Raw genomic sequence first — 127,439 nt, forward strand, 5'->3', positions numbered from 1 at the left:
AACACATCACCAGCACTCTTCCTAATGGAGAAAATTCATGCAGCACAGAGTAAATTTTTTTATAAAAAACACACACACCCAAACACATGGGAAATGTGTGTGCAAACAATAGCTCTGCAATCCTGGAGTATGAATGGTCTGGGCATTTAGACCAGGATATATATCAGACATTTAAATGCTGCTCCTTGTTGCATGGTTGAGCCACCACCACAGACCAGGAGGGGGGCATCTAAAAGCTGCACATAGGCAATGGGAAACTAAACAAGTTTCCATTGATGAGTGAAGCTCAACACATGCAGAGGCTCTATTGATAGGAAGAGTGTGTGGAGAGAAGACCTTTATTTAGAATAAACCTTCCTATGGCATTTTCCCCTGCCTAAAGGTAAAGGGACCCCTGACCATTAGGTCCAGTCGTGGCTGACTCTGGGGTTGCGGCGCTCATCTCGCTTTATTGGCTGAGGGAGCCGGTGTACAGCTTCCGGGTCATGTGGCCATCATGACTAAGCCACTTCTGGCGAACCAGAGCAGCACACGGAAACGCTGTTTACCTTCCCGCTGGAGCAGTACCTATTTATCTACTTGCACGTTGACGTGCTTTCGAACTGCCTACACACTTGTAAATTTGCCATATGGGCGTGGTCTAAAGGCTTCTATACTACAACCACTTAACTATGTACTAGTAAATCACATTGAATTCAATGGGGCTTGCTCATGAGTAGATATGTGTAGAACTGTGCCTTGCTTGGCTTGGTAGCCATCTTAGATCCATTCATTATCTCTGTTCATAGTTAAATTCTTATCCCACCCTTTCTCCCAAAGGAGCTCAGGGCATCAAGCACAGACACCATAAGACAATTAACACATCTTACCTGCCCCAGTGAACAGCCAGATTTTGACCAATAGACCTAAGGAGGGTGGCAGGCCCATGATCCCAAATGCATTCATGGGCCCAGGACTCGGCCGATCTCTCCAGCTCATCGTCCCATCTCTATGTGGAAGAAAGACAGAAAGGCATTAGAGGAGGCAAAATGAAGATGGTGGCATTTTCCAACCAAGCCTCAGAATTAAACCCAAAGAAGCAACATATCAAGTGTGTCTCAGTACGGAATGTTGCAGAGCATCCTTGCATTCCAGGAAAAGAAGAAGTGCTTATACCGTGATGTTATTTCCATATTGGGCATCCTGTCCAGTTTGTGGGAAAAGGTTGCTTTAACTGTTTAGAGGTCATGCAGGAAGACTAGCACTTGCAGCCTGAACACCAGAAAGATTGTGAAAGAACTGGAACCAGTGGAGGCTGGTCCTTTGGTGTGAATGGGGCACTGACCCACCAACCTCAGTCCACATCCACCTGCCCAGCCGTCTTACTTAACAACCAGTCCAGAGGCGGTACTGCCTGTTAGCTTCCCCCTCCTCTGTCTCAGAACTTGTAGAACTCAGCAGGAAGCAGGTTGGAACAAAACTGGAATCAGTTGGCTCTGCCAATCACTGGCTCTGATCCTGCCCATCATTGGCTCTTTGTGAAAGTGACTTACAGAAATGCATTGCATTAGGGAGGAATTGCTGGACTAAAAAAAAATGCATCCCATAATTTCTTTTTCTTTTTTAATGGAAATAAATTGTAATTGCGGAGAAATGATGAAATAGTTATGGGCATCATGTGGTAACTACAATGGAAATTATGGGAAGGTTGGTGCCTTTTTCCCCCAGGGGAACTGACTTAGATGATAACACGGGGATGATGAGGAAACCAGTGCACTGCTAAAGCTCCCATCATCCCTGACTGCTGGTCATGCTGGCTGGGAGCCCTACAACAACCAGAGCATCACAGGCTCCCCAATCCTGTGCTATAAGCATCATCATCATCATGCTTGTGCTAGAGTGCTAATTGGGACATAGCACTGAATTCAGCTTTACTGGGACTGTTTTCTTCTTTAAAAGAAAAGAGGTGTTTCACATGCATATAAAATTGGCAGTGCAGCATCAAATCATTGGTTCAACATAAATGTAAACCAAGCCCATGCCAAGACAAGGTAAAAGTACCTGGCTTTCTGGCAACCCTGAGTTGTGTTTGGGTCATTTAAGTACATCCCATGCTTAGATCGTGTAACTTTTCTGAGCCAAAGCATGGTGAGGAGTTGGGGAGGGGGATTTGTTAAACTTGAGCCAAGAACACATGTTCTTACAACGCACTTCAAATTAGCACCAGCTCTAGTTGGAAGCATTTGCTATGGGCGTGCAGAAAATAAAATCATTTGCGATTGCTAATCCCCTCTCCGGAGGAGCTCCTGGACTGGAAACAAAAAGCACCAAACTGGCTTGTGTGTTGCTTGCACTGAAACACAAAGGACTTCAAAGCTCCGTTTGTATTCCAGAGGTGAACACTGATGATTTCCAAGTCCTATTAGGTAAATATGACTCGATGAAAGGCGGATTATGAGCCAGCCCCAGGAGAGTCGTTTAGAGTTGGCCTTTCTGCTTGGTCTGTGAGACTCTTTTATAGGCTTCATGGCCCCCAGGAAAAAGGGGGGGCGGGGAACACATGAGACAAGCACACCGAGCGAAAGCAAAACATGAAGCTGTAACCATGCTGGATGAGTAAATAGACATTAGCCTGAAGAGTCTGCTGCTGCTGCTGCAATGCTGAGCTGCAAGGAACCCAAAAGCCAAGGAAAATATGTCTCAGCTGCGTGTTTACTTTCAGAGAAGCAGCAGGGCCATTTCTGCCCTCATAAGCATTGGAACCGCCTGCTGTCTGCCCAGCCGTAACTGAAGCTGTGATTCTAAATAGATTTGCAGCTGGAGACTGCACACGACGGGGACAAGTGTCTTTCGTGCAGCTGGCCACCAAATTATGGAGAGCAAGAGATCACACCCAATTTAACATCCTGAGGATCTTAGCTTTCATTGCAAAGATATAATTGTGTGTGTGTGTGTGTGTGTGTGTGTGTGTGTGCAAGACTCTAGAAGAGCCATGCCAAGTGCCTGAAAGGTACTCCAGGGATGGGTAACATGTGGCCCTCCAGATGTTTTTGGACCATGTTTCCCATCAGGTTACATGAAACACTTGAAATGCTTCTGCCACAATAAATCGTGCCCACTCGCCCATCAGCTGACATTGGCTGATGTGTGGGAAGACGGTGTATTTATTAATCCTGCATCAGCCACAGCACCTGCTTCCAGCAGGGAATAGGATCCTGCAGCCCAGACAGCAGGATTTAATCTCAGAAGTTAAAGCCCTTTGCATTAAGTGGGAAGATGGGTGAAGTGCAGAGACTGCCTTGAGGGGGGCAACCCCACTCATCTCTCAAATTTAGCCCACAAAGCAGATCTTTTGGAGGATCTGAGCCTCCATGGAGCAAACAAAATCTTTCCAACTCCTGCACACCGGCCTTCTTTGTTGTAGTATCACAGAATTTGGCTTCCTAATTAGGGTAGTCCTTTACACATCAACACCACCCCCAAAAAGAGAAAACCCATTACAGTACTTAAAAATAAATAAATAAAGAAGGTGCCAAATTGCATAATATTGGCATACGCTAATTTATACATTTAGATGCAAATGAAATAAATCCCTCAATTCCTATTTTATTTTTCATTTTTATATGCTTTTATGTTGCTGTTTTGCTGGTTTTAGGTTGTACTTTTGTTTTAATGATATTGTTTCTTTGTTTCACATTGTATGCCACTTATTATAAAAAGATTAAGTGGCTTATAAGTGCTTTAAAATAAATTAAATGAATTAGTTATTTAAATACATACAGGAGACTTTGCAACATAGCAAGGAAGACTGTGGCCAGTGTGCTTGCTCTTGTTGGCAGCTGGCAAGGTGCTTCAAATTATTGGTGGGCAACATCAAGACTCCCCTGCTCTCCCCTCTAAGTGCTGTTTACCTTAAACCACCTTACATCACCAAACCTTCATTAGGCATTACAAATATAGGCCATCATAAAACATCCATATATAAAATCTTAAAATATATACCTTAAACCAGGCATGGAGCAGACAGGACATTCAAACAGAGGACTCTCCTCCTGCCAACAGAGGACACCTTCAAAGAGAGAACTGCTCTCTATAAGGTAGGGTACATGGACACTTATTCACATTCTGACTCATTAGTCTGTAGAAAACTGGACCTATGTGAAACGCATTCCAAAGCCTTAGGATTTCCACATAAATGTGTTAAGGGGTATGTGTGTCTGTCTGTCTGTGTGTAATAGAATTTCTTGGAAAGGATTTATACATTCCTCTTTCACTGACAAAACCTGGATGACAAATAGTAAAAGACTTGGAAAGCTGCTGGGCTAAAAATATTTGTTTTCCTGTTTTCGCCACATCTAATTTTTAAGGTGATATTTTTGAAGAAAATAACAGTGCTTCCTTTTCTCCCCGGAAGGTGAGAAACTCACCTCTGGTTCTTATGAAGGAAACATGAGAACTGGTGACCCTGCCACCTAAATTGCCTCTGGGAGGGAGAGGAGGTTGAGTGAGGAGCAATGCACCTTGGGTGTATATAGCAGCCTTAGATGTGTATCAAAGGGCTTTGGCTCAGTGGTAGAGCACCTGCTTCGCATGTGGAAGGTCCCTGGTTTGATCCCCAGCATCTCCAGGCAGGGCTGGGAAAGACTCCAGCATGAAACCCTAGACAGCATCTGCCAGTCAGTACAGATGATACTGAACTTGATGGGCCAATGGTCTGGCCCCTATAAAGCAGCTTTCTGTGTTCTGTGCATCAACACTTTCAATAACAGACATTCAAACAAGCCGGTTGAGATACATTCCATTCTTCCAGAATATGTCATTTCTGAATCAGGGACTCCCATCTTGATGGGCCCAAGACCACCCAGTGGACTTCATGGTTGAGCAGGAATTTGAACCGAGGCCTCCTTATCTGAAGTCCAGCACAACACACTGGCCCTCTGTGTTATTCAGGGACCCTCTGGGGAGGGAATTGGGCTCAACAGGTCCATATTCACAGCCCATCTAGCTTTACTTTCTCCTCCAGAATTCATTGGGAGGCATTTAGCACCAAGTGTAGACCCACCCTCCTCATCAGCATAGCTCCACCCTGAGTTTCACAGCTTGGCCAGGCGAGGCCATGACAGGGCCCTGGCAAAAGAGCCTTCTTTTTTTCTAGCAAGAGAGGTTGAGCGAATAACCAAACTATGCAGAGGGTAGCCCTGGGTTGACCTGACCTACTAACAGTTCCTTTCCAGCTGCAATGACTCAAGAAGCTGCAATCTGAGCTGAATTTGCTTCAGGAAACCACTTGAATGAGAAACTCCTTGTTACTGGAATTTGTTAACAGGCATATGGCCTAAATGAGACCAAAAATAGGTTAGTCTCCAGGGCCAGGCTGAAGAATGGAGATACAGTCAATACAGGGATGGCACCCAAAATGTGATGCTTCCCTCCCATCCTAAGTCAAGGTGTCCGTTATGAAGCTGGGCCACACACAACTTGAGGGCCACACTCCCTTCTGAGCAACCTTCTGGGAACCACATGCTATAGATGGCCAGGACCAGAGACAAAAGTGGATGGAGCAACACATAAAAATGTTACTTCTCTTCAGTGGGCCAGTTTCTCCACATTCACACATCACACTCTTATCTTCCATGCTTTTTCCTTTCTTTTTTAAGAACACAGAAAAAGTATGTATTTAACATACAGTGGTACCTTGGGTTACATACGCTTCAGGTTACATACACTTCAGGTTACAGGAAACACTTTGGGTACCAGAAAGTGGTACAACTAGATATAGGAAAAGGAAGAGGTTCCTGTTGGCATGCTCCACTTAGTTCATTTCTTCCTGTTGAGTGTGGCTTGGGAGATAAGTGATTAAAGCCCCTTCATGAGTGAATTTCCTTGTTCAGTTAAATTACTGGTGACCTTTCATTCCCCACTCTTTTATATAGCGAAATAAGGATGATTGTTAATCCCTCAGCCACACTCAACAAGAAGCAATACAAGTTTCATTTAACATCCGAAAGCCCTTTTGCTGAATAACTCTGGGCGGCTGAAAACTCTGAACAGTACTTAGCTGTGAGTCTCAACATTATAAAAGAAAATTGGCCACAGAAAAGGGCAACACTAGATAATATAGCACTATATTAAATTATACATGGAGGTATCATTTTTATTTTATCTCCAGCTGCTTGTGGAAAAGCAATTCCTTAGCAGTGCTAAAGAGCAAAGTTATAGGAATCAACCATGGTGTGTTTATTCACCCTCAGTAGTGGCAGCCAGTGATGTAGAGCAAAGATGGGAAAATACACCTCAACATGACAGCAGGAAGCTTTTACTACACATTACAAAGGGAATATTGATGCAGGCTTACCAGTTTTGGTGGCTGTCACCCAAGCAGGCAAGCCTATATTAAGTCTCCCTTGTAATAAAACCTTCCTGTGCCCTGCTTCCATGTAATTGTGTATTACCGTATCTTTGGTCATCCTAATGTAATGACTGGGATCTTGAAGTCTGTGTATCACCAAAGCTGTAGCTAAGGAAAATACATGGTCTTTACTTACAAGCTGTGCAAGAAGAAGGCTTCTGTTTGTGGTGCATGTTTCCTAAAAATTCATGTCCAGAACTTGGGGAAGTAATCACAAATGGCGCACAAAGGAGCAGGAGTGGGAGGGAAATTCTGAGGCAGAGCTAAGCCTCACTTATCGTTTTGAACTCACCATGTATTCCATGTTGGATGCTGAAGGGTAGACTTGACCTCTCAGTTTATTGTGTAGCATTAGAATTTCTTCTTTGTCCGATCGAGAAATGGCTCTCTTGGTCCTTGAGTGGGGCTGCTCCTCCTGGTATTTACTGAGGATGCTTTCCAAATCGGTAGCATTGGGCAAGAAAAAGCAATGGATTCCATGGACTAGGAAGAGTAGCCCAAATGGTACAACAGTCCAAGTCAGAGTGGGACTTCTGGCCATGTTCTGCTCAGTGGAATTGGGATGAGAGAAGAAACACTCCTCAAAGGGATCTCTTCTGGTTTGTGCAACAGATCTAGAAAGTAAAGAGGGAAAGTGAAGAAAGTTTAGTTATTCTCAGCCTGACACTGAGCATGCTCTTGGAATTCTCTGTCTAGCCTTCATGACACTACCCAAGCCACACCCTCTTCCTAGCCACACCCCTCACCATCCCTATTTCACACACCCTTTTATGTTTCTGGCTGGCTGAAACATGCTCTTGAACTCTGATGTTTCTTGCTCGCTTGGATGGAGGGTGTGAGAGTGTGAAGGAATTAGGACTACTGTCCTGGAGAAAAGGTAAAATTCACATCCACTGCTCTATCCGCTTTTGGCTCTGACCCTGCCCACCCACCATTGACATGTCTCCCTCAGAAGGGAATGTGGCTTGAAAAAGTTTCCTTAACCTAATGAATAATTAGTTGTAATGAAGGGAAAATGTAACAGATAAAAGTACGTTATATAATGCAGCAGGAAAGGGTGGGGATGGAAACATCAAGGAGGAAGGGTGGGAAATAAAGTTATAAATTATTTTAAATTTGTATTAAATTAGAAGTTAAATTGTTAACATCTTTGAAACTCAATAAAAAATAATTGGAAAAAAGAAAAGAAGAAGTTTCTCTACCCCAACTTATAAAATGGGGTCCTTCACGCTGTCATGTCTTTCTCCATTAAATGAAACAGAAAGCTTATTTTTCTGTTGTTGTTGTTGCAATAAGATTTAGCTGCCCATTCTGACATTAGCTGCATGGAATGGGGGCCTCAGCAGAGCAGGTCATTTATGTTTTTTTTTTTTTTGGGGGGGGGGTAATGGCAGAATTCTCATTCAACATGAGAGGAATCCATTACTTGGTTCATTCCCACGTCAGTGCCTCTCCTCTCAGACAGGGCTGACCCAAGACATTTTGATGTCTGAGGTGAAGGAGTAGATGGCACCTTCCCATGACATATTCAGGAGCCAACTGTGCTAGCGACTGGCTCTAACTTCCAGACTGATGACAGCATCCTTTACTGTAACTGAGGGCAGCAAGCTAGTTTAGGTGAAAGGCAGGCTGCATGGTGCACAAACTCTGTCCTCTGAGATCTTACTACCCCTTGCACCAAGCATCTGCTACCAGAGGTGGATGCTTCACTCTGCCTAACAGTAGGGCCAGAATTCTCCTAAACCAGTGGTTCTCAACCAGATGTTCTCAACCTGTGGGTCCCCAGATGTTGTTGGACTACAACTCCCATCATCCCTGAGCTCTGGCCTTGATAGCTAGGGGTGATGGGAGTTGTAGTTCAACAACATCTGGGGGCCCACAGGTTGAGAAAGGCTGTCCTAGACATTGGTAGTATTGTCTACACTGACTGGCAGTGAGTTTTGGGGTTTCAGATAGGGATCACTCCCAGTCCTACCTGGAGATGCCAGGGATTGAACCTGGAACCTTCTGCATGTAAAGTAGATGCCCTTACAATCTATACGCTGTATAAGCTCTTCAATAGCCCCAATCCCTGTTGATTTCCAGGCCAGCCCAGACAGGAGAAGTGGTCCTGCCAAGTATTGTTATGGAAGCAGAATCCCATCTTAATGGAAAAGGACATCAGACATTCCCAAAGAGCCAGGTTGGAGAGGTCAGCCATGAGCTATGAGCTGTTTCTGCCTGGCAGAAAAACAGACGCAGAACCCTCTGCCAGTTCCCAAAATCTGTCACCAGCAATATCAGAGCAAATGAAAGATCCATTTTGCAAAGGAAGCATCAGGATTTTCTCCTATTTACTCTATTACTTATATGTCACTTTGCTGGGGAAAGACATGTACAAGGGTGCTGGCCTGGCTCTAGAATGGTATCAGTGAGGTCTGGAGATGGAGTTGGGCAAAAAAGATATTTAGCTGCAACAATGTAAGATGAGCCCTGATGGATCTGAGATGTTGAACATTTTTAACAGTGACTTAGAGAGCACAGGAAACATAGGCATCTGCCTTAGTTTTGAACCTGGAACAGTCTGCATGCAAAGCAACTTCTCTACCACTGAGCTGCAGCCCACACTACATACAAAGACCTTGTGACATTCCTTCTTCAGGCAGCTGGAATGGAAAGAGTTGGCCATTGCAAAGCAAGCCAGATGCCTACACTAAGGGCTCATCCAGACTCCTTTTGTGCCATGTTTCTAGGCCCCAATCCAGGCTTTCATGCTCCATGTCTGAGTGGTTTTTCTTTTCTTTCTTTCTTTTTGTTCCAGTGAGTTCCCCAGAAAACCTGTGTTTCACTGCTGAATCAGAGCAATCAGGTTTTCTGTGGATTGCCGGTTGCTCCAATTCAGTGATAAAATGCGGGTTTCCCCAGGGAAAGGGCCAGGACACAAAAGGATGCCTGAATGTGCCCTAAGTCAGTGGTAACAATGACAGAGAATGGCTTTGATGCAGCAAGTACGTGTGTCTTGCATAGTCAGATTCCCTCATAGTGAGATGCTACCCATATATTTAACACATGAACAAACACTTTTCAGCTAGGCTTTTTACCCAAAGCCATGATGCCATCTTGCACAGATGTACTTTCCCTGCTAAAATTTCCAACTTTCCAGGCTCCTGATAAAATATTTTCATTACCATGCCTGATGTTTAAGCACGCATTTTTATTCAGCTATGCTTTGATTACATGGTTCTTTTTGTTTGTTTATGCACTGTGTTCTTATAACACACTATATGATATATTGTGAAATATATCATCATATACATATATCATATAATCATATATGTGTTGTCTGTTTGCAGTATGGTAGCGCTGCAGAGAGCTTGCTGGGGAGACCATGCATTAAAAAGAAAGGGACTCAAAAATAACTTAAACAAGGTTTTAATTACAAAAAAACAAAAACTCCATTTACACTAAATACATCAACAAACCAGACCCAACCACCAACCCAACCCCCAGGGTAATGGTAGAGCTAGGTGCTGCTCCTTATATACTCCATGCAAATGCTGACACACCTTAATCAATGCAACTCAGCAGCACCTGCTATGTTTCACAGCTGTAAAGCTGGGTCTCGTTATCTTGCTCTGGCCCTTGCTCTGGCCCCTTAAGGACATACACATTAGGTGGAACAATGATGAACCTTTACATTTAAAGAAACCATTCAACAATATGTACATATAATCATATATAATAACTGAAGTTGGGACAAATGGAACTGTCAATTTCAGTTTCTCTTTGTTTCTCACTCTTCCGGTCTTAAATTCAGTTCACATTTCCACAGCAAGCTGCATTTTTAAAAGCCAACAACCTAGGGGCTGCCACTCCTGCTTGCTCTGCCTGCCAACCCCAAAAACCTGTTTGCCCTCCCTCTGCATCTGACCAACCCTCCCTTTACACCTCACTTACCCCCTCACCTCTCCCCACACAGCTCACCCCAAACCCCACCCCCATTTAAAGAAGATGGGAGACACTCCAGGCAGCTACTTCCCTTCATTAAACTTGTTTCACAGAGTGGGGGGAGCAGTTCCCAGCCTCTCCATGACCACATGAACTGCAGTGTGACTTTTGTGTATATAAGGAGAAAAACCATCATGGAAATTTGTCAGCATCGTAGTGTGATTCTCCTCTCACCCCCAATATGTTTGGGGTGCATTTTCCCCCAAACAGAAGCATTTTGGCCTCTGATTTTCACAAACCTAAGCATTTTACACACATTTTCCCCAAATATATGCATTTTTGTACACATTGTCTGGTGGGAGAACCACGTCACAAAACCCATAGAAGTGCAGCATTCCAAGTAAAGGTGTTTGTCATAAAAACATTAAACATTAAAATCCAAGCATCTGGAGCCTGACACTTCTGTATAGTTGAGGGAAACTTTAGCAAGAAACATTTCTTTTTAGGCAATTCTAGCTGAAGAAAGAGAGGGAGGGAGGGAGGGAGAGGGAGATTGAGATTTTCTTCCCCTGCAGAGGAAATCTCTTTGAAACAAGCTCCCTTTAGAGGGGCCCCTGCCTTCTAAGCTCTGTGCATCTAAAGCATCTTCTCCACCATTCATTCTCTCCCCATCCCACAGTCACTGATAAACCTAAGGCAGCCACCCCCTCTCCTTTCTCAAACTATGTGCCTGTTAGCTTCCTGGCCGATGAGTTCACTTTTTTTCAGGGCAAATATCGCCTTAACCTCATTCTCTTTCCAACATTATTTGGTCCTGTCCTCGTCGCCCAACTGACACACACACCCTCCTGCAAAACCCCACTCAAGCAAGAGGCTGTCTTGGTGTGGCTAACCTCAAGCTGTTACTTTTGTAGACAGTCTGACCCACTTCAGGGGAACAATTCCTACTTTCAGAGGCTTCTCTGAGGGGGTTATAAATAGATGCTCTTCTGTAAAGCGTCCACAATGTGGCCTTTTAGCCTGGCCCATTGCTCAAGGCGGACAGCTTTTTAGGCAAGGAAGCAGACGGTTACCATAAGCCGCGTCCGTCCATCCCCACCCCCACCCCATCAGACCACGCAGGCTGTCTTGACTCTGTTTCCCAAACAGGGCCAGGCTTTGCTCGCTTGCTCTCTCTGCAGTAAAGTTACAGAGGGAGCAATGTGCCAATCTGATGTAATGTTTGTTGGCGCGCTCTCTCTCACACACACACAGACACGCAAGAGGCAGCAAACTAGCTGCTTTATGTAGGCCCACTGAGGATGGAGAGCCTGCAGGATTGGACACCTCAGCCAATTTTATTTAAATCCTTCCAGCAGCTAGACCTTACCATGTTAACAGACAGGGTATTGTCCTTGCAATCATCCACACCATACATTTGAAACACATTTGAAACCACTTTAAACAGTCATGGCTTCCCCCACCCATCCAAAAATTATATGTTTATTAAGGGTGCTGAGAGCTGTTAGGAGACTCCTATTCCCATCCCAGAGCTGCAGTTCCCAGATTAGCAATCAATCTTTCTTCACAGGGAACTCTGGGAACTGCAGCTCTGGGAAAATAATAGGGAAGCTCTGAACAGCAAACTACAGTTCCCATAATTATTTGGGGGAAGTCATGACTGTTTAAAGTACAGTGGTACCTCAGGTTAAGTACTTAATTCGTTCCGGAGGTCTGTACTTAACCTGAAACTGTTCTTAACCTGAAGCACCACTTTAGCTAATGGGGCCTCCTGCTGCCACCGCGCCGCCAGAGCACGATTTCTGTTCTCATCCTGAAGCAAAGTTCTTAACCTGAAGCACTATTTCTGGGTTAGCAGAGTCTGTAACGTGAAGCGTATGTAACCCGAGGTACCACTGTAGATCCATATTTGTATAAATATATGGTGTGAATATGACCACTGTCTCTTTGTTCCCAGAGGTTTTATTCGTCTCTTAATGGAAAATACCAGATAATAATGGTTCGTACAAGCAACACCTGACTCAATGGAGGCCACCAATTTAGTTTCCCACAATGCTCTGGAGCAGCGCTGATTTAAAAGGGAATTGTGGGGGATTTAAAGAGCAGCAGCCCAGCATGCATCTGTGTACCTGTTGGAACCAGATAAGCCTGACGGAGGCCCAACAATATAGGAGAGTGACCGCCCAAAACCGTTTTGCCAAGCACAACTTCAAAGCTTGAGCTTGCTCCAAGTGACGTGGTTCACCCTTTGGGGAGAGTGTGAACCCATCTAGAACAGGTAGGGAGCAACCTCCCAGTTTAGATAAACCATCCATCTAGTGGGAGGAATGCCTCTGTGGTAGAGCAACTAGTTTGCTTGCAGTTAGGACTGGGAATGTTCCCCATTTGAAACCTTGGATAGCTGCTGACAGCTTCCTGTGCTCCTTTACACCCACCAAAAATCCTTTCCTGCCATCTATCAGATTTAGAGACCCACTGCAGTTAATTTTGGGGGACAGGTGTCAAAGTCCAGTGGCCGAGCACACATTTTGCATTATTGACGTTGCAGGAGATGCCTTATACCAGGTCAGACTATTTGCCCATCCAGTTCAGTATTGTCTTCTCTGCCAGCAGCTCTCTGGGGTCTTAGAAATAATTCTACTCTATCAACTGGCTAAATTATCCCCTTCAAATTGTAGATTCCAGGGGTTGAAGCTGTGGCTTTCTGCATTCAAAGCTGGTGCTCTGCTACTGAGTTTGGTTTCTCCCACCCCCTCAAAAATGGTATCCAGTTCACTTATAAGAAAAGCAGCAAACTTGCACCCCTGCAGATGTTCGGGTCTCCAACAACATCTGGGGGACTTTAGGTCCCAGAGTTAAGAACTCTCAGCAGAGCTGCTGGGAACCATCTCACTGTCTAAGACCTAGGATAGCTGTTTTAGAGCGAGCAGCTCTCCACGTGATGACAACCACCACGTGGACCAATTTAAAGCAGGCTCCAGATGGCAACCATCATGTGTCAGAACCAGCTCTCAGAGGGATTATGAAAAGAATACGCTGAGACAATCCTCTCTCCTTTTGAGAGTGCTGAGTGACTTGCAGTGTCCTGCGTGAGTAATTTACAAGAAGCAGAAAGTGCTTCTCTAAAAGGAGGAGCCGGTTCAAGACTGATAAAAATCTGTGGAAGAAGAGAGGTAAACACTGGCCAAAGAGACTGGCCAAAATGTCCACAAGTTCTCTTTCCCCTCTCAAGTCATCCAGTATCCTGTCACTGACAGTGGCCAGAACCAGGAATTTCAGCAATGACATGATTTAAAATGAAATAAAGAAATTACGCGCCAAGCAAGCATTGACTCGTCGGCCAGTCTCACATTCCTTGACATTCTCCAGAATCCAAAGGCTCAGAGGATCAACCTAAGGTTGTGGAATGGAATCTGGTTCAAGAAGTGAGATCCCAAACTTCCTCTGCTGAGCCTAGATCAGTCATAGGCAAACTCGGCCCTCCAGATGTTTTGGGACTACAATTCCCATCATCCCTAGCTAACAGGACCAGTGGTCAGGGATGATGGGAACTGTAGTCCCAAAACATCTGGAGGGCAAAGTTTGCCTATGCCTGGCCTAGATCCTGCTTCTGATCAATTCTCCCTAATCTAGCTCTAACTTCAGTCCCTGACCAGCTTTTAACTCCCCAAAAGAGCAGTGGCATGAACAAAATCAATATCCCTCTGCTCCAGCTCTATTGTTCAGAGGCAGTATTGGTCTGAACACCTGTTGCCAGAGACAGCAACAGCAAGAGATGGCTATTGCATTCATGCCCTGCTAGAGGTTTCCCAAAGACATCTAATTGGCCACAGTGGTAAGCAAGATGCTGGACTGGATAGGCCAACAGGGCACCTTTTATATTGCTTGCTGGATCAGACCACAACCTTCTCTCAAGTCCAGCACTCCACCTCCAGAAAGGAACAGGGAGACCTGAGTTTGAATCCCTCTCACTCCATGACCTGTGTTGGTCCCTATCTCTTAGGCTAACCTTCCTCACAAGGTTATTGCAGATGTGTGTGTGTGGAGTAGGCACAGCCTTAAATGTTGTTTGGCCTCTCTTTTGCAGAAGAGTTCAATTTGACAGTCCTGAACTTACTTGAAATTGCAGTTCTGAACTTACTTGAAACTGCAGTTCTGAAACCCCTTTGAATTTTGCAATGCAGTTTCCACATTTAAAAAAAAAAATGCATGTTTTATAGTTCAAATGCATTTCAGGCAAGTGTTTTATGGGGAAACTGCACTGGAAAACATTGGAAAATGTGCATTTGAAGGAAATGCATGCAAACAATGTGTCCAATTTAAATGCAATCTTTTCATGCATTCTTTCAAAGAAATCTGCACAAAACCGGATTGAAGAGAATCAAGGTAGGACGCCAGGAGAAATGAAATGGGGTGAGCTTAGGCTGACCCATCCACCCCTGCTTGGTGGACCCTATGAATGCTGCCCAGAGCAACCTGGAGGAAAAGCATGATAAACCTAGCCAATGCTATCCAGCACTGCATGGGTGACACTCCATTTGCCCAGTGGGATTTCCTGTTCCCCTTCTCTTCATGCACACAAACCCACACCCCAAAAAATCTCCTTCAAAAGGTTCTCCAACCATCTGGAGAAAATTTTGAGGGTGTATGGTGCTGGGACTGTGGGGGAGAAATTAGATGGGGGGGATCCCATTGTGCCAGTGGAAGTCTGCCATGCAAGCCGAAAGGCAACACTGGATGCAGCCCCATATAAATACGTTCAGAGAGAAAAGTCCTGCTGTGTTACACACAATCCAGATGTGGGGACAGGCAAACACTTTAATTACTCTCCCCTCCTTATCCCATCCTGACCTCGAAGGGAACTGTCTGCTCTTTATGCAGCTTAAGCTAACAGCACTGTCTAGCGTTGGCCTCCAGCTGGGAGCTTGGCCGCTGCTCTTCTGTCTTGTGATAAAGGGGAGCAGAAGCAGAGTTCTCTCCCAGCTTATGATTTCCAAGGTGCCCCTGTGCAGGGAAGCAGAGGAATGACCCGCTATTCACTTTGGAAGACTCGAGATCATTAAGCCACAGCAGGATCCCCTGTCTCTCTCTCTCAATCAATCAATTATGTAGCACAATGGCTAAGCTGCTCATCCCCCACCCTGAATCTAAGCCATGCCTTTCACCTCCGCATTGGGTCAGGTGCCTGGTGGGTCAGGAAGAGGTTCCCCATTCCTTGCGCTACAGTGGGGGAGGGGGTAAGGGAGAAACCTGATAGACCAGACTTCTCATCAGGTGGTGGGTCCATGGACACCACCTTCCTCCAAGATTTGCTGTGCTTCCTTTCTTGGATAAATTCATTCCCAGGGGATGCCTCCTTCCAAGATGCCCAACAGCTTGGATGCCTTTAAAGGAGGATCAGGCCAATTCATGGAGGATAAGGCTATCCAGTGGCTGGGTTCTGCCGCCACTATTGGAGGCAGTATGGCTCTGAATACCAGTCACTGGGAATCACATGCAGGGAGAACACTGATACCACTCGTGACCTGCCTGTGATATTCCCAGTTGGCCATTTTGAGAACAGGATGCTGGACTCGATGGGCTATTGGCCTGACCCAGCAGGGCTCTTCTTACATTTCTAAGGAGTCTGCATTGGTCTGTCTAGCTCAGTAATGTCCTCACTGACTGACAATGGTGCAACCTGTATTTGCCAGTATGTGGTTGAATCCCACCTAAGAATGGTGACAGCCTGCCAGCATCAGTGGGGTCATGGTCCAGGGTTTCTGCAGCAGGGTCCCTGTCTCCAGCGTCCAGTCAGCATGAAACGGGAGCCTTTTGAGCCAAAGCTAAGTATTTAAGAACACTGAGAACAGAAGGTGCTTCCATTTCAAAAGAATGGTGTGCCGCTTCTGTTCCAAACAAGGGAACTTCATGGAAAACATGTAACTCCAAGAGAAGATGTTGGATTGCTCCAGGTCATTTGCCAATGTATGTGTACAGAAAATAGTAGCTCTAGCTGAACAGCAACACATGGAGGTTCTGCACTGATTTTTGCAAAGCACACCTAATTATTAATATTGTATAATGACAATATTGTAGTAGAATCTTAGAAAGCTGCATAATCTTGGAAGGGTGTGAGGGGACTTGACGGTGACTGTCACGAAGGTATCCTGTGCTTCTGAATTGGCCACTGCACTCCTGGGAACCACGCTTAAATCGGAAACAAAAGCAGAGCAGGAGCAGCGTTCACTGTTGTTGCTGGCACCCATCTGTCTCAGGAGACAATGCAGTGCAAGAAAGCAAAAGTCGCAGAGTCAGCAAAGAAGGATGGCCCCAAAGGCTAAATACAAAGGTTCTTCCCCTGGGATAAAAGAAAAGCGACATACAAACCAGCTGAGATAGCAAGCAGGGGATCACCAGAAGGACCTTAATAATTGGGTAGGGTATGCCTGGAAGAGGCCCCTTCTCTGGTATACCTGGGCTCCCAATTATTTAGGGCTTTCTATAACACCACCGACCCCTCAAATCAAACTCTCGTGGGCTCACAGCATTTGAGATGCCTTCCAAAAAGAAAATTGCCCAAACAAAACTGTGTTTGTGTTGGAAGTTTTTGGTATGCGCCTGAAGTTCTTTTGAAAGGATCTTGCTGCCATCTAGGCAGCTGAATAAACTTTGCTTTTGTTTTAAGCAAGAGGGTGGGAGTGGGGAGGAAGAAGGAGGAAACTGTAGGAGCATGGCCTCCTTTTCAGTCCATCGGGCTTAGGCTACGGATGCCGCGTCAACATCTGGGATGGATCAGAAAGCCATGAGTCGGCAGAAAAAATGCCTCCTGGTGCAGACCCAGGAGAAGCCTCATGTGGAAAAAGAATCTGGAGGGATGGAACAAAAGGGAAACCTTTGCTATGATCAGTTGAAGTGATATTTGATCTGGGAACAAAAGCAGAGTCACCCCACACCCCTGGCTTGAGGCAGGATTGGCCAATAAAAGAAGCCCCTAATAAGTGTGTTCTGCCACACTTATTGCACAGAGTCCCATCAGCTACAGATTCCCAAGAGCAAACTGCCTTCTTAGAAAATAAGGCCTGGTGGATCTGTGCGTGAGCACAGCATTCAACAGGTGAAACTATCAGATGGATGCTTGGCCAAGTGCTAAGCTCAGAGCATCGTTCTGGGTTTTTGCAGAGATTTCAATCTATGCTGTACATAGAACCCTGAGAACTGGGATTTGGAGAAAGGACTATAGCTCAGTGGTAGAGCACTTGCTTTGCATGCAGAAGGTCCCAGGTTTAATCATCAATGGCATCTCCAAGTAGGGTCAGGAGAGACTCTCGTCTGAAACCTGGGAGAGCCACTGCCAGTCAGTGTAGGCAATACTGAGCTAGGTGGACCAGTCACCTAACTTGGTATAAGGCAGCTTCTTGTGTCCCTGTGTCTGTATTTTATTGGGGAGGGAATGTAGATGTTTTGCCTGCTCTTTGAGGAGAGGGTTTCTCTGCATTGTCAGTTTGTCTCCTGTGAAATGGGTACATTGACAGATTCTGAAATGTGCCCCCAATCTCCCTCCAGAAAGGTTGGGGACCCCTGTCTTCATATTACAGATCTGTTTAAAAACTTGATAGGTATTTGAACTGTGCAGCTCAATAAACAGATAATGGTTAATTCTCAACCGGGAGATAGGATTAATCCTTCCAGTAGCCACAGCAGCCCATGCTGAACTCACATTCTCAACACACAGATTTGTCCCATGTTGAAATCAGCCCATAGGATCTAATAATCCCTTTTAAAATTATAGCCCACTTAGCTTATAGGCCATAGAAGCCTATTCATTCTACCCCGGCCCAAATAGTCAACCCTTCTGATTCTTAAGAGTACATAGCAACCCACTGAAGAGCTGACTACTTAAGGATATTGTTTTTTTCCTTTTTGCATTTAGCAATTCTTACACCATTAACCAAAACGAACAACATGTTCTCTAGTTGTTCTTCAGCATCAGCTATGTTCCCGCAAAAATATATTTTAACCAACGATAGCTGCAATCCTGTACATGTTGTTCCAGGAGTAAGCAAGCCCCACCAAACAGAGTAGGATTTAGGCTTGTGTAAACATGCATAGCCCTGGATTAGTACAGAGCAGTCCTATGCATGTCTACTCAGAAGTACCATTTAATGGAACTTACTCTCAGGTAAGTATTTACAGGATAGCAGCCTAAGTCATGCAAATCTGCTAAAGACTGCCATCCGCCATGGGTTCCTAATAGAAAGAGCATGATGGAAAATGAGGAGTTTCAGAAGGGCTGAATAGATGGAAGATGTTAGGATGTGCCAGCTTTAGAATGAATGATGCTGCTTTAATATAACTTGTAAGCAGCTAGCTATTTCACACAAGTAGCAGTTTGTTTAAGGCAGGCAGTGCAGAACCTGTTGGACTTTACCCTTCATCAGCCCCAGCCCAGAAGATTCATAGCTCAGTGGAAAAGTCTCTGCCATGCATGCAGAAGGTCTCAGGTTCCATCCCCCAATGGCATCTCCAGGTAGGGCTGGGAGAGACCTCCTGCCTGAAACCCTGGAGAGCTGCTGCCAGTCCGTGTAGACACTATTGAGTTAGATGGACCAACGATCTGACTCAGTGCAAGACTATGTTGTATGATCCTATCATAAAGGGAGCTGGAATCCAACAACATCTGTGCAGTCACAGGTTCTCTCCATCCCTGATTTTTTTAAACTCATCCAACATCTAGACAGGTAAATAGATTATTGCTGAGAACCAGTGTGGTGTATTAGGACCTGGGAGATCAAAGTTCAAATCCTGTCAGCCAGGAATATTGGTCCAGTCACTGTTTCTCCGCCTAACCCACCTCAGAGGGGTGTTGTGAGGAAGAAATGGGAGAGGGGAAGAACTATGTCCACTATCTTAACTCCTGGGAGGAAAGATGGGGTTTAAATGTCAGAATAAATAAATAAAACTATCCAATATTTTCCAACAATTATTCAAATTACTACATCTTGGGTCTATTGGTACTCAAGTCAGGAGTTTTTAAATGAGCTAATGTGGGAGGAAGAGAAAGTAGGTTGTGTGCAATGCTGTCCCTACTCAGAGTAGACCCATTGAAGTTAATGGGCATGACTAATTTTAGGTGTATTGATCGCAGCAAGCCTACAATCAAGCACAATGTAAATTCTTTACATCTTCACTGAAGCATTTACTAGCAGGCAACGCATGGAACAAAGGTTATCCATGCATAAGATGAGGAGAGGTGAAGATTGCACCGGATGCTCTGCTGTGTTCCATAAAACACTGAGCAAAAATGATCTGGTTCAGGAGACAGACATACCAAGGACTCAGCTCTTGTGAGGAAGCAAGTATATAGCCTAGCAGACCCAATGTTGGCTTTTGGACTGGGTTCAAGTCATAAGTGGACAAATATGAGCCTGTCAGTCACACTCTTTCAGTTTGCATAGAGCTGGCATGGATGGATGTGGATGCATGTGAGTTCCATTTAATAAATAAACTCAGGCACCTTTTCGTTTAAAAAAATACACACAGCTATAAAACAAAGTGGAAATACAACTAAATTTCAGCTCAATCTAATAATAATAATTGCACTTGTATGCCACTTTCTTTAAAAATAAATAAATTCTCAAAGGATGTATCTAGAGCCAGTATAGTGCAGTGGTTAGAGCATTTGACTTAGACCTGGGAGACCAGGGTTCAAATCTCCACTTAGTCATGAAGCTGAACCTCACAGGGTTGTTGTGGGGATTAAGTGAGGAGGGGAAGAACCATGTATACCTCCTTGAGCTCCTTGGAAGAAAAGGTGGGACATAAATGCAAATTTTAAAAAACCAAGTCCTCTTTTGGAGTAGACCCATTGAAATTAATGGACCCAAGTTATTGGTGTCCATTCATTTCAATGGGCCTAGCTCTAACTTAAGTTGGATGCAATCCAAACAGCAGGCTGAAAATGCAAGCAAATAAAAGCATTACACACAAAAAGAAGACACAAAAATAAAAGCACAGAGCCAAAATGGACAAAACTACTCCATCCCTCTGAGGAAGCAGATGAGGGGAAGGAGTCCGGATTCACTGGCTATAAATCTCCAGAGCCCCTGAGACTGATCTCTAAGGATCAGGCTTAGAATTTTCACTTAAAATGCTACGCCCTCTGGATTCTCTAGGGGCGAGAACACCGATTGTAAAAAAAATAAAAATGCTTTTTTTAAAGGAAGAAAATCGGCACTCACCTTTGCAAAATATGAAGGAGGAGGGGGAAAGAGACCCTCTTTGTTATATTTACTCCTCTGGAACCTGCGGGTGGCGAAGTCTCTTTTTTCAACTAATCAGGAGAGGCGGACAGACGAGAAGCGGGAAGAAGAGTGTGTACTCCTTCTCTCTCCCAGGACCTCAGAGCAACTGTGGCAGAGCAATGTCTGGTCTCTTGCTTTATACCATCCTGTCTTTCCTCCTCCTCCCCCTCCCCCCCTTACTTCCCACCCCTTATGACAAGATACGAGTGAATCATTTCTCTTTCCCTGGAAGATGCGCTTCCTTAGCAGCATCTGAGCCTCCGCAGGAGAGAAGGGGCTTTGCACTGAAGGGGAAGTTCAACAGCTTTGACTGAAACTCCCTCCACCAAAACAACCGCCTCACCTCTTTTCCCATCCCCGCAGTCTTCCTTTGAACAGAACCTAACGTGTGAAGTGAAAAGGAGACGGTTAGGGCAGCTGAATAATTGCTGCCAGATTTTTTTCACTACAATCCTTTCTCCAAAAGTGTTGCACTTGCCCCAACAAACAGCGCCAGGGAGAAGCGTAGACAGGAGCAATCCATTTTGGTAACCAGAGTGAAATGGGCAAGCTGGCTAGACGTCTCCTCCTGCTTGAGAAAGTGGATTGGCGAGATAAGGGGGCGAGGGAGGGACCTTAGACCGGGAGCGAGCGAGCGAGCTTCGGACTTGTGGTGTTTACTTTGAGCGTGTTTTACTAGAATCCCCAAATCCATCCATCACGCGGACCCAGGCGCAAAAGCGCTCGGATTCCAGGAATTTGTTTTAAGCAGCAAAACTGGATGTGGGAACTCACAGTTCTGAGTTCTCCAGCAATTTTATTTTTATTTTAATCTACTTCTGGCTAGTCCAAACTATCTTCATTCCGGCAGGGAAGAAATTGGGGGACACAAATCCCTGCTGAAACGCATCCTGAGATCTGCCGGTAGACCCCCGATCTGCCTGCCCCTGCCTTCACTTTCAGAGGAAGGCACGGACTGACCTCTTTGGCCAGAGTGGCTGCAGCACTGGCCGCGCGCCTCCTCCCTACAAATGCGCATGGCGTTTCTGCAGGCGCTGCTTCCCTCCGGCTCTGAGATGTTGCTATGGCTGCCCTCAGCTCCGAAACGCGGTTTCCCAAGCAGGCTGACTGGCGGCGCGGCTGAGAGTCTCCTTTCCGAAGCTGCGAGAGGTTGACAGGGTGAAGGAGCATAGGAACACGAGACGCTGCCTTATACCAAACTAGACCATTGGTCCAGCTAGCTCAGATGTTAAGTGCACTGGCTGGCAGCAGCTCTCTTTCAGAGGAGACTTTCCCAGCTCTCCCTGCATTGAGATGCTATGGGGGATTGAACCAGAGACCTTCTGCATGCGACAGAGATGCTCTGTCACTGAGCTGTGGCCATTCCCATACCTCTTGCCTTTGCAACCTCACTGGTGTACTTAGCTGAGATGTAATGAGCTATTCCATCTGCAGTCAAGGTCACTTCCAGACAATCTGTTCATTGAGCATTTGCTCCCATTGGCTTAGGACATTTCCAGCCTGTCACTGTTTTTTTAGATGTGATGCAATCAGTTCAGTTTATGCAATTACAGTTGATTGGGAGGTCTTGCACAGTAAACCGCAGGAAGTGAAGTGATGGGGAAATGCATTGCAAAGCATGAATACAAAAACACAAGAAGAGCCTGCTGGATTGGGCCACCTCTGGGAAGCCCACATCAGGACCTGGCCACAACAGCGCTCTGCCCACCTGTGATTCCCAGCAGCTGGTATTCAGAAGGATACTGTCTCTGACAATGGAAACAGAACATAGCCATCATGATGGCGCTGTGGTCTAAACCACTGAGCCTCTTGGGCTTGCCAATCAGAAGGTTGGTGGTTCGAATCCCCGCGACGGGGTGAGCTCCCATCGCTTGGTCCCTGCTCCTGCCCACCTAGCAGTTCAAAAGCATGTCAAAAGTGCAAGTAGATAAATAGGTACCGCTCCGCTGGGAAGGTAAACGGTGTTTCCGTGCGCTGCTCTGGTTTCAGTGTTCCATTGCAACAGAAGCGGCTTAGTCATGCTGGTCACATGACCCAGAAAAACTGTCTGCGGACAAACGCCGGCTCCCTTGGCCTGTAAAGTGAGATGAGCACCACAACCCCAGAGTCATCTGCGACTGGACTGCCAGGGGTCCTTTACCTTTACCTTTTATCACTTTGATGCACTGTTGTCTAACTTTCTCACAAAGAAATCAGAGTAACTGCTCATTAAATAGCCAAAATGCAATACAGAATTTCACAAAGCACTGTGGAATGCCTTCCCTATTGCCCATTGTGAAACACCATCCATCTGTTGTTTCAGGTGTCTTATAAAGATATTTATTTTTCCATAGGATTTCCCTGTTGTGGATGAGATCGGATGATGTTTTTTACTGCAATTCTGTTTTCACCTGTTTTTAAAATACTATTTTAAATGTTTTAAATCTCTCCTTTTACAATACTTGATTGCTTTTTAGATGTATGTTTGTCTTCTTCTCAGAGACTTTAAAATAGCAAGCGGTTTAGAAACGCAAAGGAAGGTAGGGAGGTTAATTCCATGCTCTTGTGCAACAAACGTACTCCCACTCCCACCCATTTTTTGTGTGATCAGGAAGGTGTGGAATAATAATTGCATGACACAGCTTATCAGCTTCCTACAAACAAATCAGCAAGTGTAGCCTAAACTTCCTGCAAACTTTGTGCAAACAGATCAGGATGTTTGCTCTATCAATAATCAATGTGGAAGTGATTTGAGTCCTGATTAGGTTGTTGTTGTTGTTTTGCATCAGCCTCTGAATCTCTTGTCCATTTCTTTCAGAGTACCTGGGCATGCTGCAGAATGCAGTGCCAGTGAGACTGCAACCCACATTCTTTTCTCCCTCCCAGATTGACTCATTTGAGATAAACAGGGCAAGCCACTGCGTAAGTTGCCACAAACCTTCCAGAAACATTTAAGTGTCATAAGCCATGAAAGGAGCATATGATGCAAAAAGTAATCAGAAAAAACCTGAGCCCAAGAAGTTGGCATGTTCATTGACCATGTTTCCAAAGAGGCAGCTTCCTGTACCACGAAGAACATTAGGGGGAGCTCTGATGCTATACTCAAGAGCTGTCCCACTTGAGGAAAAAATGATATTTATTATTACTTTATCAAAAAGGATCGATTGTTTCACCGTCATTCATATTCCAAGACAGTATGTCTAGAAAAAGATTGTGAGACTACACATTGAAATATTTTATTGATTGATTGATTGATTGATTGATTGATTGATTGCTAGCAGCTTGGCTAGTCCAAAGTACTTTTATTAGGACCAGGTTTTATTAGGCAGGTTAAGATGATGACTTATGCAGAGCTGGCCAGATTAACAGGAAGAATACGAGACCAGGATGAACAGAAGTTTCAAGAAAACTGGAGTAAATATTTGATGTATATAAAATTGTAAAGCATTAAAGACACTGGCTGGGTTGGAATAACTCTCACAATGGGTGGAAAAATAGCTAATTAAACAAAATACATAAGGTTAGAAAATATATGATACTTACCGAAGGGGTGGAGGGAAGTCTGAAGCTCAGCAGAGCTAAAGATAATTATGTGGTGCATATATGCTATAAACATGTTGTAAATGTATGTTTACTGAAAACAATAAAAATTTATTGGGGGGGGGGGACCAAGTACTTTTATTAGGACCAAACAAAAGGTCAAGAAATAGTGAGCAAGCTTTCATGATTTCCAGGACAAATGATGAAGCGTTCTAGAGAACAGGATGCTGGACTAAATGAGCCATTGGTTTGATGCATCAAACTCTGTCTGTGTTCTTATGAAGAACTCACAAGGTGGCTCACTATTTTGGAGACAGGTAGGAACAACTCATAATAAAGCTCTTTCCCAGTGGTGGATTTTGGGCCTTCAAAAAGTGTACTAGACTGGTCAAGAATGGAAGAAGACCCCTGTTGGATCAGAGAGAATGGTTCATCTATATCAGTCTTTGTCCCTCCTTGCTGGGGCTGATAGAAGCAGCAATATCTGGAAGGCCCATCCAGTCTGGCCACCTGCTTCATACAGTGGTTAAGCATTACCTCCACAATCAGCGTATGAAAGCCACCACTCCTTTGTGCTGTTGTTCTCCAACAACTGGTATTCAGTAATACATTCCCTCTGGCCGTGGAAGTTCCATTAGGGATCGTCATGACTAATGGTCATCTGCAGACCATGAATTCTTCTCCACGAATTTGTCTGTGATACCCCTTTGATACCATTCTAAACTACAAGCTATCACTTGGCAGCAAATTCTTTAAATCAACTGTATGTTCTATGATGTAGAGAAGAGATGGGCAGAAGGGAGACTGGGAAAGCCACTTCCGGGCCTGCCCAGGAGGTGGGGTTGCGGGCGTCACGCCCACCCCACGTGAGCGGGGGCTGGGGCCAGCCCCCGCGAGAGCAGGGGAATCCCCAGCGGGCCGGCCCCCCCCAGCCAGCCAATCAGCTGGTCGGCGGGGGGGCGTGGCTTGCCCTATTTAGGGCCAGCGCGGAGGGGGCTCGCCCTCTTTTCGCTGGCTCGCCCCCACGCTTTCGAGAAGTGAGGTCAGCAGCAACGTGGGGGCGAGCCAGCGAAAAGAGGAAATAAAGGGAAGGACAGGGCTTCGCCTGCGCTTTGCCTACCCTCCCTTTGCTGCAGGACAGAGCGCTCGCGCCCATCCGTCCTGCCCCGGATCGCTCAGGCTGAGGGGTCCAGCCAGCCGCCACCCAGCTGTTACTCTCCTGCGGTTCTGTTTGACTGCCAGAAGAGGACTTCGCCATCAGGTTGTATCTCGTTAATTTACTGTGATTCTTAGCCGCTGTTAGAGGAGCGCGCAGGTCCCTTGCTCAGTTTCTTTAATTGTCTTAATCTGTTATTGTGAGGGCAGTTGCTTTGGGGTTGCTGTTTCTCGCTTTTCTACCGGCTGCTCGGAGATTGTGCAGCGTTGCTAGGCGACGAGATAGTTTTGGCAGCCATTTTGGCTGAGCACGTGGGGCTTGAGGCGGCAGCCATTTTAGGTGAGGCAAGCCACGTGGGAACTAAATTCTAGTGCGTCTTTGTTCGTTGCTTTGGCTCGCTGCTTTGGCTAATTCAGGAGGGTACTGGAACAGTGCGTGTAACTTCTGACTGTGTGCAGCGCTTATCCATTTTTTGTTGGGTTTTGATTACATCACTCGCTTGCTTAAGGCCGGATTGATTTGTTTAACAGCGCTTGGCACCATTGCTTAGCGTCCAGCCGGTCCGGCCGCCATTTTGCTGGACCACGTGATCAACGTAGCGGTCGCCATTTTGGGATAGGCGGTCACGCGTGGGAGCGTGTGCTTGGGCAATTGCCTCACTAGTGTTCTTATCCTTTAAATAAATACTAACTCGGTTCTTTAGTAAATTTGAAGGGTAATTTTAGGGCAATTTATTTTGGCACAGCATCAAATAGCAGTAAACCCTTTGCAGTAGGTGCAGCAGAGGCAATTCAGTTATCACTCCTTTGCTGCCTTATTACTTGATTTTGCAGTAGGTGCAGCAGAGGCAATTCAGTTATCACTCCTTTGCTGCCTTATTACTTGATTTTATTTGCTGGTATTACTGGGATTTACTGCATTATTACTTTAATTTCCTTGCTGGTATTGTTGCAATTGGCCTTATTTACCGCGACTGGCTTGGCCTTAATTTATTTCGAGTTAATTAAATTTGATTAATCTTAATTTGATTCATTTTCCTTCTTAGTTACTTTACTTCATTTCACTTAGATTTTATTTTCTTTGAATTTGATCTAATTTGATTACTTTCACGCTGCTAATTTTAATTAAAGTGCTTGTCTTGGGCATAGCATAATTAAACCAAGTGTGCCTCTAATCATTTAATTACTATTTTATATAATTCATAAGCTGTTTCAAAGGTAATCTAGTCCTAACCTTCTTTGCAAGAGTTTTATTCGGCATCTAATTAATTACTTAGGCACGGGCAGCCTAGCTTTACTGAGGTAAGGGTATAGCCCAACTTCCCTAGTGTTTCCCTCCTTGGGTACTCCGGCTAGAATAAAACGAATAAATAGTTAGATAATCAAATAAATAAGTGGATAAATATTAATAATAATAAAATAATAATAATAATAATAAATTAAAAAAAAAAAAAAAAAAAAACCCAGAGCTATTACAGTGCAGACAGTGCTGAGCTAATATCACTCTACTTGAAGCAGACAGTACTGAGCTAATATCATTCGGCAGTGACACTTACCAGTGATTTTAGCTTCAGCTAAGTCCGTCCAGTGCAGTCAATACTGAACTACATTCAGACCACTGCTTAATCCAGGGTGCTGATTGAAGATATGTCGGCTCAGGGCAATCAGGTAAATGGCGTTGGATCTGGAGGGAACCAAGGGAACCAGGAGGAGTCTCAACCGTTTATTATTCCTAGTAACCCTCAGGCTTTGGCCCAGTTTTTCACTGCCTTCCAGGAGTTTTATAAGCAAAGCAGGTCGGCAGGTCAAGCGGCACCCGCGCCAGGGGCAGCAACTTCAACGGCAATCGCGACAGCGCCCGCATCGGTTGCACCGGTAATCGTGTCGCCAATGACAACGGCAGCAGGAACATCGGCGCCTTCTGCGCCAATACCGTTTTCCCAGGATTACATTGAAGACTCTCAACTTAGTGAGGTAGTACTTCCTGGTACTTCGACATCCACGATGGCGGTGTTGGCTGCGGCAAATAAGGCGACAGGTCGGCGTAAGAAAAGCACCAGCTCTCAGCCGGCCTCCTCAGGCAAGGCAAGAGGAGGCCAGAGGGGAGCCGCGAAGGGCAAGGTTTGCACCCAGGGCACTAAGGCTACTAACCCTAAGAAAGTCCTAGGTGCATCTAGTCTTTTTCAGATCCCGCCCCCGCAGACGGCGCCAGCCGAGGGCGCGTCGGAATCAACTTCGGATGAGGAGGTGCATGATCGACAGGCGGTACTCGCAAGTGGCATTCCGGAACAGGCCCCCCCGGAGGTCCCTTCGGGGAAGAGGAAAGAAAAAAGGAAGCACACGTCCAAGAAGAGCAAGAAGAGCAGGCGGTCGGAATCCGAGGAGGACTCAGGTACTTCTTCCTCATCCGATTCTGATAGTGATGCTCCTAGGGAGGAGTACTGGGGCCATGGGGAGGATTGCGTGGGTCTTCCTGCATGGGCACATGAAAGGAGGGCCAACTCCTATCGTAAGACTTTCAATGGAACATTGGAATGGAAGGATGGCTCCCTGGTGCCAGATGTAAAAACCTCCACTCATTCCTCCACAGATTTCATTGTAGGCAACCACTTATCCCAAAGAAAAAGGGATAAAATCCTCAATGGGGATTTTATTGATTTATTCAGATTGTTGCCCCCTGCCAAACTGACAGGGAAAGGGGAAAAGAGGCGCAGTTACGGGAAGCGCAAATACAGAGCACCAAGAGTCGAACGCACTTTCGACAATTGGCTCAATGGGTTCCAGGTGTTTATGGGTGTGGTCAGCGCTGCTTATCCTAAACGGGCAATGCATTTGATCGCGTACTTGGCCCATGTTCGGAGGGCGCGGGAATTAGCCGGTGATTTTGCTGCTATGAATTACGACGAAGACTTCCGTAGAAATGCTTCTTTGCTACCCTCCACGCGCTGGGACCTGAGGGACCAAAACTATTGGTCGGACCATGTGGGCCCCTTCGTGGAAAAGAAGTACCAGGATCCATCAAGATCTTGGAGGACCGCCGCCAAGCAGAAGCGCCTATGTTGGGAGTTTAATAAAGGGGTTTGTGCAAGGCCGGCCTGTAAGTACAGTCACGAATGTGAAAGATGTTGGGGTAATCACCCAGCTACTGCCTGCATTAAAGGGAGGCAGCCCTTTCGGGGTGGTAGGGGCTCCTACAATCACGGTCCCAGAGGTGGCCAGGGAGCCTCTTTCGGACCTCAAGGGAACAGGCAGTAACCTCAATTTGGCATTGGCCTATTCCCCCATCAAGCTGGCCCCGTTAAAAAACCTTTTAGACATCTACCCCAACAGAACAGCTGCAGTGTACTTATGGGAAGGTTTTAGCTCTGGTTTCAGAATCCCGGTAGCGTGTCCACCCAATTCGGGCGATCCCCCTAATCAGAAGTCAGTCAGGGAGATGCCGGAGGTTGCCCGAAAGAAAATTAGCAAAGAAATCAAAGCAGGCAGGGTAGCCGGCCCCTTTTTAGCTCCGCCTATCGTTGGCCTTCATGTATCCCCTTTAGGCATAGTCCCCAAGAAAGCGCCCGGCGAGTTTCGCATGATTCACAACCTTTCCTATCCTAAGGGAGGGTCCGTCAATGATGCGATACCGCAGGAGCTTTGTACAGTGAAATACGCCACCTTCGACCAAGCGGTCAAAGTCATTCGCCAATTTGGTAAGGGAGCGTGGCTGGCAAAATGCGACATCGAGTCGGCCTTTAGGCTTCTGCCAGTGCACCCGGAAGATTTCCGGTGGCTTGGATTCAAGTTTGAGGGGGCTTATTTTGTGGACAAGGCTATGCCCATGGGTTGCTCAGTGGCATGCGCAGCCTTTGAAGCATTCAGTACCTTCTTGGACTGGGCCCTTCGCTTTAGATCTGGCTCAGAGGGTGTGTCACATTATCTAGATGACTTTATCCTCGTAGCTGATAGCAGGCATGGGTGTGCAGAGCTTCTCAAAGCTTTCATATCTTTAGCAGGCGAGCTGGGGGTTCCCCTAGCCGACGACAAAACGGAGGGCCCAGCTACGACCATGGTCTACTTAGGCATCGAGTTGGACACGGTAGCGCAGACCTCAAAACTGCCCAGAGAGAAGCTGGTGGCACTTGGTGATCTCATTCAGCAACTCCTCCCTCTTAAAAAAGTTACCCTTAGGCAGATCCAATCTCTCCTTGGTCATCTAAATTTTGCTTGCCGCGTGGTTTCCCCCGGCCGTCCTTTCTGTGGTCGCCTCGCTAGGCTGTCGGCTGGCCTGCGTTCCCCTCATCATAGGATTCGGCTTTCTAGGGAAGTAAAATCTGACCTACAAGTTTGGTTGAAGTTCCTCGAGAACTACAACGGTATTTCTCTATGGCAGGAGAGCTTATCACTGCAGGTGGACTTTCAAGTGCATTCGGATGCTTCAGGCTCCCTCGGGTTTGGCGTATACTTTAAGGGGCAATGGTGTGCCCAGCGTTGGCCGGAAGCCTGGAGGGGAGGGCCCATTACCAGAGACCTTACCTTCCTAGAATTCTTCCCGATTGTAGTGGCAACCCACTTATGGTCAGAGGTCTTTAGCAACCGTAGGGTTTGCTTCCACACCGACAACCAGGCGGTAGTCGCAGTCATCACCAGGCAGGCCGCGCATTCCCCTAGAGTTGGTGCCCTCCTGCGTTCCTTTGTTCTCCGCTGTTTAGAACTTAATATCCACTTCTCTGCCAAATTTGTGCCTGGTGTTAACAATGATATCGCGGACGCCCTATCTCGTTTTCAGATGGACCGCTTCCGCTCGTTAGCACCGGATGCTCAGTTACTACCTCAGCCCTTCCCGGAACAGCTGTGGAGACTTGGGGACCAGAGTACTGGGAACCAGAAGTGATTCAGGGAGTATTAGCATCATTGGCGCCCTCCACATTGAGATCTTATAAGAGGGCGTGGTCAGATTTCTTAAAGTTCCGTGAGAAATCCAACGCCGCCAGGAGCAAAGCCCCTCCTGTTAGGTCTGAGGTCTTGTCTTATTTAGTGCACTTGAAGCGCCTGGGACGTGCCCCAAAAACCCTCAACCTACAGGCCGCAGCGATTTCTTTCTTTTGCAAAGCGTTATTTTCGTCAGACCCATGCGCTGAGTTCGTCATACGTAAGACCCTCGAAGGCTGGCGTAGACTGCAGCCCCCAGCTCAGGATGCAAGGAGGCCTATATCTTTTGACATACTTTCCCAGATCCACAAAAGGTTGAGAACGGTCTGTTGGTCAAAATATGAGGCGCGCTTGTTTTCAGCGGCATACTCCATTGCCTTTTTCGGGGCAATGCGTGTGGGTGAGGTGGTTTTTGAGGAAGGGCTGCACGGCTCCTCCCGGGGCTTACTGTTGAGTGACATTGCGCTTTCACAGGACGATTTGGTCGTGCGGATTCGTAGTTCCAAGACAGACCAGTTCAGAAAGGGGGCTCTGGTCCGGCTACTGGCAACAGGGGAACATGGCCCATGTCCGGTGAAAGACACCAGACGCTTCTTGTCTATGAGACCTAACATGGCAGGGCCTCTATTGATCCATGCGGACGGCGTACCCCTGACACGGCACCAATTCACCAGGGTCATGCGCATAACACTTAAAGCTTGTGGCCTCCCACCAGCAGTTTTCGCGGCACACTCCTTTAGGATTGGAGCGGCCACCACGGCAATGCACCTGGGCCTTTCGGCCGAGAGGATTAAGGATCTAGGCCGCTGGAAATCGGACGCATACAAGCGCTACCTGAGACATAATTCATGACATCCCAGCCAAGGAATTACTGACCATGCTTGTCTTTTGATTTCTTGCAGGAGTTATGGGGGTGCGCGTCTGGATAATCGGGCACAGCATCGTGCATTGGGCCAGGGTCCGCGCCATCAATTCCGGTCTGGGGCCGCGACTGGGCTTGCCTGAGGGCATCACGATATCTTGGGTCTCACGGAGGGGAATGCGTTGGGCTGAGATGTTGCCCGCATTTAAGATCAAAGTCGCGAGAGAGGGCCCCCCGGATGCTTTACTTATACAATTGGGTGAAAACGACCTAGCCTATAGGAAGGCGGCCGATCTGCAGTGGCACATATTTGGTGACTTGGAGGAGCTTAAGGCCGCTTACCCAAACCTCACAATCATTTGGGCCTCCTTGATGGAGAGGCGGGTTTGGAGGGATTGCAGGTGCCCGATGGCCATAAATAGGGCGAGGAAAGCCGTGGATCGGGCGGTGGTGCGTAGAGTGGCAGCCCTGGGGGGAAAGGTCATACGACACCCGGGCATTCGTTTCAATTGTGAGGCCCTCTACCGGTTTGATGGCGTGCATCTGTCTGATGCAGGAAACGATAGATGGCTGGAGGACATAGCTAAGGGGATAAGGGATTGGTTTCAGGCATGAGAGGATTGGCGGCGAGCGTTTGCTCGTGTGGCGGTAGGCATTGGTAAGAAGGGGTTAAGACGATGTGTGGGGGTGGAGGAACGCCATCACCTCCCCCCAGCGAGCGAAGGGTGGTCCGTTAAAGGACCCCGGGGGGCGTGGCCCTGTCCGAAGCCTATGGAGGTGTGGGCCAAAGGCACGCCCCAGAGCGGTGACCCGGGGGAGCTCCTAGTCGACGTGCCTCGCGGGAGTCTCCCCCGATATAAGGTTAACCCTTCCCCGTGTCTCCAGCAAATGGGCTGGAGCCGGATAGCCGTTAGGACCAATGCCTATGCCAATGCCTCTCATTTCTGAATTCAATAAAGTTGTGGCCTAATTCGCCCAATTAACCTTACATACGGTGTCTTGTGTCTTTATTTATCCTGGTGGGGGCGGGAACTCGCCACGCAAAGCCACTTCCGGGCCTGCCCAGGAGGTGGGGTTGCGGGCGTCACGCCCACCCCACGTGAGCGGGGGCTGGGGCCAGCCCCCGCGAGAGCAGGGGAATCCCCAGCGGGCCGGCCCCCCCCAGCCAGCCAATCAGCTGGTCGGCGGGGGGGCGTGGCTTGCCCTATTTAGGGCCAGCGCGGAGGGGGCTCGCCCTCTTTTCGCTGGCTCGCCCCCACGTTTTTCCCACCCTCCCTCCCTTTATTCGGGTTTAGGCTCAGGCAGGTCTTGACATTGCTATGGACTTCGGTCTGTCGCCGCAAGGGGCATGGTAGGAATTTTTCCCAATTGGCAACTTCGGGCCTTTTGGTTTTTCGCCTACCTCGTAGCAACTCGTCACAACTTCTCGGCATTGGCGGTAGGCATTGGTAAGAAGGGGTTAAGACGATGTGTGGGGGTGGAGGAACGCCATCACCTCCCCCCAGCGAGCGAAGGGTGGTCCGTTAAAGGACCCCGGGGGGCGTGGCCCTGTCCGAAGCCTATGGAGGTGTGGGCCAAAGGCACGCCCCAGAGCGGTGACCCGGGGGAGCTCCTAGTCGACGTGCCTCGCGGGAGTCTCCCCCGATATAAGGTTAACCCTTCCCCGTGTCTCCAGCAAATGGGCTGGAGCCGGATAGCCGTTAGGACCAATGCCTATGCCAATGCCTCTCATTTCTGAATTCAATAAAGTTGTGGCCTAATTCGCCCAATTAACCTTACATACGGTGTCTTGTGTCTTTATTTATCCTGGTGGGGGCGGGAACTCGCCACGCAACTACCATCTCTGGATGATTTGCAGTAGATTAGCAGAGGTGTCAGACTCCCAGTTGTCTACCAAAGGCAACAACTGATCTTCCAATGTCATGTATGTCACAGAGGTGTCACAAAAGCCTCAGCACTTCCTGTCGCAGGTTCCATGCTATGGAACAGAGGCACCCTTGCTTTTGACTTTTAGGTGTCTTTGGAATACATTTTTACACTGACAAGTCTTTGTAGCAGTTTAATTGTTAATTTTTTAGCAGTCACTCTAATGCTTCTCTGTATCATTTTTAACAGTGTTTTACATTTTAGGGTTGATATTTTATGATATGGTGGTACAGAAACACTTTAATAAACAAGCAAACCAGTGCCCTTTTGTATTCTAAGTTGGACAAACAGGACATTTGCTACAGGGGGAAAAAATCAATAGACACAAATCTGCCATCAGAAATGGTAAAATCCATAAACCTATGGGAGATCATTGCATCCTCCCAGGACAATCTAATGGACATTAAAGTGGTCATTCTGGAACAAAGGGACTTCACAGGAAGACTGGAACATAAAATGAGTGCATTACAATTCACCAGTATGTGTCTATCACTTCTGGATTGAACTGGGACAATGGATTTTCATCACAAAGCAGGAGTTAATTGACTCACCAATGCCAGGATGTCTGTACTGGCAATACAACTGCTTTTTGACAATGGCCACAGGGTTAATAATGTAATGATCACTGTTTGCACTTGTTCCTTAAGACCTCACAGTTTTCAGTTCAGCTATGTGGGTCTGTTCTTGCAACTGAAGATTATATTATGCATTCTATGGAGTCTACAGAAGCTTATGCTAAGCTTTAAGGTTCTTATTTCATTGTTTTCACAATAAACTCACCTGACCACCCCTCCGGAAACAGATATATTTGGTGAGTGTTTTGCTCTGTGCATAAGGTCTCGCTTCAGATACTTTTCATGGGATAAATAGGGAAGGTGAACAGCAGCACACGGGCTAAACTGATTGCCAAAGCCATAGTCACCACTGAAGGGGAAGGGCTCAGAAGGTCCCAGTTTCAATCCCCAAAGGCATCTCCAGGTAGGGTTGCAAAGAGACTCCTGACTGAATTCCTGGTGAGCTACTGCCAGTCAGTGCAGACAATACTGGCCTAGATGGGCCTGACATGGTATAAGACAGCTGCCTATGTTCCTAAGTTCCACTGCTGAGCTGTGATGTCAGTGGATCAGTGTGGAAAAATTGTAGACAAGAGAGGTTAATGATCCCCTGCCCCACTGATCACCCACCCTTCCACGTTTTGCAAGTGGTTGAAGATGACAGGTCAGTAGAGGGGGGCGGGGGGGGAGTTGCTATATTACTTTGCTGTGCAGTGAGTAAAGGAACCCCCTTTTTCAATGTGCAACGTGGAAATTAAGCAAGTTCCAAGACTGAAGGTCAGGTCTCCTGAATGTGAGCCACTGAACCACTACAGAGTTCTGTTGATTCCAAAAACCATTCAATGGATTTCTTTACCAAAAAAGCTGAGTCAGAAGATGGTTGGCCAAAAAGAGAACTAAGGTGTTTTCCGTTATTATTTTTTTAAAGGAAAAATAAATCAGTTACTGGCAGACACATAATTAATACGCCATAAATTTTGCTCCCTAATCCACTTTTTGGACAGAGCTCTAAAGCCACACAAAGCTTTGATGTGAGACCTTAGCAAAAGGGACAAGGGCGGAGGATTTTGGATTAGGAGAGTGTGTACACATCAAGGGAGGCTCCCCCAAAAGAACCAGCTAATAGAACTTTTTAAAACCCAGGAAAGCTCACTCTTCAATAAGAAGGAAATAGGGACGGGGGGGGGAGGGGAGTATTTTCAAGAGCAGCATGTATAATCCAGAGTCATGCATGCTGTTGCATCCAGTGACAGTCATTGAAGTTGAATGTTGGAAGATTCAGGATGGACAAAATAAAAACTTATTTGCACAGCATATAGTTAACTATGGAACTCACTGCCACTGGAGACAGTGATGGCCTCCAACTTGCATGGCTTTAAAAGAAGATTGGACAAATTCAAGGAGGATAAAGCTATCAATGGTTATTGAATACTAGGTGCTAGGAGTCATAGGTGGATACAGAAGTGTTGCGCTTAGCTCCTGCTTTTTGAACTTCCCACAGGACACTGGACTAGTGTGGCAGGCATTTCCTAAGCTCTAATGTAAAACATGGCTGCTGAGAGGCTGACAGAAATCCAGAGCAGTAAGTGCATTGGGTAGGATTTCAGACCTAGGTCACTTTCTCACAGCCTCACCTAGAAAACCACCAGGATCTCATCCATACCATATATTTAAAGCATTATGATACCACTTTAAACAGTCATGGCTTCCCCCAAAGAATTCAGGTCACTAGTTTGTTAAGAGTGCTGAGACCCCTATTCTCCTCACAGAACTACAACTTCCAGAGTTTCCTGTGAAGATGGATTAACTGTTAAGCCACCCTGGGAATTGTAGCTCTGGGAGGGAAACAGGGGTCTCCTAACAACCTTTGGCACCTTTTACAAAATTATGGCTCCCATAATTCTTTGGGAGAAACCAGGGCTGTTTGAAGTGGCATCATACTGCTTTAAAAATGTGGAGTAACTGTGGGCCTAGTGGTTTCATTAAAAAAGGTAAAGGTCAAATACTCCTGACAGTTAAGTCCAGTCGCAGGCGACTCTGGGGTTGCTGTGCTTATCTCGCTTCACAGGCTGAGGGAGCCGGTGTTTGTCCGCAGACAGTTTTTCCAGGTCATGTGGCTAGCATAACTAAGCCACTTCTGGCACAACAGAACACTGAAACCAGAGCAGCGCACGGAAACACCGTTTACCTTCCTGCTGGAGCAGTACCTATTTATCTACTTGCACTTTTTGGTGTGCTTTTGAACTGCTAGGTTGGCAGGAGCTGGGACTGAGCAACGGGAGCTCACCCCGCCATGGGGATTCGAACCGACAACCTTCTGATCGGCAAGCCCAAAAGGCTCAGTGGTTTAGACCACAGCGCCACCCGCATACCTGGCTTCATAGACAGGGCTAAGTATTCGGCTCAATCACTGCGAATTTCCAAAGGAGCTCTGCTCATTGTGTACCATACTGCAGAGGCCCACCTGGCCTCAGCTAGAAGCCAGACATTTAGTGTTGCAGCTCCCATGCTGTGGAATGCTCTTCCAGCAGAGATCTGGTAGGAGCCTCACTTTTGATTTCCAGGAGTTGCCTGCAGACTTTTTTTTTTATGCTGGCAGGCCTTTGCAGCTATAAAAACATTCTGATTAGTCTGTTACTTTAATGATGCCTTTGTTCTGTGTTAAAGGCTTTTATATATACCAATTGTCGTATATCACCCTGATATTTTCTGCGAGGGTGGTCTATAAATACTTCTATAAAGTGTTTATTAAATGAAATACGGTAAGTAAGCACTGAAATTCTTTCAAAAATGATGAATGTGATCTGGGTAGTCTTTCCTGCAGAAGATAAACATGACTACAGGAGTTCATGCTCTAGTGATATCAAATCTGGACTACTACAATGCATCCTAAATATGGGGCTGCCCTTGAAAAGTCAAGACATTTCACACGGTCCAAAATGCAACCATCAGACTATGACAAGGGTGGGGGCTGATTCTTCCTTTATCCAGAACTCTATGTAGGAGTGTATTGATTGTATGAAGTATTAAGGAACGGGTAGCACCTCTGGTGGGGGACAGGTTGCGCTCCTTTTGGAGTAGTTTGTTCACCTTCGGTCCCCACCCTACACTCAGCTCTCACCTGTGTCTCCTTGAAGCTGTCAGCATGTGACAGCAGCCACATCCCAGGAAACAGCTTTGACTGGCTAAATGTAGGTGAGGGTAGCCGATGGGCCTCAAATCCTCAGTGAGTGAGGGATTTTCCCTGCATGCAAAGGCAGGCTCCATCAGACTGGGCAGATGAGACCAATAGTAGGGCCAATGGTCAAGAAGGCAGTTTCTGCACGTGCCATAGAGGGAAATGAGGGGCAGATGGGGCTCGTCAACCTGGGAAAGTAGCCCATCTAGGAGAAGAAAAACTCTGATCCTAAACCTCCACTGCCTTGCCGGCTATACTCATAAGTGAGAAAGGCTTCTGGAGTAAACCTCAAGGAAAAGTCCATACCCGCTGCCTTGTGGGACATCTTCAGAAGAAAGGGCTAAGGAGTAAACCCTACCTGCTTTCCTTTGGACCACATCAGCAAGGCTGGGCAGCCAATATACACTGTCCAGGCTTGCACGTAACACAGCAAAAACAATGTGGGAGGCAGCAGTTACGAGCTTCCAGTCTCTGCAGGCACAGCAGGCCCTGTGGTTCTCCAACAGGTTGACTTCACCCCTAGAGTAGCACTCCTTTGTCTCTCAAGGCAGACAGGTGCCAACAACACAGGAGACCCACCAAACCTCTTGTCTCTTACCGTTTAAAGCTTTCCAGTGAGCACTGTTTTTACATTCCTGAAAAACATAGCTAAATTCTCTCTACCCTCAGCACAAGCGAGAGATCCAGGGGAGATCAGAAGCAGAAGGAAATACTGTCTGTTTATATATTTATTAGGAAGTTGTATATTGTAATATTTGAACAGGTAACACTGCATTTCTGTAACATTTGGTATTTGGTGTTTTAGTTTCCCATTCATCACTTAAGAGATTTTTAAATATATATCAAGCAGTATAAAAGTGGTCTAAATAATACTAAGATGGGACACCAACCTCCCTCCCATTCTGGACAGAAGAGAGGTGCAAAGAGCTTTTCTCTGTGAGCAAACATGGCAATGGTTGGTGCAGGCACCTTTATTCATTGTTGGGGTGGCATGCCAGCATCATTTTGTGGTCCTTTTTCTCTGGTCTTTTAAAGGCAGCAGCCATGTTGTTACGCTAAACCCCTATCACCATCATTTTGTGCTATGCCACACACACAGAGAAGCCATTTTATGGTGATCCCTGTACTATGCCCTTTCTCAGAAATAAGGCCCACCTGGAATCTCACCACAGCGGGGGGGGGGGGAGCATTCTCATTTGGGGTCTCCATATTACAAAACCCAGACTTTAATAGTGAGTCAAACCAGTTATTCTTGGCCTGAAATCTAGACAGGAACACTGGGAGCTGTCATATACTGAGTCAGGCCATTGGGTCCATCTAGCTCAGTATAGCCTTCACTGACTGGCTTGTGTTATACAGGGGACTCCTAAAGATGCCAGGGATTGAACCTAGGACCTTCTGCATGCAAAGCAGATGCTCTACTGCTGAGCTACAGCCTTTCCCTGACACCGAAGAATAACTGTAATACAATACTTTCCCCATCTTTTGCACAGGCAGTCAGTTACAGAGTTCTTTTAAGACAACACACAGTTTGTTCCAAAGCAAAGAATGTGGTGCCATGAAGCCCACACTAAAATCAAAATTGTGGTTAGATGATAACGATGTTGTGCGTTACTCAATGGAGCTGGTTAGTTCCTGTAAGTGCCTGAATGTTGCTACTTGGCAACCGGGGCATATTGCATGATCCTTGATGAAAAACCCAATTAAGCCACTCAGTCCTGACAGGATTTCAACACTTGTTTTTCATAGGATTACATGGCAGAAGTATTCTGTTAAGAAAGTTCTTAAGTTATCTTTGCTTTGTGCCAGCATGGTATCTTGTTTCAGTTCTCAGTTAATGTGGCCCATTCAAAAGTGATAGAACCCAAATCCAATTAGTTAACAAACGTCAATACACAAAACCACGCTCTCAAGTTTTCACTTTAGACAGGATGTTTCATTTGTAAACCACGCAATTCCTTCCCTCTTTCACAATTTCCTTCCAATCTAATGCATCATAAAGGAGCCCTCTTCAGATAATGTCTCCTTTACAGCCTGCACTAGAGATTCCTCGTAAAAGTAAACATAGCAATTAAAATCCAAGAGGATCGTTAAAAACATACATGCAATTAGAAGGGCAAGTATTGCAGAAGAAGAGGCCCATACTTGTCATTTCTTAGCAAAGTTGTACAACTTTCTCATAAAGGTGAAGTAAAAAGAACAAGATAATTGCTGGGCAATATTTCAGAAGGAGCTGTCCTTTGGAAATGACCATAAAACACAACAACTAATAGACACAAGTCCAAATAAATGGTCAAGGTTTCTTTAGCTAGAGTCTGACCTGACAGGAAATATATACAGATGATGGGAGGAAATATATAAGGTTCCTGACAGGATATAGGGATTATGGTGGAGAATGAAACTGTTGACTCAGTGTGGAGCAGCAAGCTCAATTCCATGCTAGGGATCATTAGGGAAAAGGTCCTGAAATAAAAATACCAATATTTTAATGTTTTTCCCCAAATCTATGGTGATGTCATCCTTGGAGTACTGTGTTAATAATTCTAGTCATCACATTTCACAAAGGATATGGCAGATCTGGAAAGTGACAAAAACAGCATCTAAAATAATCCAGAGACTGGGGCAACTCCTCTATGAGGAAGGATTGCATAATCTGGGATTATTTAGTTTGTGAAAAACTAAAAAGGATTACTTTATTACATGAGCACTGTTCCACAGAATTTGATATTTTCATTTATATATATTCATTTGAAATAAGTGAAGCATTCTATATCCATCCACCACGCTGATGAAGAATTCTACAAAACAGTAGTCAATATCAGGAATTACTGTTCAGTGTTGGACATGATTGTTGAATACACAAAGCTTCACAGCTTGTCTTCCACCGTACAAAGTTTGGTACCTCGCTTCATTTAAAGATTTTCAGAGACTAAAAATTTCATTTTGAACTTTTTATGATTTGAAGGAATTCTATAAAGATTGTCTATTATGTATGTATACGGTCATCGTGTTGCCTAGACATTGTTGACGTTCTCTTTGCAACACAGGGGTTTTGTTTGGATACTTCAGACTGATCAAGCAGGTCTTCCTAGGTGTGACTGTAGGTATACCAAAGCTGTAAATACTCTTCGTGGTGGGCTCTGAAGGCTTAACCCAAGTCTTCCTAACATATGAAGACAAGTTCATGCTTTTGGAGCATCAAGATCAAGCTTCCTCAACCTCGGCCCTCCAGATGTTTTTGGCCTACAACTCCCATGATCCCTAGCTAGCAGGACCAGTGGTCAGGGATGATGGGAATTGTAGTCTCAAAACATCTGGAGGGCCGAGGTTGAGGAAGCTGTTACATGTACTTCAGTCCTTGCAGACTTTGCCCCAGTGGAGTGCTAACACTCTAGCTTCTAAACTTCCACTTAGTGACTGTCAGAGCATCATTTTCAAATCTATAAAGCCATAAGGCTTGCTCTTCTATGTGAAGTTGCATTGATGCCAAATGAGACCATTGGCCCATCTAGCCAAGTGCTGCCTCCTCTGACAGCAAGTCCTTCAGTGTTGAGAAAGTACAATAGGGCCAAGTACACTAGCACAGCCTATCTTGTGGGTTCTTAACAGCTACATGCTCTACCCAACTTTTTGGGATACAATTTAGGTTGGTTTTCACAGTCATCAGTGGCTTGAGACCAGGCTACTTCAAAAACAACCTATTCCCACTGAAGCTATCTAGGTGTCAATATCTGCCTTTTCTCTGGGTCCCACCAATCTTAGTGAGGAAGTGAGTGATGAAGACAAGGCTTTTTCATCAGTTGTAGATGATATCTTTAACTTTTTCCAAACCTTTTTTTCTTTTTCATACCAAGAAAACCCTCATTTGCCCAGGACTTTGTGAAATATTTAATACTAGTGTTTTATTCTTATTTATGACACTTCTATCCCATCTTTCCTCCAAGGAGTTCAAGTAGGCATACATGGTTCTTCAGGTCCTCATTTTTATTTGCACAACCTTGTGAGATAGGTTAGGCTGAGTGTGACTGGCCCAAGATTACCCTGTGAGCTTGATGGCTGAGTGAGGATTTGAACCCTGATCTCAGGTCCTAGATCCAGCACTCTAACCACTATACGCCTCTGGCTCTTTTTTTGTGCTAGTATTTTAATCTAGTGTTCTGCTGCAATATTTTAATCTAGTGTTTTTCTGCACTGGAAGCGATTGAGACTAAATGACTAATTAGGTCCTTTCCAGGTGTATGTATGACTATAGGCAAATTCCTATTTAATTATGGATTTTATGGCCCATGACTTTTAAAAATTGCAATAGCATTTTTTGTAAGTGACTCCGAGAGCACTGAATAGCCTGATGGCAGTAGCTGCTGTCCACCCTTAAATAAAGGTATTCTCTGTAGGCACAGTCCACATTTGAAATCCTTTCCTCTAGAAAATTTGACCTAAAGATGAGTAGTTGTGCAATACATTTCATTTTGGAGCAAGGCTAAATGGGGTGGTTTCAAATATTTTGATGTCCTGTTTCTACTATTTTAAGTATAGCAGTAGCTAAAATTCAAACGAGAGATAAAGTGCTGAATTTGATTCCGATGAGAGGTAAAACTTAAGATAATGATCCAGGGTTAGGACCACAACAGAGTAACACAGAAAGCCAACCAAAAATGGAGGGTTGCATTCAATGTTAGTCCTACTCAGAGGAGATTCTTTGAACTAATGGACACAACTAACCCAAGTTCATTAACTTAAATGGTATTTACACCAAGTAGGACTTGGACACAACAGTTTTTCCATGCAGGAAGCCAGTTCATTCTACATTTTGATCCAGTTAAAATACAGACAAAATTAGGGCTTACAAGATGGGAGTAAACATAGGCAATATAGGATGGATCAAGGACAAAGAGATGTACATAGGTCACTGCTTTATGCTGAGTCAAACTATTGGTCTATCTAGCTCAGCATTGTCAACATTGACCAGCAACAGCTTCTCCGGTGTTTCAGGCAAGTGTCTTTCCCAGGGATAGTCAATCTTTTTATACCTACCACCCACTAATGTATCTTTCTTGATGGTAAAATTTCCTTACTGCCCAGCAGCGTTTGACAGGATTCAACTTGTGCCATAGAACCTCCTAATACCCACCTAGAATCCTGAAATGCCCTCTAGTGGGCAGTAGGGACTAGGCTGACAAACCCTGGTCTTTCCCAACCCTACCTTGGACTCAGCTACATTTGTAAAGATGAAGCGCTTTATATGCGTTATAGCACTAGGACACCACATGGTGCTGTGGAGTCCCATTTTTTTGCCAAGCGAACTTTTAAGTTTACAACATGTTGAACTGAATCGCTGGAGATGCCAGGACTAAACAACCTTCTGCATACAAGGCAGATAAGACGTGCTACCTTTTCAAAATAGGCTGACTGTGCCAAATTTTTGAGAGAGATTATTATCTTGGAACAGCAAAGGATGCCAGAGGTGTTCTGGTGTAACAGATCTCCAAGCTGCTAGTCTGCTATTTTTGTTTCTGAAATGTACAGAATCATAAAAGCTGTGGTTTGTTCATTTAACAAAATGTATATACTGCTTAATCAATTCTAACCTCTACATGGTTTACATAGCTATTTTTAAAATAAAAAATATTAAAATTTGTAATTACAACTAACACAGAAGGCCTATTTTTATAAACTTACGCATTTTATTGCACACTATTTTGAGTGGAAATGGAGTAACTGAATAGAGAGAGGTATGAAGGCACAAAAGTATGAGAAATTTAGTAGCCGAGGGCCACAGGAGTATGTCCCACGAAGCAATACAAGGGGAGTCCCCTGCCTTTGCAACACCTTCAAGATAATTTATAACAGACATTGCCCTCCACCCAGGTCTTCAAGTTTACATTTTCCTCTGGGTGGTAGAGATAGGGAAAATAAATATTCTAAGAATTTACAACAGGAAGAGCTACTGAAGCTCACAGATTTCTTAACTCCCTTCTGGCAAAAGGATTTGAAATATAAAATCAATGAAGAGGTGAGTTAACACAGCTTGGAAGTACAGGACTCTTGACGTGGCCTGGTGTCCTCCCCAGAAATCATATTGTGCTTGCTAATTATTGTAGGCCAGAATTATCCTAAGTACAAGTTGAGTAATGTGTCATATGGAAGGAGGGGGGGGCTGGATGATAGTGACATGTGTATGGAACAATACAGATGACAGGCTGGCATTGTGGGACAAACGACTCTCCCCACCGCTAAAAACTCCCAAGAACCAACAGCCACTGCAACGAAAGCAGATACCATTTGCTCTGAAGTCAGAATAGATTCAAGTTGTTAACTGTTGATGGTCTGTGTTGGGAGAGGAGAAAATAAAAACCTTTTTTAAATGGCAGAACTTCATAAATGGCCTTCGATGTTACTGGCTTACAGAACTTCTACCTACTGTACCCATTTGTGTGGCACATGGACAGCCTGAAAGAACAAATGGTTAACTTTGGTAGTTTACAAAAGCTTTTTGTGTTGTTGCCTTACAAACATTCCAATGCAAAAGGCAATCAAGTTGAAACGTCATTTGCAAGCTTGGATTGTGAGACTTTAGACAAGTGGTCTGAGCCCTGCTGGATCAGACCAAAGGTTGATCTAGTCTAGCATCCTATTCAGATGTCTCACAGATGCCCCAAAGGCAACCCTCCCCAAACCCTCCCCCAGGCATACAGCTTTTGAACATCCATTTAGTTTACTGGGTCTAATAGCCATTGACAGAACTACACCAAATGGATTTGTCTAATGTCCTTTTAAAGCCATTTGATTGGAGATGAAAATGAAGCCGGTCAGGAAGTACAAAACTGGTATTTCTCAGTTTTGTCTTTGGCACCCCACCAGGAGACTTGGCTTCGCAGCTTTTCCTGTTCATTTGAATGTCTCTGTTGCTTTCAGCTGAGCCCCGTGGTCAAAGAACACTCTCAGAGCTTTAAATCAACTTTGTGACTTTTTTTTATTGATGGGCGACAACTTTATACTCCTAGATATCACTAGACTGTGTACACTTAGGAACTCAACATTATAGGAGAGCGGACAGCAAAATTAAACAAAGCAGACTGAAAAAAATATCAACTTTCATTATTTTGCCCATTTTTTGTTTTAAAATCCCATGTACACAGAAGCATAAATGCAGTTTTGAAATCTCTTAATAGCAATAAAGTTACAATCACCCATCTATATAGACTAACATTTTAACTCAAAAGTATTTTGATCTGCAATGTGTACTTAAGCAGTTTCTCATCGCACAATTATTAAAATGTGTATTTTTCCCTATCAGGAACCGGCAACTCTGTATATTATACTTTTTTTGTAGAGTATTTTCTTTTAAAGGAGGACCATTTTTTCCTTGATAGACACTGGCTCATTTTTACCATTTATCAAAAAACTAGTGGGGGAGGATTAGAGAGGATTTTTTTTTTTAGTTTTTTTATTTAAGTAAAGATAAAACATTTTCACAGAAATCTACAAGTTCTGTTGCTGGTGCAGGGCTGCTTCTACTATGCAATTAGAAAGTGGGAATCAGTTGCAAATCCCCCGTTTTAATAATCTCTTAGGATTCAGCATTAGCGCAAAAAAAGAAGAAATACTTTGTGTGTGATTCGTGAGACTGAGTCTTTCAAACCCTAATGACTTCATTCAGCAAAGTCAATAAGCCAACACCAACTAGGCTGTTCACAAACCTCAAAAAGGTAGTCTTCTCTTTCGCTCTATCCCATAGTTGCAAGGGGAAGGGAGAGAGAAGGAAAAGAATTCATTGAGGGGAGGAAGAGAAATAAGGGTTAGAGAGAGTTGGCGTTCTAGAAAGCAGGTAATCTGGCAAACACAGCAGAAAAACAGGGAGTTTTCAAAGCAGGTCAACTCGGCGGTAGTACAGGAGGTAGGCTGTGCGCTCAGCAGACGGCTTCACCACCTGGTACTGATTAATCACTTTGACAGCCTGGTCATCTATGCGCAACCAGCCATTGAGACCAATCTGGAAGACGTCTGTAGTGTAATGTCCACCAGTTGCACTGTTTCCGTGATGGTAGACAACTGTCAAAAAACCAAAACCAAACAACTAATAAGACAACAGGGAAGGAAGCAACATTAACAAGTTTCAATGGATGCTGGCTTGTCCAAATGTTTGTCAACTTATGTGGAGGGATGGAGCTCTACAAATATCAGTTTGCTTTATTAGCCAGATGATTACACCTTGCCACACAAAGACCAGAACCCTTGGGCATGAGAAAAGGGGCCATTGGGCTGGCACAAAACGTCAGAAATAGTGGGAGATACTGATTTTTTTTATGCTCTTCAAACCTCAACTCAAGTGTAAGAAAACTCCATCTCTCTCCCAAACTTACTTGCCAGAGGGCTTGAGAAAACAGGGGAGTCACCTGAAATTCATTCAGTAATTTTGGAGAATATTAAAAATGGGGGAGAGATAAAGCTCTGACTCTTTTAGTTTAGACTGCTTGGGAGAGATTGGTTTGTTTGCTGAACTTCTGCAATCACTAAAATTGTGCAGCAAAACAACCAACAACTAAATGCAAGCTTTTTGAAAGCAGCAGGTTACTTTCCTCCCCAATTTCAATACTTTGCGAGCAACTATCTCTCAATCCACAGTCACAATCACAGTCAGTACTGACTCAAGTACTAAATTCCACAAGGTTGACTGCACATTTGGCTGCCATCAACTGACAGATCTGAGTACAGTGGTACCTCGGGTTACATACGCTTCAGGTTACAGACTCCGCTAACCCAGAAATAGTACCTCAGGTTAAGAACTTTGCTTCAGGATGAGGACAGAAATTGTGCTCCGGCGGCACGCCAGCAGAGGGAGGCCCCATTAGCTAAAGTGGTGCTTCAGGTTAAGAACAGTTTCAGGTTAAGAACGGACCTCCAGAACGAATTAAGTACTTAACCTGAGGTACCACTGTAATGTGGAGTAACACTGAATAACTTTCTTAATTTGAATAATATGGAGTGGTTGCAGAATATCATCTTTGTTGAACTGGCATTCTTGGATTAAGGCACACAACAGGGAACTTTAAAAAAAAGAATTAATTTTAGAAGTGCATATGCTTGATCTGAGAGGACTGCCAATATTTTAAAACAGCAAGAGCCCTTGTGACAAAATTAATTACATTTGAGAGAAATGAGCACATACCTGCAAAGAGCCGGTAGGTTCTTTGGCCTTTAAATATCTTACTTTTGACCCCCGGAGACAGCAGCTCTGAAAAAGAAAACAGAATTTCAAGTGAATTACTGTCTTTAGTATTATCGGATTACTTCCGCCTCTCTTTTACCCACATTTAACGAACCAAAGAGCATGCACCCACTGCAAGGAACAAAAGAACTACTGAAAGCTGAGCCTGTCGACAATAGCTCTTCTATTCCACTGCGAAGGCTCAGGATGTATGGCCATCCTCCCTGAGGAGATATAAGCTTCTCACTGATCTTTGCCAATATGAGGGCTTCCTTTTGTCAGATATCTGGCCAAGATTTGGGTATGACACACAAGAGTAAATGGCAAGCAATAAGTTTTATAGTACATTGGTGCAAAGATCTTTATTTTTAGGTCTTTTATTTTATTTTTTAAAAAGAAATGCTTATACATTAGGATGTGAGATTAAGTAACTTCAGAGATTGTTGTTATTTCAAGGAGTTAAATCACAGCATTCCAAACCTTGGAATGAGAGAAAAAGATAGCAAAATTGTTAAAACAGCATCAGTTTGAGAGAAACAGTAGTATTCTGGTACCATGTCCTGTCAGCACAAGGATTTCTGCTTGCCTAACAGGATGCCAGGGACGCAGGTGGCACTGTGGGTTAAAGCCTCAGCGCCTAGGACTTGCCGATCGAAAGGTCGGCTGTTCGAATCCCTGCGGCGGGGTGCGCTCCCGCTGCTCGGTCCCAGCGCCTGCCAACCTAGCAGTTCGAAAGCACCTCCGGGTGCAAGTAGATAAATAGGGACCGCTTACCAGCGGGAAGGTAAACGGCGTTTCCGTGTGCGGCTCTGGCTCTGGCTCTGGCCAGAGCAGCGATGTCACGCTGGCCACGTGACCCAGAAGTGTCTCCGGACAGCGCTGGCCCCTGGCCTCTTAAGTGAGATGGGCGCACAACCCCAGAGTCTGTCAAGACTGGCCCGTACGGGCAGGGGTACCTTTACCTTTACCTTTAACAGGATGCCACCCCTCCAGCTCCATGTGTCCCACATCCTCCCCAAATCTGTCCCATGGGGCTGGGGAAACATCCTGAACAGATTGAGGGGAAAAAACATTCAATTGCACAAGCAAGAATTCTTAAGCTGATGGAACCTTAGCACTACACTGAAGTCCACCCAAGTGCTGCAAGATTTTAGTGATTAAATTCTGAGGAAGAAATAGTCATGTGCTGATTTATGAAGGCCGTGGAACTAACGTACAGCAAGCTTTTTAAGATAAAGAAATATACTGAAAACGACACTGGAGATGATATTTGGCGTTAAACTCAGCTCAATCTGGGCTGCTTAACCAGTCCTGAAGATATACAGTGATTCTGAAATGCCTAAACAGGCCCGCCCCCCACCCCAAAAGCATAAACAACAACAATCTCTTTCTGTAAAACAAACAAAAAACCCAGATGCTTTGTTCAGAAGATTTACCTTTACTTATTTCCAGGTCAACAGGATATTCAATATTTTTTATGAGCTTCTGGCACCCCCCCGTTTTCTCATAGACAAATCGTTTGAGGTGTAGGACAAGGACTGGTGGGAGTTCTTCAAGTGTCACTCTTCGACTGATCTCCACCTAGCATGGTGAAAGCAGAATTTTAGTTGGACCTCAAATCTCTGCTAGTCACTAATTAAGCTTATTTCCTCAGAATCAGAAGTGGAAATTACTGAAATCAGCTTAATACACACACAAACACCTCTTCCTTCCATTTTTAGGCACTGCCAGACTAACAGATGAGGGATTTCCACCCCGGGGGGGGGGGCAGAATAATGTTCCTGGTGATGTACAACATTTAAAGTCACCTGCCTATATATATCTACTTTCATAGGCATGAAGGCTTTCACTGCAGAAAGCACCTGGTGGACAAATTTTGGTTCAAAATTTATTTTCAGTTCAGCTCTTCGACTCCAGTTCTGCACACTACTCCTAAGAGCTAATGATCACATATTTAATCAGCTTTTGTTAATGACTGGTGCAAAGTGCAAAAGGAGATTTTGTTCATAAATATGTTAGAGAAAACTATTTTTTTTAAATGCAATACGAGATGTTTGCACTCTTCCCAGACTAGACACTAAAATATAAACCAGACCAGACTAGCACCTCAAGTGAACACCCATTTCTTCTAGAAGCCATAATTGAACATTTGGGTTGTCAAGTAAAGAGGAGACTAAAACCATATATGTACCAAAACCAAGAAGTGAGTGGCTGGCCAAACAAAATTCGTGTGGCAAGCCCTGAGAAGTTTGCACTGCAAGTTTTCCTCCCATACAAGGAGGTCTCTCAGACAACCAAAGCGATGTTCTGCCACTTTCACTCCCACACATCATGTCAGACATAAAATCCAGACGGGCTGCGTTTGCCTACACATAATTTCAGGGCAACATGCTTCTCACCCCTTTTTTCAGGTTGTTGCCCTCTCCTCCCAATGCCTAAGCACTGTGGTAAAGCCCACTCTTTTCTATCTTGTAGAGAACCACTCTGTTTACAAAGATGGTGTGTGCTTCCTACATTAAGGCTAGTTAAATAACCCATCTCTGATTCTATCAAAGCATCATCTGACGACGAGAACACAGCAGTGGAAAAATACAACTAGGCACATCGTTCTATTAACTATTGAAAAAATCAGGACAAAAGCACTGCATTTTTACTCATCTGCATGGCTTGACATCACAAAAAAATGTAGAAGAAACCATTTTAATACAATAATATTTGTGATTTCAGCATCTACTGAAGACATTTTAATTCCAACAGGCCTTCCCAGAAAAGTAATCTTGGCATGGTCACTGTTAAAATTACATTGCATTGTTCCAAAATTCACAGGTTTATATTCAATTATTAATAGTCTCTTTTATTTCTGTTTTGTACATTGCTTGGGGTTCTTTGGAATGCAAGATAAATTGAGAAAGTATGCAAATTAATTACATAAATGAGCTAAGCACTCGGTCATTCTAGAGCACTAAATTCCACAAAACTCTCATTAGGAACAGACTGGGGGGAAATCACTTTGGTTGCAAAAAGCAGTTCACTGAATAAGCTTTTAAAATGAAGCAGCATAGCAATATTTATGCTACACAGACATAATAAAGACCAGTCACAAACAACCCAGCTAACATATAAAAGGGAAGAAGGACAAAGTAGACTGGAGTTGTTGTCTGGTTCCTGGTTCTCTTCTACTGCCCCATTAGTTTGTCCCGATACGGCTGTGTTCAATCAGCCACAGATGTGAGACTCTAGGCTTTATGGATGCATAACACATTTTGCACTTGTCTTATGAATGTGCTCAATGGGACAGAATGTGTCTTGACTGCACAGGGTCCCAGGTCCGGTACCTAGCATTACCAGTTGAGAGGATGTCAGGTAACAGGATTAAGGACTTCTTCCTGAAATCTTTGAGAATTGCTGTCAGTCAACACAGACAATATTAAACACCCACATAATGATTAATGGCAATGTTTGACTTCAAAAGTGTACCCAGTCATTAAATAACTTACCTCCTGCTTGGTTTTTGTGGTATAACCCTGAACAGACTCTCTTGCCACCAAGCTTTCCAGAGCATCTTGAACTGTGCGTATCTTATCAGACTGGATATCCAACTGCAGAGTAAAAAATGGCTGCAGAGTGGCAGACTCCTTCGAACTTTGTTGGTAAACCACAGATCTAAAGAAACGAGTTAGAAGTTGCACTTGTGAAAACTGTTCAAAAATTAATTCTGGAATGACTGATGACGAGACTGCCAACACATACCTTCACATATATCTTCCTGAAACCCATATAAAAATGTCTCATGGCCAAACTCAGTAGGCAGGCTTAAAATGAGGCTCTTGTGTTACAAAGTCCTGCCAGATTTTGACAGATATAAAGACATATGGTTAAAGTAATGACCAGATTCAGTATCCAGAAATTGAATATGTCAGGTTTTATGCAGAAATGAAATACAGTTTAAAGATGCGTCCCCTGCAAGGGATGGGGAGGAAAGAATAGTACTTCTTTCAAGTTACTGACCCAGCCTCCTAGCTTAGGCACAATACTTTCCTTTCTCCTCTTCTTTAAAAGCGTAATTAGGATTGAATGGGAAATAGCCACATACAGGACTTCCTTTCTCATGCCCAATTATTTTTCAAATTTACAGTCCACTGAAAGATACCAACACATCCAGATTCTTAAAACAATTGTATTCAACTTGCTTAAGCTTATTCATGAATACTGAATGTGAAAAGCTAAAGAAAATTGTTACTTTGGTTCACACATAACCCCAGGTTCTCTTTAATACTGGCACCCAGTCACCTCTTTATACAGTAGCATCTTTATTGTAAGGAAAGAATAAGGTCTTTCTTGGACGATGTGAAGCCCTCATAATGGCAAGGTTGATGTTTGTAAGAGACAACTTGCCCCACCCATTACATGAGAGCCACTTTTGGGATACCTTTCTCATCAAGAACTAACATGCTATTTATTCAGAGGCTTCTTCAAGTCAGAATGAGACCACACTTAATCCAGATAATATTTCAGGTTGGCATTTTGCAGCGGTATTTTTCCACAACACACAAAAACACCAATAAAACTGCAATGTTTGGTGAAGAGTCCAGGAGCATGGCACACTCTCATTCTTTCTTTAAACTGCTGCCCACCAGGAATAAAGACTGGCCTCAAAATTTTATTTGTTTAAGTGAGGGTATATCCAGCTACAAATTTATACCAGCTATAGATATTCAACGATTATAGTTTCCCTTTATCCTGGGAATTTAAATCAGAAGTCTGGAATAATGACCAACAGCTACTCAGAATTCTTCTGACCTGTGCAAAGATCTACATGGCTTGATTACAGAAAACAAACAAACCATTCACCTTAATATACTGGCTAAAATAATTTGGGAAATAACTTTATTAACTAAGCTAGCTTATCAAATAAGAGCAATGAAGAATCACCATCACAATACCGTCTTAGAAAGATGAAGCAGTTTCATTAATTTCTTAAACAAAAAGAACATTAACTACATACAACCTTATAACTCTTTTCCATCAATATATAATATATTTTCACTATATCCACCCTGAAACTATCAAGACTGACCAACACATCAACATCCATCACAGCAACCAAGTTTTTTCTAGCTTATACATTATGGACTAACAGAAGAATGGAAAATCTCTATCAATCTCTCCCTCTGGCTGTCTTATCTCTATGAGTGCATCCACAACTTCTAAATGTTTTCTTTCGGTTCTTTTAAAAACAAAACATAAGCATGTACTAGCAATACCAGCAATTATGCAATGATGAAAATTATATTGACTTTCTGAAATTGCTACCATGCAGGTTGTTTCTGAAAATAAAAAAATACACCTGAATTTGTGGAGTTGCCTCTGAAACATGTTCAGAAACTACAGCTATTGCAGAGGGTTGCAGCCACATTTATTGGAGCATATTACATCCATGTTATTATGTGCTGAGCTTTTAATTTCCAAGCCCAATTCAAAGTAATTCTGCCTGGTCATTGAATTCACTGGGGTGGGGGGCTCTGCTCCATGTCCTACCAGAAACGGGTGTTTAGTGAGCACCAAAATTCTACAAAGCGATCCTGACTATAGGAGTCATTGACAGGTATTTTCTCCATGAACTTGTGTAATCCTCCTCTAAAGCCATTAAGCTAGTGACCATCGCCACATCTTGTGCCAATGAATTCTGGAACCTGGGTGAAGTACTTCATTCTAACCACTCTAAACCTACTGCCAATTAATTTCATCCGTTGAGCTTGAGTTCTAACAGAAGGAGGGAAGACACCATCTCTACGTATTTACTTTCTTGAGACAAAACGTAATTTATAAACCTCTCTCGTCTCCTCTGCCACAATTTTTAGTTCTTTTTTCTATACTAAAAATCCACCACAGCACAGCACTTTTCAGCTACTGCTCTTAAGGGCAAAGTCCACACAAAGGCACAAACATGAGTGAAGCATGATAATTACAAGTACATTTTGGCATGAAAAGTTCAAATATATGCAGATTTGGATTTTAATGCATTCTTATTATTTCTTTGCAAGAAACAAGGTACTCATGAAGGCAATGAAGAGCCAAAAACACGATGGGGGAGGAAGTACTAATCTACATTTTTGTGGGGGATGGAAAATACAACTATTTCTAGAGCTTATGTTTGGTAGACTACTATTAAACCATTCCTATCTCCGCTGCTGGCCTCACAAGAGAAAGCTTTCCAACATCCTAACGTGGGATCTTGTTTCTGCGGTGACCTACTTTGTATAGTGAGTAGGACAGGCGTGGCAGAAAGCAGACTACACATGTGGGATTAGAGATTTGTGGTTCTCCCATTCAGCAAAAAGAAGAAAACAGGAATCCCTCAGTTTCATCTTGCTTCCTTTGGATGTCAATAGAGGACGATGTGCTCGCCATTAATAATTGTTACCAGATTAAACATACAAAGAAGTCGTCTCAGAAATATGTAGGGCTGGCTCTTCCGAGTTTCTGTCACCAAGGAATGGAAATGAAGGTACGTTCTTTGGGGCAGCACCAGCTTATAGGAATCTCTCTATATCAACATTTGGGGTGTACCTTAATGCACAACACATTTTATATTTATGAACAATAAGCTTCTACAGTGGAACGTCTATTGCGACCATAATCCGTTCTGGAGGTCCGTCTGGTGGTCGAAAAGGGGCGCTGGGAGAGGCGCCATTGTGCGCAGATGGCGATGGCCTGCTTCTGCGCATGTGCGAACGGTGATGGCCGCTTCTGCACATGCGCAAACAGCAGCAAACCCGCCATTTACTTCCAAGTTTGCCGCGGTCGCGACTTGGAATGACCGTAAGAAGAGGTGGTGGTAAGTAGAGGTTCGACTGTACTTATGGTGGTATACATTGATTTTCTGCATTTCCCCTCACCCATAAACGTGATCCTGACATTCTATTAACACTAATTACAATTTATTGTACCTTATGTGACCACCAAATATATCTGTAATTGGTGTCTGGACAAAATCTGCTTGCCGAGTGACAGAGGATTTGTTGCGTGGTCCAACCTGCTCCCATTCATCCTCACTTCCTTCGCCCTGCTCCTCCTGTTCTTCCTCTTCATTTACAGGCTGGGTCTCCGGACCATTGGAAACTGCAAGTTCTGGAGGGAGGAGGAAATGTATATTTTCTGTTCCTGGATATATATATATATATGTGATACTCAAGAGTAGATAATTTCTGTCTAGAAGGAAACACTGCTTTATGCAAACTTTATCATTAAAAGCAAGTATCATTCCTCTACCTGCTCAGGCAACTATTGCAGTTACGTGAGTAGTTCTACCTCCATTCTTTCAAAACGTAAGACTATAGCACAGTGCAGGCGTAAGACTTAAGATTGTTTAGGGCACACCATAGTTTGTTTCTTTAACCCAGAAGTCTCAGAGAGAAACTACCATCTAACTCAAAGATTGGGGGAGAGGAAGGGAAAGTAGGGAGACATCAGTGAGAACCACTTGGCAACTTTGGACACAGTGGCTGGAGAAGTGAGAAAACTGTTTTAGCTTTGGTTTGCAATGCAGATGTAATGGTTAATTACAGTTAATGTAAACCACGGTTTGCAAACCTACTTCAAACTATTGATTCACAAAATGGCTTAAGGTCAAATCATTAACTATGTTTACATACTGCATGGCATAGTTGAAGAAAACAAACCATAAATAAGCATTATGTCTGCACACAGTCCATATACAAATATGCTATATATAAATATACATATTAATTAGCATTTTAAAAAAACTTACTTTCACTGTGAGGAGATAGCAACTTCTTCAGAATCAGCATTTCCTCATGTAGGCCATTTAGAATAAATCCCAGATACTCTTCAGCATCTTCTTGTCTGCCCTGAAGAAAAAGGTGTTTTAGTATAGCCACTCATTCTCCAACACTTTCCTATTTAGGTTCTTGGGAGTGATCCAAAGGCACAAGTACATTACTCAGTGCCCTGAAGTTAAATTAAGTTTCCAAAGCAGTACTACTCCCCACTGTACTCCAAACTGCTTTTTAAAACTCGGGAGAGTTTAAAGTTTGAGAATTTGGTGCAAGAACTTATGCATAGAAAAAGTACTCTAACATGGCCTTTCATCAGTCCAAGGAACTTCCTTTCAATAGCTCTCACTTCAAATGACAAGATGTCTGAATGCAACTGATTTTGATAAAAAGTACCACCCATCAATGAAGCATTTATTCTGGCACATTTAGAAGCTGAATGAAGGAAACATTGGGTTTGCTAATCCTAGTTTTGGATAAAACCTAACTACAAATTTTGTGTTATATCCTTGGGTCTCCTTTGTACTCTTGATTCCAGAGTTATGGAAACATCCATACTATATGTCTGCATTTGAATGTAAACACAGCATATAAATACTAGAACTGCATGTGAAGACTAATTCTTTAGGCCTCAAGGTTTGAAGAGGAAGCTGGTACCACGCCTTCAGTATTCTTACCACAAGTTATCATTATCTCACATTTTATATTGACACCCAACACATATAACTCATTTTTTTAAACAAGCCTACTATTCTTTTAACTCTGGCTCCCTTAGCATGTCTGGCACTATTTGGGTGTTCCAGATGCAACCAAGGGTAAGTCACCACTGCTGAAGAATGAAATTAACCGTATTAGGGCCGTAATAAAAGGGAACTGCAAACACTATTTTTCTACAGCTGCTTACATAATACAGGGTAAGAAACAGCTCAAAAGATCTAATCTCACCTTTTCCGACAGACTTGACTTGATAACTGTCAGCAATCTATAAATGTATGTAGGTTCAAAGGCAGCTCCAGGCCTGATGTCTCTTGCAATTTTATCACCTAAAGCTGCCAAAACAAAAAGGGGAAAGACAGAGAAATTTGACAAAGATTGACAACTTAACCGTTACAAAAAGCCAGAATTTCAAGTACAGGGTGGGACAGATTCAATGCTACATTTTCAACAAATAATGAAGTAATCACTGCCCCTGTTCTTTTAGCAACACTATGCTGTGGAGGTTTGTCTGTGGCTTAACCACAATCACACAACACTGAAATGCAGGCAAGGCAAAGTTCTCATAGGTGGCTACTTACACCATCAAATTACAGAGAACTGAATTTAGGTAAAAAACCTACAGGTCAGTGATGCAAAGATTAAGAGAGCTATACAAAAGAAACTGAGGCACTGGATCAGCATGGAGAGAATGGCAGCAATTGACTTCATGCAACCATGAAATACAATTTATTTGTGCTGATACATCAAACCTAAGGATTGTGCATGAATACAGCAAGTTTCCCAACACCTCCAAAACAGATGCAAGAGGTTTGTTGCCACCTTAAAAACAAACAAATCTTAAGAGTACAGAAGGAACACTCTCTTTCTGAAAAAGATCATATTTTATGTAAGGTCCTAAGAGCTGAAAAAAAGATGCTGCAAAAATGTTGTATGCCTTTTAAACAGAAAGGTTCTTTTTACCTGACATCACACAAGCCTCTTGGTGAAAGCCAATTTGTACTGCAGAAATGTAAGAACCTCAGCTGTATCATACAAAGACAGCATTGAACTCCTCCACTCTACCAATATGTCACCAGACAGTTAGCAGGTGATTATTTTCTACCCACCTTGTTTTGCCTTAGGCGGGACTGGCATATTTGTAAACTCATTCATTAGGCGGACACTGAAGTAGAACAAAAGGAAATCGGTGTTAGCTACAGAGACAGCAAATGTTACTAGATACAACTAGCCACAAACATCTGATCAAGTCTAATACTGGGAAGGCTCACATAAGGTAAAATTATTAACTTGTTTGTTACAAGATAAAAATGGGTAATTTACCTCTCTTCAGATTACTACAATCTCATTTGAGTATCAACATACATTTATTTTACCGGTCCTCTTCCTCAGCTGATGCACTAAAAGCAACTATTTCAATATTTTTATCTCTAGCGCTGAGATGGACAAGTTTTTGTTCCATGTGGTAGGTGAACTAAGCATACACACTACTTGGAGTGGTGTTTCTCAACCTGGCACCATCCAGATGTTTTCCACCACAACTCCCATCTGGTGGTAGTTATAATCCAAAACGTCTGGAGGGAGAGCCACGATGGGGAAAGTTGACTCAAGTTAGCTGAAGGGAGATGGAGCCCCAATTCACAATGGCAATGTTGAACTGTTTCTGAATGCAATTCACTGGCTAGGTTCGGACAATCTTTCCCACAGTTTATGAAGCTGGGAATGCACATGGGGGCCACATGCTCCATCCTTGGCCCTTGCTTCCCTTCATGTGCTGGCTTTAGTTTAAACCAAAGCTCCCTGTTATACCTAATTGGAGAATTCTGGCTTAACTAGGATAGCGAACCAGGATCTGATTTATGAAATTAGGAAAGGTAGTCCAAACCCAGCCACTGAATGAGAGATTCACCAAAGCTCAGGGCTTTGGTTTAGAAATGGGCATGTATTTTAACTTTGATAAATTGAAATATTCCCAAATCCCAGAATGGGGAAGAGAGGGAGTTGTAACTATGGCAGCATAATTTGAAAATCAAACAATATGGCAATTAGATATTAATTTAGGTTTGCTCCAAATATTATCCTTGTACTGCTCTGTGAAGGGACAATTAAGCTACCAAATACCTAGTATCATTGAATGTTTCCAACCTTTAATTAGTATTATTTTTAAAAAGAAGATAAGAATGTCTACCAACTTACAATTCTAATTCAAACATTGTGATTGTCTTGCAATTTACTTACAAACTATCTATCATTGGTGTTGAAGTACACGGCCGTTGTGATTTCGAATACATTGGAATGGACTTCATTAGGTGATACATAGGAGGGCAAGCAACCAAAGCTTGCAGCGTCTATAGAACTGCATTAAGGAGTCAGTTAATAAAGACAGCATTTAACACACCCACGTCTTTGTGCGAAAAGAGACGAGCAGAACAAAAATGAACTTAAAATACTGTATGGCACAAGGAAGCCATTCAGCAGCCATAATGATACTGCTCACTTGAAATATACCCCATTCCCATTTTGAACCTTTAAATTTAAAGTCTGATAACAGGATCTATTTTGTTTTCAGTATGAGAAACACAAGCAGTTAATTAACTCAGGTAATATTTTTCCAATGCAAGGATACAGCGTTGATATAACACCAGTTTCCTTTATTGATCAGCCCTCGTGGTTGCAAAGATACTGGTTTATGTATTAGTTTTACATTTTCCAGTAATTCTGTTAAATGAAGAACACATCCAAAAATGTCAGCAGATCCATTTCCAAATGAACAAATATACTGCCTATTACACATGTAGTGGAGGAAAATCAAACAGTATTTTAGCATCCCCTTGTGGCCAATGAAATGAATTTACACACATTGTTTTCTTGTTGCAAGACATTTGGTTTGTCTTATCATGCTTACCAGTATTTATCCTCCCATAGATTTGCAGGCAAGGTGAGGCAAAGTACAGGTATAAAACTTCACCTGGAACTACTCCAACATGCATGTACCATCAGTTGTCCACTAATGACTTGTGTCACCTGTACAACAGTTCTGATTTCCCCGCTTAAGAGTTACTCTTATAGTTCCAATGCTTGCTTAGTTATACTCTGTATAAAGCTTCTTGCAACATCCATTTTTGAATTCTAATCTCATATACAATCAAGGGACGTGCAAAAACATCTCATTTGCTGTTACAGCAACAAGCATTAAGTACATTACAAGAGAAGACCAGGGTGTAAAATGAAGCAGTAGACAGTATTACTCTAAGCCTGTTCTGAAGTGCTTGACCTCATCTGCATTAGGAACTTAAGCAGGGCTGGGCTTACATGGCAGCATAAAGTTCTAAGAGCTAGATCCTGATTGACATGCAACCAACCCTGTTTATGTAATCAACACTAGCAACAGGAACTCTTAATAAAATGCTCTGCTACAGAAACAAGTTATTTCTTGCAAGATACTTTTTCTTTGCAGATACAAACACCAATGACTAAATAGAATGGAGCCACCCCAACAAGCTTATAATTTTTTTAATGCCACATATTACACTTTTATTGCCATTATATATAGATACCGTATTTTTCGCTCCATAGGACGCACTTTTTCCCCTCCAAAAATGAAGGGGAAATGTGTGTGCGTCCTACGGTGCGAATGCAGGCTTTCGCTGAAGCCTGGAGAGCGAGAGGCATCGGTGCGCACTGACCCCTCTCGCTCTCCAGGCTTCAGGAAGCTATCCACAAGCCTTGCAAGCCCGGCGGGAGTTCCCGCGAGCTCAGGAGGCTTGCGGGCAGCAGCCTGCAACCCCAGCGAGTGTCCACAAACCTTGCGCGCCCAGCGGGAGGTCCCGCCGAGCGCACGAGGCTTGGGGCAGCAGCCTCTTGCCCGAAGCACAGGGAGTCCTCCGGAGGGCTCCCCGTGCTTCGGGCGAGTGTCTGCAAGCCTTGCGCGCCCGGCAGGAGCTCCCGCCGGGCGTGCAAGGCTTGGGGCGGCAGCCTGTTGCCCGAAGCACAGGGAGCCCTCCGGAGGGCTCCCCGTACTTCGGACGATCGTCTGCAAGCCTTGCGCACCCGGCGGTGGGTCCCGCCAGGCGCGCGAGGCTTGGGGTGGCAGCCTGTTGCCCGAAGCACGCGGAGCCCTCCGGAGGGCTCCCCGTACTTCGGGCGCGTGTCTGCAAGCCTCGCGCGCCAGGCGGGAGGTCCCGCCAGGCGCGCGAGGCTTGGGGCGGCAGCCTGTTGCCCAAAGCACAGGGAGCCCTCCGGAGGGCTCCCCGTACTTGGGCGAGTGTCTGCAAGCCTTGCGCGCCCGGCGGGAGGTCCCGCCGGGCGCGCGAGGCTTGGGGCGGCAGAAGGGTCTCCTTCTGTTCCTTCTCCAGGTTCGCTGAAGGGCGATGCCCCTTCTCCCTCTCTGCGCAGCACCTCTCCTGTGAAGGAGGGGCGCTGGGCAGAGAGAGAAGGCGCAGTGCTCCTTCAGCGACGCGTCTGTCCTGGCTTCTGCTTTAGCCCTGCGCAGCCTCTTTGGGCAGGGGGAGCCTTCATCCCGCTGCCCTGAAGAGGCTTGGCGCGGTTACCCCAGAAGCCAGAACAGCCACACGGTATCCCAGAAGCCAGATCCCTCTTGCTGTTCTGGCTTCTGGGATTCAGAATAATTTTTTCTTGTTTTCCGCCTCCCAAAACTAGGTGTGCCCTATCGTCCAGTGCGCCCTATGGTGCGAAAAATACGGTAGGTCTTGTTCCCACCACCACCAAAGGTTCTAATAACCCAGGTAGAATAATGCTACTGATGAGGTTACTACTATTTAATGAGAAGTCAAATAAACACTAGTGATTTTTTTTTAAAAAAGTCAAACCAAATAAACACTGGTGATCTTTTAAAAATGAACATATTGCCAACTTGTATGAAGTAAATCATTATAAGCACACCATCCAACAATGCTGCATGCATTTACACTTTTGAATGTTTCTATTGAAATTTAGGTCAAAGAGATTAATAAACCTAGACTTGAAATCAAATGTGACAAGAACTACCACTCTGGGGGATTAGACATGCAGAAAATGGCTTGCTAGTAAAGAAAAAAATATATATTTAGAAATAAAGGAATATAAAGAAGTTATATCAAGACCAAGAAGTTATACAAGCCTTTCTATAGTCAAGAGTATTATTTTTCTGTATTATATATAAAAAAGTTCTGTCTGCAGCACAAGTTAACTCTTCATGCAATCTAGTTGCCTATGGGGATGCAACTCCGCCCCCTTCTGGGGTTGAAAACGGCACACATGTCAGTGGTCGTTTGTGCCTTGAATGCATGCAGATGATACAGTTATACGTTTCTGAAGAATCAGCAACTTTCAGCACCATTCTGTGCCCCGTTATCATGTTACAGGGTATTTGTCAGTTTTAAAGAATACTTTCACATTGTGTACAATGTGCAGAATGTTAAGCTACGTGTGCTTGCATATTCTGGCTATGTATCAGATATTACAAAGCAATGTGGTGCTCACAGCACAGATCACAGGCTAAGTCCTAGTGGCCACTGTTAAGACTGCTTATACATTCAAAGTCAGTGTTAGTCTGGTGGCTCAAAGGCTGCCATGGGCCAGTAAAATGTGTGTTTTTATTTGTGGTGAGACAGATAAATGTATGAGTGAAGGAGAGTAGTTGTATTCAAATATTCCCTAGCAATAAACGAGCAGTGTTCAGCCCTCCCAAAAGAGGTCCTGGGTGGAAGGAGTTATTAAAAAGAACAAAGACCCCCTAACATAGCAAGCTCTCAGTGCTGAGCTGGCAAAACTTTCCAAACTGAGTCACACGCATAGGCTCTCACAGCAGCAGCGAAAGGCTAGCTCTAGAAGAGAGAACAAAATTGCTCCAGCCTAAACAAACTCATCCTTTTGTGTGTGTGTGCACATCAAAGCAAGAGTTCACTTTTACTTGTACACTGAAAAGGAACTAAGCATCAATCCACAGTTGTGTGTTTAACCAGATACTACATTAACAAAAAGCTAGAAGCCATTACACTAAACAAGAGGCGTCACTCTAACACAGTTAATCTTTTTTTACTATTGTGCTACTAAAGCATTAGGACATTTAGGTTCACTCAAACTTCCCACTCCTTCAAACCTTCCTACACTCTTTGTAGCTCAAGCTTGAAGCACATTAATGATACCTGCAATCCTTATGGCTACAGGATCCTCAGAAACTGGAACAGGCCCCTCTTTGACTTCAACCTGTTTCTCAGGGACCACAGGAGATGTGGCAGGAGGGGTATACTTAGTCTCAACATAAGCCATAGGCATGGAAACAGAAGGTTTGGAATTGTGAAAGAGGCTTGCCCATGATTTTGCAGGCTGATTAACAGAAACGGCTCCTGAAACAGGGGTGGTTGCCTCAGTAGTAGGCAAAGCATCCTCAGGCTTAGTTTGGTCTGAGTCGGTGCTTTCCACAGGATGCAAGTCTACCCCATTGGCAGCTGTGCCCTCACTAGAGGATTCAAGTGTTTGTCCATTTGTAACACCAAGGTTTTCAGTAGTATCAGTACCAGCATATGGCTGTACAACAGCTGTCCTTAATGGGCTGTCCCTCCCAGTTTCGGAGGGGACACAAGACTGTTCCAAATTAGTAACACTGCATACTTCAGGCTGCCCTGCAGTCCTTGTAGCATCTAGAGCACTAGAAACCGAATCATCAGACACGGCTTCGCTAGTGAAGTCCACAGAATTTTCAGGGCTGTTACAAGTCCTTGGAGTGACCGATGGCGCATCGCCTGTAAGGTCTACATCCTCTGTGCTTATGCTATTAAGTCCTGATGAACTTGCATGCCCGTTTACCAAAGCCTCGGCAGGAACAATGCCATCACTAACATCTTCCAAGTAACTGTAATATCCAGGGGGTCTTTTTTTCTTCTTTTTGCGTTCCCTTTGCCCAAGGCTCCCAGGTAAACTATCATTTTCAGCATTAGAACTGCTATCCAAAGCGAGAGAAGAATCAGTGAACTGGCAGTCTATGGAGTTATAGTTGGCTTCGTTGAGTATATCACTGGGCGTCTTCTGGGAAGGTGCACAACCAAGAATGAATTCCGGTGCCTGAGGATTCAGAGTACTTGAAATACTGTAGTCATTGTTATTCAGCACAGATGAATCTGCCTCAATAACCTCATTAACACCAAACTCAATTCTCTGATACTCTTCCCCTAGGAGAGAAAAATAAACTTCTATTAAAGTGGTGCTTTTTTTCTTGGGAAGTGGGGGCAGATAGAAGATAGGTTTGCAATCACTTGTCTTCACCTCAAGTTATTCCTTTTCATCATAAATGTTAAAAACATTCCTAATCAAATATAAATTGTGCAGACTGAAAATATGAAAATAGCTTAATTTTTTTCCCAATACTATGTCAGCATAGATTGGAATGTCAAAAGATTTTCAACAACAGGATGTTCAAGGCTCTATATTTCACATGGCTGGCACTAAGAGTAGAATTTTGTGACTTTGACCAAAAAAAACCAAAAACACATTCTGTAAAACTATCATAGTCCCATCTCTAAGACAAGGAATTTCAAAGGTCACTGCAACTAAGCAACATAAACATCTGATACCAGCATCCAAAAAATGGCAATTTTTTTCTGAAATGAAGGGTGAAAATATTTTCAATAACTACTCTAAAGGTGGCTAACATACATAATACAGTGAAAACAATCAGTAATCAAATCAGCAGCAGTTGCTTTAAAAGAAGCTGAAGGCCAATGTTAAAAACTGCTGAAACCCTAGGAAAATATAATACTTTAATTTGGCCCCTAAAAGATGTCAAATTTGGGAAACAATGGGTACCAAGTTGAAGTACCATACCCCCAAAAAAACCCTTGGCAGGTGATGAAACCTAGGCCACTAATGATTATCTTAATAACTGGGCTGGTCTATATGGGACTAAAACATTTAGGGATTTGAGGCTTCCCTCTCATTTACACTCTTCTGGGAGTAACCCCTATTGATCCCAGTAGCACTTGCTTCCAAGTAAACATACATAAGACTAGCCTGTAAAGATTAAAACCAGTACGAAGTCTGAATTGTGCCCAAGAAGAAACTTCATCTAATGAAACTTTCTGTACAGGCAATATACATTCATGTCTCAACAGATCAGTGATCAGTCATGCTTACTTTTCCAGCCCTGTCTAAGTCATTCTCTTTCTTAACGAAAAACAGATTTCAATATTAAGAAGTGCTGAAGTTTTAACATTTACAAGTCCCTAATAATCAACAGGGACGCAGGTGGCGCTGTGGGTTAAAGCCTCAGCGCCTAGGGCTTGCCGATCGAAAGGTCGGCGGTTCGAATCCCTGCGGCGGGGTGCGCTCCCGCTGCTCGGTCCCAGCGCCTGCCAACCTAGCAGTTTGAAAGCACCTCCGGGTGCAAGTAGATAAATAGGGACCGCTTACCAGCGGGAAGGTAAACGGCGTTTCCGTGTGCGGCTCTGGCTCTGGCCAGAGCAGCGATGTCACGCTGGCCACGTGACCCGGAAGTGTCTCCGGACAGCGCTGGCCCCTGGCCTCTTAAGTGAGATGGGCGCACAACCCCAGAGTCTGTCAAGACTGGCCCGTACGGGCAGGGGTACCTTTACCTTTACCTTTAATAATCAACAACTAACAGCACTGATCCAACACGGCCTCAAAACCACTGGATTCTTTTAAAAGAACTTTTTCAAAGACATCAGTTGGGAGTGAGGGTTTACTGTTAGCTAAAGAAACCATAAAATATGGATTGCTATAAGTTTAACTGGGTTAGTACATTTAAGTAGCAAACTAACCCAAACCCCCAAAGCTGAACAGAAGAAACGAACCTGCAACACATTGGACTTCAAAAGGATTGGGGAAACAGTTGTGAAGAAGGAATGGCTTCTTACCATCATGGAGCTCTCCTGTGGACTTAAGGCCACATGAAATGGTTTCATTGTAGGGTGGAAGCTGTACAGAAAATAAAACAAATGGTTGCATTGGTAGTGGGGAAAGAAGATTGCACCAAAGATAACTTATGTCGGCACTGAATGGAACAATCTGAACCCACCACCAACCACCCTTCCTCTCTTGTACACATAATGATTAATATGCCCTTAATGATTATTTACATTTAAGTTGGCATGTTGTTGTTTAGTCATTTAGTGTGCCTTTAATTAACAGTTGCTTCTTTACAATTTGATATATACAACAGTCTTTTACCAGGCTGACTGATAAAATAAACACATTGGATTTATGGGGTGGGGTGGGGGTGGACTGATATGCTATTGACAACTGTAACAACATTCAAAATTTGAAGTGAAGCAAAACCGTGTGGCAGTATTATAGGGTACTCACTGATCTATACTAAACTAACTTTCTTCTATGCTTCCAACATACAATAGATTTCAACATTTCACACATACAGTGGTACCTCTGGTTGAGAACGGGATCCGTTCCGGAGCCCCATTCGCAACCAGAAAGGAACGCAACCCGCGTCTGCGTGGGTCGCAATTTGCCGCTTCTGCGCATATGGATGGCATCATTTTGGGCGTCTGCGCATGCGTGAGTGGTGAAACCCAGAAGGAACCCTTTCTGGTACCGCAGGTCGCAACATGAAAAAACGTATCATGAAGCAAACATAACAAGAGGTATGACTGTACAGGTAAATAAATTTAAAATAGTTCTTACCTCAACAGAGCAACGAGGAGTCACAAAGAACTGATTAAATTCATCGGGGCTGAATTCCCCAAAGATGTACTAAAAAGTAAAACATATTGTATTTAATTAGATTAACTGAAGTTGATCATGGCAACACAACTTGGCTGTTGTGCATATGTTCGCTGGAAATTTCAATGGCCTTTGTCAAAAAGAATCCTGAGAAATCTCTTCATTGGAAATTTGTGTGACCTCTAATTTATACAAGAAGCTGACAATTAGCCAACCACAACTTCTAAAACGAAGGCCCCAGCATTTAAATTTTGAAAGATTAAACCAATTATGCTTATGCTTTTGCTTAAACACCCATGTCTTGTGTACAGCTATTGCAAAGGTTACATATGTAATTAGTGTTAGAAACGCAAGATATATAAGCTAGGCACCAAATGGCTCCTTAAATGAAGGTTGCAGTTGCCAAAACGGAATGTCTAGTTGCCATTTTGGGGCAAGACAGCTCTAAAGTCTTATTTTTCAAATGATCCACAGTTAAACATGTGGATAGTTCAGATGACAACCTTGAGCTAGGTTAAGACCTTTGAGAACTAAAAAAAGAAAAGTCACTTGATCCATGGACAGACCATATAGATACTGGCCTATTTTCCACCTCTTTTTCTCAATGGTGACTGCTCCTGCACAGAAAAAGCATTTTGGTTTCTGAAATTCATTCTGATTTTGTAGATAAAATATAACTGACAGAATTATACAGGATGGGGTATTATCATGTGAAAAACAGTCCAAATCCAATAAACCCTAGGCATGCACCTCCAGATGGTAGAGATGTTAGGTGCCATCCTGGCATTCAAGCATCTTCACTTTTTCAATCAGGGAGAAAAACTGCAGTCTGGGGATTCCATTCAAGCAATTTTACAAATGGAGCTTCTAACAAGCAGATGGAGATATGCCACTAATGGTGTGAACATATATGAAGGGTCCTGGAAACACCAATGTATACTGTAGTAGGAGCTCTGTGCAGTATCCTGCGAAGTAGTTTAGTTACTACAAAGGACTTTTAGCTGAACAACGTAACTTATTATCATGCTTCCCCCCAAAAAAATCTATGTTGGGGATTCCTGCAACTCTCTGGAGCAGACGGCGGGGCATGGAGGGGAAGGGGACGTTTTGTTGTGCAAACAAAAATCTTTCTGCTATTGGAAATACGTCAAGGGATACTGCTCTTATGATTTTAAAAGCTCAAAAACGAAATGTGACAATTTTAATGGCAATGATGCTGCAGCCTCTAATACCAATTCTGCTTCGGCTATAGCCCTGAAGTGAAAACTGTTTTTGGAACATGGTTAAAGTTTTGTTAATCTGTTAAGGACCATCTAAGCAGCTGCTTGATATCAACTATGTAACACCTCAAAGGAAGCCACAACTGAAGTATACTGGAATCCTTTCTCATATTTCAGTGGATTTCTCAACACTAATCAAGGAGTAACACTCATTTCAATGAAACAATTCAACAGACACAATTTCACACCAAAGTAAAAATAGCTGCTTGCACAAAAACATACTGAATGATAACTTGTTAGAAACATTTTAGATGAAGTCATGCAAAGAATGAAATGCAGTCATGCAGCTTAAAATGCTGTTACACAAATAAAACTTGTTCCCACCACATTTTTCTCTCAGAGGCTTAAATCAATATGTGAAGTGCCTGATATACTACAACCACCAAGAAAGTGTGTCAAATGAAGTATTATTATCTCAGGTCTGTGACAAGTGTATCCATGAACTTCTCAAAAAGAGATTCAAAATAGAGATGCAATGCCAACTCAACAGACACTTGTGTTATGTACCCTCATCAGAGGATACCCAGGAGGCCTTCTTCTTACACCAGGCCCCAGGTCAGTCTGCACCTGGTAGCAAAAAGCCAGGACGCTGAGATGAAGCTGAGACTGAACAGTCTGAAGCCCAAGGGAAAGACAGTGCCTTAAATGCCAGGTGGAAGCCTAGTCCATCTGGAAAAGTGTCTGATTGCAGGCAAGGACTCCTCAGGAGTAAAAGCTCCTTAAGCATAAGATTTTCCTCTCAAGGAAACCTCTGGAGAGAAGGGACTAGATACATTCTATGTAGCAGTTCTGTGCCCTGTGTCAAACCAGACCTTGAAGTGCTCTGACCTTGTCTCTCATCTAAACCTTGTTGTGAACTCTGCTAGTCTGGACCCTAAACTTGGACTAGCCCTGGATATTGCTTTGGTTGTTGCCTCCTTGGTGCTGCTGCTGGCAAATCACTTGTTTATTCAGGACCAAAGCACTGTGACCACACCACAAACTAAAACACACTCATTCCAGTGAGTTAATTTTTTGCTGGATGCCCCAACAGTCAAGTGCTTCACCTCCTTCAGAGATGATAGTTGGTGCCATGAAAATATGCTGTGAGACAAAGGACATACCAACCAACCACAGCTAATCTAAAGTTAATGCAGCAATTTCATATTCTAGCCAAGCTTACCTTGTATATCATCACAACTTTCCCTTGGCACTGACAGTCCCAACTAAACACTACCCTTCTCATTTCGCCACCTTCAATAATGCCCTATTCTGAATGAGACCATTCAAGAGAATTAAGTGGTAGACTACTGAAGTAGAAAAATTGACTGAAACCCTTCAGAATGCAAGAGGGTACAAATTAGTAGTGACCCCTTATTTTTCTACAAGTAGCAAAATTAGCACCGCACTGGACTGGAGCCTTTTCTCCCAACATGCTAGTTTTCCATTTAGTATGAAGTTTCTTTTCTTTTCTCTTTTCATTTTTTTACATGAGGAAATATTTAGCAAAATTATTTTTCCACCTGCAGTCTAATTTACCACCTCTGAATTCAAGTACATATGCATACCCAGCCAATTTCTCTCTCCAGAAGCCCAGTCTTCTTGTTCAGAACCCAGAATGCCGAGACTAACATGAGAAGCTAGGCAGTAGCCAGACTAGCCCTTTCCACTCCGACATGCACCTATGAATTTTGGTCTAATTCTAGAGAAACTATGATAGCATGGACACCTGAAGACATTTTTAAACTATTTACATTTCAAATCCTAAAAGTTATTATGAAAAGTTTGATTTGAAACTTAAATCAGTCACATACAAACAGAGAGAGACACTCTGGGATTACCACCCCGACTACCACATCACCATCCGATCTAAGTTGTGAAAGTAGCTCTTCCAATCACAAACAGAATACATGTATAATGCAATAGTCTCAAAAGCTGTGTCTACTGTCTCAGTGTGACAATCAAATCAGGATGATTTGAGGGTGGAAAAAAAGGCAGGGAGTAGTCTACTTGTCCAATGAAACTTTACTCCATACCCAGATAGCATCTGCATTCCAAAACCTGCAAATCCTGCTAGGGAACTCTCAAGGTTGATGAGGAGGGTTTGTGGCAGCCACTACCAGAACAACAAGTCAAAAACACATTTTACCTATTTGACAATTATTGAGGGAAAGGGTTGAGAGATTAGTGGTTTCTGGAGCATAATAAAGGCTTTCTACCAAATAATTATGAGCTAAAAAAAGTGTCAAGCCAAATTAGCAAATTTAAAACAGCAGTGTGATGTAACAAAATGCTACAGTGTGAAGAGAAATCCCAGTGGGTTGTGTCCAAGACATTCCTGCACTTATTTTCAAAAACACACTCCTACATGTGGTACTGTATGACAAACTATCTAGTTATGGCATCTGAAGAACTCTCAATACTACTGGCCATGTTAACTTTTCCAATACAACACTCAACTCTTGTTCTATCCTGATCAAACACAGGCCACCTTCAACTTAATCAGATACTGAGTGACCTAATAAGCTTCTTATCGTCTCACCAGTGAACTAACAATTCCTGATGTGCATTTGCAAGGGCCTTTCTGACTTCACCTTGGCAAAAATGCCCCACAATTTAATATGTGCAATGTACAAAACAGATAGTAAGCCTATGACACACAGAGAAGTCACTTCAGAAAAATGTTTCTATATATTAGTCCCACCTTTCCCAAAGAGAGAACTGCAGTCACAAATAAGCCTTCCCTGGAAGCTTCCACAGAGCCAAAGCAATGTGCACATTTACTACTAGACACTGTACACTAAAGTTCACTACCACTACACAGTACACACTTTTCACAAGCTGCTTCTTTTGAAGAACGTGAATAATGCACAGGAAAAGCAGGAATTTCTAGTCTCAATTATAACCATGTTTTAGAATTGCTAGAAGCTCTCCTGCCATGAAGCACCATTGTTCCACACAAAGTTCCTTAATCCTGAGTGGTATGTTAAATGGTTATATATAAAGCATTTCAACTGAACAGGAAAAAAAACTGCAGCTCTAGCAATGCAGTTCTTTCAAACTCAATATCTACTTTGCTGAAGCAGCATTAAACTGACAAATGACTATAATCCAGTGGCTCAAGGCCAGCAAGTTCTACTACAAACAGACCTGTACAAAGCAGACAACAGCATGTAGAATGTTTATGGCAGTAAACTGAAACTGAACTGTGTAGGTTGCCTATATTATTAGGTTCATGTGGAAGAGTTCTTGCAATATGGCAATTTGCAGAAAGAAAGCACATTCTGTACATGCAAAAATGTTAAATGGGAATTCTAAAATATGGCTGACACAAAAATTCAGAGAAGAATTAGAATCAACTTAAGTTAGCAGGTACAGAGACATGAAGGCCCGGGAGGGTTCCCCCCCTCCCCATCTTTATTCTAAAGCAGGGACATCCAACTCCCAAGAGACTGCAATCTACTCCGAGGGGGGGGGGGACTGGCAGTGATCTAACCATTTTGGGGAGGGGAACCTGAAGTTGTTCAGCATTTTTATCAGGGGCAAGCGTAAGTTGTAGAGCTTTTTGGGAGGGGGGAAGCCAAAGTAGACCTATTTTTTCCTTGTCGCTAAGCCTCAAAGGACTGAAAGTACAGAACAACATAATTTTGTTGCCATCCAATTCATGCTGCTGCAAATACGTTGGACCCAAAATTCAAAGGAGAAATGCAAGTGACTTTGGAGACCATCTTGGGTCTGATGCATGCATATGTAACAGCAGCCAGTCAGTATCTAAGAAGATGAAGGAGGAGGCGGAGGAGGAGGAGACGACAGAAGGTGAATGAGACACAGCTGTGGGAAGCCTGAGGAAGTACCACCCTTGGTGTCTGCCCATAAAAAGCACGTCCTGCTATGGGACAGTAAAAATGCTAGAAGAGGAGAGGACAGAGGGTGAAGGAAGAGTTTTGAGTGAATGGGGCCCCTCTACCCATCCTTTGGACCCCCCTGGGAAACTCAATAAACCTGCTGTATCAGGAACTGGGTGCAGAGAGTGCAGCTGAATGGGACACAGCTGTGTGCAGCTTGAAGAGGTGCCATCCACCTTAAGCCTGCCCATAAAAAGCAAGTCCAGAAAGAAAGATTAGGGTCCGCTGTTTCCAAGATCTTTTCTCACTGTGAAACTTTTGTGGGTGAGCTGAGCTTGTTTGACCCTGGATGAATCGATGTATCATTTTATATGTAACTGTGTAATTTTGCAATATTTTGTTAAAGTTCTCTGTTGTTGTTTCAGTTTCCAGTACACTGCTTAAGAGATATTTTGAAATAATAATAATAATAATAATAATAATAATAATACATTTTAAAAATCCTGTGATGGTATCACTACTTCCACATTTGAATGGATTACAAAAAAAGCAGCACACTTAGGACCTGATGCTGGAAAGGTACTTTCAAATATTGCAAAGTACAAAACTTCTTCAGGTATTTGGCCAAGAAATGTAGTCTGGGATCCTGCCAAACATATCCCTCTTGCAACATGGTGGCAAAGCCTTTGCACAACAAAGCCTCCAGCTCTTGCTACTTACCTACTTCAGATTCCTCCATATTCTGAAGCACGTGAAAGAAACTGGTGTATGTTTGGAAATACTGTATACCAAATTAAGAAATAAACTGACATGGGAAAGGGTAGACATGTGTTTCCATCTGGGTAAACTTTCAATTCTTAGAAGTCCATGATAAATATGAAGAAAAAGCAACTGAATACATTTCATTTAGTGAGTTTTGTTTCCCCTACCCTTTTTCTTGACTCTTTTTATAAACAAATTAGTGCTTGACACTATGTAGGACTGGAGGAGACATAATAATTTTAAGAATGAATAATAGTTTGTTTAATTATTATGTTGATGGCTCATCTTTATTGGGGGTTTTCCTGCTCTTCATAAACTTGCAAAACCATAAGAGAAGATAGACTCTACAGTTCAGCAGCTTGTCTGAATAAACTATATTTTTAATATACCAGATAAATGCTAAACAAAGTTTAGCTTGAAAGCTTTCAAAATGATTTTTCTTCCATTATAAAAAAATCCCTTTCTCCCCAAATCCCTCAGGGTAAAAAAAAATTGTATCCTCCAGTGAGGATTCAAAATTCCCAGAAATTTTACACCTATAATGCTGAAGAGCACTAAAATTATTCTACCCAATTGATTTGCACAGAACAAAACAGGCAGAAATTATTTCTCTTATGTCATTCCAGTAATTTCACAACAGCTTTCATGGCTACCACAATTTGTACAATACTGCCCATCTAAACGTAATTCCAAGTAGAAAGCATGTTTTAAACAACAGCAACAAAAGATTGCTTATCCAATGTATTTTGCATATAATGAAACCACGCAATATCACAGTACAGAAGTTTTCTTGGTGTAAAGAAAGATCTTTGAAACCTTGGACAGCTATGTTACTATAATAAACCTAGAGCAATGACATGTTTGCCTTGATGAGGCAGAGATATTCAAACTCTGTTCTAGAATCAAGGCAGCAGAATCTGAGGGCTGGTCTGTATATGCAACAGAATATGGTGGTAGAATGGGCTGCACCCCTAAAGGCTGCAGATACAGAATCACATTACTGAAATCTTCCTTAACATTTAATTCCCAGAAAACAGGAAACCACTCCAGCAAGCAAAGAGGTTTGACTCTTCCCGCTAAAGTTCCAGTTTTCCATGTGCAGGATACTCATAGGGGAGTATTCCAAAACTGCATCTCCCCATATACTCTAAAGTGATCAAGTCCAGCCTGTTATTTCATTCTGCTGCAAGCCCACTACTCCAATGAAGTTAGCAATAGTATTTCAGCATCAAGTGATTTAGCCCCTGAAAGCTACTGCAACCAAAGTACTGCCAGAAGCAAGAAGATAAAGTCAAGCTGGGGTGGTTTTTGTTGTTGCCTAGCCATTTTCCATAACAAGACTTGATGTGCTAGTATGCAGAAGCCGAGGCTTCTGGACAGATGCTACAGGTAAAGGTATACTTGAGGGCATACTATGGCCTTTCAACTTTGGCTGCAATCCTAATACAACTATGTGGGAGTTAAGTTTCACTGAAACTAGAGGTACATATTTCCAAGTACACATTTACACTCAGAATGCACAAGCTTGAACACACATCTACACTGGGTAACAGCAAGGACATAAATTTTTGTCAACTGTAAGACTACATTTTATAAAATGATGGTTGTTTATTTGACTTACCAAAATGTTTTGAGCAGGTAGGTTATTTATTAAACATGTATCTTGCCTTTCCACCTTTGCTAACTTATTTGCTAGGTAGGTATATGTTATCCTAAATCCAAATGTTAGGATTTAACTGCTTTGCTTTTGCATATTGAACTCCGAAACAAATTTCTATGTAGATTTCTGACAGCCACTGCTCTCCTGTCATTTGTATGCTACTGCAAAAATGCTAGAGTGGCTGGAATTGTCTCCCCTCCCCCGCCAAAGTTTCTAAACACTCTAAAAGGGTGAGGGGCCCCATTTTCAGGAATACTGGTCTAAACTCCAAGAAAATCAGTAGCCTTCCTAGCAGTGTCTACTTGGTGCCCCCTAGCCTTAAAATATAGAAAAATTACTATATACAGAACAGCATACTCTAACAAATGGTGAGTGTTTTCATTTAGTTCCAGAAATGCTCATGTTAATATTTTGCTTTTTAAAATTAATTGTACTACTGTAACACCTTAAAAACCCACATATCTGTGCTATACAATGACTAGAATAATCACAATGGAACAAGAACCTTGAATATGCATAACAAGGGAATTAACAGACTTCAGGTTCAGGCATATTTGCCTAATAAGTATGAAGAATGAAAAATCCTGAATATCAGAGAGAAGCTATACTAAGATAAATGAGTGAATCCTGCAGACAAAGTTATTCAAGCAAGAAAAGTTAAGGTGTACACTTAGTAGCTTGAGAATGAGCCTGTTAAGGAAATTTTAAGCTGAAGAATCCGCATTGAAATCAAAGACTCTAAACTAACAAATTGAAGTCAGCCAAGCCTGAAGATCAAACAATTAAAAGAACATTTGCCACTTACTTCAGTGGGATCAATCTTACCTAATGCAGTATTTAAAGAGATGTTGCAAGTGAACAGCTGACAGGTTATAGGTGGAAATCAATTTACAGCAACTATCATTTTGTAATTTCAACATGGTTGCAGGACCTGCACCTGGACAACTTAAGAAATGTATAGCAAGCATAATCAATGTGATGCCATCTAGATGTTGCTATACAATGGCCATCCATCCCTGTATACTATCTATGTTGGCCAGTGCTGATCAGACACTCTCCAACATCAAGAAAGCACTGTGTTGGCTACACCCGCAGCCTATAACTTACATAAATATCATCTCTAATATAAATTTGCTAGGAAGTCTTTTGCAAACCACTAGCTCTCAAATTCAATTCCACCCCCATCTGATATACAGGGAATAGTAGTAATACTGGTCTAGTTTACAGAACCATTGTCAGAGACTGCAGACCTGACTTTTACCACTTGCCTGTTACTACACTACAGTCTATTGTGCCACTGCTATCATTGTCCTTAATTTCAACTCACTACTTATGAAAGGGTTGTCTTCTGGGCACCACACACATAAGTGAAATGTGCGTAAGTGGAGAGCCTGCTGCAATACTGCTTCCTGCCCAACAGCTGTTGACCAGGATAACATGGAAGCAGTGAGAGCTCATGAACACCATTTTGGAACCCTTGGACTCCTTTTCTTTTAATAGCTTATTAAAACTTTCTTTCTGGACTTTTGGCTTACTGGCATCCTCTTCAGGCTCTGGGGAGAGTCTCCTCATGAGCCACAAAAACTTTCCAGCTCTCTCCCACCATTTCAGGTTTGAACTGAATTATTTATTTGAAATTTTTATTTCCCAGTACCACATGTATACATTGTCGCACATGAGTTGATCGTGCATAAGTGGGGGGATTCCTGTATTAGACTGCTGCAGCTATTCATCCATGTACACAAACTAGAAGCTGCTTTATTTTACCAAGTACTGAGATAATAATTTTAAACTTCCAAAAACCAATATAAGTGATCACTATTACTAATTGGTCAGTCCTTGAAGTGGCAAAGAGCAGCGTGTTCATGAGTCAGTTGGGACACCATTATACCCACATGCAAACATGTCACCAGCTTCTCCTAATTGACTTCTTATAACAAGGAACAAATCTATGACAAACAGAAACATTACTGCACACAATGCCCAACAACCCTGAGAAGCAGATTAGGCTGAGAGATTGTATCTTGTCTAAGGCCATCTACTGATCTTTGCAGTTGTTCATTTATGTGAACTTTGGCTTCTTCTCATCAAATCTAACACTCTATTTATTAAAAGATTTCTATCCTACCTTTCAGGACAATCACTCTAGCCACTGCACTGCAGATACAAACTACAAAGAATCATGTCCATAAGGTTTCTCTGGCATTAAATAAGTCTAATTGCTTATTACTAAAATAATGTAAATAATGGCTTCAACTATAACACCTTCTATTGCAGAAGAAATTAAAGCCTTGTGGAAAGTTCTGAATTTTGAATCCAATGACCACATTTTAATCTAACTATTAAAAATGCTAGAAATGCAAACGCACACTTCCTTCCAGGTGTTCAGAACATCCTGTTTAGCAAAAACAAAAAACAAAACTTTAAATGAGACTACTTTAAGGCATGTTTCTCTCATTCTTTATGTATTTTGAAAGGTTTAATATCATCTCTATAAACTTTTCCCACTATCAATCAGTACAGGCAAAATGTTGCACAATCTCCAAATTATGCTGTCATAACACCAACCATAGCTAGCACCAAAACGAAAAGAAAAGGGCAAATTTATATGCAAGAGAGGCCACACATGCCTGCAAGAGCTCTGGGGCTCTTAACCATGATTAAAAGATCAAGCAACAGTCTATGGGACACACACAGCCAGATCTACACCAATACTAAGGGGAGGGTTGAAGGGTACTGCCTTTTAAAAACACAAACAAACAAACCAACAAACCGTTGACAGGGTAAATACTGGTATAGCCACACCAACCATGGCCCAAACTCTTTACTTTCACTTACCGTATTTTTTGCACCATAACACTCACTTTTTTCCTCCTAAAAAGTAAGGGGAAATGTCTGTGCATGTTATGGAGAGAATGCCTACAGGTGGCGTGCCTGCGGATTTTCCTCCTCTAAAAACTACGTGCGTGTTATGGTCGGGTGCATGTTATAGAGCGAAAAATACGGTAAATGTTACATGGACTCTATATGGACAGAGTGTATCTACACACTTCAGTGGTAGAGCAGCTGTTTTGAATGCAGAAGGTCCCAGGTTGAATCTGGCATCATTGGATAGCCTGAGAAGGATCCCCAATCAATAGGGCCACTGCCAGTCTGTGCAGGCAATATTGAGCTAGATGAATCAATCTGAATTTCTGCCCCAAAGCAGTGGTACTTAATGGAACACTGCAGCCAGAGCCCTGCCTTTCATGCCAGCCAGCCTGGAAGAAAAATGACTCTGTTACACCAGCTCTCGGACTGGTGCAGCAAGGAGGCCAGATCAGGCCATTTTGGTGTTTGCTCTAACTTCTGTCTGTCCATCTCTTGGGCGGGAGCACTTTAGTGTTACTCACTAGCTGAAGCTCATCCAAATCCCTCTACAGTGGTACCTCGGGTTACATACGCTTCAGGTTACAGACTCCGCTAACCCAGAAATAGTACCTCGGGTTAAAAACTTTGCTTCAGGATGAGAACAGAAATCGCGTGGCGGTGGCTTGGTGGCAGCGGGAAGCCCCCATTAGCTAAAGTGGTACCTCAGGTTAAGAACAGTTTCAGTTTAAGAACAGACCTCCAGAATGAATTAAGTTCTTAACCCGAGGTACCACTGTATAGCATGGCAGATATGCAGTTTGGACTGCTCTATAAAGCAACTTCCTACAGGAACATAGTAAGCTACTTTATACCAATGGAAACCACTGAGGTTGTTTCCAATATTAGTTCTACCCAATCAAGAGTAAAATATTTGAAATTAATGGACATGATTAACTTAGACCCATTAAATTCAATGGGTTTGCTCTGAGTATAACTAACCTTTGGTTCACCCATGGTCCATCTAGCGCATATTGTCAACAGTTGCTGACAGCAGCTTTCCAACATTTGAGAGAGAGTATTTTCCCTGGAAAGGCCAGGGTTTGATCTTAGGCCCTTCTGCACACAAAGCAGATGCTCTACCACTGAACTATGGCCCTTCACTGTAGAAGTTAAGCCATGCCCAAAAGACTAGCCAGAAAGAATGTATACAGACTATAGGTGTCATTTGTGTTTAGAGATGCCAATTAATAAGATCAACCATACAGGTAACACTGAAGAAACACAGTAATAGCTAGTGGATATAAAACTTATACTAAACCTGTATATATATCCCACGTCAGACAGGGACACTACCAAAAACAGCCTTCCCGAACTGAAGCCCTCCAAATGTTTTGGAGTCCAACTCCCATCTGCCTCAGCCAATATGGCCATGCTGGTTGGGGATGATGGAAGCTGTAATTCAAAACATATGGAAGGCAGCAAGTTGGAGATCTGGCTGAACTGAATCATTCTGGGTGTCAGTAGCTGAACAGTACAATGGGGAACAGCACTTTATTTCAGAAATCTTTGATGAAAACAAAAAGCTAGGGGAAAACCAAGTAGAACAGTAACATACAACCACAAAATGCCTACACTCATGTTTTGCTTGTCATTTACTATATTTCTCAAGGCACTGACCAAAGATCCTCTACAAATTTATTAAAGAGCCAAAGTCAAGCATTAGATCCAAACAGCAAAGTAGTAACAGTTCCAGATCGAAACAACCAGGCATCATACATAGCAGAATTCAGATTATGATGTAGAAGATACCACCATGTGTCTCAGTTTGAAGACTCATATCCAATCTCTTTTTCCCCCTGAAGTATCAAGTTATATTTTCTAACTAGCCAGACAAAGATTCATTGCAATTGTACCTCAAGTTCAATATTAATCTCCCCTCCAATTTTCTCTGTGAAAACAGCACTTAGTATTTGCCACTGCCTTACCCAAAACAAAGGTCTCCTAGAAAATATCTTGGGAATGGGAAGGGGTTTGTATTACTCCATCTACAAACCAAGACATCAGATGAATCCCAAATCTAGAAATTTGATACAAAACAAGTTATACTGGCATTTAAGTAACATTTCCTCTCTCTTGAAGAGATAACCTTGTTTCTTTGAAATCCCAGGGGTCAACATGATCCATCATATTAAGTTGGTATTTTTTTATATATAGGTCAGACTACTGGGTACTCTAGGGTGTGAGTCACCTTCATCCATAGTCCGTGACATAGCTGCTTTGTGCAAGTCATACAAATTCATTTTACTAAAACAATGTCCTTGTCCTTCAGTGTCCAGCATAGTGTGTCCAGATCCTCCACTTTACTTTAGTGAAGCTGATTGCAGATTGTTTTGCAGTCTTGTAATGTTTTCAGGAAGGCCTGAAGGTGGAAAATCCTGCCTCAACACACGTTTTTTTCAATTACATGACCTTAAGATGCAAGTTCTATGAGCAAAAGAAATCTTCCCAGTTATTTGTGTGTCCTATGTATACCCCATGTATTCACCTACTACCAGAGTGCAACAAACAAATATAAAACTACTGGCAATTAGCACCTGTCCAATACTTTTAACTCTCTTGCATGTCTGGCAGTCTGTGAGCAAGGACTAAAACTTCCAAGTTAAGCATGTGAGAACTAAAGAGTGAATGAATGGATGTAAGTCCGTTGGCACTTTTTTCCAATTCCCTCCCCTCCTCTACAAAAAGCAATGCCTACTTTCGGTGTTTCCCTACCTTCTGCACTTGTTGCCTCCATCACTGGCAAAATTTCATTTCTTACCTCCAAAGTTAATCTACCCACCCACTTTAAAAAGGTATGAAGACTGAGGTTACAACCCATGCACACTAATCTAGGACCAAAGTCCTATTATGGATGTAGTATAATTCACTTCCTAATAATAATAAGCCTGCTCAGGGATCAAGCTAGAATCAGCCCCAGCTAGCATGGCCAGTTATCAGGGAGATAGGAGTTATAGTCCAACAACATTAGCAGTAAAACTCTTCTATACCTGAAACCAGGGAAACTTACTCCTGAACAACAAAAGTAAAGGGTGCCTGGCTGAAAAGCTTCAACAATCCTATGCACTCTAAGAGGCTTACTCTTGAATAAACCTCTATTACTTTACCTATAGGTAAATCCCTATGGCTGAACCTAGGGAGACTTGCTCCCTCAAAGCACGCTGTTGGGTTTCCTACCAGCGCACTCTTACCCAGGAGCAAAGTCTCATGACTGAATATTGGCCAGTTTCCCTAACCTGCTCAGAGAATCAAGCTGCAAAGCTGCAACAGCACAACCCCTCCTCCCGCTTTAAACTGCGAGTTAAAACAAAACAAAATGGAAAGTCCTACCAATGGGTTTTATTCTCCGAATAAAGCAGCTCAAGCAAATTCATCCTTACTAATGTATCGATGAAACCCCCCTACCCATGTGTGCTTGAAACTCGGGAGGGGGTATAAAATCCCGCATGCACAATATTTTAGGCGTGCTCTTCCATTAAGGTCAATAGAGAGATCTCTCCCCCCCACACACCCGCAATTTCTTCTTTCCTGCTCAATTCCAAGTAAAGTGTGCAATGGGATGGCTGCCTTTAAACCCCTCGCCTGGCTGTGCTCCTCCGCGAGCACGCGCGCGCCCCACCACCACCACCAGCCCCTCCTTTTCATCATGCACAGAGAGAGAGAGGCGCCCCGTGGCTTAGCGGGGAGAAAGCCCTCCCGCCACAACCCGCTCGCTCGCCATGACACACACACATACGACGCGATGAGCCTGCAGAAATCGGCCGGGTAGGCCCAGCCCTTGCCAAGCCAGGCACACACGCAGCGTGCTCCTGCCCCGAGGAGGAGGAGGCGGCGAGGCCTGGCCGGGCCACAGCGCGGAGGGAAAACCCTTCAGTCAGGGAAAGGGAATAAAAGGTGGCGGCCTCCGGGCTCGGCTTGAGGCGTTTACCTGCGCGCCGTGGACGGCCATGGCGCCCCCGTCCCCGCTCGGCGGGGGAGGCGGCGGCAGCAGCGACCTCAGCGTCTCCCTCAACGCCTCACGCTGCTGGCCCCGCCGCCGCCATCTTCTCTCTTCGCGCACACACACCACACAGGAGAGGGCGGGCAGCGCGAGGCGGGGCGGGCAGCTGCGCCTGCGCAAAGGCGCGAGCGCACCTAGTCATCCTGGCTCACGCCGCGCGCTCCGGTGTCTGTCCCAGTCGCGCGCGTGCACGCGCGCCCTGACAAAAAAGGTCTCTTGTTGAGGATCTCGCGTTCCTTCCCTTCGCGCGCGTGCGTACTCGGGGATTGCCCGAGATTGACAGAAGGGAGGGAGGGAGGCGAGAGGCGGACACGTTTTTGCGCGCGCGCAGCTTCTTCGCCAAGCGACCGCGAGAGAACGAAGCGGGGGTTGGAAGAAAGAAAAAAAAGCAAGGCGGAGGCAAACGGGAGACTGGTGATACATTACGCATGCGCAGCTCTTCCCTACTATTGCGCTGGGATAAAGGCAAATCAATGCTGCTGAATGGGAGGGAAAAGGCGGGGCGGGGGTGAGGAGGGTTCTGCGCATGCGGCCCTCAAGGCGGGGAAGGGAAAGAATAAAAGTGCATTTTGCGCGTGCGTAGTTCGACCGCCAAGCTCGAGAGCGCGCATTGGGCTTGCTGTATCAAGAGATGAATGAAGATTCTGCGCGTGCGCAGCACTGTCAAGGGGCGGGATTGGGCGGTTCCGTTTGGTACGCATAAGCAAAGAAATGCTGAAACGCTTGTGCTGCGCAGGCGCTGTGTTAGGATTGTTTCAACATAGTGGGCGGAATGTGAATGAATGAGCAGGAAAGCAACACTGACAGTTGTGGATGGTGCTTTTTCTTGTTCTTATCTTGCAATTATATCTTCAGGTATAATAATATATATACACACAACCGAACAAAACTAATCCAACAGGTGCAGCAAGCGGCAGATTTATGGATCCTAGTTCTATAAATGGCCAGTGTTTGGAGGAAACTGGTTTGTCATGGGGCGCGGTGGTTACATATATTGCAATTCCTCAAAAAAAATGCTGTAAAAGCAACCATTGTTCTACTAATTCTGTGCTGCAGGCAGGCTACTGCTACAACCAGTGTGGGTGAAGGAAACCTGGGTTCAAATTCCCACTTGCCATGAAACATACTGGTTGATCTTGAGCCACCTCCCCTTTCAGAGGGTTGTTAAAATGAGAGGGAGAATCACACACTAGGCTTCTCAGAGGAAGAGTCGGATCAAATCTTATCAAATAAATCAGTATTTTAAAACTGTAAACCGCCTTGGGTGCCTGACAAAAAGTGAAATATAAATGCAACAAACACATTTACTTTATGCTTATTAGTTGTACTTTACATCGTTTGTATATATTGTGGCATTCATTTCTGTGTAATGTTTTTATAAAGGGGAATGACAAATATTTTAAAGGCATATACTTTTTTATCTGCCTTTCCCAAGGTCCAGGGAGGCTTGCAAACAATTAAAAGCAAATTATACATTGATTCATCCACTGGATGTAGTTGGCTCAGATGAGAGGATAGCAGCTTGATATTAGGCTCCATAACTCCCTGAACTCTTTCAGTTCAAGCTCCCCATTTTCAGAACAACTATGTAGCTTAAGAAAGAGGCCCCCAAGTTCCTTTGTCTTCCTTATAGTAGGGAAGATATGGCTGCATTTGGTATAAGATCAGTGCCTCCCAAGCCATTTCCCCCACAGACCATTTAAAATTGCTGAAGGTCTCAGCAGACCACATAATTATTTTTCTCCTGTTTGAGTAATTGCAATGTACTGTATGATTTTTAATTGTATTTTAACTGCTTCTTTTATTTCTTATATATTGCCCTTTATTGTATGGCAATTTGAATTCCATAAAATTCAAACTGTAATACAATAGAATACAACGTAAGTAATAAAAGCAATGGATATACAATCAAAAAGCAACATGAATCTTTTACTGCAATGGATGTGCCATCTCCCATCTTTGGCCTCAAACCCAGGTACCCAGCGGCACCGCAGACCACATGAATTGATGCTCACACACCACAATTTGGGAACCCCTGCACTAATAGGTAAAACCTCCCAAAAGTCTTCAAGGGAAGCACCACAGGGAGTATTTAACAGTAATCAAACCTGCAGTTTATAAAGCAGTATTTCAAGTTCTCAAGAAGGGTGAAACCTACACAAGAAACATTACTGGTTGAAAGCGCTCTTAACCACTGCGGCAGCCTGCCAAATGAAAACTCCCAGGCTACCTGTTCAGTTAGGAAAACTGAAACTTCATTGATCACAGGCAAATATCAAGGCAGTCCAGATGTCTGCATGTTTACATTATTATTACAGTTTTTTGTCTTTACTGCACCAAACTAACACAATGTCCCATTCCGAGGGGTCCTGGGGGGGCAGAGTTATTACCAGTCAAATCCTTGCATGGGCATAGCTGTCAAACCCCCCCCCCCCCCTTTTAAGGGAAATTCCTTTATTCCGAATAGGATTCCTTGCAAGAAAAGGGAAAAATTGACAGCTATGTGCATGGGTGGGAAGATAAGTTAGGGGAGGGAAACCCATTTATTTTAAGTTATATATCTTGTTCCAGGTGAAAAACATTAAATGCCTGTTAGAAAGCGGGTGTGGTACAGGATGCCTAAATTGACAGGTGATTTTCTTAACCATGTCATGTCATGTGCTCGAGCTACAAAGGATTCGGAAAGAAAACAGGGGCTAGGCCTACCCAGAATGGTGCAATTAGCAACAGAGACAGCCTGGCTGGCTTTATTAAAGGGAACTCCCCAAAAACAACTTTAGTGAGAAATGTATTAAAACCACTATAATTTGTGGGAGGGGCCAAGCTGCGTTGCAATGGATTGTTCGTCCCCTCGGTGGCTCACATCTGTGGATTCCTCCCTTTTTATTGAGGGCTAGGGGGAAGAGAAGAAAATGGGGGGCCCTCCCTAGGAAAGGCTCCTTCTCCATTAATAAAGGTGTGCAAACGGCAATCCGGAGGCGCCGCTTCCGCCCCTCGACGCCGCGGAGGCACTTCCGCCGAGGCCATGGCGCCCGTGTCCCGCTCGCGGAGCCCAGCGGAGACGCCGCCCTCGCGGCGAGAGCGGAGCGGCAGCTCGACCAGCCCGTCCCCGTCCAGGTCCAGCCGCTGCAAGAGTTCCCGCGCCCGGTCCCGGTCCCACGATCGCGGCAGCAGCGGCGGGTTTCGTCAGCGCCCCGGGCCCCCTCACCCCTTCGGGCCCCGGCCGGGCCCCGAGCACTACGGCAAAGAGCAGGAAGAGTCGCTGAGGCAGAGGCGACTAAACGAGAGAGAGAGAATAGGTGAGCTTGGTGCACCTGAAGTTTGGGGGGTCTCGCCCAAAGTTCCCGACCGGGACTCTGATGAGCACACCCCTGCAGAAGACGAGGGGGGCGCATCTAAAAAGAGCAGCTCCTCTGATTTCAGCTCAGAAGAGGAGCAGAGGAAGAAAAAGAAGAGGAAGAAGAGAAAGGCTGCTTCTCGTGAGGAGGGGGAAAAGAAAGCCAAGAAGAGGAAAAAGAAGCATAGGAAAAAGAAGTCCAAGAAAAGAAAGAGTAAGAAAAGCAGGGAGGTGAGCAGCAGCGAAGACTCGGATGGTGACCAACAGCAAGAGGAGGATCTCTGGACTGAGAGAGTAAGAAATGCAGATGGGGAGGGTTTCATAGGACCAGAAGCTCCCATTACCCATGCCTCTCAAGAAGATCGACCCTTGAACTATGGGCACGCTTTACTCCCCGGCGAAGGCGCTGCCATGGCTGAGTATGTAAAAGCTGGGAAACGCATCCCTAGGAGAGGTGAGATTGGCCTAACCAGCGAAGAGATTGCGTCATTTGAGAAGTCTGGCTACGTGATGAGCGGCAGCAGGCACCGGAGAATGGAAGCTGTGCGCCTGCGGAAGGAGAACCAGATCTACAGTGCAGATGAAAAGAGGGCCCTGGCGTCTTTCAACCAGGAGGAGAGGCGGAAGAGGGAGAACAAGATTCTGGCAAGCTTCCGAGAGATGGTCTACAGGAAAACCCAGGGCAAAGATGACAAATGAACTGGATGCTTCTTCTTGTGTATATTGACAAGCGACACCTGTTAACAGCGATCTGTAAACGGGTGTCCAACGTCACAGCCCGACTTGCAGGGCATACTCCAGGTTGAACTTCAGGAAATGGTTTGTGTGTATCAAATAAGAATATTGACAGGTGTATGTGGACAGCCCGGTTTCGCCAATTTGCTGCATGGTGTTGCCAGCAGCAGAAAGACAATGGTCTAAATGAAACAAGGCATGCTCTCTTGCAAACCTTCCCAAAATATTGCTAGGAATCCAATATATTGTGCCAGTTGGTGACTTCAACAAACACTTTGTAAAATCCTGAGCAGCAAACCAAGACTTATGCAACTGAAACTTGGCTTTGTTTAAAATCATTTGCTAAGAGAATGTTGGGTTTGAGCCGCAGAGAGTGTGGATCAAAGAGATCTTCCTCTCACCGCTACCTCCTGAAAATTCAAACACCTGCCCACCTAATTTCAGTTCCTAGGGAAAACACTAAATATACTTGTAATTTTTGGTAAAAGTTAGCCCAGCTCCAGCTTCTTTTTCACCAGTAGGTGCACCTTGTAAACATTCCCGTTTTTCTGTTATGCTCACAGAACATAAACCTTTGGTCTGATCTGGCAGGCCTCTTCTGATGCAGTGCTGACATGCGTGTCGTCTTCAAAGGGCAATGAATTCAAAATGTATGACTACATGGCATAACCACTTCTTCTTTGGAAATGGTTTGTGAAGTTGGTTCACAAACTTGTAGAATTAAAACATGCCCAAATGGAAAGCGGAGAAGAAATCGGAGTCAGCCCATGTTTAGTGTTTATACTAGAAAATGGTTTATAAATGTATTCAACTCCAGCTATATTAAACGCATTCTAGTACATGAATTAGTTATCAGATATTTCTCTCTCTCCTACAGATAACTTGGTATGTCTTTTAATGACAGAATTCCTTATTTTTTATTTTTAAAATGAAGCTTTTTCATGGGGTGAACACATCTTTAGAGAATCAGAAGCACTAAGTTATGCTTTGTATTTATTTTCAGTCGCTCCTTCCAAGTAGCCCTTCCAGGCCTGAGAAACAGGAATAACTCTCTTAACTCGGGAATGGAAACCTAGCAACCTCCAGATGTTCAGACTACAACTCCCTTCCTGACCACTGGCCACACTGATGGGATCCCATAGCATATGGAGCAAGGGGGGGAGGGGCAACTGGATCTGCCCAACAGGCCTGGTAGTTATCTGCTACACCCACCCTGCAGGCCAAATTTCACAGGTGGGTAGGGCTGCACACCTATAAATCACCTGGTGTCAGGCAATACTTTTTTGCCCCCATGGTTGAAAGCAAACTGTGCAGGCAAATGCATAGCCTGCAAGTGCCTTTTAAAGCACTCCATCAGACCTGATGGATCATCGGGGCTCATGGAGGACTTTGCACAGGGCTTTGCAGACATCCTCAATCAGGTGCCTGCAAACCTCTTTCAGCTGAGCCAGGTTGGTGTGGTTTGACTGAAATGGCCTTCCGAGCCCATTGCAGATGCCTTACAGCTCTAATTATGTCTGCAGGTCAGAGATAACTTACCCCTGATCTAAATGGTCTTGGTTCTTCATCCTTTCCTTAACAAGTAAATACTTCAGCCATTCAATTTATTGTTCAGCAGCCATGGAAAAACCCTACCCATATTGATTCCCAACCCGGGGTGAAGTACTCATGTTGATCTATATAGGTACGGGAGTCAGCTCTGTTAGCACATCACCCAAATTTGGCAGTGATTAAAACCATATCCTGTGCATGTCATGGACAGGTCTCTAAATCATGCCCCATGACCATCATACATTACTGGTGATGACAAAAAGATATCCCACAACTCTGGGGGCTGGTTGAGTTTGGCTGTAGAGTTAAGCAGTTCTGTGGTTGCAAAGTTCTCCTTAAAGGAGCGGGAAAATGACATCTGACAATGAAGGAAAAGCAAGCTTGGCTTCAGATTTGTTTCTTGCTACAACTCCCACAGAAGCTCCCTCTGATTGATTCCCCAAGGCTCCATCACTCCAATCACAGTTGTTTCCATGCCTCTCATTTCCATCAGCAGCTGGAATGCCAATCTTGGTTCCCAAATTGGATTAAAAAAACAACAACAACTAGGCAGTTGTAACTGAGTTATGTGTATAAACCATCAGGGATGGGGAGATCTACGGGGCTGAGATGTGACTAGCCCTATTAGCAAATTGAGTGACACATTTACATATGGCAGAGTCTATTGCAAAACGAGGCAAAATCGCAATACTTTAGGGCAGGGACATCCAACTCCCAATAGACTGCAATCTACTCACAGCATAAAAAAAACTGGCAGTGATCTACCCATTGTTGTAAAAATACTGGCAGTGATCTACCCAAAGTTGTGGAGCTTTTTTTAGTAAGCCAAAGTTGTTGGGTTTTTTTTGCTTTTTTGTAAGGAGATCGCTGAGGGGCCAGATCAACCAGGATCTACCAGGAACACCCCACAATCTACCAGTAGATCACGATCTACCTGTTGGACATGCCTGCTTTAGGGTATAGACATATTGACTCTGGATGGGCTCAAAAAAGTGTATGGAGAAAAGGTTTTCTCCCTCTGTCCTAACACTAGAACTCATAGGGATCCAATGTTGGGAGATTCAGGACAGATAAAAGGAAGTACATAGTTAAACTATGGAACTCACTGCCACAAGAGGCAGTGATGGCCACCAACCTATATAACTTTAGAAGTGGAATGAACAAATTTATGGAAGGCAAGGCTACTGAAGGCTGCTAGCCGTGATGGCTCTGCTCTGCCTCAATGGTTGTAGGCAATAATGTTTCTGAAATACCAGTTGCTGGAAGCTGCAGGAGGGGACAACGCTCTTGCACTCAGGTCCTGCTTGCACGTTTTCTACAGGCATCTGGTTGGCCACTATGAGAACAGGATGCTGGACTAGAAGGGATGTTGGCCTGATCCAGCAGACTCTGCATATGCTCTTATGTAATTAGGACTTGTGAAAGTACTGTTACTTAGAAAGGTATTTGATAGCGCATTCACTTTTTGGTTACGCTGGTCTTGTTTTAGAAGAATGGTAGCCACCTAACAATGCAAAAGTGTGTCCTTGCTTTTTCCAAGGCAAGATTTCACAGCAAAGTTATCCACACCGCCTGGGAAAGCTCCAGTGTGACACACTCCCAAACAGAAATGACAGGACTATAATTCTGCATCGGAAGCTTTAAGAGTAATTAACACACCAGGTGACAAGTTACAGGCTAGGTATTAGCAAAAACGTGTCTCATTTAAAAAATGATACAAAAGGTTTCAAAAACTCTTAGAAAACAAACTTTCATTGTCTGGAGTGGGAGGGGGAATCTTCCCCACCATGTCATTGAGACTCCATCCTAATGGCAGCATTTAAGTTCTTATAAAATGATACAGTAGTACATTTGTATAAAATAAACATACTGGCTGATGGACACAGATGGACCATTCAAGACAAGTGACAAGGGCCTCAATGCAGCAGGAGACAAAAGCAATGTTTCCTTGTTTCAGGTAACCGACCCAGTTGCTGGAATATACCAGTTACTTACTCCAGAACAATGTCCAATTCAAGCTTGGGAGACTTTAACAAATGCAGCTTTTAATACTCGGCACACCTGAATTTTTAAACACAAGTAACCCTCACTTCGCTCTCACTTCAATGCTTTCCTCACACTTCTGTCTGAATAGGGAACACACATATTGCCCACAATTAAAGGCATACCTCCCAACTTGTAGCTACACTGGATGAGTGAGAATTGAAGGACAACTCTTTGAATTACCGTTCCAGTTTCTTTTAGGACAACCTGCTTTTCTCTCAACTCCTGTCTCCTTCCTTTGATTTCTAAACAGATGTTCCCAACCACCATTTTCTACATACATTTTTCCATTTCTTCTAATGGATTTTGTTCAATAATGACATGACAGTCCCAAGAACAATATGGCATTAACATTCAACTGCCTTTCCTGGAGCCATGAAGATATTTCATCATCAGAAATCACCCAGTTCAACTGACAAGGGGGTGGGAGGAACCCTTTGTTGTAGTTTTATGGAAGTTTCCAAAGCCGTTTACAATGCTATATAAAATATGATTAGAGGTTTGGTACACATTCTTTCTCCATGGCTGAACTGCCCAAAAGTTTGTCATCTCCCTTGATTCTGATGCCGTTTCATTTTTGGCCTTTTCTTTTTATCTTCTGATCTTGGTTTTAATGCGCACACACAGGCAGAAACCCCAGCAATCGCTTTTGGAAGATCAGTTCCTTTTTGCCACTTGTTCTTCTCTTTGTTGTACACCTGGACGGTTCTGGAGAAGACAGTGTCCTCCCAGCTATAGCCACCAAGGATGTAGATCTTGCCTTCCCACATGGCCACTCCAGATTCACTGTTGGCTTGCAGCAAGGGTGCCACTCTGGTCCACTGATTGCACTGTGGGCTGTAAGACTCCACAGCCAAAATGTCAAAGCGGGTCATCGTTTCGAGGTAATCGTCACTGCCGCCAATGGAGTAAATGTCATCCTCCAAGGTGCACATGCTGTGCCAGCCGCGGGCGGTGATCATCGGCCTCTTCTCTTCCCACACATCGGTGCGATAATCGTAGCAGAGCAGATTTTTGCGATAGGGGCCAATTTGGTAATCATGGCCTCCTGATATATAAACCAAATCATTGTGGGCTGCGCCAGCATGGCCATAAGTAAACCTAAGACAGAAAGAAAGGGGAAGGGAGAAAGATATAATCAGTTGTGGGGTTCCCTTCAGGGTCCAGAAGGAAGCCCTTCCAAACAAGATGAATACTTTAGAAATCCTACTAAACTATATGTTTATCATAATACAGTGGTGCCTCGCAAGACGAAATTAATCCGTTCCGTTAGGCTCTTCGTATAGCGGTTTTTTCGTCTTGCGAAGCAAGCCCATTGACAGCTTAGCGGATTAGCGCTATTAGCGGTTTAGCGGCTTTTAGCGATCAGCTGTTAAGCGGCTTATCAGCAGAACAGCTGATAAGCGGCTTAGCGGCTTAGGAAAAGGGGGGGAAGGGGAAAAAACCCGCAGGAACTCGCAAGACGTTTTCGTCTTGCGAAGCAAGCCCATAGGGAAATTCGTTTTGCGAAGCGCCTCCAAAACAGAAAACCCTTTCGTCTAGCGGGTTTTCTGTCTTGCGAGGCGTTCGTCTTGCGGGGCACCACTGTAGTAATAGTGGTGGGAGAGGTAATAATAATAGCCTACAGGATACAACACTAATGGTGTTCTGGTCCTGAATAGGGGCCCACACAATGCAGAAAGGCAGGACATTTGCTTTCAGCACCAAGGAGAGCTCCTAGTGACCCACTTGCTCCTATGAAGGCTGGAGGTGAAGTGAAGTCTTTTTAACCTCAGGCTCCCATGCACCTCTCCTAGGCTCCTGGCTCTCAGCACCAAGTAGAGCTCCTAGTGAGCGACTTGCCCTTTAGAGGGGCTGGAGGTGACCTGAGGCTTTCTGAGCCTCTGCCTACTGTCCACAACCCCTATGCAATGCCCCCTTTGTTTGAGGAAATACAGACAAAAAAACTCTGCTTCCCCTGTGTGCCACGTGCCATGGACCTGATTAAGTGTCCCGGTCTCTGCTGGATTCCACTGTCATGACTCCTGGTTACTGCTGAGTTCTGCAAGCCAAGAGATCAAATTCCACTTTGCCCCTGGGCAGTCTGAGGATCCTTACAGCTTTTCCTTTGAATTGCCACCACAAAGAGTAAGAGGCAACAAGCAAACTACTTAATTTTGAAACTTTCCCCAGGAAACTCACATTGTTCTTTTTGCAACATAAAACAGCCTTCCCAAACCTGGTACCTTGTTGGACTCCCAACTTCCACCAGCCCCAGCCAACATGACCAGCGGCCAGTGAGGATGGCAGTTATACTCCAAAAACATACAGAGGGTGCTGGATTTAGTGAAAGCCAAAATAAAACAAGGGTGGGGGGTAATCTTCAGCCTGAGAACCCATTCCCTTCTGCAAAGCCTTCCAGGGCTCACCTGCCACTAGCGGCCATGGCAAGAGGTGAAACACACAGACATTATACACATACTTGACAACTGCAAAGCAGGGTCATGGCTTGGGGAGGATTGATAAAAGAGGCTTGGAAGGCCAGATCTGGCCCCCAGACCTGAGGTTCACATATACACCCCCATATGAATGACTGTCTCCAGATCCTGATCCAGGTTACCTTGGCAAGCCTGCTACATAGGTCCATGTATCTTTCTCCGGGCTGTAGATCTCAACAGATGAAAGTGCTCCATTTTCATTCCTTCCACCGACAGCCACTAGCATGCCCTTGATGGCAGCCAGATAGAAGTCTACACGACGCTGCCTCATGGAAGCAAGCTGTGAAAGAAAAGGAAGCCCCACAACATACCTGAATAGTCATATATAGACAGACACACACACACACGTATGTATGTATGTATGTATGTATGTATCATTTTTTTATTTATGATTTTCAGTTATATTCATTTCAATCGTTTTACAGTCATTTTAACATTTCAATACTTGACTTCCTTCCTCCTCTTTCTGAGGTTCCTTAAATTTATTTTTATCATTTCCTGCATATTCTAAATTAACTTACAGCCAAATATATTTTTGATGGCCAGTCAATAGTCTAGAAAACAGATTGGCTCACAACAATGGAAGATAAAGGAGTTGGTCATGTCTAGATTAGGCTATTCTAACCATATCAGAAGAAAGATATCTTCAGGAAGCCTGATTAATTCAATAACAGATGTATCCATTTACAGAGAGGCACCCAAACCCTATCCTCACTCAAACATCTCTCTTGATGAGAACAGGAAATCAAGGAGTTAGTAAAATAGAAGTGACTTGCTACAGGGGAGAGACTGTTGGAACCATCGAAGAGGAAGAATTTGACACTTGTATTTAAATTTTTTTTAAAAGCTTTGCTGAATTTATTCAGAATATTGTACTGAAAAACTCTAGAAAGAATCTATTTTAATTTAATATACAATGTAAATTTTGCTTTATTTTGAAATATATATTTTTATTTTGTGGTTTAGTATTTTGAATTAACTAGGAAGGGGAACACAATCTTTTCAGTACTCAGGGCATCCCAAGCTCTTCGAGTTACTTACTTCCTATAATAAACTGCTTTGTTATTTTCTTACTCTACAAACATCTCTGTGCATGTGCTTGCAACAAGTAAAGTCTACCTCTATCCAAACTCACAAGCCTATCAAAGCTCCAACACCACCCCTCACCCCAATTTCTAACCTTTCTTAAAGAACAGTGCCTCATTTTCTCAATCTTCTACGCACCACCATGAACGCTAAGAAACTGCTCCCCCCGCCTCTAACTAGGCTGGAGGGGCATGATATATTGCAATATGGAAACCAGATTCCGCAATTCACAGCATAAGCATTGCTGCACAGATGGCTGCACTCCTTGGCTTTCATGTTTTAAGGACAGAAGTCTTTTACCTTCTGCTAAAAGCATAAAATTTTACAAGAACATATATGTGCCCATTGCAGCTGAAGCCTCACCTTTATCCAGTGGTTACACCGAGGGTCATACCTATATAGAAGATTGGAGGCGGCATCCCCGCCATTGTCACGTGAAAAGCTTCCTCCGGCAATGAAGATGAACCCTCCGAGCACTGCAACGCAATGGTGGCTCCGCGGGGCAGGGAGCGGTGTTTCCCTCACCCACTGCCCCGTTTTGGTGTCCAGGAAGCATGTGTCATCGCTCAGCTCCAAGCAATTTTCCGACACCTCCCCGCCAACGAAGAGGAGCTTTTCTTCACTCATGCGGAGAGCGGTCCGCTTGTTCTGAAGGACCGGCTGAGCCGCGACATTGTTGTGGTAGTGGACCGCCTCTTCGACGAAGGTCTCACAGTTGGTTTCTTTTGAGAGGAGGGAGCAGACGGCCGGCTTGACGCGGTGCAGCAGGTCGCTCTTTGGTATCAAGGGGAAATGGATGTTTTCCAAGATGGAGTAGGCCTCCCTCTCCCTCTCTGGGGACTGCGTCAGCCACTGCAACGCGGCCTGCAGCAAATCATGCTCACATTCCTGCTGGACGTCGTCACTGCCCAGGTACTGGCACAACTTCTGGATGGAAATGTTCTGCAGGAAGTGTGGCGTGAAAGACAGCGTGCCAAAGTTCCTCAAGATGAAGGAATCAATGTACACGTCCAGGCGCCTGAGGTTGTAGAGAGAGGCCAGCTCCTGCAGGTACAAGTAGTTCTCCTCGTTGACCTCGTTCTCCAGGTACTCGCAACAGAAGTCAACCACCTTCCAGATCTGCAGCAGGTGGGCAGTTTCCAAAATGTAATCAATGTTGCCACCATCGAGGGAGAGCTCGCTCCCATACAGGAAGTCCACAATTGCTTTGAGGCCAACATAGGATGCTCCAAAGAGCTCCACCTCTTTCTGGTAGGCTTCCCGCATCCCAATGGTGAACATGGAGTTGAAATAGTCACTGCAGACCGCTAAAATGTTCCGATGGGCGGGGACCCTCTGCTCGTCCGCAACCAGAACAACGTCACAGAAGAGACCCCGTTGCCTCTGTTCGTTCAAACTCTGAAGAACTAGGCTGGAGTGGTCAGCCCATTTGTATACCTGAAAGGAAGAGAATGGGTGTCAAATTGCTATTCAATTGAGGGGTAGTAAATCTATTCATTTATCTGGCAGAGGGCCACGCTCCCTCGGAGGTAATCTTTTGGGAGAAACATGGCAGCACAGGGAGTGGTTCCAGAGCCACCTCACACTCTCTCTGTTTATCTCTTAAGAAGACCACCACCCTTCCATCTCTTTCTTACGGGAGCATCAAGAGGGAGGGAGGAGAGAAAGCAAATACAGTATGGAGTTATCTTAGGAGAGAGAAAATGCTGGGTAGTGATGATCTTAACTGGCCGCCACCTTCCTGGAATTAGGCAGGGGGTCACACAAAGCCCTGCAGTCACAGGTTGGCCGTTTGCCCCTTTCCTGGGCAGTTCAGGAGAGCCACATCTCAGAGTGGTTGCTATGCATGCAGAAAGTCCCTGGATCAATACCCAGCTTCTCCAGGTAGAACTGGGAGAAAACTCTGTACACGGACCAATGGTTTGACCAATATGGCAGCTTCCTATGTCTCTTGGGAAGGGTCTTAGTTCATAAGGGGAGCACCTGCTTTCCAGGCAGAATGTCCCTGGCATCTCCAAGTTGGGCTGGGAGAGGGCCCTGTCTAAAACCCTGGAGAGCTGCTGACAGCCAGTAATAACTGCAGTAAGCCAGATGGATGAATGGTCTGAGTCAATATATAGCAGCTTCCTAAGAGACAGTGGTCTCCTCATTGGACAACAGAACTATGAACCAGGGTTAGACATTTTTGGAACAAAGCAACTTCTAAAAGCTACCATCAGCACATGTGGAAAACAGGAGAGGTTCTTTTCATATATTATTTGAAAATCACTACATTCCACATGTAAAATGGGCGTTAATTCTGGGGTAGTAAACAGAGAAATGCAAGTCTCCCATATCTGTGGGAGAAGTTCCAGTCTGCCAACGTAACAAGCAATACGTGCAAAAAGTCACAGACCTTTGAGGATTCGCTTATCTTGTGTGGGCGAGAAATCCTTGCTTGTCTTGTTCCTTCCATCATTGTGCAGCTTCTTGCAATCCTATGAGTGTGGAAAATATACAACAAATTAACAACCCAGTCACCTTTGAAAGAGAAAGCAATATGAACTCTAATTACAGGGGCCTAGAATACAGTCAATGAGTTCAGGTTTTAACTTTAGTCAATTGCTTAGATCAGGAATTGGGAAACCCTTTTTGGGGCTGAGGGCCACACGGAATTCCAATAGTGGGTGGGACCCAACTGAAAAGTGGGTGGGGAGGAAGCCCCACTGAGTTCAATGGGATGTGGGTATAGGATTGAAACCTCCATTGAATAAAGAAACACTTTTTAATCAGATAAAAATTTACCTCCAATGTTGTTTTTTAAACAGATAATATTGTTTAAAACTGCAGGCTGCAAATGCCATCTTAAAAAGGCATCCTCTTCAGTGCAATAAAGAAGTGAAAATGAAATTGTTTTGAAGGATATGAAAAGTTTTGCAAGCTTAGGACAACAGCTTAATGAGTTTATAGTGCAATGCCGTGGTCCTTTGCTATGCAGCAGGTAGTCTCCTACACATAGGATTGTACCAAAAGTCTCATAGGTTTCATTGACAGGTTAGGCATAATCAGGAGGCTCCCAAAAGGTTTCCCCATCATAAAGTTAGAAAGAACCACAAAGGTCAACTAGGCCATCCATTTGCTGATGCAAAAAATCTGCTGCTATAGCATCTGCAATAGGTAGCAATCCAGCCTCTGCTTAAAATCCTTTAACCAAGGACAGTCCACCACCTTCCAATGCAGCCATTATTTGGCAGGCAATTCATTTCCCCCCTTGCAGAATATTTCAACTGCCAGAGAGGAGGGTGCATTCAGCCTAAGGTAAGACATCATTCCTTGGAATCTTGGCACAGCCTTTCCACTAGCACAGAAAGAATTTTTTATGAGAGTAATACAATTTTAAGGAGAATAAATTTAGCAGGGGCCAGAGATCTAGACACACATACACACACAGAATTAGCTATAGATAAGACTGCAATCCAATACTGTTTATAGGAATAAACAGCATTGAACACAATGAGTCTTGTTTTTGCATAAGTCATGTAATAGGAGTTTAACCAAAATATCAGTTTGGGAGAAGAGGGCAATGAGTAAACTGGAACATACGAAGCTATATATATATATATATATATATATATATATATATGTTTTTTTCCACTTAAAAATTAAACCAATTTATACTATTTTTTTTAAAAAGAATTGCACTGAAGACTAATTTCCTCAAGAGAACTGTGCAGCCCAATCTGGGGCATGTTTATTCAAAGCCCAGCATCTAACAGCCCCTCAGCTAAATTTCACTGAGTGACTTCAATCAGTCTCTCTCTCTCATTCTAACCTATATCACAGGGTTGTTGTGAGGTTAAAAAAGAAAAGGGGAATAATGGGTCATGTTTCCTTACTTTAGATATATGTATGTGTTATTCTAAAGCAGCAATGCAGCAGCAAGCAAAGGCTATAGCAGCTCAGTCAGCTGCTTGTGGCTGGAAAGCCAAACAGGATGTTTGTGACTGTTGCCATGGGAACAAAGGGGCAGTCCATTCTGTACTGAGCACCGGATGTTAGCTCAGTGTGTGTGTGTCATATGACCCGTACTGGAAGTACATGGGTGGAGTTTATTCTTACTGCTGTTGAGTGCAGACATGTTTTCTCTGTACTGATGTAAAAGACAGGAATAAAAGATGTAAATAGATTTCTGTCTGCTTCTTTCCCCTCCCTGGGGACACCAAAGGGGAGAGAGAAGGAACGGTGTGTTTTTCTCACAGCCTGAGAAAAATCACCAAGACCTCGGCTGCTTATCAGCAGAGTGGAGCAGCGGGGAGGTCGACAAGGAATTTCTGCCGGTGCCTGGAAGACTGGCACATCCCTCTGACGCAGGCAGAATTCCAACAGTATGTATGTATGTATGTATGTATGTACCGGTATGTATGTGTGTGTGTGTGTATCTATATCATCTATCTATCTATCTATCTATCTATCTATCTATCTATCTATCTATCTATCTATCTAAAATAGTTGCAATCCTGTATCCAATTCTGTAGCCACTTAACATGGAGTAAATCAAACTTAATACTTACTTCTGAGTAAAGGTAAAGGGACCCCTGACCGTTAGGTCCAGTCGTGGACAACTCTGGGGTTGCGTTGCTCATCTCGCTTTATTGGCCGAGGGACACAGTGTACAGGCATGACTAAGCAGCTTCTAGTGAAACCAGAGCAGTGCACGAAAATGCCATTTACCTTCCCACCAGAGCGGTACCTATTTATCTCCTTGCACTTTTTGGCGTGCTTTCAAACTGCTAGGTTGGCAGGAACAGGGACCGAGCAACGGGAGCTCACCCCGTCACGGGGATTCAAACCGCCGACCTTCCATCGGCAAGTGCTAGGCTCAGTGGTTTAGACTACAGTGCCACCCGCGTCCCTCTACACATATACAGGACTGCACTATTAACAAGCAAGCCCAGTTCTATGTGGTTTCCTTCTAGGAAACTGCATATAGGACTGAAGCCTATTTTGGATTGCCCTTAGAGGCGTAAAAAGAAGATTTGAAACCAAAACATGTAAAAGAAAACAAATATTTCAGCATTCTAGGCAGTTAAGGATGACATTTTCACTTAACTAATGTGTTAGTTCCCCTTCATGGATCACTGCCTTGCCGTGGCGAAGGGGCTTGAAGAACTCAGAGAAGCTATGAACTATGCCGAGCAGGGCACCCAAGATGAACAGGTCATAGTGGAGAGTTTTGACCAAACGTGATCCACCTGGAGGAGGAACCGGCAAGCCACTCCAGTATCCCTGCCAAGAAAACTCCATGGACAAAGACAACAGACATATAAAAGTTATGACGCTGGAAGATGAGCCCCTCAGGTCGGAAGGCGTCCAACATGCTACTGGGGAAGAGCGGAGGGCAAGTACAAGTAGATCCAGAGCTGATGAAGCGGCTGGGCCAAAGCCGAAAGGACGCTCAGTTGCGGATATGCCTGGAAGCGAAAGGAAAGTCCAATGCTGTAAAGAAAAATATTGCATAGGAACCTGGAATGTAAGAACCATGAACATGGGTAAGTTGGAGGTGGTCAAAAATGAGATGGCAAGAATAAATATTGACATCCTGGGCATCAGTGAACTAAAATGGACGGGAATGGGTGAATTCAGTTCGGATGACCATCATATCTACTACTGTGGGCAAGAAACCCGTAAAAGAAATGGAGTGGCCCTCATAGTCAACAAAAGAGTGGCAAAAGCTGTACTGGGATGCAATCTCAAAAATGATAGAATGATCTCGATACGAATCCAAGGCAGACCTTTTAACATCACAGTAATCCAAGTTTATGCACCAACTACTGGTGCTGAAGAAACTGAAATTGACCAATTCTATGAAGACTTACAACACCTTATAGAAGTGACACCAAAGAAGGATGTTCTTCTCATTATAGGGGATTGGAATGCTAAAGTAGGGAGTCAAGAGATAAAAGGAACAACTGGCAAGTTTGGCCTTGGAGATCAAAACGAAGCAGGGCAAAGGCTAATAGAGTTCTGTCAAGAGAACAAGCTGGTCATCACAAACACGCTTTTCCAACAACACAAGAGACGACTCTACACATGGACATCACCAGATGGGCAGCATCGAAATCAGATTGATTATATTCTCTGCAGCCAAAGATGGAGAAGCTCTATACAGTCAGCAAAAACAAGACCTGGAGCTGACTGTGGCTCAGATCATCAGCTTCTTATAGCAAAATTCAAGCTTAAACTGAAGAAAGTAGGAAAAACCACTGGGCCGGTAAGATACAATCTAAGTCAAATCCCTTATGAATACACAGTGGAAGTGAGGAACAGGTTTAAGGATTTAGATTTGGTGGACAGAGTGCCTGAAGAACTATGGATGGAGGCTCGTAACATTATACAGGAGGCAGCAATGAAAACCATCCCAATGAAAAGGAAATGCAAGAAAGCAAAGTGGCTGTCCAATGAGGCCTTACAAATAGCGGGGGAGAGAAGGCAAGCAAAATGCAAGGGAGATCGTGAAACATACAGGAAATTGAATGCAGATTTCCAAAGAATAGCAAGGAGAGACAAGAAGACCTTCTTAAACAAGCAATGCAAAGAAATAGAGGAAAGCAATAGAATGGGAAGAACCAGAGATCTGTTCAAGAAAATTGGAGATATGAAAGGAACATTTCGTACAAAGATTTCCATAATAAAGGACAAAAGTGGAAAGGACCTAACAGAAGCAGAAGACATCAAGAAGAGGTGGCAAGAATACACAGAGGAATTATACCAGAAAGAAACGGATGTCTCATATACCCCAGGTAGTGTGGTTGCTGACCTTGAGCCAGACATCCTGGAGAGTGAAGTCAAATGGGCCTTAGAAAGCACTGCAAATAACAAGGCCAGTGGAAGTGATGGTATTCCAGCTGAACTATTTAAAATTTTAAAAGATGATGCTGTTAAGGTGCTACACTCAATATGCCAGCAAGTTTGGAAAACTCAGCAGTGGCCAGAAGATTGGAGAAGATCAGTCTACATCCCAATCCCAAAGAAGGGCAGTGCCAAAGAATGCTCCAACTATCGCACAATTGCACTAATTTCTCACGCTAGCAAGGTTATGCTTAAAATTCTACAAGGAAGGCTCAAGCAGTATGTGGACCGAGAACTCCCAGAAGTGCAAGCTGGATTTAGAAGAGGCAGAGGAACCAGAGACCAAATTGCAAACATGCGCTGGATTATGGAGAAAGCTAGAGAGTTCCAGAAAGACATTTACTTCTGCTTCATTGACTATGCAAAAGCCTTTGACTGTGTCGACCATGGCAAACTATGGCAAGTTCTTAAAGAAATGGGAGTGCCTGATCACCTCATCTGTCTCCTGAGAAATCTCTATGTGGGACAAGAAGCTACAGTTAGAACTGGATATGGAACAACTGACTGGTTCAAAATTGGGAAAGGAGTACGACAAGGCTGCATTTTGTCTCCCTGCTTATTTAACTTATATGCAGAATTCATCATGCGAAAGGCTGGGCTGGATGAATCCCTAGCCGGAATTAAGATTGCCGGAAGAAATATCAACAACCTCAGATATGCAGATGACACAACCTTGATGGCAGAAAGTGAGGAGGAATTAAAGAACCTTTTATTGAGGGTGAAAGAGGAGAGTGCAAAATATGGTCTGAAGCTCAACATCAAAAAAACGAAGATCATGGCTACTGGTCCCATCACCTCCTGGCAAATAGAAGGGGAAGAAATGGAGGCAGTGAGAGATTTTACTTTCTTGGGCTCCATGATCACTGCAGATGGTGACAGCAGCCACGAAATTAAAAGACGCCTGCTTCTTGGGAGAAGGGCAATGACAGGCCTAGACAGCATCTTGAGAAGTAGAGACATCACCTTGCCAACAAAGGTCCGTATAGTTAAAGCTATGGTTTTCCCAGTAGTGATGTATGGAAGTGAGAGCTGGACCATAAAGAAGGCTGATCGCCGAAGAATTGATGCTTTTGAATTATGGTGCTGGAGGAGACTCTTGAGAGTCCCATGGACTGCAAGAAGATCAAACCTCTCCATTCTGAAGGAAATCAGCCCTGAGTGCTCACTGGAAGGACAGATTGTGAAGCTGAGGCTCCAGTACTTTGGCCACCTCATGAGAAGAGAAGACTCCCTGGAGAAGACCCTGATGTTGGGAAAGATGGAGGGCACAAGGAGAAGGGGGCGACAGAGGACGAGATGGTTGGATAGTGTTTTCGAGGTTACCAGCATGAGTCTGACCAAGCTGCGGGGGGCAGTGGAGGACAGGAGTGCCTGGCGTTCTCTGGTCCATGGGGTCACGAAGAGTCGGACACGACTAAACGACTAAACAACAACAAATGTGTTAGTTTGCTTTTAGGTTATGAAATTAACAGTGCAGTCCCAGACCTGTTTACTTGGGACTAAGTCCCTCTGATATCAATAGGGGTTACTCTCATAATGTAAATGGGCACAGTTAACAAAGTTGATTAATCTGACCCTGTCAGAAAAGGGGGAGGGAATAGTGGGTTCTCCTAGCTTGTCCTAAACCTGAGCCTGTTCTGCAAAGCCAAAGAAAAATAGGGAAAGGAAGTTGGTGAAAGTGGCAGAAAGGGGAATTCAAATTCAGCAACTCCAATGCATAAAGAATTGGGGGGGGGGGGAGGGAATAACCCAGTAAACATGTGGGTGGGGAAAAACAAAACATCAATCTTAAAAGTGCCCAGGAAGGGATTGCAACACGCATATCCTGCCCAGAAAACAGCCAATGGGAATCGGCCTTCACACACACACATATATATATATATACACACACATTTTCCACCACGCTTCCAAAGCTCTGTCGTCACCCCAAATGTGGCCAACCACGCTGAGAGTCAATTAACATCACGGGGTAGGGGGAGGCAGCCGATGGTGAGGCGGGTTTGCTGCTGGGCTCAGGGGCTCGAGGCAGCGGGAGTTTCCCATCATGCTTCGCCCCGAGCATCACCCCAAGGAGGCGCCGAAGGCCCTGCTGTTGCTCTTACCGCAGGGCTCAGGAGCGCTGCTGCTCTCGTAGCCGCAGAAAAGGCTAAATTGCTCGCCTCTTCCTCTCGCAGCCATGTCTCCCTCTCTCTGTCTTTTAAATCATCCAGGAACTGTGGCCCAGATTGAAAGGGGAGCGCGCCAATGAGAGAGAGAGAGGGACGAGGAGGTTGGCAGATAGGGTGGGGCTAGCTCGGGCTTGCGCCTCTCCGCCAAATCCGGCGCGAGCAAAGCGCGGAGCGAAAGCAAAGCTGATCTCGCTGCTGCAGCAAAGAGGTCAGGTCTCCCTCGGGCATTGAAATTCCGCTCAGGCTGCAGCAGCAAGCGGAAGGCGCCTCTTTCCTTTGCCTGGGTAGAGGCAAGAGAGCGTCTGTTTGCAGCCAAAGAAGAGCTTTTGCACTGTTTTTTTTAACAACAACAACAACAACAACTAATAATAATAATAATAATAATAATAATAATAATAATAAAGCAGTCCTGTGGCATGCTCTTCCAAGATAGATTGGCAGGCGCCTTCTGTTTCCACCTTCAAATGCTTGCTGAAAACTTTCCCATGCCGCCAGGATTATTATTATATTAGAATCATAGAATTAGAGAGTTGGAAGTGACCAAGAGAGTCATCTAGTCCAACCCCCTTTTGGGGCAGGAATCTTTTTGCCCAACAGGCTCGAACCCACGACCCTGAGATTTGGAGTCTCATGCTCTGCTGACTGAGCTATCCTCAGTATATTATTATTGTTGTTGCTGCTGCTGTTGTTGTTGTTGTTTTATTAAATAAAACCATACCCCAATGTGATTTATGAAAAACAGTAAAAACAAACAAACCCAAGAACAATAAATACATTTAAAACAAGACTACCACAAGTGTCTACCTGTTCTGGTTTTAGTCTTGTTTTAAATGTGTTTATTGTTCTTGGGTTTGTTTGTTTTTACTGTTTTTCATAAATCACATTGGGATATGGTTTTATCACGCTGGGAAAGCCTATTGGACCAAAAACGTCTTCATTTGTTTCTGGAAAGTGCAGGTAGTGGGGGCCTCTCAAACCAGCTTTAGTACAACTAAAAAACTTAAGCCTTAGAAATGTGTGACTTTGAGACAGCCATTGCACATGTGCAGATGACTCCTTCATGAATAGAAGTTCCAGGGGCAGGGAAACCAAAAAAAAGGTAATGCGCATCAGGCGAAGACCTGTCCACCTCCTCTCTAATGTGCACAACACAACAAATATGGCTTTAAATGTAGAAGAGCAAAAATGACCTCCCAGCACTGTAAGCCATAAATGTGAACACACCATAAATGCAAATGTCTAGCAGTAATGCTAAGCACAGGTTGCAGGAGCTAAATCCCAGTGTGAGTTTAACAGCACCTAACTACTGATATAACGTGCTCAGGATTTTGCTACTGTGTGGCTGCATCCCAAGCACACCCAGGGTATTTTCCCAAGCTTAAGGCACAAGAAGCCACCACATAGCTGAAGCTAAGCAGGTGTGGATCTGGTCGGTACCTGCATAGGTGACTGTCTGGGATCTAAATGTGTGCCAATAAATAAATGAATAAAAATAAATAGGGAGACAGCTCCCTTGAACTTAATTGGTCTGCTTATAAGCAAACACGCTTTCAATTGTGATTTAAAGGTCCTTTCCAGGTGGTTTCAGGGGAGCCTTTTGAGATGCTCCATAAGATGGGGGACATTTAATAATAATAATAATAATAATAATAATAATAATAATAATAATAATAATTTTTTTCTACCCCACCCATCTGGCTGGGTTTCCCCAGCCACTCTGGGCAGCTTCCAACAACAAATTTAAAATACATTAAAACATTTATCCATTCCCTATCATCACTGTGGCTTATGTGCCCCCCAGTCTCCCAAGTTCTCTCAACCCAGGAGTATCAAAACTTCTGCAGAACAACAAGGCAGCAGTAATTTCAATGAGCCAGATAGGAGGGGAGGCCTGATTCCTAATCTCTGCTGCAACCTAGATGCCAACCGTCATGCTTAGATTATTATGCACCTGGGTTTCTGTTCCCCTAATGCCTCTCTACCTGCTCTTTGTACTGCCTTGGGATCATAGAGACTGGAAACATTCTAGACCAGCAGGGGGAGATAGCTGCATCTGAAACAAAGCGGGAGAATTATACTTCAAGGATATGTTTAAGTAAACTAGAAACACCACCCCCACTTGCCATTCCCCCCTCCACCTCTTCCCCCCTTTTCTTCCTAATGTAACCCTAATGTCTCAACAAATGAAACTGACCTATGGAAAACGTAACTTGAAAAAAGAGACATTGTGCATACCTTTGTAAACTGAGAAAACTTCATATTATTTTTTTTTAAAAAAACTCAGCCTTAGAAGGTAAGAACATAAGAGGAGCCTGCTGGGTCAGGTCAATGGCGCATCTAGTCCAGCATCCTGTTTTTACGGTGCGCAGCCAGAGGCCTGTGAGAAGCCTGCAAGCGGGACACAAGTACAATAAAGTTGTTTTAATTTAATACAGTATATGATGCAGGCACATCACAGGCTCAAACTGCCATTCAGGGTTATATAAATCTCACCTCCATTCCGAGTTTACTAAGAGCTGCAATGATTTTCTCCTGTCACAACAGTATAGTTATGAGATTGGACGTCTCATACTCGTATTCGTCTGAATGTCATATTTTGGTTCCCCCTCAGGACTGTAGCTTTATATCTATAAAGTGGGATTTTGTAGAATGGCACTTCCAGCTGACCTGTTTATTCATCCCCATTTGTTGGTAGGGAGATTAGATGATGTTTGTGAGAACATGTGTTAGCTGATGTTGTGTGTCACCCTAAATTTTCTAGTGCGTTTTCCCCATCACTTTCCATATCACAAAAAGTCCAGCCTTATGGGGGATGCAGGTTTGTAGGCAAGACCTCTCTGCAGACTGTAATTGCATGACCAGAGATTGCTGATATGTGATTGAGTCCCACCCTAAAATGTGACAGTCTGAAAGTGTGTTAAGAAGAGGCAGTGATCAGACTTTGGCTGGTTATACACATTAGCAGCTTCAAACTTCTTTTCTTCTTCAATTCAAAGCTGGCTTGGAGGTAGGAAACACATCCACATGAAGCATTTCATTAAACAATTCTAAAACAGGATACAGGATAGATGTGGATTGTGGTTAATGTCATGTGTACATCGCTCCCCAAATCAGCAGTGGGGGCACATTGGATGCAGAGCAAACATGAGCGTGTACACAGCCTTCGTTAAGTTAAAGGCAATAGCTGGGACTGATAAGTATCTCTTTGTAGGACTAAATAATACAGCAATTACTAACTGGAGATGCTAACAGAAGGCATGCCTCCTCTGCCCCTCCCCTGACTAGAGGTGATGTCATTATAAGAAAACAACAGACCAGGAGCTGGTTTTGTCTTGAACCTCGGCTGGCCTGAATCCAAAGCTATGGCTTTGAAGGATGCCGTAGAAATATTAAGAAAGTTGTGGCCCACAGGCCCAATTTTGCATCATGTTCTGGTAGACTTAGTATAAAAACAAATATAACATTTCAGGGGATAAGGTCTGATGTCAAGAGGTTTGGGGGAGGGCATCAAGAGCAAAAAAGTTTAGTAACAGGCCAAGGTCTCTCTCACACATACACAGCAGTCAAGTTTGCAGCAAGGAAGCGGTCAAGAAGCTGGAGTAAGGAAATTGTTCTAGCAACTTTCTTCTTCTTTCCTGTGAAAAAAGGCTTGTTGATCACAGTGGGACTTCCTTTGGGGGGAAACATGCATAGGGTTAGGCCAGCCTTTCCAGAACAAAGACCCACTACTTCAGATAACTTCTGCAGCTGCTGCGTGAGAATTATATTATAATAAATTCAACTCCTGATAAAGGGCACTGTTTATTTGCCTATTCTCTCTCCCCGTGAACTACCAGCCATTTATCATACCTTCAGCCTTTTGTTCTTTTGTTGTTGTCAGTATTCCAAACATTGTTAAGCCTTCTTGTCTCTTGACAATGTGCAAAGGTCGCATTCAGTGCTATTCATAGTAGACACACTGAAGTTAAGGGCTATGACTTTCAACGGGTCTTCCTTGAATGGATGCAGCCCTTGTGTGAACAGTACAGAAAACTGGTCTAGCGTTCAATTCATTATGAAAAAAAATTAGGGGGAGGGGATGTGTTTAAGGATTGGGCTTAACGGGCTCCCGTACAGTCAAGGGACACCCTTGCCCCAGCTTGCGCCAGAGCACATATCCTCTCCCCCCAACTCTTGTCACACTTTGTGCTCCAGCCAGAGATTGGTTAGTTGCCATAGCAACCTCTGCACGACATCCAAAGGACAGCTCTAAGAACCATCAGGGTCTACTTAGGCAAATTCCAAGTCAGTGGATATAATTTTATAGACCCACATAAACACATCAGGTCTACTTAGACAAGTCGGTGAATATTATACGCACGTACATTTTATATATATAATATATATATGCACGCGTTTCAAAGACTTCTTACGTCTTTTGCAACACAGACACACACACCCCAACCTATTGCATCACCGCACAGAAATCCTAGCAATGCTTTGCAGAACAGAAAAGACACAGTCGGCTGGAGTAGGCGGTAAGGAAAAGACCACTCGGTTTCAGAGAGAGGGAGGGGGTGTTTCGTAAAGGAGCAGAAGGTGGGAGGGAAAGGGCACCCACCCCCGCCTCCTCGTGACAAAGGGACCAATAGAGTCGCGCCAGACGTAGGCTGAGCTTTTCTTTTTCTTCCTTTCTTCTCCGCCAGGCAGCGAAGGGGTTAAAAGCAGGATCTGCTCTGACTGATCATTTTCAGCGAGGCTGTGCGAGCAGGACCGCATGAGCAACTGCAGCAGCAGCAGCAGCAGCAGCAACCGGCTACATCAGCAGCAAACATTTTCCTTTCTCTTTCCTTTGGACTTTTACCAATCGGCTCCTGGGAGCGGATCCGAGCAGCCGCTCTGAATGAGAGGGTCGTCTCCTTGGGGTTCTTTTCAAGTATCTTAAGCCTATATCGGTGAGGGGGAGCATTATCGGTATTACTATTAAATTTAAATATATATAAATATATTATTATTCGTCCGGATCCCATCTTTGCATTTGCCCACCATCCCTGGAATCGTGAGAGAGGAGCCTCCCCCCCCCACCCCGCGCCCCAATCTTCATAAAGAAGTTTTTCCTCAACAGAAATGGCAACGAAAATCGACAAAGAGGCGTGCAGAGAAGCGTACAATCTCGTGAGGGACGACGGCACGGATGTCAACTGGTAAGGCGCAGCGTTAGACTTGGGGTGAAAATAATAATGACGATTAAAGACCAGTGCAAATATAACAGAGAGACAAAAGAAAGGTATCTTGGGGGCGGGGGGGGGGCGAGCGATCTCTTAAGCTTAAAAACCCAGCAGTACCACACCCCTTGGCTTAAAGACTGAAGCAGACGCCCGTGGACTTCAGCCTTGCTCCATGTGCCCATATCCTTGACCGGTGGATATAATCACTGGCAAAAAGCAGGCAGTTATGATGAATGCCCCAGAGGTTAGCATTAGGCCGCTTATACACTGATGGGGAAGATTGGAAGTTGGGAATCACATTACTCATCCCCCCCCCCCCCCCGTGTCCAGTGTGTGGTCCATTGTGTGTGTGTGTCTGTGTGTGTGTGTAGGAATTTTTTTTCAGAGTCAAAGTGCAAATACCTCCCCCACATATTTAACGATGCTTTTTCCTCCTCCCACTTCTCCAAGGGTGACGTTTAAGTACGAAGGATCCACCATCGTCCCAGGGCACCATGGAGCCGATTATGAGGAGTTCATCAGGCAATGCACAGGTAACAAGAGGGGAGATGTACTGTACTTTCTTCCGAAGATGACCTCATAGGGTTGGGGGTGGGGAAAGGAATACAAAAGGCTGAATGAGAGGTGAGCTGTGGATTGCAAATGGTTTTTACATCCCCCAAATGTCTCATTCCTTCAAGATAGTTTGAATGTCTGGCTTTTTACATGATCTCACCCTGGATGTCTAAGCAGCCCAGTGGAATGATCTCATTCAGCTAATCCCTCTTTTGTTTCACCCTTGGCTTAAGTTGGGGAGGGGATTCCTCCTCCCCCCCTCCAAGAACAATTTCTTCCTTTCTTCAGGAAATGTTCTCCTTTTCATTGCTGGAGTGTAAATGGTGAATTCTCTTTACTAGGGGCATCTTTTTCTTGTAGGGGGAAACATCTTAAAAGATAATGCAATTAAAGTGTAAAGCAAATGGAGTTTTGTTTTAACCCCCCCCCCCAAAAAAACCCCTTCAAACTAATGATGGCAGCTTTTATTACTTTTTTCCATTGGTGACCCCCTCCTATCTCTCTTTTTGGTCTTTTTAAAGTTATAAACTTTCACCCAAGAACTAGCAATCTTTTGGGGATGAGAAGGCAATGAATGTAGAATCCAAAAATTGTTGTATTAATTAATTCAGCAATCCACCCATTTTATTTATTTATTTGATTTTTTTAAAAACCCTGATCACGCCCCCTCCCAGAGAGAGAGAGAGAGAGAGTGTCTCCCAGAATCTTATGAATCACAGTGATGCCTTTAGGCTTACAATCTAAGAAGACATGCCATAAAAGGAAAATGAGTTGGAAAGGAGAAGGAAATAAGCTTTGTTACAAGAGGCTGGAGGATGGTGGGCTTTTTTGTTTTGGGCTGTTGTTGTTTTTTTTACAGGAGGTTATACCTTCTTGCTTGCATCCCTTTTGTGCTTATGGAGCAGCTCCCTCTGTTGAAACACCACCAAAGTCCTAAGCACACATTCCCTCTCTTTTGTGCATCTGTGCATACATGGAGCTCTGTGTGAATATTTTGTGGCAGTGGTGGGTTCTGGAGCAAGAGAAAGCTCTGAAAATGAAATACACTGCAACTTTTTAAAATAAAAATAAATTCATACATTTATACCCCAACTTCCTGTTACCACGCCTCCATGTAAGCTTATAAAACCAGCATATTGCTGCAGTGCTAAGGAGCAGAGCCCACTAGGTGCAATGGAACTTCCTTCTGAGTAAACATGTATAGGGTTGAACTATTTATAAAATAAACAAGAAACTATTTATAAAAGAAATAAGGAACTGTTTATAAAAGAAATAAAATAGTTTATTTATAAAATATTTATAACATTTCTTTAATTATAAAAACCAAAAGCCCTAAAATCTATCCAGCTACACAATCCAGTAAAAGAAATGGCAGAAGCAATGGGATAGCAATTAGGGTAACACAATTATCTATAAGATGCTCAAGAAACCAGCGGATTGTCCACACTTCTGCTTGTCCTGTGCCTAGGACTTGAGGGGTTTTCTGCTTGTCCAACTGCTTTCCTCCAGGAAAACTGCTCTTTATTGTTGAATCTGAGCAAATGTCAATCCGCTGAAAACCCCATTGACATTTCCTCCAATCCAGCAGTAAAGAGCGGGTTTTCCTGGAGGAAAGCGCTGGGACAAGCGGAAGTGTGGACGAGCGCTTTGTCAGTTATGAGTTGGCATATAAAAGATAGATCGGTCAATGCTAAATGAATATTTCTGGGCAGTTATTGCATGACCAGGGCACCACATGGAAAAGGCCCTTTCCCTGCTCTTCAGCAGATGCACCTGTATTAATATTAGTGTTATTAATTTGGTTTATTTAATTACTGTAGGGTACTTAGAGTATATAGAAGAGAAGGCAGTCCTTCAGATACCATTTAGAGCTAGCTGGAATATTGGGCCCACAAGATCTTGTGGAAGTGATTCAGACAAGTTGCTTTGTATGCATTTCAGATTGAAAGACTTGTGTCTTAAAATACAGCTGGACGCAGTCTTAGAGAGCGAGTCAATTGCACTTCTATGAACTTTTGGGTCACCTGCTTCCAGGGGGCTTTTTATATATAAATTCAGCTGTGAAATGGAGGGCCTCACAGCCTTCTGGGCAACCTTCTAAGGGCCACATGCCAGGGGTGGGCGGGGCCAGAAGCAAATGTGAGCACATCAACCAATGAAAATTGTACAGTAGGCTGGTTTCTAGGCACATGCAACACACCCCTCTTTCTCCTCCATCCAGGTAAGCAAGAAACATCATCAGAGTTCAAGGACACATTCCACCATGCAGAAGCCATTGAGGGGCCATGAGGGGTGTGGCCTGGGGGCATTTCTGATGACCAGGGAAAGAGGCCTGGTGGGGCGCATTCAGCCCTGCATTATTGGCTAGATACCAAGACACATTGCACCAGGACCTCTAAAATGGAAAGAAAGAATAACGTCTTGCTTTTCAGAGGAAAGTGAAATTGGAACAGACAGTCCATAGGATTCCTTATCTAGATAGAGCCCTATGCGAGTGTTCATGTGTGGCTCAGAGTGCTGGGGAGAGAGCAGGTGTGTGCCTGCTAGCTCTGCTCCCCACCTGCTGTTCCAGTCATCCTACACAACTTGGAGGGCAGCGAGCTGAAAAAACAGGGAACAGCCTGTACTTGCGGAGGCTCCCCCTGCTCATTTTATAAGAACCGGGGTTCAAAAATGTACAGGGAGACACCATGAGTGACAGGAGGCTTCTCCACTGCAGCCACCCTCCAACTTGTGAAGGACAACGCGGGTGGAGCCAGAACATTTGCGAACACCAGAATAGGGATTTTGTATCAGTCACACATCAATCTGCAAGGAGGAGTGAGCTGTTTTGTTTGAGTCACACACACGTAAGGATCACTGAGTCACAGCATCTTTGATTTGGCTGGGAGAAAACTGATTTGGATTTGCAGGTTAGGCAACAGAGCTGGTGTGGTCTTGGGAGCCGCATGGCTCAACTGTGTGCTTCCTTCTACAGTATCATAATACCTACTCAGCCTACATGTTTGTAGGAAGATTGAGTTGTATATGATGCTTGTACTCAGAGCAGACCCACTGAAATTCATGGGCATGATACTTAATGTAGGGCACTTCCAGATTGTGACTTTTTCAGGTGGGATAGTCAATCACATAGGTGATTTGGGTGGCGTTGCACAAGAAGTGGTGTTGCTTCCTTTTTTGCACTGGAAAGTGTGGAATGCAACATTGTCTAACCTCCCTGCACACAAATCAGAATGCATATTCAATAAACAGGTTGTATGGAAGTGAACTGAGGTCCATCAGTTTCAGTGGGTCCACTCTGAGTTAAAACTTAGTTGGAATACAACCCAATATTGCAAAAGAGATGTTCACTCTCCAGTGTTCTCTCTTTTCCAAAGTCTGCACAGAACTTCATATTGCTTGCAGAAGGGGGGGGCGGGACACATGCACCATGAAGCAAACTTGCCCACAAAATTATCCCAACCTCCAAGTATTGCATCTTGAGCTTGAACAATTTCCTTATTAACTTCCTCTGTTTATTTGCAGAGCTGTACATTGTGTTTGGCTCTGTTTTTTTTTCCATCTGGGAGGCAGTCAGTGGTTCCTGCTTGTCTTTAGATTTAGAATAACAAAGCAGAAGCAGAATGGCTCAGCAGGAAAGCAGAAAAGATGTGTGTGGCTTGGTCAGAGAATGAATGACTTTGTATGAATCTTTTGAGGAATGGCTTCATGTGCATCTGTTTATTCAGGCAGGTGGTTGGGTTTCCCCCTCCTTTCCCCAGCCAATAACCTTTGGAGGGGGTGTCACCCCCTTCTTATGGGGCATCAGTTCACATGAAGAGAGACAAACAGCACAACCTTGCAAGGAGAATTTGCCTCCCAAATGCTGTGTGTTTGCTGTGAGGAAATTCTAGGTAAGCTGCCGTGGGCCACATGCTGGTGGTGGGTGGAGCAAGTGGCAAAGTGGGTAGAGCAGGGGTCAGCAAACTTTTTCAGCAGGGGGCCGGTTCACTGTCCCTCAGACCTTGTGGAAGGCCGGTCAATATTTTGAAGAAAAAAATGAACAAATTCCTATGCCCCACAAATAACCCAGAGATGCATTTTAAATAAAAGCACACATTCTATTCATGTAAAAACACCAGGCAGCCCCCACAAATAACCCAGAGATGCATTTTAAATAAAAGGACACATTCTACTCAAATAAAAACACACTGATTCCCAGACCACCCGCGGGCCGGATTGAGAGGGCAATTGGGCCGGATCTGGCCCCCAGGCCTTAGTTTGCCTACCCATGGGGTAGAGTACAGCTGAAGAATCCCTGACAGATGGTCATCCAATCTCTGTTTAAAAACCTCCGGTGAAGGAGTGTCCACCCTCTTCTGAGGTAGCCCAGTCCACTGTCAAACAGCTATTCCTGCCAGGTTTCTAATCTTTAGTTAGGATTTCCTTTCTTGTACTTTGAATCCATTGGTTCAGGTCCTACCCTCTGGAGCAGCAGAAAACAAGCTTGCGCCATGTGACAGCCCTTTAGATATTTGAAGATGGCTCTCACATTCTCCTTCTCAGAGCATGTTACATCCATGCCTCTCATATGCACAGCATCTGTCTTTCTGGTGGCTTTCAGATGGGTTCCCTCCCCCTCCTCCCCCGAAAAATAAAGGAAATGGCTAGAATGTGTTTGAAGCTAATGTGCAATCAACCCCATCCTGTTTCAAGAACTCCTCTTGCAGGGCCTGGATGGCTCTCTGTGGGCTCCTTGAGCCTTAACTAAGGATTTAATTCAAGGCTTTTGAGCCTGCTCCCTTTGGTCCATGAGGGATGGCATCCCTCCAGAGGCAGCATTAATAATGGGCATCTGTGAGCCATCAATCCACTTTGAAACTAGGGAAGGGTGCATTTCAGAAACGTCTGCGATAACCTTCAATGCCTTTCCATCATCCACTTTTTGTAAAAATAACACTTTAATGTACTTATAATTGAGGTTAAAAATGAGGTCACTAAGTGGGAAAAGATCTGATTTTATAGGGCACATTTTAAAAAAGAAAAAAGAAAGGACAGGGATTAGCCATCACTTGACATCTCCAGATTCAAGCTGTATTCTTATAGAAGGCATATTTTTGGGCCAACTTCATTGAGCTATAGCAGATTGTTATGGCTCTCTGTTGGACTGGGAGGTTGGCCTGGCTGCAAGGTTCATTTGATTAAAAGCTTTTCAAATGACTGGAGAAAAAAAAATCATTCATTTTTTTTTAAAAAATGTTATCCTGCCACACCTTCCCTCACCTACCTGGGAGTAAGACTCATTCCACTGGATCCAGATTAACTCAGTTGACCTTAAGTCAACTCATTGATTTCAGCAGGCACTAAGTCATGCATTACTTAATACTAGGACTTAGAGACGTTCAATGAAGCTGAATGTTGGAAGATTCAAGACAGACAAAAGAAAATACTTCTTCATACAGTGCATAGTTAAATTATGGCATTTGCTCCTATTGGATGTTGTGATGGCTACCGAATTGGATGGCTTTAAAAGGAGATTGGACAACCTCCTGGAGGATAAGGCTATCAATGGCTATTAGTCATGATTACTGTGTAGTGCCTGCACTATCAAAAGTATTATGTTCTGAATACCTGCTCTATACTGGGAAGCGTGGATAGGCACTTATGTCCTAGTCATAGGCTTCCCACGGGGCATCTGGTTGGTCACTGTGAGAACAGAGTGCTGAACGAGATGAGCTATTGGCCTGATCCAGCAGGGCTCTTCTTATGTTCCTAACTTGTCCCATTGAATTCAAAGGGAACTCAAGGTTTTAACTCGATGGGGCACTGGAAGAAGCTTCCCATACAGAAGTTTGCTTGTTAATTATTTCATTTCTGTACTGCTCTTCAAAAAAGAAAAAAGAAAAAAGAAAAGTGGAGTGGTTCACAAATAATAACATAAAATAGATAATTTGTTGTTGTTTAGTCATTTAGTCGTGTCCGACTCTTCATGACCCCATGAACCACAGCACGCCAGGCACTCCTGTCTTCAAATAGATAGATAATACACACAACTAAAACCAGCCTAGCTGAGAGTAATAATAATAATAATAATAATCAAAGAACACCGAGATAAATTGCGTTTTGTAGACCATTCCATCAGTTAGTGGTCTTCGTGACCTCCTTAGGTACTGGATAGCTCAGTTGGTTAGTGAGTGGTGCTGATAATGCCACAGTTGCAGGTTCGATCCCTGTATGGGACAGCTACAGATTCCTGCATTGTAGGGGGTTGGACTAGATGATCCTCAGGGTCCCTTCCAACTCTACTATTCTATGATTTCTGCCACACCAGCACAGTGACCCAAAGCCCTGAGTGAAGAGTTGCACCTCCAGCAATACATTGCCACAAAGAGGGTGCCACAACCAAAAAAAGCCTTCACTTGGGCCACCGCCCTTGGGCACTGCCCAGGGCTGTGACCACAAAGAGGGCTCCCTCCACAGAACTGAACTGGTGGACTGGCAAGTAGTGAGAGAGGTGCTGGTCTATCAGTTACTTGGGCCAAACCATTTAGGGGATATTCAGCTGCTTCCAGCCAAGTGGGCCAGTTCAGCAGAAGGTCAGGGATGTTGTTAGGGTGTGGCACGTGGGCCCTGGAACTCCTGGCACTTCTCCCTCCTTTTTCTTTTTCTTTTAAAAAAGCTTTGCTTACAGGGCGACTTCTGAAAGTCGATCTAAACTTGGTCTCTGTATGTATAAAAGAACCTGTGCAAATTGTATGCAAATTCGTGCCATGGTCCTGTGCCCTTGGGTCTTCTAAGGGCCTAGCGGTCGGCCCTTGATGCTCAAGAAGCCCAGCAGACCTCAATCATTCCAAAATGACTAGCTAAGATCTTTGACTGTGTGGCTTGATGAGGAACCTCTCCCACTCCTAAGGTCTGCAGCGGAAAGCTTTTGGCAGGAGGAAAATATGCAAGGGTTAATGGTTTACCCTTCGGTTTCTAATCTTCTCCCAACTTCTGCTTCTGCTGCCAGCCTCTCTTTTTCATGTTTACTTTAAAGGGTAAGCCTGTAAGAAAGAAAGAAGGAAGAAGAAGAAGAAGCAAGATGAACCCTCCTTATGGCAATGATTGTGGTTGCATTTCTCATTGACAGGCTGTTCCTGTCTGCCTGCAAATCATTTCCCACCTCCACCCCCTCCTTTTCTCTCTGCCTTTGCAAAATGCACCTCCCTAGGCTGTCAGGCAGATGCCATTTCACTTGTTCCTCTGCTTCCCCAGTGGCCATCTGGAATTGGGTTTTGATTCTTCGTCAAATGCAAAATCTCTACTTGCAAGGCCTTCTTCTCAGAGACATTGTTTCCGTGAACACGCAAATGTAAAGGCACGCACGCTTACGCTTTATTTTATTAAGATTTCTTAACTTGCCTTTCACTACAAGGTCCCAGGGCCGGCTGCAACAGTTTAATCTTATGCCTGTAAAAACAAGTACAGCCCTTCCAAGCAATAGTACAGGATGATACCATATCAGAGGTGGGCAGCTAATTTGTGTTTTTACTAGGACCCACCCTCCACCAACCAGAACCAGTGTAAATAGAGGCTGGTGTGGATGGGAGGTGCATACACTTACAATGAAGCATCAATATACTTCTGAACTACCTCTCAGTCCTTTCACACAAAAAGTCCACTCCTGGTTTTCCTCCAACCTTTCTTTTAGCAGTTTGATTTATTAGTACAGTATTAGTTATTGCCTTTGTTAACCTTTTAGAGTGAGAAATGCTTGCCTGATCTTCTGTAAATCACCAGGCTGGCAATCTTAGCTACTCTTACTTGGCAGTAAGCCCCATTTAACATAGTGGCACTTACTTCCAAGTAAACCACCTTAAGACAGCACTGTATTTTTTTTACCTGTCATTGCACTAGAACGGGGTAGCCCATCTGATGTCCTCCAGATGTTGGGCTCCAACTTGTACCAGGCAGCATAACCAGTGTTCAGGGATTATGGAAACTGTAGTCCAGAGGGTACCACATTGGCTACATCTGCACTAGAATATTTCAGGTTTATTGGAATAAATTGTGATTCTGGGTGGTTGAGAATTGACCTGCCCACTCAGGAAACCAGTTTGGTGGAGAAAAAAAAGCCACCCTCTGATAAGTGAGCAATGAACTTTGGAAGAACTGATTAAGTTGTGTGTCTTTTAGGTGTGAAATGCATGGTTACTCACTCATGTGCAAAGCAGCCCCAGAGTTTGCTTAGATGTCACTAGTCTGCAATCCTCAATACATCTGCCAGAGACTAAGTAAGCCTCACTGGACACAGTGGGACTTACTTCTGAGTAAAGACACATTGCGCTCTAAATCTCCTGGTCACATCACCACCATACATTTAAAGTGCATGGCTTCCTTGAAAGAATCCTGGGAACTATAGTTTGTTAAGTGAATTGTAGCTCTGTGAGGGGTGTGTGGATGTGAACAACGCCTGCTCATTAGTAGCAAAAGAGCTTTTTGTTGATGAGTCTTAGGGCTGTTCCACACACACCAAACATTTAAAGCACAACCAATGCCTTGCAGGTTTGTTGTGTGAGAATTTTTTTTTTTTTAAAAAAAACTTCTAAAAGGAATCTTGGGGGGGGGGAGTGTCTTCTATGGCTGCAGTCACACAGCAGGTCTCCCCCATTTTCACAATGTTTCCCTAATTCGAGCTCCCCCAAATTCCAGAAACACAGTAGCGTATCATGCTAGTTTAATGCTCATTTCTCTGTTGTTTGTTCCCAAATAAAATCTGTGTGCAAAGAACACATAAATGAGTGCTAAACTTGTGCTATAGTTCGCTATGTTGCTAGAAGTGCCCATTATGTTCTCTGGAAGCTCAAAAAGAATATGGAAATTCAGAGTTACCGGTAGGTAAACATCTTGAAAAGTGAATACTGTAAACTGCTGTGGGAAGGCAGCCTGTATTGGGTCCATTCATCCTGGCATTATCTGTGAGACTTCCCATTTTTTGTTTATTTTGGACCTCAGAAATGTATTTTCAGCTACCTGGCAAGGAAAGTGGCTTACCTCCCCTCACCCCGCCTGCTTTTTATTTTTTGCATGATGACAGTGGCATTTCCTCCTTCAAAGGGAAGTTGCTTTCTTACAAAAATACTTTGTTGCAAGCATTGCAGAAATGCCAGCCAACTGTGGAAGAGTGAATTAAACTCCTTTAAGGGCTGGTGGGGAGGAGGCTGGTACAGGGTGTTTGGGGCAGGTTGGAGGAGGGGGGGAAGGGAGAGAGGCTTCTATTAGGAATTTAGAGTGAGTTTAAGAAGAAGGTTGAAACTGCAGTCCTGCCCCATTGAAACCAATGGCACTTACTGCTAAGTAGACTTGCATAGGATGGCACTGAGAGGTGGTAGCAGGGGTTGCAGCATCCTTCAAATATGTGAAGTATGTCTGTGTATATTATGTTTCTGCAAGAGCCTGTCGCACAAACCTTTGGTTTCCTAACCTTCTGGGAAAGGGGTGGGAAATCTTTTTCACCCTGAGGGCCACATTCCCTTGTGGGAAGCTTTCCGGGGGGCGCATGTTGCTGGTGGGTGTGGTTAGAGGAAAAAGATGTGGCTCTTTGTAGGCTACACTGCACACAAGTACACAACTGCATCGTGCATTGAAAGCACATTCAATGCACGTTGCTCCCCCGACCCAAAGAATCCTGGGGACTCTTAATTTCCCTCTCAGAGCTACAGTTCCACTTGTGACACATCATGCAGGGCCATCTTTAGCATATGCGCCGCCGGGGTGCAAAGATCCACCCAGCGCCCCCAAATATACAGTAGTTTAGCTCCCACATTAACTTTTATTATGCTTATGTCCTGTGTAGTAGAGACCTAAGTACTGAGTAGTTAGTCAAAGAAAATGCTGACAATTAGCGAAAACAAACATTATATTTTTAAGATTTCTCTAAATGAATTTGAACTGTAAGTGATGAAATTAAAATGCGCCATTGTGAATGACAAGTGCCGCCACTGGGGCAGCGCCAGCGCATCTTTGGTCAATGAGCACACAAAGTCGAAAGTCCTTTAGTGAAACAGTAGGTATACATTTTGTTAATACCCAGGTTTATATGTGTTTTGTTTTTCTAGCTTGATCAAAATTATTTATTATTTCATAACAGTTAAGAGCTTAGGTGGCTTCAGTGGTGGCCATCTAGCACCCCCCAGAATTCGGTGCCCGGGTGCCTCGCACCCCCAGGCAAAGACGGCCCTGACACCATGTACTGTATTCAGATGGTGTCAGAGCCAGGAAATGGATCCTCCAAAGAGGAGGTTAGCACTTTGATAGATTCATAGAGCAATAGGCAATCCTTAAGGAAGGGTTGGGGAATCTGCGGCCTGTTGGACTCCAGCTCCCATCATCCCAGGCTGTTGGCCATGTTGGCTGGGGCTGATGGGAGTTGGAGTCTGACATCTGGTGGGCCACAGGTCCCCCCCCCCCCCCGGTCCCTGCCTTAAGGTATCCTAGGTCCAGGCTCATTGCATCTGCAAGCTGTTTGGTTACTCATTCTTCAGCTAGTCTTATTTTACTCCACCAGCTTTGTAACCTTTCTTTCGTTTTTTCTCCCCATCCAGATGACATTCGGTTGTTTGGCTTCGTCCGATTCACCACTGGCGATGCCATGAGCAAGAGAGTCAAGTTTGCCCTGATCACATGGATCGGTGAGAGTGTCAGTGGTTTGCAGAGAGCCAAAACCGGGACAGACAAGACTTTGGTTAAAGAAGTAGTACAGGCAAGTTTAACTATTACTAATATTAGTCATTGTATTGTTGTGTTTCTATACTGTAAACCACCCTGTGACCCTTGGATGAAGAGGGCGGTATATAAATTTAACAAATAATAAAAATAAAAATAGTAGTAATAGTAACCCTACTCATGTGCCTTTCACAACAGCCTGTATTTACTTATGTGTAAGGGGATACGTTTGCATGAACATCCCCATGCATGATCTACATATTAGCCTTGATGTTCCCCCTCCACTTAGTAATGGGCCCCCTGGATCTCCAGGTCCTGGAAGTGTATCCATTTCCCCTTTCTCCCGTCTCCATGCTTTGTGGGGAGCATTTGGCTTGACAGTGAAATTGAGGAGGCTAGAGCTATACTGGCAACACGGAGTATCTTGCCTTTGACAATGTTGAATTTTACATCTCCTTGGCATTCTCCTTTAGTCTCCAATATTTACCGTATTTTTCGCTCTATAGGACGCACCGGACCATAGGACGCACCTTGTTTTAGAGGAGGAGAACCAGAAAAAAAATTCTCCCCCTCTCTGCTCAGCGCCCCTTCAGCGAAGCAGCAGGAAAAACAGAGCCCCTTCCATTTCTCCTCCTGCTTGGCTGAAGGGGTGCTGTGCAGCTCTCCTGGCTTCAGCGAAAGGAACCTGAAGCCTGCCAAGCACAGCGGGAACTTACGCTGCACTCCGAAGACTTCAGGTGCCTATCCCTGAAGCCTGGAGAGCGAGAGGGGTCGGTGCGCACTGACCCCTCTCACTCTCCAGGCTTCAGCAAAAGCAATGCGAAGCCTCCAGAGCGTGGAGGGAGTGCTCCCTCTGCACTTCGGAGGCTTCACGTTGCTATCGCTGAAGCCAAGGAGCCTGCATTCACTCCATAGGACACACACACATTTCCCCTTAATTTTTGGAGGTGGAAAAGTGCGTCTTATAGAGCAAAAAATACGGTATTTAAGTTACTTTATCTGCTGCTTCTTATCATGGCTTGGTAATGTGCATAATGGCATACCATGGTTTAGCATTAAGTCACAGCCGTGCATACTTCCCTCCTTTCCCCCTTCTCTACCAGGTCCATGAGAAGGAGATCAAGTGCTGCTACTTCTGTTTTGGATTAACCACAGTTTAATGTGACGACCGGACCCTAAACTGTGGCTAATCTTAGCTACAGTTAGTGAAAACAATCCAGCCTCACAAACTGTGGTTGGCTTGCTTCCACTAACCACATTTAATACTTCTCCCAGTTCATATATCATGATAAGCTTGTGACCACACCAGAGGAGGAAGAAAGGTGCAGACCCGATGTAACACTTCTTACATTGCCAAACCATGGGTAGTGATGATGATAATAATAATAATAATAATAATAATAATAATAATAATAATAATTTATTATTTGTACCCTGCCCATTTGGCTGGGTTCCCCCAGCCACTCTGGGCAGCTTCCACAAGGACCAAAAATAAACTAAGATGTCACACATTAAAAACTTCCCTGAACGTTCCCTAATAGTGAATGTGGTGACGTCAAGATGTTGTGGACTAGTAACTCCCATCAGCCTCAGACAGAGATGATGGGATTTTTAGTCAATTACATCTGAAGGATAATTTGTTGGCTAAACAATGGCTTGGTGTTACAAGTGAACACAGCTTATGTTTTATTGTATTTTATTGTCTTATCTCATTTTATTGTGTTGTTGTTGTATGCATGTATGTATTTTTTGGATGCATTTTTTTCCAGGATGCAATTTTTAAAAGATAAATTCAGGTTTCAAAAGACAGATCTCCTTACTATATATTTAACATGACTGCACACAATTCCATCTTTCCTGGGTTGTTCTGGGCAAACCAGTGAGTATCACTTGGCCAATCTTGTGCTGTCATATGAACACAGGAAGCTGTCTTACACGGAGTCAAGCCATTGGTCTATCTAACTCAGTGTTGTCTACACTGACTGGCAGCAGCTCTCCCAGGTCTCAGGCAGGATCTTTCTCCCAGTCCTGTTGGGCTCCCAACTTCCATCAACCCCAGCCGGCATGCCCAGTGGTCAGGGATAATGGGAGCCATAGTCCTGAACATTTGGAGGGTGCCAGGTTGGCTGTGTCCCTGCAGCCAACCAAAGTTCCCATCTGATCTGAAGTTAAATCCGGTGCCTCTGAGCAAATTGCAAGGTAACCAGACTTCCCTCTTTCTTTACCACTGAGTCATGGCCCTTTGATTCCAGAAGACTGGAAACTCCCCAGATAATTTTATCTGACTGTGTGCAGGCTCCAGGGGCTGTACTTTCAGTCCAAACTAATTAACAAGTGAGCAGCTTTTAATAGTTAACTAGGATATAGGAACAGCCTCCTGTTTGACGTTGGACGGAAACAGGAAAACAGTAGTGTGTGTGCCTAATCCTTTCCTGACGGGAGTTCATCCTCCCACAGAATCAGCTGCAGTTGCGAATAAGCACAAGACAACTTGTCATTATTTCTTTTAAACACATCAGGAGCAACTTTCAGCCAAAGCTTCCAATATTTTGGAATTAACAGTATATGTTTGTAAACCACTCTTGTGATCCACGGATGAAGGGAGGTAAAGAAACTTGATATATATATATTTCCAAAAAACAACAGAGGCATTAAATACCTCAACCATTTAAAAGAAAGTAAAATCAAGTGTAACAATAAAGCAACAATATGACTAAAGTGAAACCAGCTGCATAACAGCAAACTGTAGCAATAAAACAAGAAACCACCAGTCAGTGTTGGCAGTACTGAACTAGATGAATGTCTCTGTATCAGGCAGATACTATGTTCCTATTCTTGAGATAGTGCTGAAAAGATCTAAAGAGTCAGTGCTGGTTGAGGACATTCTACAGCCAGGGCACCACCACTGACAAGGTCCTGTCTCTATTTGCCACTCAACTACTTATGGGACAAGCGGTAAAAACAGAATGCAATATCTTAAGGGCCCTTCAGCAACTTCAGTCAAAAAGCTGCAGAGTGCCCAAAAACTTGTATTTATTTATTTGGAATAGTCAAAGCATACCATCCTTATAGAAATCTGCCTAGAGAAGGAATGGAGGAACCTCTTTTAGCCCAAAGGGCAGCCTTCCAGGAGGTGCTTGTTAGTGGCGGATGAGGCCAGAAGAAAAGTAGGCGCAGTAATCATCTGGCCAGCAGATGATATTCCAGCCATACAAAAGCCACAGGTTTCTACACACTTGATGCCACCCACTTTTGCTACTGCTGATGCCACCAGAGTTTGTTTTACATAGCTGTTGTTTCAACGGAATGAAGGAGACAGAGGAAGTCCAGCGAAGCTGTGCTTCTATACACGGGACAAACCCTGTTCTAATTCAGAATGTGGCATTTGCACATGTTCTTAATAGCCCCCCCCCCAAAAAAAACCCCAAGACCTCCAGATTAAGGAACCGTGGCGTCCCTTAGCAATTCTGATTCATTGCAGCAGTCAGTGGATCAAATGAGAACTTCGGACGGAACATTTGCTGTCGGCTTCTCCACCTCATTACACAGACTTTGCCTGCTGCTGCTGCTGTCTTTGTGAAGCGATTCAGGTTGTTGCTGCGTCCCGGCCTCCTGGCCTAAAATAAATGGCCGTGCTTGTTTGTGGTGCCCATATGCTCTGGAACAAACACAAAGGCGGCAATTCATTCCTGGGGCAAGGCGAGGTCAGGATGGGAGGGCAGAGAGGTGGGGGCAGAGAGGCTCTTGTCCTCAGAATGCGTGTCTCATGCCTGGAATTTAAGAGGAGCTAGAAACAATGCCTACATCAAACAGAGGAGAAGGATTTCACGAGAAGCTGTGAGCGATGGTCCAGGGAAACTGACATGACCACCCTGCCTGGTGTCCTTGTAGCTTCTGATGCTCCAATGAACATGAGAATGGAGCCCTGCTGGATCCAATCAAGTGCCCCAACTAGTCCCACATGCTGCTTCCCATGGCAGCCAACCAGAAGTCTCTGGCAAGGCTTGTAGGCAAGAAACCACATGACATGCAGCAAGGTCAGCAAGAGACAAGGGCCATAGCTCAGTGGTGCAGCATCTGCTTTGCATGCAGAAGGTCCCAGGTTCAATCCCCAGCACCTCCGGGTAGGGCAGGGAGACATCCCTGTCTGAAACCCTGGAGAGTCATTGCTAGTCAGTGTAGACAAGTGTCCTAAGTCCTGTGAGGACATTGTGGTGGTTGGCGGTCCAGATGAGGAAGTGTGGGAGGAGATCAATGTTTTAACCAGGCACTGAAAAACAACATACCTGAAATATTGTACAACTGCTTAATTTTTTTTTTTTAAAAAAAAATATGAAGCAGTTTATTTATAATAAAATAAATAATAAATACTAGGATACAGATTTAACTGGCACCAGGAACTCATCGGGCCACATCGGCCAGGGAAGGGCATTTTTCAGCCATTGTGCCACTACAGAGAATGCTCCCAGTATCTGAGTTGCAGTCCAGCAACATCATAGGAAAATAGGAAGCTGCCTTATACCAGATCAGACCATTGATTCATGTGGCTTAGTATGGTCTACACTGACTGGCAGCAGCTCTCCAGGGTTTCAGGCAAGGGACACTCCTAGCTCTACCTGGAAATGGCAGGGACTGGACCTGGGACCTTTTGCTTGCAATGCACATTCCTTGCCACTGAGTTAAGGATAGGGGTGGGGACCCTTACCCTAATCTCAGGCACAGAACGATTCCTATCACTGAAACGCTTGCACCACCTCCCTTGATGAGCCTCATGCTTTGCTTTTGTCTCTTGCAGAATTTTGCCAAAGAGTTTGTCATCAGTGACCACAAGGAGCTGGATGAGGATTATATCAAGAGCGAGCTGAAGAAAGCTGGGGGTGCCAATTACGATGCACAGGCAGAGTAATTGGGGGGGGGGGAATGCACTGTGCCTCTCACAGCCACCTGCCTGCATCCAGAAGGGGAGGGAGGGGGGAAAAGCACAATGTATCTTCAAAATCAACACCGGGAGATGAACGGAGGCCAAGTGGGAGGACCAGCCTCCTTCGTCTTCTGCACCTTCAGAGTCCCTTCCTGCCTCCCAAAGTGGACATTGATTTTTCATTCCATCCAGTGAAACATCTCCTTCATACATGATCTCTCCTTTTTACATTATTGGGTGTTGTTTTTTTAAAAAAGGAAATTATTATTATTATTATTATTGCTTATCTTTTGCTTTTAACAAATGCTACATGGGTACTGGGCTCCATAACACATTGGCTCTGAGACTTTCTTGACAACAGAGCATGTTGACATGTTCCAGTCTCAATATTTTTGCAGATCTGTTGTTGCTCTGGGAAGCCTGCAGTTGCAGCATAGGGGGGAAATATGCATTTTTAGTGAATTCGCACTCGACCTTCCAACTCCCGGAATGAAGTGTTCCCAGGAGCAGTGCATGCAGTTAGTTAGGCACAGTCTGATCATATGCACACTTACTCAGAAGTAAATCTCATTGTGTTCAATGGGACTTGCAGTGCAATTCTATAATTGTCTGCTCAGGAGTAAGTCCCAATGTGTACAGTGGGGCTTACTCTTAGGAAAGTAGAATTGTAGAGTTGGAAGGAACCCTGAGGATCATCTAGTCCAATCCTCTGCAATGCAGGAATATGCAGCTGTCCCATACAGGGATTAAACTTGCAACCTTGCCATTATCAGCACAAAATCCTAAGCAGGAAAGTAGATATAGGCAGCAATTCTAAGCAAACTTTATGGGGAGTAAGCTCTAGTGAAATCAGCGAGACTTCGGTTCGGGTGAATACAATTGCAGCCTTTACTGTCCTATATGGAACATGTTCTACTGAGTTCAGTGGGTTTTACTCCCAAGCAAGTTTGCAAACGATTGCAACCTTACAGCACAAACCTAAACATGTTTATTCAAAAGTAACTTCCTCTGAATTCAAGATGACTTATTCCTAGGCCCGTGTGTATAGGACCTCAGCTTTAGGCAGCAATCCTATGCACACTTAATTTACCTGGAAGAAAGCCCCAAGACACAGCAGGACTTACTTTGGGATAAACAAGCATAGGCTTGTGCTATTAGCAAGTTAGGAGGTTGGTGTTTTTTTGTTTTTAAAGTACATTTTGTTCCCCAAGTCTGAGATCAACTCAAGCCAATGCCAGTCAAAATCACATGTTGAATCAAAATATCCAGAAGTGTTTTGTTCTAGTCACGAGAAGACATAAATCTATATTTCAGCTTTTAAAGGAACAAGAAGAAATATAATTTGCCTTAACAAAATTGCTTGGCTCTGTGCTATATATGGGTTCTCCCTCTCTTTTAAACAAAGTGCTTTGTTTTTATTGGATTTTTTTTAAAGGTTTGCTATAATAGCAGTAAACAAGGAAGAAGTAAAATATCTCCTCTTTTGATTGTACTGTTTTGTATCTCTGTGTGTGTGTTAATTATGCATTTGCGTTTTGGATACTGTTGCATATAAGACAAAATATGCAATGGCATTGGCAACATTTCTTTGAAGGTGCCACTCTAAGTGTTGCAAGCCACCCCAATCTCTGAGTGGTGCAAGATTCCAGGGGGTTCCAGGGTTTGTGTTTTCTTTGGAATGGGGGACAGCTCAGAGTGTGGTGTCTTTATGATATATGGTTTATTTACACATATACAACCTGGGAGTAAATACCAATGAATTCAATGGAAACATTTCCAAACCTATGATAGTCTCTTGCAGCAAAAACAACAAAGCACCTTGTGGCACCTGGAAGATGAAGAAACTTACATTTACGGTTTTTAGTCTTTTAGGTGCCACAAGTTTGGTTGAATTTGATCGGACTCACTTCCAAGTAGTCATGCATAGGATGATTTTTATCAGGAATAGGGAATCCCTTTCCACTTGAGAGCCACATTTCCTGCGAGGCAACTTTCTGAGGGATTCCTGCAGTGGTGAGTAGGACCAACAGCAAAAGTGGGTGGCAACACAAAGGTAAATTTTAACTTTGTGTAGTCAGCTGGTTTCTGCACACCCTCAACCCTGCCTTCCTTTTAGACAAGCAAGAGTTCAGGGTCTCATACAAGCCAGGCAGAGTTATCAAAGTTCAGGGTCTCATATAAGCCAGGCAGAAACACTTGGGGGCCAAGCAGAGCCAGTGCGGGGCAAGGGTGTGTGGCAATTTTCCCCTCCTTTGCCCTCCATCAGTAAGGTGTCCCCAGGGAGGTTGTGTCTCTCGGGAATTTCAGAGTTGTGGAAAAAGTCACACTGATCCAAAATGGTGGAAATTGTGTCCTCTGTGGCATAAAGCAATGAAAGCAGCAAAAACAAGGAAAAGGAGGAGAGAGACCCCTGCCCTTGAGAACCTTATAACAGTTGACAATGTGGGTTGGGGACTTGGGAAAGGGGGAACGATCAAGAAGTGGGGAGCACTGGAAGGACAATTGAAGTGATGACTTTACCCTCCCTTCGGTCACTATCTTTTTGCAAAGTTTCATCAGAACCCTATGTATGTTTAACTCCGAACAAAGTCTTCCAGGACTTCTCCACAAGTGCATTATTACTGCTGCCTTTACCTCATTCACACAACAGCCTTTCAGGGTTGGCCACTGATGTGTCCCTTTCAGAGTCAGCCAAACGACATCTACTCTCATCTATGGGCAGCCTTACCCCTGCAAGAGCTTTCTTGGGCACTTGGCTGCCATGTGTGCTCTAGGGCTTCTTTCTTCAAGGAATTAAATGCTGGAGGGAACCCTGCGTGCCTGGCTGCTGAGACGCTTCTCTTCCTGCATTCCTCTTGCTAAGCATCTATGTGCCAGTGCACCATGAACTCATCAGTGCAACTCCTCCGGTGTTCAGGGGTGCTGAGCAGATGCCTGGCCATCGGATGAACTGAGAAAAGGGCTTGGCTGTGTACACACTACTTTTAAAGCGCATCTTCACCCAACCTTCCAAAAGAAAAATAATAATCCTGAAAAGTTTAGTTTGTTGAGGGTGCTGGGAATTGCAGCTCTGTGAACGTAAACTACAGTTCTCAGGGGGAGATGTGATTTAACTATATGGCGTATTTGCAGCCTTTGTTTCTCATTAATGATTGCGAAAGGATTGGAGGAGAGGAGCCACATTCTCAACTTTTGCAATTGGCTGCCCTAGCAGAGGTGTTCCTAGATGCTTTAAAAAACAACAACATTTTATGATTCTGCATGAAATGTGCACACATTAATTCCATCTATTATTACATTTATATCCCTCCTTTTCCTTCAGGGAAGCTCAAAGTTGCATAGATTGTTCTCCCAACAACCCCATGGGGTAGGTTAGGCTGAGAGACAGTGACTGGCCCACAGTGACCCAGTGAGCTTCACAGCAGAGTGGGGGTTTGAATCCTGGTCTCCCAGGTCATTGTCCAATAGTCTAACCAATACACCACATTATGTATATGTAAGGAATCAAACTTGGGCCAGCTTTCAGAGCAAATAACAGGGTGAAGTCCTAACCTCATTTACTTGGGTGTAAACCCCAGTGGATTCACTAGAACTTCAGGTTTTTGCAACATGATATTGACACAATAACAGTGCATTAGCAGTGGATTTATTCTGTTTTAGTTTGTTCTGCCATGCTTTCCCACATTTCTGCTGCCCAGAGGGGCTGTAACGCAAGAAAAGTGAAATGAAAATAAACCAGAACATTTGTTGTCCCACAAATTTACAGGATTTCACCACAAAGTTGCAAGAATTGCACAGACTGGAAATGAAGCAGGGTGACCACCTGAAAACCTTTGCAGGCACAAGTAATATTTAAAGCGGGTGACTTCTGATAGCATCAAGGGCACTAATCCTCAGTCCTGGAGGTGGCCTAGCATAGGGAGCTGCCCTATACTGAATCAAACCATTGGCCCATCAAGCTGAGTATTGTCTACACTGACCGCCAGAGGCTGTCCAGGGTTTTAGACAGGGTGTCTTTCCTAACCCTACCTGGAGACGCTGGGGATTGAACCCGGGACCTTCTGCATGCAAAACGTGGCCTTTACCACTGAGCCTGTCCCCCTGCTTGTGACTAGACATGGTTAGGATGGTGCTGTAGCTTCTTTAAAAAAAGGAAAGAAATGCCAGGAATTAGGGGGCCTGTGCAAAAGGCTACCTGCTAACACTTTGCCCTATGATTCTCAGATTTCGACTGAAGACTCCTTGCAATCTATGGAATAACAGCCCCTGACCCACATACTGTACGGTTTTTTCGACACCCTGGAGACTGGGAACACATTAAGCTGGATTAATGGTTGGTGGCAAAGCAGGACATAACGCCCTGGAACCCCATGGAGATGCTCCTAATCTTTCCTCCTCTTAAGCCTCAAGGGTACTTAACATCCAAGTAGGTGGATGGCAATTCCTAGGTAATTATTCTATTTGCTCTGGCTGCTTTTCTGTGTGCTTTTCAAGGCTCCAGTTAATTCTACTGGAGCTTTTCCCCAGATCACCTGGAAAAGCAGTGTGTGCATGTGCAGTCATATACTGACAAATTCAAGAGTGTGGGGTCCCTTTGTGATACTCACAGTCATGCCCCTCCCACAGCCCCTTCCAAGGATATGCAACCCTCTAAGATCACACAATAATCTTATAATTGTGCAAGAATAACAATTAGGGGTGCATTGCAGCAATCATTTCAGATCTCCACATCTTGGCTTTCAGCTAGATCTATTTTCTCTGCACGTGCATGGGCAACTGATTTGGAGCACTTCAATTTCTTTCAGAGTGATTTAAATTTTATTTTATTTAGACATTTTAAAACCTGTGACTTAAAAAAACCCCACATCCCTGCTTTCAGTTTCCCCCATCTAGAGCTGTAGGTCCACCTAGTTTAGTGTCGATTATTGTCAGGGACAAAGAGGAGCGGTGGGAGGCACTGGCTGGGAAACCCCAAAGGGAAACCCCAGAGGAGGAAGGCTCAGACCCTGGGGATTTGTGGCGGGACACTGAGGAGAGGTGGGGGTGGGAGGAGCTAGATGCAGAAAGGGCAACAGGGTCTAGTGAGCAGGAAGAGCTGGTGGCAGGTAGCAGTTCAAACTCTGAGGCAGAAGCAGAAGAGGGGGGAGGTCAAGGGATTGCTGAAAACTCCAGGGAGTCTACCTCTCCTGCTGTGACAGGCTCCCTTCCCGCTTTGTCTCCAAGAACGTGCAGAATAATGAGGAGAGCAGAACAGAGGCCAGAGGTGCTCAGGTGCTGTTTGAGACTGCTTGGGAAACAACCAGGAGAGGAGAAACTAGAAAGGTTGGAAGGCAGCGACCTCCAGTCCTGGCAACTGCTCCATAAGGGCAAGACCTACTGGGAAGTGTTGCTGAGTTGTATGTCATCTCCTTGAATAAAGAGTTAACTTCACTGACAACAGAGCCCTGCGTCTTTCGTGCTGACCTGAGTCTGACTCCAGGCCTGACATTCATGCTGTACAAACAGGGAGCAGCCTGACCCGGAGATTGAATCTGGGGCTTTCTGCATGCAGAGCAGATGTTCTACCAATGAGCCAGGTCTCTTCCCATTGGTTGGGGAACTTGCAACACAAATGACCACTGGGGATGCTAGCCTTAGTCCTCCAGACATTGCTGCACAAAAATTCCCAGCATCCCTGACCACTGTCTCTGCTGGCTGGGGCTGATGGGAGTCAGCCAGAAGTGAGCCGCTCCAGCAATACTATATATAATAACAACAATAATAATAATAATAATAATAATAATAATAATAATTTATTATTTATACCCCGCCCATCTGGCTGGGCCTCCCCAGCCACTCTGGGCGGCTTCCATAGAAACCAAAAATACACTAAAATATCACACATTAAAAACTTCCCTGAACAGGGCTGCCTTAAGATGTCTTCTGAATGTCAGGTAGTTGTTTATCGCTTTGACATCTCGTGGGAGGGTGTTCCACAGGGTGGGTGCCACTACTGAGAAGGCCCTCTGCCTGGTTCCCTGTAGCTTTGCTTCTCGCAATGAGGGAACCGCCAGAAGGCCCTCGGCGCTGGACCTCAGCGTCCGGGCAGAACGGTGGGGGTGGAGACGCTCCTTCAGGTATACTGGACCGAGGCCGTTTAGGGCTTTAAAGGTCAGCACCAACACTTTGAATTGTGCTCGGAAACGTACTGGGAGCCAATGTAGGTCTTTCAAGACCAGTGTTATATGGTCTCGGCGGCCGCCCCCAGTCACCAGTCTAGCTGCCGCATTCTGGATTAGTTGTAGTTTCTGAGTCACCTTCAAAGGTAGCCCCACGTAGAGTGCATTGCAGTAGTCCAAGCGGGAGATAACCAGAGCATGCACCACTCTGGCGAGACAGTCTGCAGGCAGATAGGGTCTCAGCCTACGTACCAGATGGAGCTGGTAAACAGCTGCCCTGGACACAGATTTGACCTGTGCCTCCATGGACAGCTGTGAGTCCAAAATGACTCCCAGGCTGCGCACCTGGTCCTTCAGGGGCACAGTTACCCCATTCAGGACCAGGGAATCCTCCACACCTGCCCGCCTCCTGTCCCCCAAAAACAGTACTTCTGTCTTGTCAGGATTCAACCTCAATCTGTTAGCCGCCATCCATCCTCCAACTGCCTCCAGACACTCACACAGGTAAATGTTGAAAAGCATGGGGGAGAGGACAGAACCCTGAGGCACCCCACAAGTGAGAGCCCAGGGGTCTGAACACTCATCCCCCCCCACCACTTTCTGAACACAGCCCAGGAGGAAGGAGCGGAACCACTGTATGACAGTGCCCCCAGCTCCCAGCCCCTCAAGACGGTCCAGAAGGATGTTATGGTCGATGGTATCAAACGCAGATCCAGCAGAACTAGGAAACAGCTCTCACCTTTGTCCCTAGCCCGCCAGAGATCATCAACCAGTGCGACCAAGGCAGTTTCAGTCCCATGATGAGGCCTGAATCCCGACTGGAAGAATAAAGAAAGCTATAAAGAAAGCTGGAAATGGTTTTCTCTCTGACTGCAAGACGTTGCTAACATGTGGAGGCATGTCACGCACTTGGCTGGTTGTCCCATTCTCAAGTTCTGGCGTGTTCTGAAGGGCCTTTTCTCCTCCAGCATGTGCTCCTGGTGCCTTCTACGCAAAATGCTCGCCCCTTGCAGGAAAGCACAGCCACTGCAAAATTAATTCGAGCGCGACGGCTGAATGATTGAAGGAAGAAACTTTCCC

The 127,439-nt window shown here is 44.2% G+C and overlaps 5 protein-coding genes across 8 annotated transcripts in view; 2 read left to right on the top strand and 3 right to left on the bottom strand.

The window, feature by feature from the left end:
* Positions 1-20,720, bottom strand: part of CRISPLD2 (cysteine rich secretory protein LCCL domain containing 2) — a 45,345-nt gene extending 24,625 nt beyond the window's left edge. Inside the window, exons 1-3 of the mRNA XM_079988862.1 lie at positions 20,536-20,720; positions 6,681-7,002; positions 870-988 (exon numbers count right to left, since the gene is read on the bottom strand). Coding sequence (XP_079844988.1) covers positions 870-988; positions 6,681-6,929 — 368 coding nt within the window. The 5' untranslated portion in view covers positions 6,930-7,002; positions 20,536-20,720. The remainder of the gene's footprint in view (positions 1-869; positions 989-6,680; positions 7,003-20,535) is intronic.
* A 22,940-nt stretch (positions 20,721-43,660) lies between these two features.
* On the bottom strand, positions 43,661-78,635 carry USP10 (ubiquitin specific peptidase 10). 4 transcript variants are annotated; one of them, XM_079988781.1, is made up of 14 exons: positions 78,476-78,635; positions 64,076-64,144; positions 63,295-63,355; positions 60,571-61,593; positions 57,051-57,142; positions 56,663-56,772; positions 55,534-55,589; positions 54,656-54,759; positions 53,686-53,785; positions 52,865-53,078; positions 49,412-49,577; positions 47,351-47,495; positions 45,876-45,941; positions 43,661-44,758 (listed from the first exon to the last, which is right to left on the bottom strand). In XM_079988781.1, exons 1-14 carry the CDS (start codon positions 78,494-78,496, stop codon positions 44,571-44,573), a joined length of 2,415 nt encoding a protein of 804 aa, XP_079844907.1. In that variant the 5' UTR covers positions 78,497-78,635; the 3' UTR covers positions 43,661-44,570. The 4 variants fall into 4 exon arrangements, with proteins under 4 accessions (XP_079844907.1, XP_079844906.1, XP_079844905.1 ...); XM_079988780.1 differs by having other exon boundaries at positions 52,865-53,045; positions 63,232-63,355; XM_079988779.1 differs by having other exon boundaries at positions 63,232-63,355.
* Positions 78,636-81,351: 2,716 nt separating this feature from the next.
* Positions 81,352-83,464, top strand: LOC307223208 (NF-kappa-B-activating protein-like). The gene has a single exon (XM_079989065.1). It carries the CDS (start codon positions 81,573-81,575, stop codon positions 82,581-82,583), a length of 1,011 nt encoding a protein of 336 aa, XP_079845191.1. The 5' UTR covers positions 81,352-81,572; the 3' UTR covers positions 82,584-83,464.
* A 2,330-nt stretch (positions 83,465-85,794) lies between these two features.
* On the bottom strand, positions 85,795-98,894 carry KLHL36 (kelch like family member 36). Its single transcript, XM_079988807.1, has 5 exons — positions 98,767-98,894; positions 92,172-92,253; positions 90,140-91,213; positions 88,813-88,970; positions 85,795-87,314 (listed from the first exon to the last, which is right to left on the bottom strand). Exons 2-5 carry the CDS (start codon positions 92,232-92,234, stop codon positions 86,759-86,761), a joined length of 1,851 nt encoding a protein of 616 aa, XP_079844933.1. The 5' UTR covers positions 92,235-92,253; positions 98,767-98,894; the 3' UTR covers positions 85,795-86,758.
* Positions 98,895-103,243: 4,349 nt separating this feature from the next.
* Positions 103,244-121,693, top strand: COTL1 (coactosin like F-actin binding protein 1). The gene is made up of 6 exons (XM_079988967.1): positions 103,244-103,349; positions 103,518-103,766; positions 103,937-104,015; positions 104,490-104,572; positions 115,160-115,317; positions 120,076-121,693. The coding sequence occupies exons 3-6, from the start codon at positions 103,939-103,941 to the stop codon at positions 120,184-120,186; spliced, it is 429 nt and encodes a 142-aa protein (XP_079845093.1). The 5' UTR covers positions 103,244-103,349; positions 103,518-103,766; positions 103,937-103,938; the 3' UTR covers positions 120,187-121,693.
* The last annotated feature ends 5,746 nt before the right edge of the window (positions 121,694-127,439 follow it).

Source organism: Podarcis cretensis, assembly GCF_951804945.1.
Source record: "Podarcis cretensis genome assembly, chromosome: 8".
NCBI lineage: Eukaryota > Metazoa > Chordata > Lepidosauria > Squamata > Lacertidae > Podarcis > Podarcis cretensis.

Coding starts and splice junctions, on each gene's coding strand:
- USP10 (XM_079988779.1), bottom strand. CDS start 78,496: ATGGCCGTCCACGGCGCGCAG. Junction 55,590..56,662: donor ACACCAATGATAGATAGTTT/GTAAGTAAATTG, acceptor GTTCTACTTCAG/TGTCCGCCTAATGAATGAGT. Junction 53,079..53,685: donor GCTATCTCCTCACAGTGAAA/GTAAGTTTTTTT, acceptor ATATATATCCAG/GAACAGAAAATATACATTTC.
- LOC307223208 (XM_079989065.1), top strand. CDS start 81,573: ATGGCGCCCGTGTCCCGCTCGCGGAGCCCAGCGGAGACGCCGCCCTCG.
- KLHL36 (XM_079988807.1), bottom strand. CDS start 92,234: ATGATGGAAGGAACAAGACAAGCAAGGATTTCTCGCCCACACAAGATA. Junction 91,214..92,171: donor AGATAAGCGAATCCTCAAAG/GTCTGTGACTTT, acceptor TCTTCCTTTCAG/GTATACAAATGGGCTGACCA. Junction 87,315..88,812: donor TATGTAGCAGGCTTGCCAAG/GTAACCTGGATC, acceptor TTTCTGTCTTAG/GTTTACTTATGGCCATGCTG.
- COTL1 (XM_079988967.1), top strand. CDS start 103,939: ATGGCAACGAAAATCGACAAAGAGGCGTGCAGAGAAGCGTACAATCTC. Junction 104,573..115,159: donor GTTCATCAGGCAATGCACAG/GTAACAAGAGGG, acceptor CTCCCCATCCAG/ATGACATTCGGTTGTTTGGC. Junction 115,318..120,075: donor TGGTTAAAGAAGTAGTACAG/GCAAGTTTAACT, acceptor TGTCTCTTGCAG/AATTTTGCCAAAGAGTTTGT.